Raw genomic sequence first — 144,179 nt, forward strand, 5'->3', positions numbered from 1 at the left:
CTTATAACAAATTCCTTGAATCATCCTATTTCCCCCCTGAAGTCCTCAGTAATAACCCCATTAGCTGCTATACTGTAGTCTCCACTTCTTATGTATAGACGCCTTTGTGCATCTAGGGGAAAAGTTACCAAGCAGCAGGTTTGGCGTCATTTAAAACCAGAAATGTCAAATTTCTAACATTTACTAAAGGTCTGTTTTGTTGTCAAAACTGAGACCCCCCATCGATCCCCGGCGGTTTCTAAATGACAACCTGACGCTTTCTATTTGGCGGTGGTTTCTATTGAAACCATTCTGAAATAGATAGTAAACAATATACATGCACTGCACAGATTACTATATGTAATTGTTTAAAAAGATCTAAAAAAATGTAAACAATAAATAAAAAAACACATGTGGGGTCCCCGCCAAATTCATAACCAGCCCTGGACCATTGAGCCTGGTCTAGTATTGGAAAATAGGGGAAACAAGGCGGGAGGTTCCCCCTATTTTTCAATAACCAGTACCAGGCTGAACCAGCAGGGGGGGGAATAATAGCAGTGATACACACAGGGGCAGATTCAATTAGCCGTGGGGTTCTCCTCGAAACTAATTGCCGTCCAAAATCCTCGCGGTGCGGGGAAAAGCTATTAAATTAAATATCCTTTTTCCCGCGCCGTAAACTCGGGACTCACACGCGTAAACACATTGATTCTGCGTAAACTGTGGAATCAATGTGTTTTTCCCAGTGCGCGAGGCCAATTTGGCTGTTTTAACGTGGATTTTACCTCACATCTCCATGAGCTGCGAGGTAAAGTCCGACTGCAAATCCCCGGCAATTGAATTGGTCCCCGGCAATTGAATTGATCCGGCACAGCAAGAAATCCCCGGCAATTGAATTGTCCGGCACATCAATTAGCCGCAGGGTTTTAATTGAATCTGCCCCACAGTGTGGGTTCCCCCTGTGATAACGTTAACCAGCCCCAAACTCGTAATCCCAGGGCTGGATAAAAATAATAAAGTAATACAAAATCTCAAATACAAAGTACAAATGAAGTACATCATCTATCCAATTAAACACTAGCGTATAAATATTGCTTTCAGAAAGGGATAAATGTGAGTTTTCTAAACTCCACCTGTCAGCACACTTTCCTGAACCACAACAACCAGCCGGTGGAAACAATGACAGATGACTGAAATTCCATCTCAGCTATCCCTGGAGAGAACTTCAATCTTTATTAATGCCCGCCCAAATGCCACAGTGATTAAGGTCTTAACGCCCAATACAGAAGCAATGTGAAAATTTAATCCTCCGAGACCAGTCCTTTCAGCAACAGACAGTAAATTGTCGCTAATACGGATGTAATAAGCTGCATATTTATGCCAGGGGGAGGGAGCGAGGGATTGAAATCCTTGGCTAAACTAGAGGATGATTATTTCGAAGCATCCCGGTGAATGAGTTTTACTGTTCCTATGACCTAGAGGCAGTGCCCTCCGCTAAGGTGAGAGATGCTGGAACTCTCCGGCAGATGATGTCCTCGCCATTCGCAGAGCAGAGGCGGACAATTCTGACAGATTGCGCTAGAAGTTTATGTGATAAAAGAGCAGTAACAAAACAATATCCATTCTGCACTTGGCTCTGAGTTATGGACGGTGCGGAACGTGATTAAAAGCAGAGGCGCCGTTAGTCTGCGGCCAAAGCATCAGTCTAACTTTTTCAATGATAAGTGATAGTGGCAAAACTTTAAACAGGACGCAGTCTACTAATGGCAGCACAGCACACGGTACATAGCACTGCACAGCGACTGACTGGGACAGTTAAACAGCCCTGGCAGTCCGCAAAAGGGACGTGGTCTCGCCGAAAAGAGGGCGTGCTGCGAAGTATGGGGGCGTGGCTTCGCAACTAGCCCCCGTCTTTTAGTATCTCCGGCCGAGCAGCGCACTGGGAGGTGGATCTGCACGGCCGGGGTTTGCAGCTGGACCGGCCCATCTGGCCATCCTGGCATGCTAGGTGGGCAGCCCGGCCCTGGCACTGCAACAGATTATGTAACATAAGAAGGGGCCACTAATGGGCCCGTTACAAATGCAGAAACACTAGTTTCCACATGGTTTGCGTAACAGGACCATTCATTCTAAGGGGATCGATGTGGCCACCCAGTATTCAGCAAACCCTGAGGACTGAAAGTTTGACTGCAGGACCCTACGCCACCTATGCAGCTAGAGTTTGTTTAAACCATGCATGCTGACATTTAGCCCCCTCCTTCCGGGAGGGAGCTGTCGGACTTACAGGGCTGGGGGCGTGACGCGGCCAAAGGGGGCGGGGCCCGGCACATGACGCGGCGTTGGGGGCGGAGCATGGGGGCGTGACCGCGTCATTGTGGCTCCGCCCCCTCTTCACAATGCCGTGATTAATGGCATTGTGCAGCCGGGGGCGGAGCCACGATGACGCGATTCAGCGCGAATCGCGTCACCGGCCCCCCTGCTGCCGGGGTTTCTATTTAAAAGCGTGGGGGGTCCGGACACATCGCCGGGGCCGGGAGGATTGCCTGCCTTCCCGGGAGGTCGGGAGCGGCACCCGATTTGGTTTAAACTAATTTTCACACATCCTTTTTAATGTCAGAAAGCGCATTACAACTATTTATAAATATAATATATATGTTCTAATATAATTGCTTTAAGTTATTAAAATGGAGGGAGCTGCTTCCTTAATCCATTTTTCAAGAATATTTTTTTTGCTAACGTATATATAAGGATTAATGTAGGTAAAATATTCCGTATATGTGTTCCATCTTTCCATGCTGCAAATTGCGCAAACAACATTGAAATAGGCAAAAGGGTCAAGTTAAGCCCACCAGCCGGGCCCTGAAGTCTAATGTGATCACAGCTGCATACATTTTGCACGGAAAGCAGCTGTGAAAATAGGCTAATGCCTGCCAAAGCTCCGCCAGCTTTCTCATATCCGTCCTAAGTCGCTCTTCTGCCTAAACATCGGTACCATCGACGCACATCGGGCAGTCACGCAGCTTTTACACCAGGTCTGACTAACCGCAGACACTGCAAGTCTCCTCACACGCAGAGAGCTCTCATGCTGCTTATGCAATCACAGTGGCTAATTTATGCACGCCTATGCAACGGCGTTCTAACGGACAGACGCCTGCGTTTCTCTGACCACTGCCCCATCACCACCACAAACGCTGAAAGCCTGTCACTCAGTTTGTGATGGACTCCTCTGTGTGTCTGTAATCACAATGCGATCGCTGCGCATGCACAATGCAGCCTATACACATGCACGGTGGCTAACAATCGCTCGATCTGCATGTGTAATTGTCATTGCATATGCTGCTGCATCAGGCCCTATGTACTAAGCCTTGGAGAGAGATAGGGTGGACGGAGAAAAAGTACCAACCACTCAGTTCCCAACTGTCATTTTTCAAACACAGCCTGTAAAGTGACAGGAGCTGATTGGTTGGTACTTTATCTCTCTCCAAGGCTTAGTACTGTACATAGGCCCCTAAGTGCACTCATACTGTGGTCGGGATGTACTAAGCATCGCATCCGCAATGCAGTACATTCTGCCTCTCTTCGGTTACATACTGCAGATCATTACCGCGGTATGTACCTAGCAGCTCTCCTGATAAGAACTGTCCTTTGCGATGCGGGGGGTGGGGGATAGAAAGGTTTATTATTACTAATATTATTGTCATTTATTATATGGCTCCACAAGTGTTCCGCAGCACCGTACATAGAGCTAGTGAGTGAACAAGAAACAAGTAACTTACAGTACATTACAGTGCAGGACAAGGACGCGACTTATATACATTGCTGCGATAGCGATTATTACACTCACAATAAGCTGCCGGGAGTTGGCAGTCACGTGTTAGGTGCCCTAATGGGGGAGGGGCAGACAGACAGGCATGACACAGAAGGGGAGGGGCAGACAGACAGGCGTGACACAGAAGGGGAGGGGCAGACAGACAGGCGTGACACAGAAGGGGAGGGGCAGACAGACAGGTGTGACACAGAAGGGGAGGGGCAGACAGACAGGCGTGACACAGAAGGGGAGGGGCAGACAGACAGGCGTGACACAGAAGGGGAGGGGCAGACAGACAGGCGTGACACAGAAGGGGAGGGGCAGACAGACAGGCGTGACACAGAAGGGGAGGGGCAGACAGACAGGCGTGACACAGAAGGGGAGGGGCAGACAGACAGGCGTGACACAGAAGGAGAGGGGCAGACAGACAGGCGTGACACAGAAGGGGAGGGGCAGACAGACAGGCGTGACACAGATGGGGAGGGGCAGACAGACAGGCGTGACACAGAAGGGGAGGGACAGACAGACAGGCGTGACACAGAAGGGGAGGGGCAGACAGACAGGCGTGACACAGAAGGAGAGGTGCAGACAGACAGGCTTGACACAGAAGGGGAGGGGCAGACAGACAGGCGTGACACAGAAGGGGAGGGGCAGACAGACAGGCGTGACACAGAAGGAGAGGGGCAGACAGACAGGCGTGACACAGAAGGGGACGGACAGACAGACAGGCGTGACACAGAAGGGGAGAGGCAGACAGACAGGTGTGACACAGAAGGGGAGGGGCAGACAGACAGGCGTGACACAGATGGGGAGGGGCAGACAGACAGGCGTGACACAGAAGGGGAGGGGCAGACAGACCGGCATGACACAGAAGGGGAGGGGCAGACAGACAGGCGTGACACAGAAGGGGAGGGGCAGGCAGACAGGCGTGACACAGAAGGGGAGGGGCAGACAGACAGGCGTGACACAGAAGGGGAGGGGCAGACAGACAGGCATGACACATAAGGGGAGGGGCAGACAGACAGGCGTGACACAGAAGGGGAGGGGCAGACAGACAGGCGTGACACAGAAGGGGAGGGGCAGACAGTCAGGCGTGACACAGAAGGGGAGAGGCAGACAGACAGGCGTGACACAGAAGGGGAGGGGCAGACAGACAGGCGTAACACAGAAGGGGAGAGGCAGACAGACAGGCGTGACACAGAAGGGGATGGACAGACAGACAAGCATGACACAGAAGGGGAGAGACAGACAGACAGGCATGACACAGATGGGGAGGGGCAGACAGACAGGCATGGCACAGAAGGGGAGGGGCAGACAGACAGGCATGACACAGAAGGGGCAGACAGACAGGCGTGACACAGAAGGAGAGGGGCAGATAGACAGGCATGACACAGAAGGGGAGGGGCAGAAAGAAAGGCGTGACACAGAAGGGGAGGGGCAGACAGACAGGTGTGACACAGAAGGGGAGGGGCAGACAGACAGGCGTGACACAGATGGGGAGGGGCAGATAGACAGGCGTGACACAGAAGGGGAGGGGCAGACAGACAGGCTTGACACAGAAGGGGAGGGGCAGACAGACAGGCGTGACACAGAAGGGGAGGGGCAGACAGACAGGCGTGACACAGATGGAGAGGGGCAGAAAGACAGGCGTGACACAGAAGGGGAGGGGCAGACAGACAGGCTTGATACAGAAGGGGAGAGGCAGACAGACAGGCGTGACACAGAAGGGGATGGACAGACAGACATGCATGACACAGAAGGGGAGGGGCAGACAGACAGGCATGACACAGAAGGGGCAGACAGACAGGCGTGACACAGAAGGGGAGGGGCAGATAGACAGGCGTGACACAGAAGTGGAGGGGCAGATAGACAGGCATGACACAGAAGGGGAGGGGCAAACAGACAGGCGTGACACATAAGGGGAAGATAGGGGTTCTTGTGCCTAAGGAGAGTCCCGAGATGACTGGCCTGGATCCAATGTTTCTGTGTCTCCTTTACCACCAGATCAAAGAAGTGTAAAGACTCTGTTTTTTTCTTTATCAGTTTAATTCCTTTTATTTTCTGAAACTTATTTGTGATAATTTTGTACTGTCCATATTTGTATTCCCTTTTTCTGTAGTCAATAACCTTGGAAATATTTTTTGGATTAAACATTCTTAATCCAGTGTATTCTCCATGTTCTTGTTGAATTCACGAGCCTGTGAGGTCATAGCTACATACCTGTATGTAAGTGAGTGCAAATTGATATTTGAGGGGAGAACCTAACGACTCCCGTGAACTTCGTTAGCGGTGGCAGTACCGTGTTAGATTAGCTGCACGTGCTGACCATAAATCACTGGTAGCGAGTCTCAGATTGAGGTATCTGGAGAATCGGCCGGCTGGTCCTGACAAATCCGATCGGATCCCCCTCTGTGTGCTTCTACTGAAGGTGGTGTTACCCACCGGGATGAAGCTGCTTTGTACATATGGGGTATGCAGTAAAACTCCTGAAAACATCATTTTGGGGGGTTTTACCACATTTATCCCTTTGGCACTCATCCTCTCTCTTTAATGCTATGTCATACCCAGTTGTGTTACATTTACATCTGGCCATACACAAGGGATGGGGAACCTCAGGCCCGGGGGATGTATAAGGCCCCCGGAATAATTTGGTCTGGCCCTCGGAGCTTTTCTCTGCTAGCCTCATCTGGCTAGCAGGGTGCCTAGAATGGCATCCTGCAGCCAGAATCTATGCAGCAGTGCCACCTGGAGCGTCCTTAGGACACTTCAGATGGTCACACTGCTGCCCTTACAGCTCCCCGGAGCATCCTCAGGATGCTCCGGGCATTGCTGTAATCACTGGCAATTGTAATCCCACTCCATGTTACATCACAGAGGAGGCGTGGCCTGCACAGGGCCAACATATAATGTTATACTGTATATACACAATGCTCTACACAATGTATATACTGCTCTACACAATGATACAGCTGGATGCAGTAAATCATTTATTTTCTGGGTAGATTTATGGGCCATATATTGATACAATATCCTTTTTGATGGGGTTAGCGCTCACTTATGACACTATTTACTGTAATTACATTATTCCCTTCGTTATCTCATTACCAACATTTTTTAATCAAATATGGACCGGCCGTTTGATGACGTAATATAACAACATATTTTATCTCATTTCCTCTTATTGTGTTTCTATCCTCTTGTTCTTCATTAGAACCGTCTGTTCCAGGCAGCTGCTCGATGATAAAAGTTAAAGCACAAAAGTTTTCTTTCTCCAGCATAACCCGATAATGTGCATTGACTTTTATATAGAATTACTGTAATGTATCTTTGTGTATCAGCCTTTGTCGACATGGTGTTTACACAGCTTGCAAGTGCCCCCATGTGGTCACCTAACAGAATGCAGGCAAAAGTCTATTTTGCTTTAAAGGTATTTTAGTTTCTCTAAGATAATAATTTGTTGCCACAATATTTTAAATTCAGCCAGTTATATGTAGTTTATTTAAAAGAAAAATATACTGCATTTATCAGTGAGGCTTCAGCTTTCAGTTACGCTTCTGATATCCTTTACACAGCAGTTTTACAGCACCCGAAATCTCAGCTACTTGCCTAAAAAAGCACCTTATTACCGAAGCCAATGCTAACATTAGGCTAAGCTAGGTAGATTGCTGGGAGGTTCATGGGTATAGGGAACACATAAAATACTGGGGAGATGCACTAAGCAATGGAAAGTGATAAATTGGACAGTGATAAAGTACCAGCCACTCTGCTCCTAACTACCATGTTACAGGCTGTGTTTGAAAAAGACAGTAGCTGATTGGTTGGTACTTTATCTCTCTGCAGAGCTAAGTACATCTGCCCCTGAGGGCCTGATTCAGAGGTGCATGTAATGTCGATGCTGCACACAAGTGCCCGACTGCACGCAGTGCATCCGAATCGCACTTTACGTGCCCCTATGGTACTGCCGGGAGCTGGAGAACTAATTTGGATACAGGAGCTGGGGATTTCAGTGGGCATTCCCAGGAAATAACAGGGGGTGGCTAAAAAGATGCGGACGTTTCGCAGTCAGTGACTGTGTGAAAAGACTACGTGGCACTGACTCAAGTGCCCATGTTCAGATGGATTATCTGTGCCTCCATAGACCTGGTGCAATGTTTGATGGTGCGACCGGCGGTGCGCCTTAATATGCACAGCGGCAGATTAGTGCCGCAGTCGGTGGGCGTCTCTTAGCATAAAGGCACAGTCCCGATGCGGCAAAATATGCAGTCATGGCAGCAAAAGCGTCTACCCCTGAATCAGACCCTGAATGAGCGATATCATGTTACTCATTGGAGGGGGAACGGGTTCTGCCTCCGTCGCGACTCTGCTCGCAGGTCTTGCTGATCACCTGCTAATAAAGTAACTCCTCCCCTGAGAAGGGTCACACACGGAGTGCTCACCTGGCTGTGTGCTTCCCAGTTCAATATTGTGGGCGGCGGCTGCGTTATAGTCAGTTGGCCAGCCCGCCTCCCCCTCCTGTGGCCTGCCAGGAATGAGCCGCGGTGACGTCATGAGGTGATGTCTGTCTCATTTCCATGGCGATACAAAGAGGATCGGCAAAGGGAGAAGAACTCGAGAGGACGCTGGAGCTGACTGTGCGTCACAGGTGCCAGCTCCAAGTCTTAGTAATGTTACTGTCATCTGGTCTATTATGATTAGAGATGTGCGCTGACCCCCGTGTTTTGGTTTTGGATCTGGATCTCCCCTGGTTTTGGATCTACATTGGTTTTGCCAAAACCTCACCTCCGTGTTTTGTTTTTCGGTTCTGGTTTTGGATCTGGATTTTTTCTTTAAACAATCATAAAAACAGCTAAAATCACATAAAATGGGCCTGTTTTTGTTCCTACGGTATTATTATTAACCTCAATAACATTTATTTCTACTCGTTCCCAGTCAATTTTGACCACCTCACAGCTCACAATATTGATTTTTTTATCTAGTTAAAGGGCCAAAAGGTTGCATCCAACCCGCTGGCTCAAAACTGAGTGATAAATAAAGTTGAGGACTGTGCAAAGATGATGGTTGGGGTACCCCTTGAGGATTGAAGAATTGATAGTTGATAATTGGTGCAGCCACTGGCTGAAATAAGAATTGATAGTTGATAGTTAATTTTTGATGCAGCCTCCGGGCTGAGTAGTACTGGAATACAGAGCTACAGTATGATTAGGAACCAGTCCTGCAACAGCCTTGAGGGCTAGAGCTCTTGCCAAGTTGCAGCCGTTACAGCCTTGAGGGCTTGTGAGGAGTGACTACAGGTGGCCTGTGGGCCATGAAGCAGGATGTGCCTTTGGGCTGTGTAGCAGTCTTGAGGGCTGAGAACCCTAGGCTGAATGTCACTATTGTGCGATTTGTGCTGTCGGGTTGACACAAGCAGCAGTTGATTCAGAATTTTCTTTATAAACAATGAAAGGGGCATGCAGGAGATGCTGTCTGTGGCCATTCCAATTTCTGGACATTCAAAAACCATAACATTAACAATGTCAGCCAGCCAGCAATGCCCCAACCAGCACATACTGGAAAGGAAAAAGGTGCAAGATGGAATTGTCCTTGGGCCCTTCAACCCACCCTTATGTTGTATATATGAAACAGGACATTCACAGTTTAACAAACCAATCACTTCAGTGACAGGGATTGCCACTTGTGGCTGAAATGATTGGTTTGTTTGAACTCCCCACAAAACAAGCTGCCAATGCGCAGTGGACATTGGTGGCAATGATCCCATACACAAACTGCTTTATAACATAGGTAAGATCAGATGTCATCATCATCATCAATCCCATCCTCTTCTTCTTCACACAATATTAAATCGTCCCCGCTGGAATCCACCATTACAGACGCTTCTGTAGTTTTATTACTTAATTGCTGGTAAAGGTCATCCTCTTGGAATTTGTAATTCATTTTGAAGAACATTATCTTTTCCACATTCTGGGGAAGTAATCTCCTACGCCGATCACTGACAAGGTTCCTGGCTGTGCTGAAAACTCTATGGATACCCCTTAATCGCTATACCTAAATGTCGTTATTTAGCACTTCAAGTCGCCAAATTGAAATAATTGCTTTCCAATCAAATTGTGGTTCCAAAGCACAACAAGTTATATTTTACAAGAAAAAGTATACGCACTGTGATCTACACAACTAGCGCAAAAACCAAGTAAATACAAAGGTACAGCCGATACATACGCTAGCGCTCTGGATCCAGTTCTCAGTCATCAATGCTGAAGCCTGCGGTTATCATAGAAGGGAAAATGACTCCCTTCTGGTGTCCAGAGCAGTAGCCTATATCCCTTACAGGTCACAGATAGAACAATAGAGACAAGCTGGCATAATTCCATTGGTCCTTGCTCCTGGTCATCCTGGTCATTGGTTAGTATACGGTGTCATCAGGGGTATGTCCTAGTTCTCCAACAGCTGCTTTGTGTAGTTTCCCGCCGAAGAACTGGTTAAACTGGCTACAGACACTACATACAAAATGTTAACATGCTAACCAATAACTCTCTATAGTTCATAACTTGCGGACGCATGGTGCGATCTCCTTGCCGATAGAACCGGAGATCTGCAAATGAACAGTGATTTAATATAATACCAAACATGACATGTCTACTATGTTCTAAACCTTAGATATCATATACATTACATTTCACAACTTAAATATTATAATATTATAAAACCTCCAATATTACCCTTAATGCTTGGGAACCTTGTTATAAGTGATTGCATGTGTGAGTGTGAGATAGTTGTGTAAATTTGCTAGTATGCATTGTGTGTATATGTGTTTTGTGCATATCTGTATGTTTTGGGGTACAGCGCAAATGTGCGCCTTGTATATTTGATATGTATTATCTAATGTGCGTATAGGGTTTGTTTGGACTTTTAACAGTACACAGTAGCAAAGCAGACTCACAACGCTAATAACCAAGTATAGCGTCATAAACAATGGTATTGTGCTGATGACGCAAAATGGTGTTGTCAGAGGCGACGCAAAATGGTGTCGCCAGAATTAATTTAAAAGATTCGGTCTCAGTCAATCATCCACCTTCGACAACTCTTACAGAATACACACTGGAGAATGGGCAATTTAAGTACAGCAAAGCCAGTTTGTGTAAAGGACTCTGAATTGCTTCTTTTTCCTGCCAGTAGTAAAACGGACTGTCTGACATGCCTATTTGGATGCTATCCCTAAAACAATCATCCACCATTGTCTGAATGGTGACCGTATCAGACAAAGTCACAGTAGACATATCACTCATTGTAGGCAGTTCTCTCAGACCCAACCAGATGTCATTAGTTTTTGCTGACTGATCTGCATCACCACCAGCAGTGGGTTTCTTATAGGCAAATGTTGTTTTTTCCTGGCAGCTGCAGAAAATGAAGGAGGAGAAGATGCCATGTCACGTGCCACCTGGTTTGACAATTTTTTCACCAACAGCTCTTTGCATCTTTTCAGATTTATGTCCATCAGAAAGAAAGACACAAGGTATCACTTAAACCTAGGATCAAGTATGGTCACCAAAATATAGTCATCTGCTTTCAAGATATTGACGACCCTTGGATCCTGGCAAAGCAAATAAAGGGCTTGATCTACCAGTCCGACATACCTAGTGGAATCATTCTGTTTCAGCTCCTCCTTCTGTTTCTCCAGCTGCTTTTGCAAAAGTCTGATTAGGGGGATGACCTGATTCAAGTTGGCAGTGTCTGAACTAACATCACATGTGGCAAGTTCAAAGGGTTTAAGAACCTTGCACACATGAAAATTATTCTCCACTACGCTTGACTAAGGTGCATTCCTGCTCTTCTTCCTATGTAATAGGCCGTAGTGTAGCCTTGGATATCCTTTTGCTGCTCCTCCATCCGCTGAAGCATATAGAGGGTACAATTCCACCTAGTTACTACCTCTTGCTTCAGCTGATGGCAGGGCAAATCCAAAAGTTCTTGCTGGTGCTGCAATATTCGGTACGCAGTTGCCGAATGTCGAAAATGTCCAGAAATCTTACGGGCCGCCAAGAGCATCTCCTGCATGCCCCTATCATTTTTAAAAATGTTGGACCACCAAATTAATTGTGTGAGCAAAACATGGGATGGATTGAGTTTAGGGGCGTGGCCACGGCAGCAATATTGTAGGACACAGGGTCTCTGAGCTCTCCGGCTGATAATCCTGCTTAACCCTCCTGAGACCCCTATGTCAACGTTACTACCCTGCTGTCTCTCACATACCTTGCCAGGAACCTGCTGACTTGGTTGGAGCTGTGTGGAGTGAGGAGAGTGGCTCTTGAGGGAATCCATTGCATTCCCTGGGCCTGCCTATCTGTGATTCCAGAGCTGCACCCAGGCCTCTCCTCTCCTGTTGGCTTCTGTATTATGCAGCCTGTCTGTGCCTGACAATAGGGCTTTGCTGGGAGCTTCTGGTCTGCTTCTCCTGCCTGGCTTGTGTTTAGAGTCAGGGTCAGGGAGGTTATCTCTGAGTCTGATACTGCCGTTCTGCCAGACATCACTATTTCTCCCTGCTCTGTGCGGAGAACTGTCAGCTCTGCAACTGTGGGACTCAGCAACACTTCTTTCCTTGTAAGTGATTTCTAAGTTTGGAGGAATCTCTGCCTGTTGCTGCTGCTGTGTCACTACCTGTGCATTTATATATTATAACTAGTCTCCTACATTATTATCCTACATTATATTAATACTATGGGGAAAACAGGTCATGCTGCTGCTGCAAAACTGGAATGCTTTGCCCGTTCCTCTACTCCTGTGCCCCCAGTGTGTTGTGATCCCCAGGGTACATCCAAGTCTGTGACCCCACCTCCCCCTGCTGCATCTGGGTCAGATTCATCACCAGAAGTTACGCTGCAACAAGTGCTGGAAGCAGTTACCTCCTGCGAGACTAAATTGGCAGATAAGATTGAGAAAGTTCAATCCGATATATCTTCTCTTCATCAAGGTCTCCAGCAGGTCCGCAAAAGAGTCGGGGAGGCAGAAACACGTCTATCTAATCTGGAAGATTCCCAGACCCCACTACGGGCTCAAGTGGCCTCCCTGACATCCCAAATGTCCGCAATGCAGCATAAAATTTCCGATATGGAGGGCAGACTGCGCCGCAATAATGTGCGGTTCGTTGGTCTCCCGGAAAGAGAGGAGGGGTCTTCACCTGAAACATTCCTTGAGAAGTGGTTGGGGGATACATATGGCAGAGACTCATTTACTAACCAATTTGCTGTGGAGAGAGCGCATCGGATCCCTACCCGTCCCCTGCCACCTGGCGCTCCACCGCGCACCTTTATAGCCAGATTTCTTCATTACCAGGATCGTGATACTGTGCTTCGATTGGCTCGAGTTAAAGGGCCACTGGAACGCAACGGTGTAAAAATTTCTATGTTTCCTGATTTCGCAATGGATGTCCAAAAAGACAGAGCTAAATTCCTTCCAATAAAGCGTCGTCTCCGGGATTTAAATCTTCAGTACGCTATGATTTTTCCATCTAAGCTGCGAGTGGTTGCGGATGGAGAGTCAACATTTTTCTCTACACCACGGGAGGCTGCGGCGTGGCTGGACCGGAGATCTCCTGGGAACAGGCAAATGGCACCGGAATGACTGTACTGATTGCATTTGCTGATTATATTTGTTTATGGCCAGAAATTGCTAGTGTCATTACGACATTAAATAGGCCTTTTTCTGATATTCCAATATTTATATTTCTATAATAATATTTATGTTGTGATATTGGTTGGATATTGTTCTATGTCCCGCTCCCCTTACAGGGTATATATATATTTTTTCCTGGTAGGGTTTTTCTTTTTCTTTTGTTGTTTATGTTGATATTTCGGTCAAAATATGGCCAGAGAGTTCCGTTGCATTGGTGGTAATTTTTATTCCAGTGCCTTTTACGCCTATAAGGATTGAGTAGTTGTATCCTGTGGGTTTTAGTGTAGTTTAGTTTAGTTTTGGGTTTAAGTATGCCTAAGTTCGGGTGGGTATACGGGGTGGGGGGTGGTTTTGGATGGGTTGTCCAGTCTTTTTCTTACAAATGTTTTTTTTTTATTTTTTCTGTACCACACTATTTTTAAGGTAACTTCAATTATGCCTTATAGTTCAATGTATTACAATGGTGAAACTTTTAACATGGAATGTCCGTGGGGTTAATGATCGTTTAAAGCGCTCTTTGGTCTTTAAAATGATTAAGCAATATGGGCCTGATATTTCTTGTCTAATGGAGACGCATTTGGTCGGGAGTAAGGTACTAGCTCTAAAAAGACCATGGGTGGGATGGGCTTATCACTCCTCGCATACTTCATCGTCCAGAGGTGTCTCCATTCTTATTACTAAATCTGTCCCTTTTTCTTTTACTGCGGTCCAAACTGACCCCTATGGCAGATATGTGTTTCTGGATTGTGTACTGTATTCTAAGCCCATTTTATTGTTAGCAGTGTACATACCCCCTCCTTTTTCATATGACGTTTTAGAAAAAGCTGCTGAATTTGTGGCCCGTTCTCCAGATACGCCAGTGCTCTGTTTGGGAGACTTCAATAATATAATGGACCAGTCTATGGATAAGTGGCGTGAGTCTTCAAGTTCTCTTTCTAAAGGTGGTGAGGGCTTTGCTAAGTTTGTAACTGACTTGGGATGGGTTGATGCGTGGCGAGTTAAACACCCTGGAGTACAACAGTTCTCCTGTTTTTCCTCCGCGCATCACTCTTTCTCTAGATTGGATTTGGCCCTGGTGTCCCCATCTATTGTACCTAATATAACTAACATTGAATATAAAGCCAGAGGAATCTCAGATCACTCCCCACTTCTAGTAGAATTGAATATGTGTAGTCCTAGAGGTCTCCGTTTATGGACACTACACCCCTCTTGGCTTCTTCAAATGGGTGCAGGTTCAGAGCTGGAAGTTATGTGGGATGGCTATTTCACTGACAATGTGGGATCTGCCTCTGTAGCTAATGTTTGGGACGCCTTCAAGGCCTATTTACGTGGGTCTCTGATCAAAAGGGTAGCAGAATTAAAAACATTTTATAGGGAAAAAGAACGTGTTTTGGAGATGGCCTGTAGAAATCTTGAGTTGGATTACTTGGGTGACAGGTTGGAATCTTCACGTTTAAAATGGTTGACTGCACAGACAGAGTGGACTGATCATTTGACAGATAGAATGAACCGTAGACTGTTATTCCGTTCTCATTTATATTATATGCAGGCTGACAGAACTGGTAGTTTTTTGGCACACTTGGTTCAAGCTGATCGTCCTTCTGCTGTTGTCTCGGAACTAATTGGGCCTGAGGGTTCTATGGTCACATCTACACAAGATATTGCAGAGGTTTTTAGTTTATTTTATAAAAACTTATATCAAACACAGTTGACTGAGGACATGAATGCTTTGTCATTATATGTTGCTTTTGCTAGGCTTCCAAAATTGTCATCCGAGGCTCGGGCGTACTTAGATGCCCCGTTGACCCTGGAGGAGGTAGATGCTGCGATTAGTTCCTTTCCCGGTAACAAGGCTCCCGGATCTGATGGGATTCCCATAGAGATATATAAAAAACATGCTCGTATCTTTGTTCCAAGACTTTTAGATCTGTTTAATGGGCTCTATGAAGATAATTTGTTCTCTCCATCTATGTCTGAAGCCATAATTGCTGTGCTCCCTAAACCCGGGAAGGACCCTAGATACCCTGATTCCTATAGGAAAATTTCTCTAATTCCCACAGATGCCAAAATTTTGGCTAAGATCCTTTCTATTCGGCTAAACACTGTTATTACTTCGATTGTTCACCCAGACCAATCAGGATTTATGCCAGGCAAGTCGACGTCGGAGAACATTAGAAGGCTGCACACTCACTTACAGGCCTCCCATGGCGAAGAATCATCCTCTGTTATTGTGTCATTAGATGCTGCAAAAGCATTTGACTCTGTGGAGTGGCCCTTTCTGTGGGAGGTCATGTTATGTTTTGGGTTTGGGCCGATGTTCTTGAAATGGGTAAAGCTTATGTATGCGAACCCTACTGCCAGGGTGTCAGTGAATGGGTTTATCTCCCCATCCTTCCCCCTGTCTCGGGGCACAAGACAGGGTTGCCCCTTGTCCCCAACCCTGTTTGCATTGGCTATTGAGCCGTTAGCCTGTATTATACGTTCTCACCATGATATTATAGGTCTACAATTGGGTAATAGAATGGACAAAGTTTCCTTATATGCAGATGATTTATTACTTTTTTTGTCTGACTATGTAACAGCTATGCCTGTGGTTCTTCAAGTCATAGAACAATTTGGTATTTTTTCTGGTCTTAAGATAAACTGGGACAAATCATCTATCCTTCCTCTTAGGGGGTTGTATCCGACTGTTCCCATTGTCACTCTCCCTCTCTGTTGGGTAAATAAATTTAAATATTTAGGTATCTGGATAACTAATTCCCCAAAGGACTATATAGTATTGAATGTTGAGCCCCTGTTTGTCTACTTAAAGGGCAAACTTCAGTCCTGGCGCCGGCTCCCTCTTACCGTTACTGGTAGAATTAACTTAATAAAGATGGTGGTGCAGCCAAAATTTGTGTACGTTTTGCAGCATTCTCCTGTTTTTATTACAGATACATTGTTTAGGCGTTTGAATAGTCTTCTTTCTTCATTGGTCTGGGTGAATCGTCGACCACGTATTCAATTGGCAGCTCTGACCCGATCTTGGTCTGGGGGAGGTTTGGCTCTTCCAAATTTAAAATTTTATTATTATGCGGCGCAGATGGCACATATATACGGTTATGGCTTCAAGATGACTCCCCTAATGCCCTGCACGTTTTGTTGGTTTCTCAGATTTTCCCTAACTTTACACCATTGCAGGCCTTGCTTGCGGGTAGAATTATACAGAAAGGCCCTCCCCTGTTGATGCAAGCTATTAAGATATGGAAATTGGTATCTAGTATTCTACAGTTTATGGGATTAGATCCAGACACTTCTCTATGTAGTTATCGTATATTACCTGAACTGGCCTCTTTACAGCTTGAGGTGACATGGGGTTCTAACGGTGTAACTACATTGGGTCATTTTTATGACACGTCAATTCTTAAATCATTTGCACAACTCAAAGAAGATCATCATCTCCCTCAATCATTTTTCTATAGATATTTACAATTACGGCATGCTCTCTCGGCTCAATTTTCAGATGGCCCTCCTCTAATTCAAATATCCCCATTGAAGTCATTCCTTTTATCTTTAGGTCCCCGGAAGACGCTTTCTTACTTATACTCCTATATATTGTCTTCTTATCATAAGGATAGTTTACCACATCTTAGATCAAAGTGGGAGAGAGATATTGGCCTTATAAGTGATGCGGAATGGGATAATGCTCTAGAAGCTCCTCGTATTTCCACAACTTCTATAAGATTTCAACAGATTCAACTGTTTATTTTACACCGTACCTATTTAACTCCTGTTCGTTTGCTGAGATTTGGGGGGAGAGCATCTGACATATGCCCTAAGTGTAAAATTAGTAGCGGTACTTTCTGGCACCTTCTATGGGATTGTCCGGTGGTTAGCACTTTTTGGAATAAGGTTCTGAGAGTTTTGTCCAATACAGGTATTGCTCCCACTTCAGCTACGCCATTGACGTGCTGTTTAGGCTCTATGGACGATGAGGTAGTGGACAGATATCTTAAACAATACATTGTCAATATGTGTACACCAGCTAAGGTATGTGTCGCTCGGTCGTGGATGGCTCCTACGGGACCAGATTATAATGCTTGGCTGTCCTTGGTCCGTACCACTGTTGAACATGAAAAACATGTGTTTATTTGTCGCAAAGCTGAGAAGAAGTATGAACGTATCTGGAGCAGTTGGCTTAAATCCTGTTATGCCCGTGCATTGCCTATTGATTGACCGGTATATTATTGTTAGGATAATTAGGTAGATTATTACTTTGTTGGAGGTAATGTGCTGTGTGATAAATTGAGAATTTGTTGGGATCTAGTTGATTTTTCCAATTTTTCAGGTGTTATTTTTGACAATATTCCAATATTTGTATAGTGTGGTATTTTTTTTTTTTTTTATATATATATATATATATATATGTTTTATGTGTATGTGTATATATATTTTGTTTGGTTATTTGTTAATGTATTTCTATAAACCAATAAAAATGTACTCAATTAAAAAAAAAAAAAGAAAACATGGGATGGATTCAAATTCACCCACATGTAATGCTCACACAATATTGCTGGCATTGTCAGAAATCACAAATCCTGAGGAGAGTCCAAGTGGGGTAAGCCATTTTGCAATGATTTCCCTGAGTTTTCTAAGAGGCTCTCAGCAGTATGCCTCTTCTTGAAACCGGTGATACACAGTTTAGCCTGCCTCTGAATGAGCTGGCATCTTTTAGATGCTGCTGCTGTTTGCACTGTTGGAGGCAATACACATATCCAGTGGGCTGTCACAGTCATGTAATCTTTAGTTTGCCCTGTCACGCTTGTCCACATATCTGTGGTTAGGTGGAGAGTGGGCACAACGGCATTCCGGAGGACAGTAATAAGGATTATTTTAATGTCCTTGTACAGATTGGGAATTGCTATTCTAAAGAAGTGGAATCTAGAAGGGACATGGCAGCAGGGACACAGGACCTCCATTAACTGTTGAAAACCCACTGTATTAATGGTGGATACTGGACGCACATCTAATACCAGCATAGCTGTTATGGTGTCAGTAATCCGCTGTGCAACTGGGTGTTTGCTGTCATACTTGTTCACCATTACAAAGGATTGTTTTACAGTTAATTGTTTGGTTGAACTACTAAAAGTAGTCTTCCTGGTCCCCTTCTGGGATGAAGATCCACTAAGAGCAACAGCAGCAGGCGTAGCACTCAAGGATCCATCTGAGGAACAATGGATAGGAGAGGAGCCCGTCCTTATGAAATTGGATGCAGGACTACTTACAATCATGAATGAGGATGATGATGATGATACAGGTGTTGGTGGTGGAGATTGCAGGCGCTTGGATCCAGATAGAAGGGAGCAGCTAGGTGACACTGGACTGATTGTTGTTCGTTTTTTTGTCCCCAAAGATTCAGAATTTGAAATACCCTTTCCAACTTGATGAATGCACTGCAAGTGACATTACAGGGAGGAGGTTCCTAGATGGTTAAGGTCCTCTACTCACTGTTACATGGCAACAGTTACAAATGGTTTGGCAAAGGTTGTCTGGATTTTGGGTGGACATAATTCCACACATGAGAAGTGGATTTTTTGGTCCTTTTACCAGGCATGGCAACAATGGAATTTTTCTCACCTTGGGCAACAACTGTTGCCTGATTTACAGTTTTTACACAAACATCATCATCATCAACATCCTCATCATCATCATCAACATCCTCATCATCCTTGTTGTTATCGCCAACTATGTAAATATCCTCCTCATCCTCCTGGTGCAATTCCACAGAAGCATCCTCGATATCTACGTCAGCATGTTGACTTGTGCTGCTCATCCCCACATTTGCAGAGGGCACACAAATTGTGGAAGGAGGATCCTCTTCAAGTACAGTATTAGAAAGGTCAGGCTCTCACATGGCAACCGCAGAAACACATGGCCTCTCCTCGAGGATCTGTGACTTTTCGGAGACAATTTTAATTTTCTTTGTACCTCTTCTACAAGCAGAAGGGCTTAATCAGGGGTCTTCAACCTTTGGCCCTCCAGGTACTGTGGAACTACACATCCCAGCATGCCCTGCCACCATTTTGATATAATAGCATGCTAAAACTGTGGCAGGGTATCCTGGGATCTGTAGTTCCACAGAAGCTGGAGGACCAAAGGTTGAAGACCCAGGGCTTAAATCATCACAAGTAGAACCACCAGTCATAAATAAAGGCCAAGGCCTTATACTTTCCTTGCCACTTCATGTAGTGAATGGCATATTGTCAATTTTTTGTTTCTCTAAAGCTGCCTTAGCTTTAGATTTTTTGTTCTTTAACAGGGTAAAAGTTGATTTTTTTACATGGCCTGACTTAAGCCCTGGAGCATCGGCCTTCATAGATGCCGTTGACGGCCTTGCATCATCATCATGACTGCTGCCAGAAACTACAAGACTGGTATATGGGTCCTGCTCTCCTTTCATGTTACTGTCCTCCATACTCACTGCGGTCTTACAGCAGTGTCACCAAGCAATTATACCACAGCTAAGTTGCAGCTAACACACACAGAATTTATTTATTTTTTTCACACTGGGGGAGAAGATAGCACGCACAATTTTTTATTTATTTTTTTTCACACTGGGGGGAAGCACCCCTGAACGAGGCAGCATCCCCTTGATAAATGAGACACAAGCAGCACAGCACCCCTGCACACCTATGTTGCTGATAAGTGCGGCTAACATGCACACACAAAAAATAGTTTTTTATTTTTTTCACACTGGGGGAGAAGATAACACGCCCAATTTTTTTTTTATTTTTTTCACACTGGGGGGAAGTACCCCTGAATGAGGCAGCAGCCCCTTGATAAATGAGACACAGGCAGCACAGCACACACAAAACATTTTTCACATTGTGGGGGGAGGGAAGCACCTATGAATGAGGCAGCAGCCCCTTGATAAATGAGACATAGCCAGCACAGCACCCCTGCCCACCTATGTTGCTGATAAGTATGGCTAACACACACACACACACACACAAAATTGTTTTTATTTTTTTCACACTGGGGGTGAAGAGCACCCCTGAAAGAGGCAGCAGCCCCTTGATAAATGACACAGGCAAGTGTGGCTAACGCGCACATACACAGAAAAAAAATATATATTTTTTTCACACTGGGGGTGAAGAGCACCCGTGATGGACAGAGCACCCCCTGGACAACACAGCAGCACAGCCAGTCAGCCCCTATAGACAACAGCCAGCCAGCCCCTATAGAGTGGACAAGACAGCCAACCCCTATATAATATATGTACAACAGCCAACCCCGCCCTCTATGGACTTAAGCAGCCAGCCCCTGAGTGACAATGGCAACAGTAGCCAGCCCCTATGCACAGCGTCAGCAAAAGCACATTCACGCCCCCTCTCTCTTCACTCTCCACAGCTGGAATGAAAAATGGTGGCGATCTTTTATACAATCCAAAACCCATGAGAATCAGACAGCGGGATGATGACATTTTGCCTCGTTTTGAGATCCGAGTCAAATGGGAAAACCCGAGCTGGCTTGGATCTGACTCAGATTTCCTAAGTTCGGGTGGGTTTGGATCTCTAATAATGGGGACCACTACTGGGGCACTGTATAAGGGGCATTACTGTGGGCACTGTATAAAAGGCACTACTGGAGGCACTGCATAGGGGGTACCACTACTGGGTGAACTGTATAAGGGGCACTGCTGGGGGCACTATGTAAGAGTGCACCACTGGGGACACTGTATAAGTGGCACTACTGGGGCACTACTACATGGGGCACTGCTACTGGGGGCACTACTACAGTGGGCATTACAAGAGGGTCACTATTACTGGGGTCATTACGGTGCATATGGAAAGGAATGTACCCAGAGTGACTAGAAACAGTGGTGTGTCATGCTGAAATGCCCCCATTTTTCAGTGACCACGCCACCCCTTTTTGGTGCGCACATAGGGGGGTTCCATTTTTTTAGCTTGCTCTGGACTCCAAATACCCTAGTTACGCCATGGCTCTCAGGACATCACTCTTAACAAAGTCTCTTACTGAACACCTCCAATAAATACTTACAATATAGTTGCAAATAAAAGTCAACAATGTTCCTCAGATATAGCACAAAGTAAATACTCCTCACCTTATGGACAATGGCCCTTACGCTCGTCCTATACCTTGCCCTCTGTAGCAGCTAGGGATGGACATCATAAACCGAGTTGGCAACTATCGTTGTTGCCGAAACCAGTTGAAATGCTTTTACTATTTGATGCCAGGATTGTGATGGCTGCTGATGTCTGTTCTGCGGGGTACACTAGGAGGGAGCATCCATAGCATAGCCCCTGGGTCTGACTCAGAGGTGCACGCTAGGCTGATGTTAACATATCTGAATGATTAGTGAATAAATTAAGACCTGCGCTCACTGTGATAGTTTGAAATAATACTAAGTGGCTAGCTGCGCTAACAGGCGAGTTGATCCTGAGCCTGATTTAGAGCCACTCGTAAGTGGCCGCTCGTTCACTCCGAGCGATGTTCGCACAACTGCGCATGCGTATGGGTTGTAATACGCATGCGCGAACCAGTCAGTGTGGTCGGAAATCGTGTGCTCGCAAAATAGCGAATGCCTGCTAATTTGAGTGACAGAATGAGGCGTTTGTGGGTGGTAACAGGGGAAGGTGCTTGAAAACGGGGAGTGGAGATCCGAACGCAGGCGTGCCAAACGGTCAAAACAGGCGTTTTAAAGGTGTACATAATTAACAAAGCAGCGTCATCGGCCACGTCACTTGGTTGTCTTTTAGCCTGAACTACTCGCATGATTGCGGTAGGAAAATCCAACCACAAGCACTGCGAGCAGTTCAGACGCCTTTCGATGTACTCGATTAATCAAATAAATAGTGGAGATGACGTGTGATGCGAGCAGCCAGGGGGCGTTTTTTAAAAAATAGTGAGCGCATGTTTCGTTCGTTCGTTCAGACATAGAGGCGTCAATAGACCGCAAAGAGCGAGCGCTTAATTTAAATAGCCAGCCCCTTTTTATGAACGAGCGTCCGCAAATAGCGTCTGGCTCTGAATCAGGCCCAGTGTTATTTGAAAGGTTTTTTTTAAATATATGAGGAGACATGGAATTATAATAATGGTGGTACACAGGACATAGGGCCTGATTCAGAGTTGGGAATAGAGAGAGAGATAGCACTTAACTGTGTACCTGGACAACCAATATTGCAATGCAAGGGGTGTAAATACATAAATCATTACTTATTGATAGTATATATAGAGGTATTTAAAAAACATGAACATTATAACTGTCATATAAATGACCCAAGTTTGAAATCCTGCTATTCATATAAATTCCTAAAACCGGAGCAGTCTTACAAGTATCAATAAATACTGGTGTATACGTCGATGTATATGATTTCCAATTCCTTTGTTAAATTGCCTCCAGAATACGATTGGAATTGACAGTACCGTATTATGGGCCTGATTCTGACTTGATCGCAAGCGCTGTGCGTTCGCAACCGGGTCGCTGGTGGGCCAGTGCGCATGCGCGAGACCCGGATAGCGACGGGCACTCTGTCGCTCCGGGTCTCATACCAATGGGGGCGTGCTGTCGATGTTGAGTGACAGCACGCCCCCTTTGGTGGGCAGGCCAGGGGAGTGGCTGCCCAAACGGAGGCGTTCCCATGTGAACGCCTCCATTTGGGGGCGGCCCCACTGACATCACGAGTGATGTCAGTGGGAGAGTGGCCCTGATTCAGAGCCGGACGCTCTGACAGAACGCTCGCTCTGAAACAGGGACGGGCTATTTTTTTTTTAGAACGGCTTCCTGGCCGCTCGCATAGCTGTGGGTGACCACCCACAGCTATAGCGAGAGGCCAGTAAGATGGTTGCGATGGTCAAGACCATCGGGCTTGTGATGAGACCCTTGTGGTAGGGTCTTGTTGCCGCAAGCCTCAGAGAGATTTCGGCTCTAACAGAGCCGAACACTGGCTCTCCAACACTCGTGATGTCAGTGGGGCCGCACCCAAACAGAGGCGTTCACATGGAAACGCTTCCGTTTGGGCAGTCACTCCCCTAGCCCACCAAAGGGGGAATGCTGTCACTCAACACTCAACCCCCTTTGCCCGTCGCTATCCGGGTCTCGCGCATGCGCACGACGGAGCTGGCTCTGTCATGCGCATTTGCACTGGCCCACCATCGACCCGGTTGCGAGCGCTCAGCGCTTTCGATCGGGTCAGAATCAGGCCCAGATTTTGTCTCTGTTAGAGCCGAAATCTCTCTGGGGTTTGCGGCAACGAGACCCTACCACAAGGGTCTTGTCGCAAGCCCGATGGTCGCGATGGTCTTGACCATCACGACCATCTTCCTGGCCGCTCGCTATAGCTGTGGGTGGTAACCCACAGCTATGCGAGCGGCCAGGAGGCCGTTCTAAAAAGAAAATACCCCAGCCTTGATTCAGAGTGAGCGCTCTGTCAGAGCGTCCGGCTCTGAATCAGGTCCTATGATCACTGATGAATATTTAAAAGTTCCTGTCTTAGTCCTGATGTAGACCTGCGGCGTCCCGCTGGTTGTGAGTTAACTGAGGTACCAGATGCCCGGGGTAGAGGTGTCTACCCGGGGACCGAGGGCCTGATTCAGACCCGCTCGCGAGCGCTCGCAAGCGGGTCGATGGTGCCTTAGTGCGCATGCGCACAATGGAGGGAGCTCCGAAGTGCACATGCGCGAGACCCGCATAGCGACGGCCAGCTATGGGTCTCGCATCAAAGGGGGCGTGCTGTCGATGGTGAGTGACAGCACGCCCCCTTTGGTGGGCGTTCCGGGGGCGTTGCTGCCCAGACTGAGGCGTTCCAGTGGGAACGCCTACCATCTGGGTCCGGCCCCACTGACATCACTAGTGATGTCAGTGGGAGTGATTTTGGCTCTCCTGGGCTTGTGGCAGCGAGACCCTACCGCAGGGTCTCGTCGGAAGCCCGATGGTCGCGATGGTCTTAACCATTGCGACCATCTTTTTGGCCGCTCGCATGAGCCGTGGGTGGTCACCCACAGCTATGCGAGCGGCCAGGAGGCCGCTCCAATTTTAGGTAGGAGGGCCCTGATTCAGAGCGAGCGCTCTGGTCAAAGCGTCCGGCTCCGAATCAGGCCCTGAGTACGGAACTTCACTGACCTGTAGGGATAGCTCAGAAGCTAAGAGTCCTACCTCCAGGTGCAAATGCTGATGCAGCGCCCGTGTGACCTGCAGTGCATTCCGGAGGAGACCGCTGCTGTCTGGGGAGGGGCTGTTACAGGTTAAGTTCCAAAGTGGACCTGATAACCGTGCAACCCCTCCTTTTGTGACACTTACCTCCCTCACCGTTGTCAGGACGCCGCTCCTTCCCCTTGTCGGCTTGCTTCTCCACGGTCCATGTCATGTTCCTCTCTTGTGGTTTTGCATTCTGTTGTTCTCGGAGCTCCAGTGGTCACTTGTGATTATGATGAACAATACTCAAGGTTCTTTTAGGCCTTTCAGAAAATGTAGTGATGTAGCAGCTGATTAGCCTTCAGGGATAATGCTGGAATTTGTCGGGCTTCCGCCTTTTACTCCTCAATTCTAATGACGTCATAAACTGAACGGGAGGGCCAAGTTCCCATGGTAGGACGCCTAGTCAGTGAATATGCAGTTCATATCATTATCAGTGGTGATTAAACCCTTAATTTTACTCCACATGACAAACGGAGTAATTAAGGGCATTGTGCCGATTTGTACAATCAAATGGGTCTTGTTCTTATACAAATATACATAGCAACACTTGTTGACCATGTTAAATACATTATGAGTATCCGCACATTAGTGATACAATTCATTAGTCTCTCTTGATTAACTGCCAGAGCTTGGTCTAAATGAATGTGGATTCATAGCTTAATATATTAACTAGATACCTTAGGGCCTGATTCAGAGCCGCTCGTTCGTTCCCAGCGATGTTCGCATAACTGCGCATGCATACGGGACGTAATACGCATGCGCGAACCAATCAGTGCGGTCGAAATTCATGTGCTCGCAAAATAGCGAATGCCTGCTAATTTGAGTGACAGGATGAGGCGTTTGTGGGTGGTAACAGGGGAAGGTGCTTGAAAACGGGGAGTGGAGATCAGAACGCAGGCGTGCCAAACGGTCAAAACGGGCGTTTAATGGGAGTGCATAATTAACAAAGCAGCGTCATTGACCACGTCACTTGGTTGTCTTTTAGCCAGAACTGCTCGCATGATTGCGGTAGGAAAATGCTACCACAAGAATAGCGAGCAGTTCATACGCCCTTCGATGTATTCGATTAATCTAATAAATACCAGAGATGACATATGATGCGAGTGGCCAGGGGGCGTTTTTCTCAAAATAGCGGCCACAGGTTTTGTTAGCATGGGCCCCTACAGCTGCATTTCCTGGAGGCCCATCATGCTCCAGCCCAACACTCCAGGGAGGGGTCCTTTAGATACCTTCCAACCCCTAGGCCCTGAAGATGGCATTAGCTGGCGGGGCCAGGCTTCACAATCTGGAGATTGGTAAATTTCACTGTTTAGCAGCCCTATTAGGAACCTAAAAGAAAGTCTTTCTTGAGATGAGAATTTCCTCTCGCTTGTAACCTTGGCCTCACCAGGGTGGCAGAGAGCTGGCGCAGACCCTGTTACGCTCAGGGGGCATGGCCTAATGGGAGGCGTGGCCATATCTCCTTTAGGAAAAAAAAAGCGCTGATGAGGGGGGCACTGTGAGATCCTCAGCCAGGGGCAAATGCAAGTGGGGGCGCACGATCAGTGTGATCGCTCCCCCCCCACTCCCATACAGAGGAGAGGAGACTGATGCTGCTGCTCAGCAGCATCAGTCTCATTGGCCCCACTGCAGCCCAGCACACAGGCTGATGACAGGTAAGGGGTGGGGGGGCAGCGGAGACAGACCCGGGCCCCCGCTGGATCCCTCCAGCAAGCTCGAGCCCGGGTAATTAGTACCCTCTCCCCTCCCCTCTCCGCACCCCTGGGCCTCACACACATCTCAGGTTTTGTACCAAAAGGATTAAATGAGATATTTTTAAACTCTCTGATGCCTCCACTAATGATCCTGTAAGTCATGTCTAGTATTAGGCACAAGACGCTAAGGAATCCACAGCTGGATGGTGGTTACACAGAGGAGCACTATCTATTGGTTTAATATGTACCTGTCACTGTGCCCTATTTTGTAAACTTGCGTGCAGGGCCCTCCAACCTTTATGGGGCCTATTCATCAAACCTAAACTTTATCTGGAGGTAATTAGGTAGAACTCACATGGAGTTCTACCTAATTACCAGAGGAATTCATCATTCTTCCTCCCCATAACTATCTATTCCGAAAAAGCTGTCATTTTTGCGATGACAGCTTTTCGGGAAATAGATACTTATCCCTGTCTACACTAACATACCGTAGCTGGAATCTGTGCTGCGCATGCGGTGTTAAATTTGTTGACCCAGCGCATGTGCAGCACTACCTACAGCTGCTGTGAGTTTGTGTCCCCCCCTACGCTCACCTGCCCCCCGTCCCTGCACTTACCTACCCGCGCAGCAGCCTCTGGCTCCGTCTGCTATGCTGTCATGTGTTCTCCCAGCAGAACTCAGTAGTTTAGGAAAAAAAAAAAAACATTTTTTTTTTCTAAACTTTATTGTGGTCTGCTGGGGAGAACACATAGCAGACGGAGCCAGAGGAGAGACCAGAGCGCTGGAGGGAGACGCTGGGGGACATGCCCAGCTGAAAGCAGGTAACTGTTACTTACTATACGCCACCTCACAGTGGCGTATGGTAACACCATCAAATTCCGAAAATACATAACTTTCGGAAGTTGATGAATACCATAATCTCCTTTTACTCATACTAATGTACTAATGTACTAATGTACTGATGTACCCATACTAATGTACTAATGTATGGGGAGTGTGGAAATTAACACAGGGGGACTTAGCAAGGAGATATCAGTGATATCTATTGTGCTAAGTGTCTTCATGAATACTAAAATAACGTTAATTAAGGAAAATGTCCTTGAAAGCATTATTTTAGTGTTGATGAATAGGCCCCTATGTCTGTAATTACCCAGTCTTGTTCTGTTACATTTGTTCCCAATTGTAAAGCGCGACGGAATATGCTGGCGCTATATAAGTAACGGATAATAAAATAAATATATGTGATTAGTGAGGTACAAAAGTCATAATAAAACTATTATCGGTCCATAGCACGGTCACCAGGCCAGTCTGCTGGCTTTAATTAGAAACAGTAATTTAAGATGGTTAAAGCAGCAACAGTGAGGGCTCCCATTTAAGAACGAGACATAACGCCTTCAGCACTCGCTGAGCGTACCGCTGTTTGTCACTGTACCGCATACGCCATCTACAGGGAATGGGATTGAAATGCCGACAGCTCAAATTCCGACATCATCAGGTAAATCACCTAACCCTCCCCTCTCCCCCCCTAACCCTCCCTTAGGGGTACTTAACCTTAACCTCTCCCCCTAGGGCCTAACCCTAACCTCCCCTCAGGGGTGCCTAAACCAAGCCCCCCCTCCCCGCACCCTAAACCTAACCCTCCCAGGGGGGAACCCTAACCCTAACCTCCCCCCGGTGGAGCCTAAATCTAACCCCCCCTTCCCCTAGCCTAACCCTCCCTTGGGGGTGCCTAACCCTAAGTCACCCCAGGGCGCCCTAAAACTAACCCTCCCCCTGTGGCTAAGAGGATGGGAGCCCCAGACTTACCTTGTCCGGGCACGCATCGTCCTGGATTCCGGCATCAGTATTATGATAGGCGTTGGTATCTCTACACCTATCATATATCCCTAGCTGGCATTCTGCCGTCAGGATTGTGACCGGCGGCCTTGCGTTCGGCGGTCACATAACTAGATCCCCATTTACAGATGATGTTAGCGGTGTGGTTTCCATTCCCAGCAAATTTTTCCAGCTTCAGAGACGCTTTCCAGACTTTGCTGAGTCCCCGTAAGATGAAAGGGGCGATACATGTGCGCAGACGGACATTATTCGTGCGCATTACTCAGCAGCGGTAGGAGAGCGGAGGACACTGGTGATGCAGATGACACCACTGAAAAGGAGGGGAATCGCTGAACCTCGCCAGAGAGGTCGGTCTTGCTAAATGCTGGCGGCATACGGTGGCATATTCACAAACACAGACACAGCGCTAACAGCGCTAAACAGGAAAAAATAGAAATCAGTAACACTTGTGACCACAGGCTTTTGGTTGTAGTTCATATTCCGCGTTCACCACAATTAAAGTTATGAAGCTCTAAGCTCACAGATAGTTCCTCCTCTTTGCCACATCATCACATGGCCATAAAAAAATAGAGGGGGGGGGGGAACAACACAGTATAATAAAAAACAAATGAAAGCATGTAGCATTATTTGGTGCAGGAATCCCCAAATGGCTGAAAGACAACAATTACCAGCTAGTTGATAAGAGCTGACGACGGTCAGTTCTTTTGAGCGTGTGAAGATATCATATCCCAGAGTCTGCAACTGGGTCATTTGCTGGATACAGATTTCAATGCACCACAGGTCGCAAGGTTGTCGTCAGATGGGGTCCCCCGTCCAGGCAGAATCGGTATATAGTGTCGGCTGTCACAATACCGACAGCAGCATCCCGATGGCTGGTGTCCCGATGGGTCGTGCAACTATACTTACCCTCCCCACTTCTCCCCCAAACCCTCCCTTCTTGTAGCCTAACCCTAACCCTCCCCATTCCACACCTTCATCCTTCCCATTGGTGCCTAAACCTAAGTCTCCCCCCTTCGTGCCTGAACCTAACCCTCCCTCCTTAGTGCCTAACCCCTCCCAGTGGTGCCTAACCCTAACCATCCCCTCTAGGGGTGCCTAAGCCTAACCTTCCTCCCAAAACACCAAACACTAACCCCACAATGTTATCTAAACCTACCCCCCCCCCCGTGGCTAACACTATAGATGTCATGGACTTACCCCAGATTGGGCTGGCGTCCTTCTGTGTTCCAGCATCGGGATTAAGAAAGGCGTCGGTATTTCAACGATTATCTTAAGGCCCTTGTCGGGCTTCAACCAATCGGGCTAATCAGGATTTAGACCAGGGGCCAGGGCACCTGACAATAGGAGACTGCCAGGAAGGAAGCTGGTAACACATGTAAGAGACTGGCTAGCCTGCTGGTAACACAGGTGATGGACTGGCTGGTAACACAGGTGAGACATCTGCTGGTAACACAGGTGAGGGACCGGCTGGTAACACAGGTGAGGCACCTGCTGGTAACACAGGTGAGGGACCGGCTGGTAACACAGGTGAGGGACCGGCTGGTAACACAGGTGAGGGACCGGCTGGTAACACAGGTGAGGGACCGGCTGGTAACACAGGTGAGGGACCGGCTGGTAACACAGGTGAGGGACCGGCTGGTAACACAGGTGAGGGACCGGCTGGTAACACAGGTGAGGGACCAGCTGGTAACACAGGTGCCTTATATATAAATGAGATAATAACAACTTTGAAACAAAATAATATGTGTCTCTAATACGGTATGTCCACAAAATGTGCAAATGCAGTTGAAGGTGGAACAACAGGGGCAAATACCCAGCAGGTCTCACACAGGACTGAGATATATATAACTGCAGACGTATCTGAAGATACTTCTGGTGTATACAAGCACTATACATCTAATTGGCGTATACTGATATACTATCCCTATATTTTACAATAGTGGATATTTACCAACCATCGGGTCCTTATTTAAGAGCTGTCACATTGTATCTATCTTTGAAATTTTGTTGAGATACATTTAATGATACATTGTTGTCGCTTATACTGTAAAAGCACTTTAGATAAAAAAAATATACACACTACAATGTATAGATATTAAAGAATGTAGACACACAGAATAAAATAAAGAAATACACAAAAATAACAGCGCACAGGGGTTACTATTCACTTTCTTTATTTCTTATCACACTGTATATTTTACATTTCGCTTGCTTTGATCCTAATAGGGGTCTTTTTTATTAAACATTACTAAAATTGATTATACTAGGATGAATAAATATGAAATGTATCGGCCAAAATTGTAAAGCATATCTAATAAAGGCCCTCATTCAGACCCACTCGCGAGCGGCTGTCCGCTCGCAAGTGGGTCAATGGTCCGCACTGCGCATGCGCACGACGGAGGGAGCTCCGTCGTGCGCATGCGCGAGACCCGACGAGCGAAGGACTTTCCTTCGCCCGGAGTGTCTCATCAAAGGGGGCGTGCTGTCGATGTTGACTGACAGCACGCCCCCTTTGGTGGGCGTGTCGGGGGCGTGCCTGCCAGATGGAGGCATTCCCAAGAGAACGCCTACCGTCTGAAGCCGGCCCCACTGACATCACTAGTGATGTCAGTGGGAGTGATTTTGGCTCTGATAGAGCCAAAATCACTCATGGCCTTGCGGTTGAAAAACTCAACCGCAGGCTTTTGCTCGCAGTTTCGATGGTCGCGATGGTCAAGAGCATCGCGACCATCATCCTGCACGCTCGTATATGCTGTGGGTGGTGACCCACAGCTATACGAGCGTCCAGGAGGACGCTCCATATTAATGGAGGTGGGCCCTGATTCAGAGCAAGCGCGTCCGGCTCTGAATCAGGGCCAAAATTAGCTTTTTAGGTGCTTACCGTTCCCGGGGGATTAGAGTGCACCAAACAAAACTGACTCTTATTCCCTTCTTGGGTTAATTTTATATGTATGAACAGTCAGTTGTTGGCACCAAGATTTGAAGTCACCGTATTGCTTATTACACATTGTATGTATATATATGTATATATATATATGTATATATATATATATATATATATATATATATATAGTTCATAACCCCACTCTAAATCTATGTAGTTAAAGTTTATCTCTAATAACATTGACTTGACAAATTATTTACTAAGAAGTTTGCCCACTAGGTGTCTCTATACTCCACCAAACATAGCAGCCAAAGATTGAATTATGGGCTTGATTCAGACCCACTCGCGAGCGGCTGTCCGCTCGCAAGTGGGTCGATGTTATGGACTGAGCATGCGCACGACGGAGGGAGCTCCGTCGTGCGCATGCGCCAGATGCGACGAGCGAAGGAAAGTCCTTCGCTCGTTGTGTCCGATCAAAGGGGGCGTGCTGTCAATGTTGATTGACAGCACGCCCCCTTTGGTGGGCGTGCCGGGGGCGTGCCTCCCTGACGGGGGCGTTCCCACGGGAACGCCTCCCGTCAGAAGCCGGCCCACTGACATCACTAGTGATGTCAGTGGGAGTGATTTTGGCTCTGATAGAGCCAAAATCACTCCGGAGCTTGCGGTTGAAAACCTCAACCGCAGGCTCCGGCTCGCAAATTCGATGGTTGCGATGGTCTCGACCATCGCGACCATCACAATGCACGCTCGTATAGCCTGTGGGTGGTGACCCACAGCTATACGAGCGTCCAGGAGGACGCTCCATGAAAATGGAGCCCGGCCCTCATTCAGAGCGTGCGCTCTGCTCAGAGCGTACGGCTCTGAATGAGGGCCAATGTTCTATATTAGTCTACTAACCAGCACTAAGCAGCGTCATCGGCAAAGCAATTGACAAAACCACTAGGGAATGAATGTTGACCTAGTATAGCACACCAAGCCAGACAGTGGGCCTGATTCAGCAAAGAGTGCTATTCAGCTTATGCGCACGCAACGCAGTTGCTAATATCTGCAGTGATATGTAAATGTTTGCATTCGCATTGCGATCACAGCCTGACCTGCTTCCCCTTACTCACATCCGTATACTTTGGCAACATAGCGAAAACAATCATTAACATCGAATAACATCGGACCCACACAGTCTCATGTCTCATCCCCACAGACCCGCAATTCCTGGCGTTACTCTCCCCAGCCTGCCCATGTCACTAGGAAAAAATTGGGAATCTCCTACATGTTTTTGTTACAAAAAAAAGCACTCAGCGCTATTTGTTTTCATTGGCAAGTGCCGGCGGGCACTAGGACCCGCCGCGGCTCTGTTCCAGATGTCTGACTTCCGACACGCACTACTGCACATGCGTGCCTTGACTGCGCATCTTTCGCCATTGGCATCCATGATGTATGGAAGTGCCCCTGAGACTCTCCACTCCACAGAGCCATAGGATTCCCTACAGTGTGCCCAATGCCCTGTGCTACCACCGCTTACCATAGGCAGCCTACCACTACACACCACCAGGGCGTATGTGCTAATACTACCCAGCATACTACAACTCCCTGCATACCCTATATGCTCCAGGCTGTATCTGGCAGCATATCTGCAACGTGTATCTATAATGCCACCGGTTTCTACGTGGTTACTAAACCTTCCACCTAGTTAATTACTTGTTGTGTGGACTAACTGCCACTCGCACATTAATAACTGCCACTCGCACATTCACTGCACATTGAGCCCAGACCCCCAGCACAGGTACTAGGTACTCAGGTACATAGAAACATAGAGTTTGATGGCATATAAAAACTACTTGGGCCATCTAGTCTGCCGTGACTCACATACAGGACGCATGACCTCTCCGTCCACTCATACTCATATTACTACAGTACAAATTAGAGTGGCATTTAATAAAAAACATGTGCCTAGAATGTGAAAGAGCCACAATGTATATCTGACAACCATTTATAGGACTCGTAAGGCAACTTGCTATAGATGCAGACACATATGCAGCACTTCTGGAGAGAATATTTTGGTCATTCACATCAGTCCCTGCCCCAATGGAGCTTACAATCTAAATTCCCTTTCACACAGGTGCGCCGATAGCCGTGCCGGGCAAAAGGGGGGGGCGCTGTGAGCCACTCAGGCTGGTGCATAGACAGTGGGGGACACAATCAGTGTGATGGCTCCCCCCACAGGCTTGGGAGACTGCTATGGCTGCTGCTTAGCTGCTGTGATGTAAGGGGGGGGGGGCACCAGGTCCAGGCCCCAGCCGGGCCCCTTCCAGAAAAACCCGGGCCTGGGAAATTAGTACCTGCTCCCCCCCCTCTCGGCGCCCCTGCTTTCACATGTATATACACTCAAACACACTAGGGTTAGACTGATAGATCCACACAATTAGGGCCTTGGTGGGGATTGAACCGAAGACCTCAGAGCTGTGAGGCAGCAATGCTAACCATTGCGCCAACCATGCAGCCATGAAACAGTGAGTAACAAATATCACGGAAACATTTTCACGCGAGGCCTCGTCACAAACTGCGTTCCAACTACATGCATTGTTTGGGGGACGTATTTATAATGCAGAACCCTTTCTTCTATTTTAAAATGCAACAGAACATGATGGCGCTATATATGTAACTGGTAATAATAATTATAGTTGTTGTCAGTTACGGCACTTTTGCACTTGCAGCTCCTATTTCCAGCTGGTCATTTGTTTGTGTTCCTAGGTGGCCATCATTACCGGGAAATACCCTCATCTCTCTACCTGCACAACACTTCCAGTAAGTAAGTACATTTCCCTTTTTGCTAAATTGGCAGCAGAACCGTTCTAACAGTATTTAGCAGTATGAGGAAGTCTCACGTCTTTATATAGCGATTTTCCGAGCCACTGACACAATAAGGGAAGCAATGAGGCAAATGGAGCATATAATGAAAACAACAGCAAAGTGCAAGAAAAATCAGACTAAAACACTCTTATATATGAATATAGCATAATCGTTACTGCACCGATCCGTCAATAACTGAAACACATCTCTGGCTTTAAATAAAAATAACAACTTTTTGCTTCCATCTTTTGAACAATACAGTTTTCTATATAACTGTCCATGTACAGACGATGATAGAGACGCCGAGGGGCCGGCTCGCTGCAGCCGTAAGATCTAAAGAACATGTAGAGACTTAGAAAAATAAAATGACAATTGTTTGTCCTGCAGAGTGAAATATCTACATACAGTATAAGGCATGCTTCCTGATTGCTGTATACACCAGCTATATACAGTAAACAGGCCATAGCTGGTATTATGTTAAGGGTGATATAATACAATTCATATGTGGCAACTTGCGGCCTAAAATCACTAAGGTCTTGGGGTTGAATTAAATAAATGTCCTATTTGCGTGGACTTTGTACGTTTTACCCTTGCTTGGGTGGGTGTCCTCCCACAATCCAAAATCATACTGGCACAGGCACACTTGCCGGCTTCTTGGCAGGGACCTCTGGAAGGGTCCAGGGGATCAGTCACAATTTTGCCTAAGAACACAGCCATGAATAAAGTATGGCACCAAAACATCCTCCAAGAGCAAACTTCTCCCAACCATCCAAGAAGAGTTTGGTGACGAACAATGTATTTTCCAGCATGATGGAGCACCTTGCCATAAGGCAAAAGTGATAACTAAGTGGCTCGGGGAACAAATCATCAAAATTTTGGGTCCATGGCCAGGAAGCTCCCCAGACCTTAATCCCATTGAGAACTTGTGGTCAATCCTCAAGAGGTGGGTGGACAAACAAAAACCCACAAATTCTGACAAATTCCAAGCTTTGATTAGACAAGAATGGGCGGCCATCAGTCAGTATGTGGCCCAGAAGTTGATTGGCCACATGCCAGGGCGAATTGCAGAGGTCTTGAAAAATAAGGGCCAACACTGCAAATATTGACTCTTTGCATAAACTTAATGTACAGTAATTGTCAATAAAAACCTTTGACACTTATGAAATGCTTGTTATTTTACTTCAGTATACCATAGTAACATCTGACAAAAAGGGCTAATAACATTGAAACAGCAAACTTTGTGAAAACTAGAGATGTGCGCCGACCCCCGTGTTTTGGTTTTGGATCTCCACTGGTTTTGGATCTGGATTGGTTTTACCAAAACCTCACCTCCGTGTTTTATTTTCGTGTTTTGGTTTTGGATCTGGATTTTTTCTTAAAAAATATAAAAGACAGCTAAAATCACATAAAATTTACCTTTTTTGTTCCTACAGTATTAATAACCTCAATAACATTTATTTCCACTCATTTCCAGTAAATTTTGACTACCTCACAGCTCACAATATTGAATATTTTCATCTAGTTAATGGGGCAAAAGGTTGCATCCAGCTTGCTGGCTCAAAACTGATTGATATAATTATTAATAGAGTTGAGGACTGTGCAAAGATGATGGTTGTGATACCCTTGAGGATTGAAGAATTGATAGTTGGTGCAGCCCCCGGCTGTAAAATTGATAATAAATTAATTAAAAAACAATTCATTGGGAGCAGCCCTTGGCTGAATAATTAATAAAAAGAAATTCATTAAATAGATAATAAATTAATTAAAATACAATTCATTGGTGCAGCCCCGGGCTGAATAATTAATAATAATTTAATTAAAAAAGTAAAAAACAATTCATTGGGTGCAGCCCCTGGCTGAATAATTAATAATAAAAAGAAATTCATTGGTTCAGCCCCTGGCTGTAAAATTGATAATAAATTAATTTAAAAACAAATTATTGGTTCCTAAACCAACCATAATATTAATTTAAAATGTCAGGCAGCAATGCCCCAACCAGCACATAATGGAAAGGAAAAAGGTGCAAGATGGAATAGTCCTTGGGCCCTCCCACCCACCCTTATGTTGTATACGAAACAGGACATTCACAGTTTGACAAACCAATAATTTCAGCGACAAGGACTGCCAATTGTGGCTGAAATGATTGGTTTGTTTGGACCCCATAAAACAAGTTGCCAATGCGCATTGGACATGGAAATGAAAATGATCCCATACACAAACTGGCTTTACATTACAAGTTGTCGTCGTCCTCGTCCTCATCATCCCCATCAGTGTGTACATCCTCTTCTTCACACAATATTAATCCACTGGAATCCACCATAGGCGCCTCTGTAATTTTTTCATGTAATTGTTGGTAGAGGTCTTCCTCGTGTAATTTGTATTTCATTTTAATGAACATCATCTTTTCCACATTTTGAGGAGGTAACCTCCTATGAAGATCACTGACAAGGTTGCCAGCTGCACTGAAAACTCTTTTAGAGTACACACTGGAGGGTGGGCAACTTAAGTAATGCAAAGCCAGTTTGTGTATGGGACTCCAAATTGCCTCATTTTCCTGCCAGTACTGAAAGGGACTGTCTGACATACCTATTAGGATGTTATCTCTGAAATAGTCCTCCACCATTCTGTGAATGGAGACCGTATCACACATAGTCATGGTAGAAGACATGTCACGAGTAGGCAGTTCTCTCAGGCCTGAATAGATGTCATTTTTTGGTGAACGATCTGCATGACCAGCAGGCATTCTGTAAGGAAAATTTAGTTTTTTCCTGGCAGCTGCAGAAACTGAAAGAGGAGATGATGGCATTTCACGTGCGGCTGCAGCTGACAATTTTTTCACCAACAGCTTTTTGCACAGTTTTAGATTTCGGTCTGCTGGAAAAAAACTCACAAGGTAGGACTTAAACCAAGGATCCAGGAGGGTCATCAAAATATATTTTTCAGATTTCAATAGATTGACGACTCTTGGATCCTGGTAAAGTGAATCAAGGGCTTGATCCACCAGTCTGATATACTTTGCGCAATTGCTCCATTTCACCTCCTCCTTCAGTTTCTCCAGCTGTTTTTGCAAAAGTCTGATGAGGGGAATGACCTGACTCAAGCTGGCAGTGTCTGAACTAACGTGTGGCAAGTTCAAAGGCCTTGAGAACCTTGCACAACACGGAAATTATTCTCCACAGCACTTGAGTAAGGTGCATTCCCCCTCCACGACCTATGTCTTAGGCCGTTGTATAGCCCTGGGTGGCCTTTTGCTGTTCCTCCATCTGCTGAAGCATATAGAGGGTAGAATTCTACCGAGTTACTACCTCTTGCTTCTGCTGATGACAGGGCAAATTTAACAGTACCTGCTGGTCATGCAATCTTTGACAAGCAGTTGCCGAATGTCTAAAATATCCAGATATTTTGCGGGCCACCGAGAGCATCTCCTACATGACCCTGTCATTTTTAAAAAAAAATTGCACTACCAAATTAATTGTGTGAGCAAAACATGGGACATGTTGGAATTCACCCACATGTAATGCTCTCACAATATTGGTGGCATTGTCCAAAAACACAAATCCCATGGAGATTCCAAGTGGGGTAAGCCATTTAGCAATGATTTCCCCAATGAGTTTTTCTAAGAGGTTCTCAGCAGTATGCCTCTTAGTGAAACCAGTTATACAAAGAGTAGCCTGCCTCTGTATCAGCTGTCTTTTGGTAGATGTTGCTGTTGCTGTTGTAGGCAATACACCTACCCAGTTGGCTGTCACAGTCATGTAATCCTTAGTTTGCCATGTCCCACTTGTCCACATATCAATGGTCAAGTGGACAGTGGGTACAACGGCATTTCAGAGGACATTAATAAGATTTTTTTTAATGTCCTTGTACAGACTTGGAATTACTGTTCTAGCAAAGTGGAATCTAGAAGGGATCTGGTAGCAAGGACACAGGACCTCAATTAACTTTTGAAAACCCACTGTAGTAATGGCGGATATTGGACGCACATCTAATACCAGCATAGCTGTTATGGTGTCAGTAATCTACTGTGCAAATGGGTGATTCCTGTCATACTTGTTTGCCCTTGCAAATGATTGTTTGACAGTTAATTGTTTTTTGGAGGATACGCTACAAGTAGTCTTCCTCCTGGTCCCCTTCTGGGATGAAGATCCACTCACAGCAACAGCAGCAGCAACTGTTGTAGTCATCAAGGGTCCTTCTGAGGAATCACGGATAGGAGAGGAGTCAATCCTGCTTCTAATAACAACATTGGATGCAGCAGGACTACTCCCGATGACGAATGAGGATGTTGATGATGCAGGTATTGGTGACACGGGACTTGTTAAGTTTTGAGTTTTGGAACTTGGCGACATATACTTTGATATTTGATGAATGTGCTTCAAGTGATGTAACAAGGAGGAGGTTCCTAGGTGGTTTAGGTCCCTCCCTCTACTCGCTCTTGCTTGGCAATGGTTACATATGGCTTGACTGTTGTCCAGATTGGGGTGGAAATAATTCCACACGTGAGAAGTGGATTTTTTTGTCTTTTGCCCGGGCATGACAACAATGGGCTTTGACTTTTTCAATCCATTGGCAACAGCTGTTGCATTACTTACACAAAGGACATCCTCATCACCAACATCTTGATCATCAACATCCCCATCAACCTTAGCGCCTTCAACTACCAAAATATCCTCCTCCTCCATGTGCGATTCCACAGAAGCATCCTCACTGACTACGTCTGCAAGATGTCGACTGCCCTTCCCCACATTTACAGGGGGCACACAAATGTTGGAACTTGGAGGATCCTCCAGTACACTAGTATGTAGGTCTGGCTCACACATGGCAACCATAGACACACTTGCACTCTCCTCGGGGATTTGGGATTTCGATTTCTCAGGGCACACAGTTGGTTTTTCTGGAGCTGTCTTACTCATCTTAACAACTTTAAAATTTTTAATGGTACCACCACCACTACTACTACAAGCACAAAGGCTATCAGCAGTCTTCATAAAGAATGGAGTATTGCAAATTTTTTGTTTATCTAAAGGCAAATTTCCTTTCAATTTTTTTTTCTTAACTTCAGTAAAAGTTGCTTTACCATATCGATGGCGTGACTTAAGCCCTGGGGCATGGACCTTCATAGAGGACGAGGAAGTTGACTGCCTTGCACTGCTGGCGGCAGCTACAACATGTGGTTCTTGGACTTGCTCTCCTGTCATGTGACATCCTGTCAGCCCTCCATATTTTCTGCTGTCTTGAAGCAGTGTCACAAGCACCAATAGTGTAGCCAAGGTGCAGTTACAAAATTCACACACGTGCAGTCGTGCACACACAGACAAATATTAGACAAAAAAAGACAATTTATTTGTAATTTTTTTTCAGGTCCAGATAGAACTTGGGCCCAAAGCACAGATTGATGGTGACTGGAGTCGGGCAGCACTAGGTTGCGTTGCTGACTTGCTGTATCTTGTGTGGTTTAGCCTGACAAGCACGCACACACAGACAAATATTAGACAAAAAAAAGACAATTTTCTTTTCAGGTCCAGAACTTGGGCCCAGAGCACAGATTGATGATGACTGGAGTCGAGCAGCACTAGGTTGCGTTGCTGACTTGCTGTATCTTGTGCAGTTAAGCCTAACACGCGCACGCAAACACACAGAAAATAAATTGACAATAATTTTTTTTTTTTATGGGTCCAGAACTTGGGCCCAGATGGATGCAGCAGACAGCACAGCACCTGCCCAGATGGATCAGCAACAGCCCAGATGGACACAGCAGACAGCACCAGCCCAGAATGGATCAGCACCAGCCCAGGACACAGCAGACAGCACAGCACCAGACAGCACAGCACCAGCCCAGATGGACACAGCAGACAGCACAGCACCAGCCCAGAATGGATCAGCACCAGCCAAGGACACAGCAGACAGCACAGCACCAGACAGCACAGCACCAGCCCAGATGGACGCAGCAGACAGCACAGCACCAGCCCAGAATGAATCAGCACCAGCCCAAGACACAGCAGACAGCACAGCACCAGCACCTCTCCCAGCCCTACACTACCCACCCTCCTTGTTCAGTCTCCAGAGCCAGAGTGAAATGGCGTCCGCCGCGTGGTCCCTATATTCTGCATAGATCATAGAGAGGAAAGCTCGCGAGCAGCGAGATTTCCATCTCTATGGTTTTGCCTCGGCTTGACATCCGGGGCCGGCGGAGGAACAGAACGCACGTTCGGTTTTCGCCCCGGATCTCAAATTTTGGGTGGGTTCGGATCTCTGAGATCCGAACCCGTTCATCTCTAGTGAAAACCAATACTTGTGTCATTCCCAAAACTATTGGCCATGGCTGTATATGGACACATCTGTAAGTAGCCAGAGTTTTAAATTTAACAACAATACAATACATTACACAATAGCAAACTAATACCACACACTAATATGTACCACCCGCACGTATGACACTTTAAACAAATCACACACGGTGTATTTTTTGGAACTTGCGAAATCGTCCGAGTTAGTGATTGCGTACGCATTCGCACAATATGAACGGATGCAAAATCCTGCCATGTTCGACCAAGATGATCCAAATCGAACGCAAAATGCGAATAAATATTATGAATTGTTACGAATGAATACACCATCAAACAACACGAATGAGACTAAATCGTCAGCTTAGTAAATTCAGTAACCTGTTCGAAAAATTAAACGCATGAATACGGATGACGTCATCTAAGATTGATCTCAGATGACATAGAATAAAAATCAGCACCTTAGTATATTTACCCCTAAGAAGCTGCTTTAGTTTGAGTAGATTATTTTAATATAGTTACATGTTAATATATAGGGGCATCAGGGCCAAAACTAGGATTTTTGGCACCAGGGGCAAGACAGTAATATGGCCCCCCCCCCGCCCATCATAAAATGGCCTTTTCTGACATAAATTTAATATACATCCCTTAAAAATATTAATTAAGTTTTCTTAAATAAAACCATCAAATTATTTTATTCAAATTACAAATTTCGACAAGCCAAATCAGGGGGTACCATAGTGAACCTCCATGTCAAAGCATCTTTTGGGGGGTGCCAGGCTGATTTCCCTAAATGTGACATGACATTCCGCTTGTTTAAGTTTCGCCGGTTTCCGTTTTTGCGTACTTTCAAATTGAATACGGGGTAAAGCAGGCACGCACGCGATACTTTTCTGCCTCCAAAACAGGCGAAGTAGGTGAAAAGTCCGGGATGCGGAAAAGTATCGCGGCTCGGCTCAAATTGAATACGGCTCTAAATATATATCTATATAAACTTGAAATTTCAGTTTATTATTCTTGTTTCTATATAGTCAGAGGGTTCCGGCACACTCATAAACAAAATGACTGGCCCGGTGCCTTCACAATGCGATCACGCATACATACAGGTCCAGAAGTGCGGCACTCACAGCAATTGTAATAGAATAATTGGCACATACACAGGGTGCTTTTCAACGTTTAAATCTATTGATTTTCTTAAGGAAATATTTCCTAAAGAAAATCAATAGATTGAAATGTTGAAATACATCCTATGTATGTGCTAATTATTCTATTACAATTGCTGTGAGTGCCGCACTTCTGGACTTTATATATAGATATATGGAGATATATATATATATATATATATATATAGATAGATATATATGTATATATATATATATATATATATATATATATATATAAATGGTTTGTCCCCTGTCCAAACATATATATATATATATATATATATATATATATATACATACATATATATCTATGTATACATATATATACATATATGTCTATGTATACATATATATATATAATTTATATAGATATAGGTAATATATAGTTACATTAATAAGTTAACGTGGGGTGTTTATAATTGGTTATATAGTGGCTGCTGGGCAGATATGGTGCACACTTACACTGTCACTTGACACTTGGCTAGACAGTGAAAAGGCCCCGCCCCCTAGCTCACAGTCATTGTCTCACGGGATGATGACATCATCATCTCACGAGACTCTGACTGTGTAGTTGTTCCTCGGCGGCTGCTACACAGTACAAGGAACAGCTGAGCCGCCGATTAACCAGTTTAAGTGCGCGGCGGTGCAAAGCAGGTTTGGTGGCATGGGGCAGGTGACTGCCGAGTATCCCAGTGTAAGTGCGACTATCCTTGATTAAGTGCGGGGCAATGTACAGTAGGTTTGGTGGCCACAGGGGTGACCTCTCATGCTGCCCACCCCTGCCGGACATCGGTGCCTGAATAATCCGGCACCCGGTGCACCTGCACCTGCAGCCCCCCCCTAGTTGCGGCCCTGGGGGCATACAGTAATTACAATCTGCGTTAAAAATGCATTGCGAATTTAGGAAATATCACTTGGATATATTAAAAATTCACAGGCAGGGAAAGAGTTCCCTGCAAATACTCTCCGCACAGTTCCCAGGGTATTTTTCAGAATTTTCTTTTGTAAATAATGAGTTCGCCACCGCAGGCTACCACTTAAACCTCCTGCCCCTCTGCTTGCACTTACCTTGGTGATCAGTGATCCGGAGAGCTCCTCTGAGTCTCCAGTCATCTGATTGCTGGGCTCCTGCTTTGTGACCCCGGTCATCTGATCTGTGCAGTAAATTTAGATGCCATGAATGGGGTCACCAGATCACCGATCCCCAGATGCAGGTAAGTGTTTTTTTTTTTTTTACTGTGATCAGCCTGTGGTCTATTTAGACACACAAGGCTGATCACAGGCACCAGCTCCCGGCCTGTCAGAGCAGAGCTGGAGTAGGTGAAACAGGGGAAAGCCCTAATAACGCCATCTCTAGGAGGCGTTATTTTTGTATAATGCTTCCCCCGGTATTTTTTTTCACAATTATATTATAGTCAATTTGAGCACATCACATTTACCATTACTAGTATGGGAAATGCGATCTGCTTACGAAAAAAGCATTGGTCTTGGAGGAGAAATTTGCTGAATATTTTTATTTGCTATGTCTTGAACAGAACTAGGAGCTTCATCAAATGGGCAGTCCCGATATTTTGGGGTCTAAAACAGGAAATGCCCAACTATTGTGAGACACAGTGCATGGCGAGTGATATCCTGATTTTTTATTTATTTTTGAGGTGCTGGCATGTTTTGAACTGAATATACTGTTCACGCAGTCTTACAGTTCTGTCTGGATTATTAGCCAAGGTATGCGTGTGTGGCCGGAGGCCGGCCACACGTTGGTAAAATGGCAGCCACAACAATGGAAGGATTAACCCTCATGCTGCGGAGCCATTTTTAAAAGGGCATATAGGAGCTAGATGCCTTGTGTAAAATGTATAGCCGGCGCTAGGCGACAAGTGTATAAAAATGTATTCTTTAACCTTTTTTATGTGCTGCGGCCCCAGACCCTCTCCTGTGGCCGTGGCGATGGTTCCTGGAGGGGAAACTGTATGGAATGAACCGCTGAGAGCTCCCTGCTGGGGACTGGGTGTCTGGCTCCCGGCGTTCAGCACGGCCATGCTATGTGTAAACCCCCCATGCGCTGCACAGAGGAGACTGGGAACTGCAGCCGAAACTTAGTCCCAGGGCTGCAGGACTCCGTGCTCACCCCAAGTCTATACTGCGGACAGTCAATAGGCTAACATCCGGTGCACTGCATCGGGGTCAGATGTGCTGCCAGCCCCGGGAGCTCCGTAGGCTGCGGCTATGTAATGGGAGCCAGTAGCGCTTGGGGAGCAGGAAGGGCAGTTTCTGGTACCCCCCAGCACTGAGAGGGGAACTGCAGCTGAGTGCTTCAGTGTGGAAGTATAGTTGCTGCAGCCAGGGCATGGCACCCAGCTGCAGAGCTGAGTGGACCTACACTGGGGAGAAGGAGCTTAGCTCCCAGCGATCCAGTACTCCAGGACTAGCGGAGCCCAGCGGACTGATGTTATAAATAAGAACTGTATTATATATTTCTGTGAGGCACTGCACTGTGTTTTGCTAAGCCTTGTGTAAGGCACCAGGCACAAAGTGTATGCTCCAATCTCATTTTGTTTATTATATACTATTGTAGTTGTGCCTTTGCATCTACCAGCACTGTTCTTCCTTTTCTGATTTTTTAACATCTTAACTGTACTGTTCCTCACTCTCATCACTACTACTGCTGTTTCTCTCCCAATACCTTCATCTACACTATGTCTTTATTTTCGTCTGCTCCCCAGATCACTCAGAAGCTACATAATACTTTCCTCTACCACCAGTTCCCATCTCTTTCCTCCCTTCATAGTCTTCTCCACCTTCTCCTCTCCCTCATTCCTCTCCTCTGTCTCCCTTCATCCCATCTAGTACTCTCCACTGCGTCTCCCATAACTCCTAAGCACTGCACCCTCCCTTTTCTTCAAGTTACACCTCTTCTTAACCCACATCACACTAAACCACCACCTTGACAATCACCTGCTGTCACCATTCCTCATTCAGAAGCCCACCACATACCCACACTCTCCTTATCCCCCTGCACTAAATCAATCTCAATCCCACACTACAGCAACCCTAACAGTCTTCTTCTCTCTCCTCCCAACCCTGTCCCTCTCTCCTGTCTCCTCTGGAATGCCAGTTCTGTCTATAATCAACTGGTCCCCATCCATGACGGTTTCATCTCCAACTCTTTGAATCTCCCAGCCATCACCAAATCCTGGATTTACCCATCTGACACCAACTCTCCTGCAGCTATCTCCTTTGGGGGCCTCACATTCTTTCACTCTCCCTGGACTGGAGGTTGCCACAATGTTGGGGTGCTTCTATCGTTTGGTCACTCCCACCTACTCTTACCTTCTAAACTCTCCATTTCATTATTTCCATTCAATGCACATATCGGTCGCTTCTTCCAACTTCCTTGAGTAGCTGCCTTTTTACGTCCCCCTGGACTTGGGTCAAAATACCCTGAAAACTTTGCTTCTTGGCTCCTAATCTTCAAATGGACTCTCAAGACCCCTTTCTTCCTCAAAGCTTTCCAGTGCTCATCCTAACCCACTACTCCATGTTCCTTCCCTACAATCCAGCCCATCTGTGTCACCCTGTTCGTCTGCCCCCTCCCCTTTAGAATGTAAGCTCTCACGAGCAGGGCCCTCTTACCTCATGTGCTTCTCCTTTCCTTACTTCTATTTCAATTTACAACAGCACCTAACCATTGGTTGCTGACACCATGCTGCTTACTTAAGTGTTATGCAGCAATGTATAAATCGTGTATTTGTCCTGCATTGTTTGTACTGTTAATAACTATTTTCTGTGTGCTCATTTGTTTATGTACTGTGTAAGGCGCTGCATATAAATAAAGGATAATAATAATAATAATAATAATAATAATAATAATAATAATAAATATATATATATACACACACATATACATATATATATATATATATATATATTAAATGTATGTATTTTAAATGTATATTTTAAATGTAAAGACACTTACCTAGAAGTCCCAGGGGATCCAGAGCTCGGTGTGGGTTGCTGGATGCCTCCAGCCCCTTCCAGGGAAATGGACTCTCCTCCTATGCAACCTCCTGCCTGAAAGTGGTATGAGGGAATCGGTATGATTCGATCGGTTCGATTCCCGGCAGCGGCAGCCCGACATCAACAGAGTTCTGAGCAGCGGAAGTCCGACAGCGCTGGAAATCCCGATCGTGGATAGGTAAGTATTCTCTAACCTAACCTAACCCCCCTAACCCTAACCATCCTTAGGGGTGCCTAACCCTAACCTCCCCCCAAGTGCCTAACCCTAATCCCCCCTCTAAGTGCCTAACCCTAACCACCCGCTTCCCCGCTGCCTAAACCTAAGTCCCCCGGGGGGGTGCCTAACCCTAAGTCCCCCCCCGGGGTGCCTAACCCTAACCCTCCCTCCCCCTAGCCTAACCCTAACCCTCCCGGGGGGATGCCTAACCCTAAGTCCCCCCCGGAGCCCTAAACCTAACCTTCCCCCCCCCCCGCAGCTGTCCGCTCGCGGTGCCCGGCATCACTATGATCGGGATGCTGGACGCCGGTCTCCCAGCATCGGGGAGATGCCGGGCATCTACATCTAGACGCCCGGCATTTCACCCTTGCCGGGATATGACATTCGGGAAGCCGACTGCCGGTATTTAGGCAATCGGCTTCCCGATTGCATACCGGTATGAGGGGGTGAATGGGGAGCTGGCCAATGCGGCCAGTTACTTTCAGGGAGCTCCCAAAGCTTCCTCTCCGTCCCCAGGAAACCCTGTCTGGGAACCTTGGTTGCCCTCCTCTGGAGCTTAGATTCAGGCTAGAGGTGGGAAGCTTGGTACCTGCAGGTTCATGGAAGTATGTTTTGGAGGGAACATTTTTTTCATCCCAGAGGTGACAGTGCCTGGGTGGGGACGAGCCCTGTGGGTGGGCTGAGGCACAGAGGAGTGACCACTCCCCACTATCCATAGGGGACAATGTTAAAGGTGAGCATGTCTTGTGCATGCAAGGCACAAGCACTTAATTTGATTGGGTAAAAACCACAGGGCGGACTATGCTTCCATCACTGTGAATGTCCATGGCTGTATTTACCGAAGACAAACTACTGTAGGTACATACCTGGGACAGCGCTGTTTAGACGAAATGGGTTTGTATGCACCTTTTGAGTATTTTCCTTTTCATTTTTTTTTGCTACGAGGAACTTTCAAGTACCTATTTGAAGTCCAAACACCTTCTCCATCTTTACCGGAGCCCTTCTCCAGCCACGAACGTGCATATGTGGTAAATGAGCCTCACCATGCTGTATTCTACGCTGCTTCCAGACTTATTCTAAATACATCCTATATAATCCCAGCAGGGAGGAATTAGAGGGTCCAACACCACATTATCAGTCCCCCTTTCCCATAAAATGCCTGATTCTAGCAGCCAATAGCTTGGGAAATGTACGAGTTTCCAGCCCCATAAAACATTTTCACACACAAAGAGAATTTAATTCTTCCCGATATGTTGACAGATGTCTGAAGTTCTCAGGCCTGAGGAAAACTTTTGCCCACCACTGGATTACGGAGCTTTGCATCTCTATGGCCCGAGGACAGTTGCTACGTCATCCATCAATTCCTCTACGACACAAGGGAAATCACATCTCAGGGTTTGCGGGATGCCTGTCAGATAGCTGCTCTCTGAGCTCTGATCCTCGTCCCCTGTGCCCGGCTGTAAGCGCCATTATCTAGCAATCATTTCAACTTTCTCTGACCCGACTGAAAATGTGACATAGCGGAGGCCTGGCGTCATTGGCTACAGATAACTACACGCAGCCTACAGATGCCACAGAGCCATGTATGATCTCCACTCATAACTCACAAACCTACAAACTATGAGAACTTTACAAATGAGAGACAAATACAGGGCAGGCATATAATTAGTGCTCCCGTATGCTTGAAACAAAGACACGGTGGATTTTGCACCAGTCCAGTAAAGTACATCCATCACCATAGGCAAGTGCAGGGGGGTTCCCGACCACCAGTGGCTCAAATCATGACCATGGCCCTGATTCAGAGCCGTTCGCTATTTGCGGTCGTTCGTTCAAAAACAAAGGGTGGCTATTCAAATGATCCGTACGCACATTGTGGTCTGTTCACACCTCTAAGTCTGAACGAGCGAGCAAAACATACGCTCGTTTATTTGTTAAAAACGCCCCCTGGCCGCTCGCATCATACGTCATGTCCGCTATTTATTAGATTAATCGAGTACATCGAACAGCGTATGAACTGCTCGTTATTCTTGGGGTTGGTTTTTTCAACCACTATATTGCGAGCAGTTCTGGCTAAAACACACCCAACTGACGTGGTCGATGACGCTGCTGTTTTAATTATGCACACCCATAAAACGCCCGCTTTGACCTTTAAGCACGCCTGCGTTCTGATCTCCACTCCCCGTTTTCAAGCACCTTCCCCTGTTACCACCCACATACGCCTCATTCTGTCACTCAAAATAGCAGGCACTCGCTATATTGCGTACAAACGATTTTCGGCCGCACTGACTGGTTCGCGCATGCGTACTAAAAACCGTACGCATGCGCAGATGTGCGAACATCGCTCGGAACGAGCGTACTGCCGCTAACGAGCGGCTCTGAATCAGGGCCCATGATAGCAGTAGTGTATAATATGATTTTAGTGGAGCTACAGCCAAGGCTGCCATCAGGAATCATGAGACCCAGTACTGGCCCCCATCTCTGAGGCGGTCCAGGCACCTGGTCCTGCAGGTCAATTGACTGAGGGATTCCCAGTGATTGTGCCCCCTCAATAAGTTTTGTTTTGTGACCTGCAGCACCAGTGTCAGCAGGTCCCCCACATCATTCTAGGCCACTAACATCAGTACCCCATGGGACGCCGAGAGGGGAGAGCGGGTACTATTTACCCGGGCCCGGGCCTGTTCGACGGGCCGCCCCTAGTAATGAACTGTGGTATGTACCCGAAGACAGGAGGGATGTACCGCATCGCGTATGTTATTCTTAGTACATCCCGCCACAAGTCAGTACAGTTATGTGGGGTACACAAAATGTCTCTAATGGTATTTTTTGTGTTTAAATTAGGGATGAGCGGGTTCGGTTCCCTGAGAACCGAACCCACCCGAATTTCGGGGATCCGGGGCGATCCGAGCCCAAGCTCGGATCTCCCTGTCTGCCCCGGATCCCTCTCCCGAGGCAAAACCTCGAGATCTGCTGTCGGATCTCGAGGTTTTGCCTCGAGCGGCCATTTAAAAAAAAATGCCTTTGCCTTTAATGGGCAAAGTGCTGATTGGCTGACAGAGCCGTCTGTCACGGCTCTCAGCCAATCAGCATTATGGTGCTCATTTGCATGTAGCACGGACTCGTGAGATCCGTGCTACATGCATCTGTGTGACTGACAGTGACACAGAGCACAGATGGGTCAGTGAGACCCGTCTGTGCTGCTGTGTATTTCAATGACACAGATGCACGCACGGACCAGGAGATCCGTGCTACTTGCATCTGTGTCATTGACACAGAGCACTGACGGGTCCGTGAGACCCGTCTGTGCTGCTGTGGTAAATAAAAAAAAAAAAACCTGTGTAAAAAGAGAAAAAAATGGCGTCCTCCCCCCCAAAAAAAGAGCAACCAGCCCCGGGCATTAGTGACCCAGTGCTGGGTGTGCTTAAATACAGGGGACAAACGACATAGGGGTCCCCTGTACTTAAACACAACCAGCACCGGGCTAGTCAGAACCAGAGCTGGTTGCCAAAATACGGGGGACAAACGACGTAGGGGTCCCCCGTATTCTGCGCAACCAGCTCTGGGCTCTGATCCGGTCCTGGTTCTGGAAATACAGGGGAAAAAAATGAGTAGGGTTCCCCTGTATGTTCCAGAACCAGCACTGGACTTTTTCTAGCGGGGGGCTGATGCCACAGCCAGGGGAGCCCTTTCACCGGGCCCCCCAGCCGCAGCATCAGCCCTGACCGCTAGTCAGCCCAGGCCGGGGATCCCTGGAGAGCTGGGGACCCCCCCAATAAAGGGGTCACCCTCTCCAGGGCACCCCAGGCCCAGGCTGATAGCCCGGGGCTATCCCCGCCACCCCTGGTGGCGGTGGGTGGCGGGTTGATTGTGTGGTGTGGTGTAAATAAAGAATATCAAACATTGTCTTTACAAGTAGAACTGCAAGTCCCAGCAAGCCTGCCCCGCATGCTGGTACTTGGAGAACCACAAGTACCAGCATGCAGGGCATTAAGGGCCCACTAGTACCTGTAGTTCACCTGTAAAAAAAATGTTTAAAAAAACACAGGACACACACACCGTGACAGTATAAGTTTATTAAACATACACACACACACACACACACATGTACACATACTCACCTATGTAACCCTGTAGCATCGGTCCACTTGTCCGGTAAAGTATCCATAGGGGACCTGTGAAAAAAAACATACTCACCATCTCCTATGCGAGGTTCTGTCCTCTTCGTTCCAAAGTAGGCATCCCCGGACTTGGCAAAAAAAAAAAAAACGAAAACGCGATCCACGAACTTAGTACCGTTCTATAGAACGGTACTTCCCGAATGAGAGCTTAGCGGCGGGGTATCACCATGGAAACCCCGCTGCTAAGCGTTCATTGGCTGAGAGAGGCCATCTCCCGTCTCTCTCAGCCAATGAACGGCTCCCTCCATTGTAGTCAATGCTGGGAGCCGCAAGGTTATTAAAGTTTACCCTGCGGTTCCCACCATTGACTACAATGGAGGGAGCCGTTCATTGGCTGAGAGACGGGAGATGACCTCTCTCAGCCAATGAACGCTTAGCAGCGGGGTTTCCATGGTGATACCCCGCCGCTAAGCTCTCATTCGGGAAGTACCGTTCTATAGAACGGTACTAAGTTCGTGGATCGCGTTTTCGTTTTTTTTTTTTTTGCCAAGTCCGGGGATGCCTACTTTGGAACGAAGAGGACAGAACCTCGCATAGGAGATGGTGAGTATGTTTTTTTTCACAGGTCCCCTATGGATACTTTACCGGACAAGTGGACCGATGCTACAGGGTTACATAGGTGAGTATGTGTACATGTGTGTGTGTGTGTGTGTGTATGTTTAATAAACTTATACTGTCACGGTGTGTGTGTCCTGTGTTTTTTTAAACATTGTTTTTACAGGTGAACTACAGGTACTAGTGGGCCCTTAATGCCCTGCATGCTGGTACTTGTGGTTCTCCAAGTACCAGCATGCGGGGCAGGCTAGCTGGGACTTGCAGTTCTACTTGTAAAGACAATGTTTGATATTCTTTATTTACACCACACCACACAATCAACCCGCCACCCACCGCCACCAGGGGTGGCGGGGATAGCCCCGGGCTATCAGCCTGGGCCTGGGGTGCCCTGGAGAGGGTGACCCCTTTATTGGGGGGGTCCCCAGCTCTCCAGGGATCCCCGGCCTGGGCTGACTAGCGGTCAGGGTTGATGCTGCGGCTGGGGGGCCCGGTGAAAGGGCTCCCCTGGCTGTGGCATCAGCCCCCCGCTAGAAAAAGTCCAGTGCTGGTTCTGGAACATACAGGGGAACCCTACTCATTTTTTGTCCCCTATATTTCCAGAACCAGGACCGGATCAGAGCCCAGAGCTGGTTGCGCAGAATACAGGGGACCCCTACGTCGTTTGTCCCCCGTATTTTGGCAACCAGCGCTGGTTCTGACTAGCCCGGTGCTGGTTGTGCTTAAGTACAGGGGACCCCTACGTCGTTTGTCCCCTGTATTTAAGCACACCCAGCACTGGGTTACTAATGCCCGGGGCTGGTTGCTCTTTTTTGGGGGGGTGCACGCCATTTTTTTCTTTTTTTACACAGGTTTTTTTTTTTTTTTTTACCACAGCAGCACAGACGGGTCTCACGGACCTGTCATTGCTCTGTGCCAATCACACAGATGCATGTAGCACGGATCTCCCGGGTTCGTGCTACATGCAAATGGGCACCATAACGCTGATTGGCTTCCTGTCTGCCACTGCAGTGCCACTCCTAGATGGGCCACGTGTTTGTGCCGCCCCCTTGTGTCGCTTAGCATAGTCATCCAGCTTCCTCGGTACAACCTTTTGGCCTAAAAACAATATTGTGAGGTGTGAGGTGTTCAGAATAGAGTGGAAATGAGTGGAAATTAATGTTATTGGGGTTATTAATAGCGTAGGAACAAAAAAAGGCCCATTTATGTGATTTTAGCGGGTTTTTTTTATTTTTTAAGAAAAAATCCAGATCCAAAACACAAAACCCAGAACCCAAAACACGGAAGGGTGGTTTTGGCAAAACCAATCCAGATCCAAAACACGAAGAAAGATCCAGATCCAAAACCAAAACACAAAACACGAAAAGTGTCCGGTGCACACCCCTAGTTTAAATACAACCATACATGTCAGTAACACCTCACCATACATGTCCCACGTCATTAATACACCACCATACATGTCCCACGTCATTTATACCTCACCATACATGTCCCACATCATTTATACCTCACCATACATGTCCCACATCAGTTATACCTTAATATACATGTCCCACATCATTTATACCTCACCATACATGTCCCACATCATTTATACCTCACCATACATGTTCCACATCATTTATACCTCACCATACATCTCCCACTTCATTTATACCTCACCATACATGTCCCACATCATTTATACCTCACCATACATGACCCACATCATTTATACCTCACCATACCTGTCCCACATCATTTACACCTCCACATACCTGTCCCACATCATTAATACCTCACCATACATGTCCCACATCATTTATTTCTCACCATACATCTCCCACTTCATTTATACCTCACCATACATGTCCCACATCATTTATACCTCACCATACATGACCCACATCATTTATACCTCACCATACCTGTCCCACATCCTTTACACCTCCACATACCTGTCCCACATCATTTATACCTCACCATACATGACCCACATCATTTATACCTCACCATAAATGACCCACATCATTTACCTCACCACATACTGTACCTGTCCTACATCATTTACACCTCCATATACCTGTCCTACATCATTTACACCTTCACATACCTGTCCTACATCATTTACCTCACAACATACTGTACCTGTCCTACATCATTTACACCTCCACATACCTGTCCTACATCATTTACACCTTCACATACCTGTCCCACATCATTTAACCTCCACATACCTGTCCTACATCATTTACACCTTCACATACCTGTCCCACATCATTTAACCTCCACATACCTGTCCCACATCATTTACACCTCACACTACCTGTCCCACATCATTTACACCTCCACATACCTGTCCCACATCACTTACACCTATACATACCTGTCCCACATGATTTACACCTCCACATACCTGTCCCACATCATTTACACCTCACCATACCTGTCCCACATCATTTACACCTCCACATACCTGTCACACATAATGTACAACTCCACATACCTGTCACACATCATTTACAACTCACACTACCTGTCCCACATCATTTACACCTCCACATACCTGTCCCACATCACTTACACCTATACATACCTGTCCCACATGATTTACACCTCCCCATACCTGTCCCACATCATTTACACCTCACCATACCTGTCCCACATCATTTACTCCTCCACATACCTGTCACACATAATGTACAACTCCACATACCTGTCACACATCATGTACAACTCCACATACCTGTCACACACCATGTACAACTCCACATACCTGTCCCACATCTTTTAGACCACCTCATACCTGTCCCACATCATTTACACCTCACCATACCTGTCCCACATCATTTACACCTCCACATACCTGTCACACATATTGTACAACTCCACATACCTGTCACACATCATGTACAACTCCACATACCTGTCACACATCATGTACAACTCCACATACCTGTCCCACATCTTTTAGACCACCTCATACCTGTCCCACATCATTTACACCACCACATACCTGTCCCACATCAATACACCTCCACATACCTGTCCCACATATTTTACACCTCCATATACCTGGCTTACATCATTTACACCTCACCCTACCTGTCCCACATCAAGTACACCTCCACATACCTGTCACACATCATTTACACCTCTACATTCTTGTCTTTCATCATTTACAAATCCACATACCCGTCCCACATCATTTACGCCTCCACAAACATGTTCCACATCATTTAGACCACCACATACCTGTCCCACATCATTTAGACCACCACATACCTGTCCCACATCATTTACACCTCCACATACCTGTCCCACATAATTTACACCTCCACATACCTGTCACACATCATGTACAACTCCACATACCTGTCCTACATCATTTACACCTCCACATTCCTGTCTTTCATCATTTACACCTCCACATACCTGTCCCACATCATTTAAACCTTCACATATATGTTCCACATGATTTAGTCCACCACATACCTGTCACACATCATTTACACCTCCAAATACCTGTCCCACATCTTTTAGACCACCACATACCTGTCACACATCATTTACACCTCCAAATACCTGTCCCACATATTTTAGACCACCTCATACCTGTCCCACATCATTTACACCACCACATACCTGTCTCACATCATTTACACCTCTACATTCTTGTCTTTCATCATTTACACCTCCACATACCCGTCCCACATCATTTACGCCTCCACAAACATGTCCCACATCATTTAGACCACCACATACCTGTACCACATCATTTAGACCACCACATACCTGTCACACATCATTTACACCTCCACATACCTGTCCCACATATTTTACACCTCCATATACCTGCCTTACATCGTTTACATTTCACCCTACCTGTCCCATATCATTTACACCACCACATACATGTCCCACATCATTTACACCTCCACATACCTGCCACACATCACTTACACGTCCACATACCTGTCCCACATCATTGACACCTCCACATACCTGCAATACATCATTTACACCTCCACATACCTGTCCCACATCATTTAAGCCTCCACATACCTGTCCCACATCATTTACACCTCCACATACCTGTCACACATCATTTAGACCACCACATACCTGTCCCACATCATTTAGACCACCACATACCTGTCCCACATCATTGACACCACCACATACCTGTCACACATCATTTATACCTCCACATACCTGTCACACATCATTTACACCTCCACATACCTGTCCCACATATTTTACACCTCCATATACCTGCCTTACATCATTTACACCTCACCCTACCTGTCCCACATCATTTACACCTCCACATACCTGTCACACATCATTTACACCTCCACATTCTTGTCTTTCATCATTTACACCTCCACATACCCGTCCCACATCAGTTACGCCTCCTCAAACATGTTCCACATCATTTAGACCACCACATACCTGTCCCACATCATTTAGACCACCACATACCTGTTCCACATCATTGACACCTCCACATACCTGTCACACATCATTTATACCTCCACATACCTGTCCCACATCATTTAGACCACCACATACCTGTCACACATCATTTACAACTCCATATACCTGTCCCACATCATTTATACCTCCACATACCTGCCATACATCATTTACACCTGCACGTACCTGTCACACATCATTTATACCTCCACATACCTGTCCCACATCATTTACACCTGCAGTTACCTGTCCTACATCATTTACACCTCCAGTTACCTGTCCCACATCATTTACACCTCTACATAGATGTCCAACATAATTTTTACCCATTTTAATGCTTTTTTGAGAAAATCGCCTGGGAAATAATGTCTTTATTGGCCAGATTTTACTATTTAAACCCCTTCATGAAGACACAAGTCTGGGGGTGGGGACGGTACAGGGTGAATTTTTGCCCTGGTACGGCCCTGGTAGGAAGGGCATAGGTCACATGTTTTCCCCACTCTTCACTTGTCAGATAAGCTATTCCCCACTATTCTAGCACACAGGCCCCTTAATTTTTAAAACACCCCCAGTTCTGAGTTCTCATTAAATTTAAATCCTGGCAGAACCAACATATAAAATATGCATTGGTTCAGGTTCTCAAACTCGGTCCTCAGGACCCCAACAGTGCATGTTTCGAGGTCTCCTCATAGAGTCACAAGTGCAGAGCCGGCCCTAGGCATAGGCATAATAAGCAAATGCCTAGGGGAGACTGGAATGCCTAGGGGCATTCCAGGGCTCTGCCACATTCCCCCCCCCCCTCCAACTGGCGCTGCATGCCCTACTGCTGCCGCTGCCGTGTGGGAAGCCATGCTGGGATCAAGTGGCTGATCCCAGCATCGGCACAGCAGGAGGAGATGGCACCGGTCAATCGTCGGGCAGGACTTGGCTCCGGGTGTGGGCTTACTATAGCCCGTCACCCGGTAGCCTTGGTACAGTGTCGGCCACGGCGGGTGTTTTACTCTGGCCGTGAGCCAAACCCGGTTTGCGGGCCAGCAGCCAATAGGAGGCAGACGCGATGAGCCAATTGCGGCTCGCCGCGTCATAGCCCCACCCACTCGTGACGTCTTGTATCAGATGCCGCTGAGTGGAAAAAGGTACTATGGCGGCAGAGAGGCGGAGTGAAGACCTCCTAAAGACAGCGTCATGGCAAGAGTTTTGGCGGCCGCGGAAGAGGCCAGAAAACGCCGTCATCAAGAAGGAAGACAGACGGAGAGGTCTGCGGGGGTGGAAAGTAAAAGAGCCAATGAAGCTCCCCCCTGCAGCCTCTTCCAACGGAGCAGGTAGGCCCTCCATGAGGCCTACCATATACCCCCCTAGACCACCAGGGTTGTCCGGCACTAGGCCCGTGGGGGCAATGTCGGGAAATAGGCCCGTGGGCATATAGGTGGGCACAAGGCCTATGCTACATAGGGGGCATTAGGCCCTAGAAGGAGTTATTGCTCTGTTAGGTGTAAGTGACCTGGGTACTAGGCTCAGGTCACTATTGAATAAAGTAGGTGGGCACTAGGCCCGTGGCCATAAGAAGGGCCACCTTTTTTTTCCCTGAGGGTCTGTTTAGCTCCGTATGGGTAGTTGTTAGGGGGCAACAGTAAAAGTTTTGCCTAGGGCACCAAATGGGCTAGGGCCGGCTCTGCACAATTGAAATCATTACCTCCATCTGTGGATCTTTTAAAAGGTGTCAGTGAGTAATGAATACACCTGTGCACCTGCTGGGTGACCTGCAAAACGTGAACTGTGTGGGGGACCGAGTTTGAGAACCACTGGTTTAGAAGGTACCATAAATTCTTTAAAAAACAGTAAGTAAAACAAGGAGATGTAAAACCCTGTTTAATACTGGGTACAGATTTGAGCAATGAAGGTGCACAAGATTAATGCTTTTTACAAACAGATGTGATTGTTAGTCTATAAAATTTCAACTTGTTTTGTGCACTATAATTATACAGCAATAATTATACAGCAATTCAAGGCCGGATTAAGGCTTGTGGGGTCCCCAGGGTAACTTAGTTGTGGGGGCCCCCTTCAAGCCACACAGAGCCAAGCCTACCCCCCTGAAAGCCGCACATGAAGCCACTTCCCCCCCCACCCAGGCTACATGAAGACAGGGGCAAACACTCACACATAAACAGTATAAACACACTAACACATATATACACATTAACACATATATACACAGTATGCAGACTGAAGGCAGGTATCCACTTGCCGATTAAAATGAGCGATTGAACGATAACGATATCGTTCAATCGCTCATTAATCATGCACAAAATGGGCATGAGAATGTCAGAAACGACCAGCGATGCGCGCTCCCGCTGGTCGTTTCTGACATCAATCATCGCCTGAACATGCTGGTCAACCTGCCGATAACGACAGATTGGGCATGTTCAGGGATGAGGGAGGGTGCCTACACTGAGCGACATATCATTCAGGGTAGGCACTGCAGGGGAAGAGGAACAACTGTAAAATTACAATATTGTAATCGTACTGTCGTTCCACTATCTGCTAGTGGATACGCACCTTAACACATATGCACAACAAAACATACATACACACACACACGCTTAAACAGTACACATACTTACACTTGATGCAGCAGCACACTTGCCGACAATCAGCTCCAGACTTCCGGGAGGGAGCTGATTGTCGGCTAACAGCGGGGGGGGGCGGGGGCGGTCATTGGGGGCGAAGCCGGGGCGGGCCAGCCAGTTGGTGGTACATTGGGGGTGGAGCCGGGTGGCGGAGCCGCACGATCGCATCATCGTGGCTCTGCCCCTCTTCACAATGCCGTTATTTTCAGCAATGTGAAGCAGGGGGCGGGGCCGCAATGACGCGATTCAGCGCGAATTGCGACACCGGCTCCCCAGCTGCGGGGGTTTCTAATCTTTTCAGGGGGGAGGACGGGAGGGTCGGAGGCTTCCGGGAGGCTTGCCTGCCTTTCCAGGGGGCCGGGAGTGGCACCCGAAAAATGGGAGGTTCCCGCCCAAATCGGGAGGGTAGGCAAGCCTGTGCAGCAGCAGCTGCTGCTGGCCTGGTACAGGTTGCAAAAGGACCTGGGAACCTCCTTAATTCATTAGGCTCTGCCCCCCACAAAGTAATAAGGCAATTCACGTGAATATGGGGGTGGGGCTTGTTGTACTGGCTCTGCCCCCCAATGCAGCCAGTGGAGGGGAGGCATCAGTGGGGGGGGGGGGGCGTTGGTAGTGTGAATCTGGCCCTCCTCCCTCTTTACAGCTGAGTTGCTGCATGCAGTCTGTCGAACAGCCGCTGCTCCAGGGCCTCTACCCGGGAACAGATGCCGCTGGACACCAGTTCGTGGTCATCGACCCTGTGTGGGGGCCCCTCTGTGTGTGGGGGCCCGGGATGACCATCCCTGTTGCCCGCCTCCCCCCCAACCTCCTCCCACCTCCCACTACTCCGGCCCTGCAACAATACAACAGTAGTTTTTAATGTGCTCTAAAAATAGGATGAAGCAACAGTTTTAGCAATTACACAGGAAACTGACATTTTTCCCGGACACTTCTGCTAGATACAGTTGTTCCAAAGCCAGTGAAGAGTCTTTTGAACTCTGCACAAAGTGCATCTGGAGTTCCCTGTTATTATGATATTGTGGCTGAGGTACTTCCTCTGTAGAGGGACTGTCACTATTAATGCACCAGTCACAGGGGACAAACGTTTTACAAAAACATCCGTTCTGGTCCTGTAAGTTTCATTGAGATTTCTTATCTGAGAAACAGCTGTTAATATCACACAAACACACAGACTGCACATACAAAATACACACACATAATAATAATAATATGTATACACATATAATACATGAATAATAAAAAATACAAGAATAATAATAAATTGAGACCAATTTAAAGTCCCCTGGAGTATAAATATAACAGATGTTATATTTTCTTTTGTGTCTTAATGTTTTTTTTATGCCATTTTATTGTAGGAATATACACTGATATAATAGCAACCGGTTGCAATCTTTTTACTGTTACATTGTGCAATAAATAACTTTATATAAGTATTCTAGAGTATTTGAGTGTTTAATTCACATGCCAGGCCTCTTTTATAATTGGCGCAAAAACGAATATATATTTATTGTACTGTGTCTTTTTGGATACAGATTTGTGTGTAGATACAAACACATAATAGTTTCTGCAGCTGTGAGACATAAAAAAAACTCTGTGATATCATATTTATACTATGGTTTAGTATCAGCGCCTGATTTGAGTTTGTTTTCTGCATCCGGGATAAGGCTAAGTGACTCCTCCCTTTTCCAGGATTCCTCAGAAGAATCATTGAGCGCTAGGCCTGCTGCTGCTGCTGGAGGTGGATCTTCATCCCAGAAAGGGAGCAGGTAAATGTCTACTAATAGTAGTTTAAAAAAACAAATGACTGTTAAACAATCAAGTAGGAAGCAAGTATTACAGCTGTCACCCTGTTGCACAGCGGATCACTGACACCTTGATGGCTGTGCTAGTATTAGATGAGGATGATAGTGTGGAGGAAGAACAAAAGGAGGATGAGGTGGATATTTGTGTCCTATCTGACACCGATGAGGATGTTGATGATGAGGATGTTGTGTGTGTAAATCAGCCACCAGTGGCACCAGTTCTTGCTCGTGATAAAAAGAAAGCCATTGTCATGCCTGGACCTGAAAAGCCACGTCTTGGGTGTGGAATTATTTTAACCCAAATACTGACAACAGTTGTGAAGGCATCTGTAACATTTGTGAAGCCAAAGTTAGTAGAGGTAAGGCATTAACCATCTAGGCACCTCCTCCCTGTTACGTCATTTGCAGCGAGTTCATGCAATTTATTTAACAAGCATTAAAAATAATTTGTAAATTAATAACAAGCAGTCATGAATCAGCTACCAGCAGTTTTGGACAAGCACATGCAATCTCCACCACCAACACCCTCATCATCAACCTCCTCCTTAATAATTGGAGGTAGTCCTTCCAAAAACTTTTTTTTTTTAATATCCAACATACAGTACTGTAAGGGTGGGTGGAAGGGCCCAAGAAAAATTCCATTGCACCACTTTTCTTTGCACTACGTGGTGCTTGGGGCATTGATGCCTATCGGTTTTATAGTTTATTAAACTGCCATCCTGTCTGCCACTGCCGTGTGGTAATGCTTCATACTGTAGATGTCCTATATTTTTTTTAATTGCTGTGCGTTTGTTGCTTACTTTAGCCAGCCAGCTCGCTGCAGCTTTTGGCCATTATTGGTGAAAAGTATTACAAATAATATTGTGAGCTGTGAGGTGGTTAAAATAGACTGGAATTGCCTAAAAATAATTGTTATTTAGGTTAATAATACTCTAGGAACAAAAAACAGGCTCAAGTTATGTGATTTTAGCTGTTTTATAATTTTTTTTAAAAAAATACAGATCCATAACCAAAACATGCAATGGCGGTTTTGCAAAACCAAATCCAGATCCAAACACGAAGGAGATACAGGGCCTGATTCAGAGCCGGACGCTCTGACCAGAGCGCTCGCTCTGAATCAGTGCCGGCCTACCTAAAATTGAAGCGGCCTCCTGGCCGCTCGCATAGCTGTGGGTGACCACCCACACCTTATGCGAGCGGCCAAAAAGATGGTCACGATGGTCAAGACCATCACGACCATCGGGCTTGCGACGAGACCCTTGTGGTAGGGTCTCATCTGCCGCAAGCCCGGAGTGCTTTTGGCTCTATCAGACACTAGTGATGTCAGTGGGGCCGGACCCAGACGGTAGGCGTTCCAATGGGATCGCCTCCGTCTGGGCAGCCACGCCCCCGGCACGCCCACCAAAGGGGGCATTCTGTCAATCACCATCGACAGCACGCCCCCTTTGGAGCGAGACCCCGAGCGACGGCTTCCCCGTCGCTCACCGGGTCTCGCGCATGCGCACGACGGAGCAGCCTCCGTCGTGCGCATGCGCATTTGGGTAACATTGATCCACTTGCGAGCGTACAGCGCTCGCGAGCGGGTCTGAATGAGACCCACAGATCCAGACCAGCAAAAATGGCCCGTGTACATCTCTAATGTCCACCCCTCTGTACTGTTGGTTTTCATCTCCAAACCGCAGCTATCCCCGATAGGTCAGATTCTGTCTTACAAGGAAGCAGGTCAGAAAAAAAGAAAACTCCTTAGAGGGGACCCCAATAATTAAGTATCCATCTCGCTGCGAGTTGTGACGGTGGATACGCAAGAACCGGAACAATTCAATATTGCTCTGGTGGGGGGACAGCTGTTACGAAAAACAGCTGTCCCTGTGATCAAAAACACTGCCACAGAAGTAGCAGTGTTACTTAACGGAGACTACCTGGCCGACTACATATGCGTACAGCAGGGCCGGCTCTAGGTGTGTTTGACCAGTGCGATCAAATTAGGGGCGCAACCCATAAGGGGCGCACCCCTCCCCAACATCCTGATTTCTGTGGTACAGTACTGTCCCGCTGTTCCACCCGTGGGCCAAAGTGGCCCGTGGGTGGTTAAATCGGGAGGTTGGGGACCCCCACCGCCGCAGCTGTGCAGTGGTGCTGGACCCCGGAGTCATTCAGTGATGGGAGAGGGCTGGGGGAAGCCCAGCTAGTGAGGCTTCCTCCAGCCTGACGTTATTTGGAAGCGAGCCAGGCGGGCATGCCTCCAAACAACGTCACATAGGGGGCGTGGACTATGGTAATTAGGCCACACCCTCATTGGTCACAGTCTAAAGAGTCGGCACAGGGTGCTCCAACCCCTGGAGCCAGCCCTGAGCACAGCCAAAGGTTGTGCAGGAGGAGGCCGAGGCTTGACCCGCTTGGATCCATCTTCGGAACCCAGGACCTCCTTCCCATAGGAAAGAGTGGGGCCCCGAGAACCAGTCCCATCTGAAAAGCCTATAATGAATGGACCCATTACTTAAAAAATGTGGAAACTAGGCCCCATTCATGTGGTAGGAATAAGCCCCATAGTCATAGAAGCAGACTGATTATCACAGTTAAAAATGAGAATTAAATATATCCAAGGATATAACAGATATTTATTAACTAAATGAAGTTCCTGTAAATAGGCGAATAGTGAAATATACAGGAGGTACAGTAACAAGAATATAAGCTTGGTCTATATTTATAGACAATCCAGGGCCCCATTTACTAACAAAGCATAACCCCTATAGCGCTCGCTACAGGGGTTATGTCATCCTTTCTGTATTTTACAAATAGCGGTAATCTAAGATCACCGTTGTATGTCACAGCATTGTTCTCGCCATCTTCGGATGGCGAGAGCGATGCGGTCTCCATTGATGGCACTGCCGGGTCCCCACCGGGGGAATGCGTCAAACTCATGCGCAGACAGACCGTCGCACATGCTCATTACACAGGGGTCCGTCGCTGCGGCAGTTTCATTTGTATCTCAGTGATACTAAGCGAAAAATGCAGCTGGTGTTTACCTTCATTATTAAATGGGACCCCTAGTGATTAAAGGATAAATCCAAAACAATACATGTACAGTATATCCATATACAGTCAGGTGCATAAATATTGGGACATTGACAGAATTTTCATATTTTGGCCTCTATTCACCACCACAATGGCTTTGAAATGAAATAAACAAGATGTGCTTTACCTGCAGACTTTCAGATTTAATTTGAGGGTAATTACATCCAAATCGGGTGAACGGTGTAGGAATTACAATGGTTTCTATATGTGCCTCCCACTTTTTAAGGGGCCAAAAGTAATGGGACAAACTAAACAATCCTAAATCTAACTTTCACTTTTTAATACTTTGTTGCAAATCCTTTGCAGGCAATTACAGCCTGAAGTCTGGAACGCATAGACATCACAAGACGCTGGGTTTCATCCCTGGTGATGCTCTGCCAGGCCTCTACTGCAAATGTCTTCAGTTCCTGCTTGTTCTTGGGGCATTTTCCCTTCAGTTTTGTCTTCATCAAGTGAAATGCATGCTCAATCGGATTCAGGTCCGGGAACTGACTTGGCCATTGCATAGCATTCCACTTTTTAGCCTTAAAAACGTTTTGGTTGCTATTGTAGTATGCTTTGGGTCATTGTCCATCTGCACTGTGAAGCGCGTCCAATGAGTTCTGAAGCATTGGACTGAATATGAGCATATAATATTGCCCGAAACACTTCAGAATTCATTCTGCTGCTTTTGACAGCAGTCACATCATCAATAAATACAAGGGAACCAGTTCCATTGGCAGCCATACATGCCCACGCCATGACAATACCACCATCATGCTTCACTGATGAGGTGGTATGTTTTGGATCATGAGCAGTTCCTTTCCTTCTCCATACTTTTCTCTTCCCATCACTCTGGTACAAGTTGATATTTGTCTCATCTGTCCATAGGATGCTGTTCCAGAACTGTAATGGCCTTTTTAGATGTTGTTTGGCAAACTCTAATCTGGTCTTCCTGTTTTTGTGGCTCAATAATGGTTTACATCTTGTGGTGAACCCTCTATAGTCACTCTTGTGAAGTCTTCTCTTGACTTTGACACATATACACCTACCTCCTGGAGAGTGTTCTTGATTTGGCCAACTCTTGTGAAGGGGTTTTTCTTCACCAGGGAAATAATTCTTCTGTCATCCACCACAGTTGTTTTCAGTGGTCTTCCGGGTCTTTTGGTGTTGCTGAGCTCTCCAGTGCGTTCTTTCTTTTTAAGAATGTTCCAAACAGTTGATTTGGCCACACCTAATGTTTTTGCTATCTCTCTGATGGGTTTGTTTTGATTTTTCAGCCTAATGATGGCTTGCTTCACTGATAGTGACAGCTCTTTGGATCTCATATTGAGAGTCGACAGCAACTGATTCCAAATGCAAATGTCACACCTAGAATCAACTTTAGACCTTTTACCTGCTTAATTGATAATGAAATAATGAGGAAATAGCCCACACCTGTCCATGAAATAGCTTTTGAGTTGATAGTCCCATTACTTTTGGCCCCTTAAAAAGTGGGAGGCACATATAGAAACCGTTGTAATTCCTACACCGTTCACCTGATTTGGATGTAATTACCCTCAAATTAAATATGAAGGTCTGCAGTTAAAGCACATCTTGTTTGTTTCATTTCAAAGCCATTGTGGTGGTGAATAGAGGCCAAAATATGAAAATTCTGTCAATGTCCCAATATTTATGCACCTGACTGTATGTTACCTTATATACCTTACCAGTGCCAAAGCAGTGCAAACTGGATATCTGCCATGAGACAACATAAGTATCAGCTGGTAAAGAAATGTATAATAATAAAAATAAGACCTCCATTGGTTTATTGCTGATTAATACCTTAAACATCCTTACTTAACTTAACACTAACTTATCTAATAAATAAAGAGACGGACACAAATACAGCTTTTATTTACCAATTAAATAATTCACCTATCCGAGGTGGCCAGGAGACACTGCAAGCTGGAGACATACATGGGGAAACAACTGAAACGCTCCCACTAAAGACGCACTTACGCTGCAAAGGGCTTGCCTCCCTCCTGGGTCAGTCTAGTCCGAGAGCTTCCGTACAAAAGCGCTCAAGTCCCCTCTTACGAAAAGGACAAACTCACCATATTATATCGAGGTCCAGCGCCCTCACAATGCTCTCTTGCGCCACCATAAAGCCACTGAGATTCAGCGTTCTCCCGCCAAAGCCAGACTCAGAAGAAGACTGGCCCGCCACCAAGAAAAAAACGAACTAATCTGAGAAGCAAGCAATACCGTAAGAAATGGACCTAAACCTAAAATGTTAAAATGCACCCTGTCTGAACTAAAAAATCCGGTCAAAATCCGAGCCCCAAAAGCCATGCCTAACTACCAAGCCACCCACAGACAAGACATGCTCATTCACAGCCCTATTAACCTTACACCTCGCTTTGTCCAAGGCCGGATGATCCCTGCACCAGGCCACACAAGACGAGGCACTAGTTCAGACCATACAATGCGCACATTCGGCCAACCAAATGTACCACATCGACCAGTACCCTCAACTGAACAATCAGCTCCAAACCCTCCAACTTACAAAGATCAGTTCCACCAACAAGCAGGACCAAACAATCAGGTATCCCCCAATGCACGGCCGACTCAACAAATAGACCCTTCACAGATGCACACAGCAGGCCACAAGCCTACTACCCAGCAACAAAATGGCACGTCTAGCCAAACCATGTCACTCTGCCCAGAAAAAATAGGAATGACCAAGTAGCCAAACCCACTCTTCTCCAGAATCTTCCACTGTAAGAAAAGAACCACCTAACCGTGAGCCACTGCACCAAAACCAAGCCGCACACAACAAAATTGAAAAGCACAGGAACTAACTAGCAGGGATGCCAATGGGGAAATCATGGAACCCGAGTGAAAAAGAAAAACTAAAAAACCTTCCCCGTGAACCAAGGGGAGCCAGATAATGGCCCCCTGGGAGGAAAAATTTTAAAATCCCTTCACACCCCACTTATCGAATGCTAGCCATTCGATAACTGGTGGGTAAGCAAAGTTTTTGGGTTGGCGCAGGAAGTGCTACTAAAGCTTATCGCTGCGCACATAAGATTTGTAAGTAGAGAACCTCCACCCACCAAGGTACATGAAAAACATCTCTAAACCCAACTAAGCTAAACTTCACTGAAGAACATCATTAAACTAAAATGAAAAGAGGAATTAAAATGGCATATACTTATCACTGTACCCGACTGAAAGGCGACACCCCATGTACAAGGAACGGGTCGCACAGACCAAATAAAGGGATTCCCAGCCTCTGTAAGGTAAGCCATCTGTTCCTTCCTAATCGGTCAACCTGGAAAACCTAAGCTTGCACCACATGCCGAAGCCTTGAACAAAGTGTAGTGAAACAATGAACCCGAGGAAAACTAAGTCTTGCTGTACATTACAATTGCACTGACCCAAACATAAACAAATTGCAACTGAAAGGCCAAACTGAAAAGGGCAACTACTAAATTGACAGAAGCCACCTTGACCTAACTTAAGCAACCTACCTTAAAGCTGCAAGTGAAAAGGTCTGTGGGAGCTAGCACCAAGTGGGAAAAACCCCTACGACTAACTTTAAGGGCCTCGAATAGCGGGAAAGATTATGAAGGGCCGTAGAGACCCAAAACTAACAAAAGAAGGAGATTCCCGTCAGCGCTGCAACCACAGAAGCCATTAAGTGATCACACTGGTAATACCCTCATACAAAATGACAAAAACATGTCCCTTGAAGACCCAATCCCCCAAGAGCCCTGCGCACAGAAAACCTCAGAGTACCGCCAGGCCACTGAATAAGTCTGCAGAGATGCCGGCGCAAACGCCCCACGCACCGTCCTGACAATCTGCCATACCAAGGGCAAGGTAACCCCAATGCAGAATCGCTGGCACCAGCATATAAAAAACAGGAAAATGAAAGCGAGACCAAGCATACGCGAAATGCAGCATATACACCTGGCACAGCACAGGCTCAGAATCGAATATCGTCCCCCAGACAACGCATACTAAATGCCTCAACAGCCGAAAAGCTGGAGGAGAGGGAACCATCTGATTGCTAATGGCACGCCAAGCCCAGAGAGTCACACCAGAAAACCTCCCCCCACCAATAATTTAAATGACCGCTCCATAGGTCAAACACCACAAACATACGGGAACAATACCCACAAACGAAAAGTGCCAATAAGTCCTTCCAGAAGTCGCTCCAACGGGGGGGGGGGGGATGCTACATTTCAGAAGCCTACAAGTAAGTCGCCGTATACGACAAGCCAGCTGCCTTGGCAAAAGCTGTAACGTAGAAATAGTGACCGGATATGAAGGAAAGCGTGGAAACTGAACTAGGGACCCAAGTGCGGAGGTCATCCTAATCTCATAAGACAACCGCACGTTGTAATACGGCTTGCTCGCACCGAACGCAGCCCCTAACAACTGCATACCAACAAAATGCCCAGAGGAATGATATGACAAGCACAATAAATTAACCTAGTAACTACTGCGCTGTGCTCAGCTTAAACCTATACTCCTACAAAACCACCAGCAAAGGAGACAAAACTCAACCGTGTTTCCTGCAGCAAAAGACAGCACCTAACAACCATGTCTAACTAAGAGTCCAGATAAAACAAGCAATCCATACTCACCACCACCAGAAGGCATGGGAACCACGTCGTCTGCATCTTCACGCGGAGAAGCCACCGTATCGCAATCCAGGGCCATCTCGACGCGCACTGGAACAGCAGCCATACAAACTACTGCATCATCTTGAGGAACCACAGCTGAGTCCGCAGACCTGCAAATAAGGGAGAAAGGTGAGCAGCCAAAACAGAAGCAGGAGTGCTGGGCGGAGGGGTGGGGAAAGGAACCCGAAGGAAGGAGGGGGGCTGACAGAGAGGGGTGGGTGCTACAGGAAAAACTGGAGGTGGGGGGGGAAACAACCTGACATTGGACAAGGAGGGCACGGAGGGGGGGTACTGTGGAAAGGGGGGAATGAGAAAAACAGCACAGCAGGTAAAAGCAGGAGAAAGGTGTGCCAAGGGGCAGGGGGAAGGACAGGGGGTGGCAACACTGTGCTGAAGAAAGGGAGGAATGTAGAAAACAACCGGTCAGGAGTAGAAAGGGCCATGGGATGATGGGGGTGGGACCTCCCCCAGGGACTGGGGGCACTGGGGAGGGACTAAGCCCCTGTGGCACTTAAAAGGGGGGGCACTGGCATAATGAGGACTTTGAGGTTACCTAAAACGCCGGATACCATTGTAGGAGTGGGATCCAAGATGGCCGCCACTAACTAAGATGCCCACAGGACCCGCCGCGAGGCAGGGTACAGCGCGTTGGGGTTGGGGACCATATACTCCCTGCAGGGAGACAAGGGGCCAAACAACCGCTGGGAGGTAGCAGGCCACCCGCCGAAGACACGTAGCGTTGACCTGCAGAGTGTGCAGCTGGAGTCGCAGCCGTGACTGCTCCCACTGGTGCAGCGAAGGCAGAGCTGAGTCCTGAACAGGAGAAGGGCCACAGGGAGACCAGCAGGGGAGAGGGGAGCGCGCTCACGCACCACACAAGCACTGAACGGGCAAGCAAAGATAAGCCTCACTCCGGAGGGGGGGGCTACGGGGACGGGGCTGCTAAAGAGGAGGAGGATAAACAAATGTGAAAGGAAAGGGAGAAAGAAATGAGCTAGGGGGAAGAGGAGGGAGGGGTGACAGGGAAAAGAAGGAAAAAGATGAGGAAAGTGAAAGTAATAAAGCTGCAAACAGCAGGATACTCATCCAATCCTCCAGAAATGAGGCTGATCACATGCACAACCACCTCTTTTATACATAATTCTCAAACACACCCACAATTCACTCCATTGGTCAGATAACCAACCACCCGACCAATAACTCAGCTAATCTACCTAGTAACAAGGCTGTCAAGACAGCCAATCAGCAAAAAACCCAGGACTCTTATCTATTCTCAAGCCTATACAACTTTCGCCTGCTATGATGATGAATCCAATGTCACAAGATTTTGTGGTGCTAAGTTATGATATAAAACATATGAGGGATTCATCTTATAGTATCCAACTTGGAATCAGCATGAGTTTGTGCTGAATAGTTCAATCATAAACATAGCAGTAAATGTACTACTCAAAATCCCCATATGTTTGACATCACACATAAATAGAACTTCAAATAGACCATCGGTACTTCCCCATAGCCAGCAGTAGAAAAAGCTTATTACTAACAGTCCATTTAAATAGACCGAAAATACACCCAATATCACCATTTTCAATAGAACCATGAGAAACAGTTCTATTTGATTTTAAATCATCTAGAATGGTCTGAAATCTTACTATGATGGAAAACACATGGGAGAGAAGCACGGGGTGCACTCTTGTTGTATAAACCAGGCATTTAAAGGCAAAGCAATGACTTTTTAAAAATCCTGGATATACAAATTAGCACTGAGATGAAGGTGTTTGTGGGTAATACAGTGCATGTGACATGTTTTTGCCAATGGGAATGTTTTTGTATAATTTTTTGTCGATTTTGGGTCAATTTTGGGCTCTATTGAGGGTGAATAGAGCACATTTAAAACTTCAAATAGCAACCAATGTATCATTGAAATCAAAATGGAGCCCAAAATCGACTCTTAGTAAATTATCTATTTTGAATTTTGTGGGGATGTTGGTTCTATTTTGGTCGATTATATATAGAACCAAAATTGACTTTTAGTTAATTTACCCCCCAGGTGTCATAAATATACCTCCACATCCTTGGCAGACTGCTTTGGGATAATTACTGACCAAGCCAAATAGATGAAGTCACCTGTACTTGTTTTAAAAAAAAAGCATCTTGAAAACATGACCTGTTGTGGGTACTTTAAGCTTCCAGTTGAGAAACCCTGCTCTATACCTTCCGCTATGTGCATAGTGTAAGTGCATCTTATGTGCATCTTGAAACACTGTCCTTTATCTTAGCTCTCTTGCCTAGTCTCACATCTTCTATCTGCTTAAAATCTGTTATTATTCAAATTCTGCACACATTACATCCACACTATTAATCCTCTCAATAACAAACTTGTTTATCAACATACATATTTACCATCACTGTTCTTTTACTTGCATTTCTACAAATCTCTTGCACTCATATTTCATTTACATTTCTAAAAATCATTCCTCTTGTTTAATTCTAAAACACCATGGCAAAGTTTTCTTTAACTCTCTCCTTCAATCAGTCTCTACCTTATCCTCTGTTCTTCCCCCTGCTTCCACCTTTATCCTTTACCCCTTATCTCTTCCACCTCCTCCTCCCCTTCTCCCCCCTCCTCTGTCTGCCTACTCTTCCATCCTCTCCCACTACTCCACTTTCTTCCTGTTCTACCCCACCTTCCGTCCTACTATCTTACCACCAAACCCTCCTCCTACACTCCTCTCCCTGTCACTTCACCCCACTGCCAACCATATCTCTCCCCCTGCCCACCTCCTACAGGTTCCCTTTCTAGCTCAGGTGCCCGCACCATCACTTACCTCTATTCATATCGGTCCCCCAAATTAATCTTACCTCCACGTTACAGCAACCCGGATAATCTTATTCACATCTCCCCCACAAACACTGTTTCTCTATCCTGTGCCCTCTGGAATGCCAGGTCAGTCTGTAATAAACTGGTCCCCACTCTTGACCTTTTCATCTCCAACTCCCTGAATCCCCTAGCCATTACTGAAACCTGGATCTCACCCTCTGACACCACTTCTCCTGCTGCTCTATCCACTGGGGGCCTCATCTTCTCCCACACCCCCCGGCCTGGGGGTCGCCATGGTGGTGGTGTTGGGGTCCTTCTGTCCACCAATTATTCCTACCAGCTAATACCCTCTGAACCATCCCTTACATTCCCAACATTTGATGTTCATGATATGCGCCTCTTCCAACCAGTAAACATCAGAGTAGCTGTCATTTACCGTCCCCCTGGCTCGCACTCCAAATTCCTTGACAACTTTGCTTCCTGGCTTCCTCACTTTCTCTCCTCAGATCTTCCCTCCATTATCCTAGGTGACTTTAATATTCCTATTGACATTCCCACAGAATACTCTGTAGCTAAACTCCTTACCCTCACCTCTTCATTTGGTCTCACCCAATGGACCTCATCACCCTCCCATGTGAGTGGGCACTCACTTGACTTGATCTTTACTCACCGTTGTGATATTTCTGATTACTCCAATTCCCCATTTCCCCTCTCTGATCATAACCTTCTCTCTTTTAACCTATCCGTCTCTCCTTCCCCTCCTTTACCTCCTAAGGCCACCATTACTAAGCGGAACATTGAGGCTATTGACACTGTTTTCCTCCCTGTTAGACTCTCTTCTCTCCCCTATCCTTTCTCTCTCCTGTCCTGAGCAAGCTGCTTCCCTGTACAATTCCTCCCTTACTTCTGCTCTGGACTCTGTTGCTCCGGCAACAACTACTCACCCTCGCAGGTCCACACCACAACCCTGGCATTCCAAATGCACCAGGTACCTGCAAAAGTGTTCAAGAATTGCCGAGCGTCAGTGGAGAAAATCACGCTCTAAGGCTGACTTCCTCCATTTCAAATTTATTCTCTCATCCTACAGTGCTGCCCTGTCCCTCTCCAAACAAACATATTTCAAGAACCTAATCTCCTCCCAGTCCTCAAACCCCCGGCATCTCTTTGCCATTTTCAACTCCCTCCTCTGCCCTTCCTCTCCTCGCCTCCCCTCCTCACTCTCCGCCCTTGACTTTGCCACATACTTTACATCTAAAATTTACTCCATACGTAAGAGCATCATATCCCATCAGACCCTCAGCACTCCTCCCCCTCCTTTCCCTAACCACCCCTCCAATTCTGCCTCACCAACCCTGACATCCTTCTCCCCTGTTTCTGGAGAGGAAGTCATAGCCCTAATCAGGTCCTCCCTTCCGTCCACCTCCCCTCTTGATCCTATCCCTTCCCGTCTCCTCTGTTACCTGTCTCCTTCTGCCTGTTCCCATCTTGCTCACCTACTTAATCTCTCGCTATCATCTTGCACTGTCCCTTCTGTATTCAAACATGCCCTGGTCTCCCCCTTTGTTAAAAAACCTACCCTTGATCCTAACATACTTTCCAACTACCGACCCATCTCTCTTCTCCTTTTTGCTTCCAAACTACTTGAGCGCATTGTTTACAACCGCCTTACCACCTTTCTTTCCTCCCACTCTCTCCTTGACTCATTTCAATCTGGCTTCCGTTCTCTCCACTCCACTGAAACTGCCCTCACGAAAGTCAGCAATGACCTCCTTGCTGCCAAATCCAAGGGCCACTACTCTTTGCTCATTCTCCTTGACCTCTCTGCTGCATTTGACACTGTAGACCACCCTCTCCTCCTGCAAATCCTTCACTCTCTTGGTTTATATGGCACTGCCCTCTCCTGGCTTTCCTCCTACCTCCTTGATCGTTCCTTATCTGTGTCCTCTCATGACTCCTCTTCCCCCCCACTTCCACTAACAGTAGGAGTTCCCCAAGGTTCTGTTCTTGGACCTCTCCTTTTCTCCCTATACACATCCTCTTTAGGTGAGCTCTTTAACTCCTTTGACCTCCAATATCATCTCTATGCTGATGATACTCAAATTTACCTTTCCACCCCTGAGCTCTCCCCTCGCTCCTTACCCGTATCTCCAATTGTCTCTCTACTGTCTCTTCATGGATGTCCCAGTGCTTTCTTAAACTTAACATGTCTAAGACTGAGCTGATCATCTTCCCACCTTCTTCCACTACCTCACTTCCCACAATTTCATTATCTATTGATGGCACAACTATCTCCTCTAGCCCCAAAGTGCACTGCCTTGGAGTTATCCTAGACTCGTCCCTCTCATTTAAACCACACATTCAGCACCTCTCGCAGTCCTGCCGTCTCCACCTAAAAAATATCTCGAGGATTAGACCCTTCCTCACCCAGGATGCCACTAAAACCCTCATCCACTCACTGGTCATCTCCAGATTGGACTACTGCAACCTTCTCCTAGCTGGCCTCCCAGTCTCTAACCTCTCTCCACTACAATCAGTTCTCAATGCTGCTGCTCGGCTCATCTTCCTCTCCAGACGTTCTACATCTGCTTCCCCGCTCCTTCAAGCCCTACACTGGCTCCCCTTCCCCTTCAGATGCCAATTCAAGGTTCTTACACTCGCCTACAAAGCCCTCACCAAATCCTCTCCCATATACATTTCTGACCTTCTCTCCCCTCACACTCCCTCCCGTCCACTTCGCTCATCTAATGCATGCCGCCTCTCTTGCCAACTGATTACTTCCTCCCACTCCCGCATCCAAGATTTTGCCCGTGCTGCTCCCTACCTTTGGAATGCTCTCCCTCTCCCTATCAGAATCTCCACCTCTCTACAAATCTTCAAACGGGCTCTCAAGACCCACTACTTCATCAAGGCCTTCCAGCTCTCATCCTAACCCACCTCATGTTCTTTCCTCACTATCTTCCCCCTTCTGTGTCACACCTGTCTGTCTGCCCTCCCCTTTAGAATGTAAGCTCTCACGAGCAGGGACCTCTTCCCTCATGTGCTTCTCTTTACATTTTCTTCGACTCTTTTCTCCCCATTAGGGCTCATAACACATGACTTCCAACTCCCTGCTGCTTATTGTGAGTGTCTAACTGCTATTGCAGCCAGGGCCGAAACTAAGATATCTGTCACCCGGTGCAAGGCAGAAATTTTGCGCCCCCCTCCCTTCCCATACCTGGATTTTGTCCTTGCTTCTCCATAAGGCAGTGCACTAGTCAAACGTCCCTGGTATAGTGACTTACATTATTCCAATCCACACACAATAATGCCCATTACACATTATGCCACACACTGTAATGCCTATTACCAAAGTGCCACTTACATGTTATGCCACACAGTAAGGCTTCTAATTACTTTAAAATTACCTGCTCATTGTCAGGGGTGTATGCTCAGTACCAGGGGACCATGCTTGTTGCCAGGGGGTTTCATGCTCGTTGCCATGGGGTTTCATGCTCGTTGCCATGGGGTTTCATGCTCGTTGCTATGGGGTTTATGCTCGTTGCCAGGGGATACATGCTCGTTGCCATGGGGTTTCATGCTCGTTGCCATGGGGTTTCATGCTTGTTGCTATGGGGTTTATGCTCATTGCCAGGGGATACATGCTCGTTGCCATGGGGTTTCATGCTCGTTGCCATGGGGTTTCATGCTCGTTGCTATGGGGTTTATGCTCGTTGCCAGGGGATACATGCTTGTTGCCATGGGGTTTCATGCTCGTTGCCATGGGGTTTCATGCTTGTTGTCATGGGGTTTCATGCTCGTTGTCATGGGGTTACATGCTCATTGCCAAGGGGTTTCATGCTCGTTGCCAGGGGGTTTATTGCTCGTTGCCAGGGGGTTTCACGGGAGAAGATGCAGCTTCCAGCATCTTCTCCCGGCACTTGCGCTGGCCTACAGACACTAGAGGTCCAGTAGGACCTCTAGTGTCTGTCTCCTCCATGGCGGCGGCCATTTTTGGATGACCGTTTTCAGCAGAGTCCATGCGTACGGCTAGTCTGCATGGAATCGGCTGAAAATAGCCTTCCAAAAATGTCCGCCACCAAGAAGGAGACAGACACTAGAGGTCCAGTAAGGACCTCTAGCATCTGTCTCCTCCTTGGCGGCGGCCATTTTTGGATGGCCGTTTTCTGAATCAACAGCCCCCAAGCCACCGTGAGTCAGCCCTTATTCACCCCCTGCATTCCGGCACCCGGTGCACGTGCACCTCTAGCCCCCCCCTAGTTGTGGCCCTGATTGCAGCAATGTACAGTATATAAATTGTGTCCTTGTCCTGCACTGTAATGTACTGTAAGTTACTTGTTTCTTATTCACTTGTTTAGTTCTATGTACTATGTAAGGCGCTGCGGAACACTTGTGGCACCATATAAATAAAGGATAATAATAATAATGTGTACAGCAATGCTGTGAGACTCAAATTCTGGTCTTCTGTGTGTTTAGATGCAACTAATACCTCATGGAAACACAGGGACACCTTCTTAGTGTAAACCACGTGGAATAGTACCCAGATAAACAAACATATTCTGCTACAACTCAGTGTTTGACCGGTTCCCCAAACATTGCTGTACCCAAGGCAGCTGCCTCTTCTGCCTATCCCTTGCCCCAGGTCTCAGCAGAAGTCTATAGCTGAGCGACCAAATGACTATGGTAAGTCTTATTATGCAAGCTCTTCCTTATGGGAACTGGCTGCCAGTTAGTGTTATTAAACTGAGTAAAGATAAAACTATAAATTGATTCAACTATTTTGCATATATAAGACTGAGGGAGGCATTAATCAAAAATCGAATTTCCAATGCGATCTGGACGCAATGTGATTGCCCAAGATCGCATTGCAGGATGCGATTTTACCGGTGGCATGTATTAACCAGCACTCGTAGGGACAGGGGCGGAGCCCTTCCCTGTGACATGCTCTTAGTGCTGCTGGGGCTACTGCGCAGTCCCGCTGATAGCACGTTTGCCCGCCATTGACGGCTAAATCTGCTATGTGCAGGCCATAGACTGCGTCGGCTACCACCATCTTCAGATGGCCGTAGCTGCGGGGGCCAATCTCCTGAACGCATCTCATTCCGAAAGTTGGTAAATATGGCATCATCTCATCCCCCATAGAAACCCGGGGATACGGAGGGATTGCAGCAGGTATCGGAGATATCTGCTGCGATCCCCACGTCATACATTTGGGGGATACCAGTGTTTACCGGTGTTTCCGGGAAGAAGCCGCAAATATTTATTGATAAATGGGCCTGAAAGGCACAGAAATCCCTCTGCAGACCTCGTTGGGGTTTCACAGATAACACAGCGACATTGGTGGAAATTAAAATAAAGCCATCATCATTTTTAAACATAAAAAAAAAATGGGGAGACCCTGGTCATCGCCGCTATATTATATTAATATTAATATTTTATTTGAGTGAAACAGACGCATTCCCACACCTCATGTTTGCGTCAGTCAGACAATAGGGCCACTTGGCGGTGCTGTCCTCACAACATGTTACTTTTCCCTGGAAGAGGAAGCCACCTGGCGGGGGATACATTACATGGAATTGACACATGGTTGAGATAAACACAGTGATATCCTGGGAATTTACTGAGATGTAGAAATAACAGCCAGTGTAAACGGTCAGATTAGGCCGGCGGTTTGGCCCATGTGTTTTATGTGTGAGCGATGAGTGATAAAGTTAGATGTTTATCTTCATGCCTGTGCCAGTAATATTTAATTCATCTGGCCGTGGCATGACGATACTGGCAGTGTCTGTGTGCCGCTGGCGTCAGTGACACCGTGGTGTAAGTAACGCTTGTGACAAACGTACATTGATGACTTTCTTCCTCTAGGGACACAAACTGCCTGATCGCTCTGTAAACAGCATCGCTGAGGTGACTCTAAATGTCATTTATTACAACATGAATTTATATATACAATATAACTAGGTTATGCTAATGACACTTATGACTGGGGTTGGGTGTGATATACAAGCAGCTCCTTGCCCCTGGGTAACATTAATCTGCCCATTGGAATAATAGAAAAGGTGCGGTATGTTTTGTTGACGCGTGAATGTTGGCATGTTCGTTATGTCGTCATGCAGTATGTCTTTCGGGTTCTAGCAGTGACACCAGGGTGACTTCTGGTGGTTCCTACGCAGCTTCTGGCGGTAAGTATGACTGATCCTAACCCCTAACTCTACGCCTAATGCTTAACTCTAACCTCCCCTCCCATAGCCTAACACTAACCCTCCCCTTCTGTAGCCTAACACTAACCCTCCCCTTCTGTAGCCTAGCCCTCACGCTCCCCTCCTGTAGCCTAACCCTCACGCTCCCCTCCTGTAGCCTAACCCTCACGCTCCCCTCCTGTAGCCTAGCCCTCACGCTCCCCTCCTGTAGCCTAACCCTCCACGCTCCCCTCCTGTAGCCTAGCCCTCACGCTCCCCTCCTGGAGCCTAGCCCTCACGCTCCCCTCCTGTAGCCTAGCCCTCACGCTCCCCTCCTGTAGCCTAACCCTCACGCTCCCCTCCTGTAGCCTAGCCCTCACGCTCCCCTCCTGTAGCCTAGCCCTCACCCTCCCCTCCTCTAGCCTAACCCACCGTCCCCTTCTGTAGCCTAGCCCTCACGCTCCCCTCCTGTAGCCTAACCCTCATGCTCCCCTCCTGTAGTCTAAATCTAACTTCCCCTCCCATAACCTAACACTAACTCTCCCTCACGTAGCCTAACCAGAGGGTTATCTACCTTATTTGCTGTGATTTTTTTTTTACTGGGTTCCCCGTGGACAGACAATTAATGGTGACTACTATACAAATGTCCTGAAAACCCATTTGCGTGGAGCCATGAGGAAGAAAAGACCACGTTTGCTGAAGAAACAGTTGTGTTTGCTCCAACACAATGCCCGACCACATGTTACTGCTGTTACATTGGCAGAACTGACTGAAATGAATGGGACAGCACTGATACACCCTCCGTATAGCCCGGACTTAGTGCCCTGTGATTTGTGGGCACTCCCAACCCTGAAAAAACAACTGGGCGGAAAGAAGTTCTCAACAGATGATGAAGTGAAAAACGCCACAGCTGCAACGCTAACAGTGATGTCACAGAACAGTCTACTGTACGTCTTTCAATCGTTGAAACGCTGTAAAAACATGTATTGGATGTGAAGGACATTACTTCAAAAAAGAAAAATGTTTAGATCCTGTGGAGTCATCTGATTCTGAATAAAAAATCAGTCTTATTACTTTTCAATCAGCCCTCGTGAGCTTTAAACCAGATAGCTTACCTTGTGTGTAACACTAATGTGATAGCTATTGTCATGTTATAATTCTGAGTGATAGAGCAGAGACTTGCAGTAAAGTGGGGTCCATGACGGGGGCTGCAAGCTTAAATGCATTGATCAATTCATGAACCAAAACCCCACTGTTTAGTATTATTATTAGTTATTATGGTGATTGCAGAGCCCCTGTGATTTATATATATACAGTATATATATATATATATATATATATATATATACAGTATATATAAAATATATATCCCAGAAGCATTGTTTATGCTCAGTATGGAAATGCATATTTTATGCAGAATAAAAAGTTGGTGGTCTAATTCTCTATGAGCGACCTTTGAACCTGATACAGAGATGGACGGATTTGTGAATACGTCCATCTCTGATGCAAATGCAGAAGGAAGAGTCAGACAACTCCTTGCTGCATTTGCGATCCCAGCACTGCGACTGATGTCACAGGCTGAGATCACCATCCCGACTGATGGCTTGGCTAGGCTGCAGGAGCTAACACTTCCCTGGGGGGAGGGTCTGCAAGCATAATCGCAGAACTCATTCTGAACATGCGCAGAACGGATCCTGCGCAGACGCAGACCCGGAAACAGCGCGGTGGCCATTTTCCGGTGTTCTGAGCAGCGCAGACACCCGACGTGGGACCACGTACAGGTAACTGTAAAATAATATGGGTGCAGGGTGTGTGGTGCGGGGCCCTCCTGGACCCGGGGGGCCCATGTGCCCCGCGCACACTGCACCCATTATAGATACGCCACTGATATTTACTAAAGTGAGAGTTTATAGAAGTGGAGAAGTTGCCCATAGCAACCAATCAGATTATATGCATTATCTTCTTGTAGGTGCTGATTTAAATGATAAGTAGAATCTGATTGGTTGCTATGGGCAACATCTCCACTTCTAAAAACTCTTTGTTTAGTAACTATACCCCTTAGTGCGCATTGTGATTGAGCTGTACTGTGATTGGTGAATAAACCGCCCTGTTGGGTTTTTTTTGTTTTGTTTCCTTTCCTTTAACAATATATCTCAACGTTCTTTTCTCTCAGTACATAAGTAAAAACAGTCATCATTACATTGCTCACAGAGCTGAGGCTAAAATGGCAAAGCTGATATTAGCCGGTACACTGTATAGCACCTATTGTCACTTTGACTTCACAAATTCATTTATAAAAATAGATTTGCTGCATTTAGCTCTACGTAGCAGGTGTCACCCAAAGACTAGACGAGAGCACATCAGCTCCGGCACAGGAGATACCGGCACAGGAGACACCGGCACAGGAGATACCGGCACAGACTGGAGGGGGCGAGAGTCACTCTCCCCGCTTCCTATCAGACAAGGAAATTATTGTACTGTGTATCGGGAAGTGTAAGGGCCAGCACCCCTTCAGTGTATTCAGTATGCAGGGTACAGAATAGAGATGAGTGGGGGGTCTTTGGAGATATCTCCGGGACATCGATTTTGTCATTGGAGCAGACTGTTTCCCAGATATGTGACGTGTTCTGTTCCAAATTTCTTCTTTTGTTCGATAATTCTGCAACGTGTCAGTAAATCTTAGTCCTCTGATGACGATCAGCCTATTCCGCTGTGTGGTGTGGTTGGCATAGGACTGCTAACACTTAGGGGCAGACAGGGGCGCCGAGAGGGGAAGGGGGAGTGGGTACTAATTACCCGGGCCTTGGCTTGCTGGAGGGGCCTGGGTCTGCTCCCTCCCACCCCTCTTACATCACAGCACTGGGAGACTAGTCGCGGCTGCGAAGAAGCAGCCAAAGCAGTCTCCTATGCCTGTGGGGGGAGTGATCAAGCTGATCGCGCCCCCCCACTGGTTATGCGATGGGCTGGGGGGGCTCAGAGCACCCCCCCCTCGCCAGCGTGCAGCGCCGCAAAAACTTTTTGTTTTTCTCGAAGGGGGTGTAGCCATGCCTCCCATGATAAGGCCACGCCCCCATTTCACCTGGGCCCGCCGCGGCTCTTGGTGGGCCTGGGGGCTGGTGCGTAATGAGGTATTTGAAGGCCCCATAGTAAAAGTTTGTTAGGGCCCCTATGTACTGCACCACCCAATAATGCAATATGTATATAACACATGTAACTGTGACAAGGAAAATGGGCCCCCCCTCAGCGCTGTGCCCCATAGCAGCTGTACCCCTTACACCTATGGTAGTTACGTCCATGGTTAGGGGTAAATTTACAAAAAATCGTGCAGTGTGGTCAATTATAATTGCCGGTTGGGAAGGTGACGGACAGACTGTCTTGCTGAAAAGCAAGTTGAAGAAAATGCTACTTATGTTATATTATGAGGGCAATCATTATGTGCTGACTGAGGGGGCAATACTCATTAATAATTCTCTCATATGGGGGGTGGGGGGCAATATTATACTGTTAATATCGTAGGAGACAGAATTAAGGTTTCATTTCAGTAAAATCTATATTATTCATTACTTGGATTAAAGGGCAATGTTGATTGATTGTAAATTGGAGGCAGTAATATATATTTGTGACAGGGGCAACGGCTATTATTTTATGGCTCTATAATTGGTGCCCACGTGATACAGTGACTCCTGGTGAGCCAACATTGTTAAATGGAATTAGGCCCAGGCTTTCTTGTTACATCATGATCACTATTCAGACATCCAGTACAATCAGACTCACGTTCTGCTCAGCCTCTGCCATCCCACATACCCGCGCCATCAGATAACAAATCTCCTGGGCTGGCAGAGGCTGTCCTCTCTGTCCCAGCTCCCAGCTGACTCCTACTCAGCCCCCTGCCATCCCACATACCCGCCCATCAGATAACAAATCTCCTGGGCTGGCAGAGGCTGTCCTCTCTGTCCCAGCTCCCAGCTGACTCCTACTCAGCCCCCTGCCATCCTACATACCCGCGCCATCAGACAACAAAGCTCCTGGGCTGGCAGAGGCTGTCCTCTCTGCCCCAGCTCCAGGTAGATTCCTGTTCAGCCCCCTGCCCTCCAACATACCCACACAATCACATAACAAAGCTCCAGGGCTGGCAGAGGCTGTCCTCTCTGCCCCAGCTCCTGGCAGACACCTGCTCAGCCCCCTGCCATCCTACATACCCGCGCCATCAGATAACAAAGCTCCAGGGCTGGCAGAGGCTGTCCTCTCTGCCCCAGCTCCTGGCAGACACCTGCTCAGCCTCTGCTCTCCAACATATTCATACCATCAGATAACAAAGCTCCAGGGCTGGCAGAGCCCCAGCTCCAGGCTGACTCCTGTGCCATGATGTGGGACATTTTCTAGCTGAACACATGGGCAGAACAAAGGCTGAAGAAGGATGTGTGACTGATGCTGAGGACAGCAGCAGGAGTAGTACCACAATATAGGGATAGCCATCATCCATCAATGATTCATAATCATCGATGGTTTATGGCCAATGTCGAATGATTTTTACCATCAATGGGGGAGAACCAGATGGTTTCCCTCCATTGACGGCACAGCATAACCGAATGTTTTTTTTTTTTTACAAGGTGCTGGGACACGGAGCATAGTTCCTCCCTGCACCCGCGAAGCCCTGCCCCAAGATTCTGAATGGCTCATGGGCCAGTCAGTCAAAGAACAGGGGTGACCATCGGTTGGTTAAACCATTGATGGTCATCCATTGCATAGTTGGTAAGCATCGATGGCCACTCGCTATTTCACCATCAATAGTAACCACACTGATGGCCATCCCTATCACAATGATGAGATTTGCGTCATCAGGCTCTACTCACATACTCACCACAAGGGGGCAGTCAGAAGCAGTAGACATGGCCCTCGGTTGATGCCAGCCTTCCTTTGCATGTCATGGTATGGAAAAATGGAAGGTGGTAAACAAGTCAAAATATGGGCATGGATTTTTTAACTGAAACAAATGTGACTTGTATGCCTTGTTTTTCCATTGCATAAGTAATGGGCTCTAGGGGTATCACTGAAGTCCAAAGATTGGGGAGAAAGTTTTTGCCTAACAACATGTAAGAGGGCAGATGGAATACTTCCGCTTGCGCCAGGGGCTTCTATTGGTTAGAGATTAATTATACGCGCTTGGCATTCATTTAGCATACCGTTGTTTGCTGTTGAATTAAAAATAAAAGCACAAGAACACTCCGAAAATAAACACACCTTTAATGTCTGAAACCTCTGCGATCCTTTGAAAGGGTCTAAAGGTGCGTACACACTGGGTGATATTACTGAGCGATTGCACAATTACGACATCGTAATCGTGCAATTGCTCAGTAATCGTGCACAAATCATGCATTAAAATGTAGGAAACTACCAGCGATGCGCGCGCCCTCTGGTCATTTCTGACATTGGCCATCGCCTGGACATGCAGGCCAATCTACCGATAACGACAGATTGGCCATGTTCAGGAATGATGGAGTGTGCCTACACTGAATGACTGATCGTTCAGTGTAGGCACTGCAGGGGATCAGGAACGATGGTACGATTACAATGTTGTAATCGTACTGTCTTTCCTGATCGCACAGTGGGTCTCATTCAGACCCGCTCGCGAGCGCTGTACGCTCGCAAGCGGGTCGATGGTGCCCAAGTGCGCATGCGCACGATGGAGGGAGCTCCGTCGTGCGCATGCGTGAGACCCGGCGAGCAACGGGGAAGCCGTCGTTCCAGGTCTTGCACCAAAGGGGGCGTGCTGTCGATGGTGAGTGACAGCACGCTCCCTTTGGTGGGCGTGCCTGCCCAGACGGAGGCGTTCCCATGGGAACGCCTACCATCTGGGTCCGGCCCCACTGACATCACTAGTGATGTCAGTGGGAGTGATTTTTGCTCTGATAGAGCCAAAATCACTCCAGGGCTTGCGACAACGAGACCCTACCACGAGGGTCTCGTCGCAAGCCCGATGGTCGCGATGGTCTTGACCATCGCGACCATCATCATGGACGCTCGCATAAGCTGTGAGTGGTAACCCACAGCTATGCGAGCATCCAAAAGGCCGCTTCACAATTAAAAAAAACACGCCCTGATTCAGAGCGGGCGCTCGTTCAGAGCGTCCGGCTCTGAATCAGGCCCAGTGTGTACGCACCTTATGACTAGTGAATATTTTTTAGGACCTGCAGGGATTACTCCGATATTGTAGGGAATATTTTACTGTGTGTCACATTAATGTCTGAGATTGAGCTTACTCTGAAATCAAAGCTATTAAGATATAGTGGTCTATGTACTAATAATTGTTTAACTGCCTTGATTATTAAGTATTCATATCGCAGGGGATATTTTAATTTTTTATGAAAATATCCCTGCTACGTACAAAGGGGAACTTGCAGCGGTTGCGGTAATCCCCAGTCTTTCACGTTTGAACATGCGCACATTGGCTGCTTCCAAAACCGGCTGGAGGTCATTTCTGTGAAATCTCCTGCCATTGTGCCGTTAGTACATAGGAACAATACATTAAATTATGCAGAAACTGTAAAAACAACAGCTTGATACATAGGCCCCTGTAAACTGAAAAATTAAATTGACACCACCAAAGAGTATGCTGAAATATTCTATAGAAGGTGGATGTTCACATTAACAGTAAGTCATTGTTATCACTTCCTGGCCGCCTGGACTGCAGCTGGCAAATAAAAATGGATTTAATCACCAGACCTCAGTCCCTACGGAGCAGCCTTACTACACATTATAATGTACACAGCACTGCCAAGCAGCCCTGCATCTGTACAGCATCTATAGATGATACTATGTATCATAATCAGTTTACAAATATACCGAATACATTCTCCTGTCTGGACTCCAGAGTTCAAAGTATATCTGACTAGTATCATTTTGGCGCATCGCTGAACATATATAGGGCCTAATTCAGAGATAAATGCAAAGCCGATATTTATTTACGCAGTTGAGCAATTATCTGTAAACTTCGCATGTGTCTAAGTCTCACTGCGCAATCGTCAACGTACATTACCGTACTTTTTATTCGCAGAGTGATTGACAGTCAGGGAGCGTTTGGGGGAGGTAACGGGAAGTGGTGTGTAAAAATGCAGACGTATAATGTTTTCGGGGCACATCACAGCCTGTGTCTGTGATCCCTGCCCAATAAAAATGCTTTGGCGTTTCAGTCCCGGAGCAAGGTAAGTATACTTTAGGTGCAGGCTGTGCAGTGTGGGAAGGCCCTGGACCCTGCACCCATTATAAATAGGCCTATGGAAGCATGGTTGCTGTAATGGTTAGCATTACGGTATGCAGTCGGGAAGCTTCCCGACTGCTTAATCCCTGCTAGGGTTAAATGATAGGCATCTAAATCTAGACGCCTGTCATTTTACAGAAACCGGGAGACCGGCACCCGGCATCCCGATCGAAGTGATGCATTGCGCCGAGCGCGGACAGCCGTGGGGGGGGATGGGTTAGGTTAGGGGCTTCCCGTGGGGGACTTAGGGTTAGGCACCCCCCGGAAGGTTAGGGTTAGGCTAGGGGAAGGGGGGGTTAGGGTTAGGCACCCCCGGGGGGGACTTAGGGTTAGGCACCCCCCTGGGGACTTAGGTTTAGGTGGCAGGGAAGGGGGGGATAGGTTTAGGCACTTAGAGGGGGGAATAAGGTTAGGCACTGGGGGGAAGGTTAGGGATAGACACCCCTAAGGGAGGGTTAGAGTTAGGGGAGGGAATTAGGTTAGGTTAGACAATACTTACCTTAGGGACAATCAGGATTTTCATCCATGTCGGGCATCCGCTGTCGGGATTCCAACCGCCGGACAGGCGTCCGGCAGTAAATAATACTGATTCCAGCATTACTGTCTCACAGAACTGAGGTCATGTGTTTGATTCCCACTACGGCCCTAACTGTGTGGAGTTTGTATATTCTCCCTGTGCTTGCGTTGGGCTTCCTTTGGGTACTCCTGTTTCCACCCAAAATCCAAAAATATAATTGTCTCCCAACAAAATTAACCTTAGTGTGTATGTGTACATGTGGTAGGGAATCGGATCGCAACTGCAACAGCATACGCAGATCGGCCGATGGTGTGTACTGCACATGCGTATGCACCACAACGCGCGAGCGTGAGTTAGCATTGCGATCGCGCTGCAATCACTGACACAGATACAAAGCCATCGCAGACCGAGGGACTGGACGTCAGCTTTGGGAATGGTGATGGGGAGTGGTCGGAGAAATGCAGACGTGCCTGTTTGTACGCCGTTACTTCGGCGTGCATAAATTAGTCACTGCGACGGCATACGCAGCTTATGTACTCACTGCGTTTGACGAGGTTAGCAATTTCTGAGTAAGGTCAGACTTGTTGTAATTGAGCATGAGGGGTCGATGTTACTTAATGTTCCCGATGTATACGATGTATGTGCAGGGCTGCAAGGTATTACGGATGTGAGATAGCGGTTGTGGGCGTCTCTTTGCTGGCTGAGCGATGGGTTTGCAATTGCAGTCATTAGCAAATTTTCTCAGCAGACTTGTGTGCGTAATCACAACCGCCATCACAAAATATCCGTGATGAATAAGGCCCTTAGAGTGTAAGCTGCACTGGGGCAGGGACTGATGCGAATATTCTCTGTAAAAGGTTATATAAATAACTGGTAATAAATAATAATAATAATAATAATGGAATCAGAGCACTCAAAGGTCAAATATATTATAAAATGCTTTAGCAAGCCAAATTAGGGTTTATAATAAGCGCCAGTCTAAACAAAGAGATGATTGAATATATGTAAGAAAAAATGATAGTTATATTAATGAGGACAGATTAGCTGCACTCCCAAGGGCTCCTGTGATACCCATGAATGTTCAAAGTTCAAAAAAATAAAAATTGGGGGGGGTTGCGCTGTCCTGTCTTAATTATAGACAAAGTGAGCCAAGAGTTTCAATTAACATTTATTAAAATTAGTAACAACTGAAAATTAAAAAAAAAACACTTAAAAAGCACACACCATATAATTAAAGCGTAACCCCTCTAGTGTATGATTATTACCAAGTGAGAATAGTATATGATTAGACACAATGTTACTCTGCACATATTTCTAGTAACAATGTAAGCAGAACTGTATCACATTACTCACATTACTCACACAGATTAAATACTTCACACCTCTAAACCAATTGTTATTAAAAAAAACCACATAAAAGCACATGAATAGACAAATAGATTCATCGTAATGTGTTAATTTAAAGTCCAGCCAATATTATGGTAAGTGATGAATCCCAAAAAATTATTATCCGGTTATAGGTAGTAATCTGATTTGAAAAATGAATCCAACGGCAGACCACTCATTAGAGGGATAAATTGCCCACTTATAGTCAGTCATATAGATTGATGTTAATCACAGACATTAATTGGCCCCTTTTATAAGAGTTTATCGGTCTGCAGACCACCCCAATATCTCGATCCCTCCTAATCATCTGGACATTGAATATCATTTTACCTCCAGCTCGAACATTGTTTTTAAAAGAGTTTTAAACATTGGAGTCTCTCTTTTTACCTATCCTAATACCCTCTTCCCCTCCCTGCTTGTCTTGCTAGTGCATACTGTTTTTATTTGTTTATTTATTTATTTTTTTGAAAAAACATTTTTTTTAAAAGCGTTTATTTTAAAAAAAAAATGTTAAAAAGCGTTTTTTTTATTTTATTATTATTTTATTTTTTATTTACTATTTTTAACAAAGATCAATAGGAATTAACTAACAGTAGTACTTAGCGCTCAGTCATCCTAAGACTACCGCAACAGTCACTTACTGCCACAATAATTATGTGGCTCAAAATCCAAAACGGCAATATGCTTTACTGCTCACCTGAATGTATGTGCAGCCCTGACATCGCCGGGTGACACCAAGGGTCGGTCGGTACCCGCTGTAAGTGTGGTGAACGGGGATCTCCAGTGTCTGTGAGCAGCAGAGAGCAGTCTCCCACTGCTGACAGGTAAGAGAGAGGTGTAATTAGTACCCCACTCTGTGCCCCTGCACCCAGCTGCAAGTGGAGATCAATGCGTTCACCATAGCGCATACGCAGTGTGAAAGGACGCAAGATACAATCACAAAAAATTAACCTGTGCGCAACTATGAGTCAGGTCGTAGGTCCATAGTATCATGCTTACCTGCTTTCACGCTGTCCCGTCAATAAGAGGCAGCCAGGTTGGAGGTGTGGGGGCATTTCAGGGATGTGATCAGGGCCATAGCTACCGTGAGTGCAGGTGCTATGGGGCCTGTCTCCCCCTTGTCAGGATGCAGCATGGGATCGGCTGCTACTCACCTCCACGCCGGCGTCCTTGGGCTTAGGTGTTCAGTCGCTGGGAGTGGAGGTGAGTTGTGACTTAATATTCTCCCCGGGGTCTGCTAGGGCTTCTGTGCATGCATCCTGGTTCCTGTAGTAGTGGGCATGGGCACAGTCATGTTGGTCATTATCACCTGACTAGTGTCTGCCAATGGTAGTCCTGCGGTCACTCAGCTGATGCTCTGATCCAATGACCAGCTACCCAGGGGTATTTATTCAGACTCCAGGAATAGGAAGTTGCTGTTCAACTTCACTTTCCCTGTGACTAAGATGCCTGTATTTGTTCCGGGATCTAGGTTACTTTTCAGCATATGCCACAGCTAGTCTGTGTCTGGCTCTTTAACACCATTGGAGCCAGCTCGGGTCTCCGTCTCCTTTGCCTTCCTGAGCGTATCCACGTCTGGATTCCTAGTGACTTATTCTTGTTTTACTTCAAGTCTTGCCTCAGTTTATTCTCCTGTGTTTATCCAGCTCTGCCTCATTTACCTAGTTTCCTGAGTCTCCTCTTGGACTATTCCCCAGGACTAGTTTTTAGTAGCTTTCCTTGTGTCAGTGTTCCCTGTAGTTTTTTTTATTCTGTGACTGGATCTACAGTACATCAAGTTACTAACCTGCATTATATTTAGCAGCTCTCACTGAATTGCAGCGTGCAGTACAGATCTCAATGCTATTCCCTGTGTTACATGTTTCAGCTGCTAAACTGATTATCACTGTGTCAAGTTCCTTCCTGATTGCTGGATTGCAGTTCTGCTCCCAGGCTGAGTTCCTGTGTTACTTGTCTCAGCTGTTAAGCTGATTACCAAAGTCCAAGTCTCACATCTCCTGCTAAGTTCCCATCCGTTATTATCTTCCATGATTATTTTTACAGTGTATCAAGTGCACTCACCAGTGTCTGTGTTCCTGGCACAGCTACTTGTATCCTGAACCTATTTCCAGTGTAACAAGTTCATTCACCAGCATCTGAGTTTCTGGCACAGCGACTTGAATCCTGAAACTCTCCCTTGAAACAAGTTCATTCACCATCGTCTATGTTCCCTGCACAGCTACTGTATCCTGAAACTATCTACAGTGTAACAAATTCATATCAGTACATCACTTCACCCATTATTGCAGTGACATTTTCTAGTCTCCTCGTCTCTCCCAGGTACCTAGCAAGAGGGCTGCGACCTGCTCACTCTGTGTGGCAAAACCCATATCCCAATTGGAGGGGTCACTGGTGAAGACCACTGAGTGGGTTTGACTAAGCGCCTCTGGCTAGATCTAGCCAACACCTGGGAATGACCATTATTGAGGACACTAGCACTAACGCTCTCCTCGTTGCCTCCTAGCCATCCTAAACCCTCCGGCTATCTGTCCTCCTCAGAGGAATTCCCAACTGCAGATTGTGACACCACTGCGCCCAGCTCAACTCAGCAGAAGTGGGAGAAGTGACCGCTGATCCCTCTTGTGAATTGCTTCTTAATCACATGCACACTTAAGCCTGCGGCTAGGTAGTAGTTTGCCGCAGGAATCATCAGTGCTGTGGGCCCTCTGTCATCCCCAATATCAACTGTGGGACTCCACCCCACCCCTCCCCGCCTACAAAACGGGGGGAGCTGTCGATCAAGCCGCCCCATTTTGTAGCGAGCCCCAGAGTGAGTGAAGTTCTCACTCACTCCGGGGGGAGCGCGTGCGCACTGGCCGACCATCGACCCGCTTGCGAGCACTATGCGCTCGCGAGCGGGTCTGAATCAGGCCCTTAATCTCTACGAAAATAGGTGAAAATTAAAATTTTCACCTATTTGTTGTAGAAATAGTGATAATGAATAGACCCCCTTAAAGAGTTCATATAAAAACATGGCCAAGTAGTAAATTGTTCCCTTCCCAGGACATAGGTCTATCAATCAGTTATCCCCCACCTAGACGTTCTTGTATCTTTCTTCCAGGAAACCTGGAGTTAGCAGAATAATAATTAATCCCAAAGAACTGGAGTTAGGAAATCTAACTAACACCTGAATGTCATGATGTCACCAAGAGTCATCAAACGCAAATGTTCTCTTTCCATAATGAGCTATTTCAGAGGGAACAAGTGGCCAGGTAATGAGCTTAGCATATCTGTGTTATTTGGCCATACAGCCACAGGCCTGGAATCTCATGTCAATGTCCTACTAGTACGCAATGGTAGAACAAACAATGAGATGTATAAATACACAAAATAGAGGAGTTTTTATACAGTCATGATATAACCTTCATATCACAGGAGTTGCGTCATGTGTTTGCCCAGTTATGCTCCAAATTCTTCTAATACAAGAAACGTATAAGGGGTGTGAAATATTTGCTTACCACGGTGTCTATTTACTAAGCCTTGGATGGAGATAAAGAGAATGGGATATAAAGTCCCAGCCAATCAGCTCCTATCATTTTTCAAACACAGCCTGTGACATGGTAGTTAGGAGCTGATCTCATCTCCAAGTGCCGGCTCAGCACTTGATGGCGGTGATGTCATCAACCCGGCAATAAACCGGGTTGGGCCGCCAGTCAGAAAGGGATCTCACCCTGGTTGCAACCCGGGATGGATGCGTGAACATAATCCCGGGTGCGACCAGGCACTGCAATGTGAAAGGGGTATTAGTAAATAAACCCCTAGAACTGTTACTGACGGTTATACCTCTTTTACATCTGATGGCCGGGTCACATCCAGGATTATGTTCACGCGCCCAACCCGGATGAGACCCGGCTAAGACCCCTTTCAGACTGGAGGCCCAACCCTGCACTAATGCCGGGTTGGTCCATGCGCCGGCTCTTCCAATACAATGAACGGGACCTGGGTTACCCATTCACACTGCATCACGAGCCGGGTTGAACACAAGTTCAACCCTTCTCGTGACCAGGGTTGAAATTCTGGGTCGCTTGATCTGGCTTATTTCAACCCGGCCCTTTCACACTGCACAGTAACCCGGGTTGCTACGCGTTCACATGCAATAATGTTCATGTGCAATAACCCGGGTTATTGCTGCAAGGATAAAAGGGGTAATAGATTAAGCTGAACTCTGTAGTGGTCACAGCAGCTCAACTCTGTTTGTGTTCAGAGAGGGAGTAGATTGACTAGTGTTAGGCAGTAACTAGAATACACAGGTGACTATTCTTTCCCCCCCTGGGGCTGTCTCTCAGGTGCGACTGACTAAGTAGAAGGTTGCAGTTAAGACTCCGCCTCAGTGGTTATCCAGCCTCAATAGAGCTGCCTTGGCATTTCACCTGGGCTGGCAGTGTCGGACTGGGGCATAAAGGGCCCACTGGAGGAACGCGGTAGTAGGGGCCCGTGCTTAAGGGGTGCGGTCATCCACCAGAGGGTGGTGCGGCCAGTCACCAAAGTTGCTTGGCTAACCATTAGGCAAATATTGGTGTAGTTTCTATAGAAGAAAACCAAGAACCAATGTTTTTCAGTGATCCTGCTCCACAAGGTAACTGACCCTCCAGTAGAGTAACAGTGTACAATTCAGTGCACTCTGGAACATGATCCCTAGAGGAGGGGGTGGGGCCCACCAGGGATTTCCCCTGTACCCCTGTGGGCCAGACAACCCTGTGTGCTGGTTATAGCTCCCTGATCAGTAGGGTTTAGCTGTGCTCATGAACAGTTCTCTGTGGTTTCCTGGTGTTTGACTTTGGCTTATTTGGAGACTCTGATCCTGTATTGCCTGCCCTGACCCTGTCTGTCCTGACCCTGCCTGCCCTGACCCTACCTGTCTTGACCCTGCCTGTCCTGACCCTGCCTGCCTGTCCTGACCCTGACTGCACTGACCCTGCCTGCCCTGACCTTGTCTGTCCTGACCCTGCCTGTCCTGACCCTGCCTGCACTGACCCTGCCTGCCCTGACCCTGCCTGCCCTGACCCTGCCTGCCTGCCCTGACCCTGCCTGCCTGCCCTGACCCTGGGGTGTTCCTGATGATTGTTTATCAGTTCTATCCTATATTTTTTTTAGGTATTTCAGTGGATGTCATCACTATACATTGGTAGGATGTTCCTACTATATAATCGTGATCATTAAAATTAGTGTCATGCTGTTGCAAAACCTCTTATCCAAGTTTTTTTATGTTTAATCTAATTTTCTTTAATTATATTAAACTTTTTAGTTGGTTTGTTGCAATTGTTTCAGTATTAGATCTGATTTGCGTATCCCTTATCGCACACACACTTGATAAGCCAATACTGCCCGTGCCCTGGCAGAATCCAAGTACTGGTAAGAATATCTGGCACTAATGTAGTATACAGTGGGGTATTACTTTGCTGTTGTTGCGGCAGTTAAGAGGTTATGAGATATAGCTATTACTGTAATGTTAGGGGATATTTATGTATTTTGGTACAACAAAGCCACATTTTTGAAGAGGCCCCCAGGGGCAAAGGCTCATCCATTTCATAAAAAAAAGCATTTACTTACATCTAAACATCAACACATTCCTGTTTATATAATATGTAGGTATTATTACAGTGTGTATTAATCATGGCCTTCGCTTACCAGGGATGCTATTGTTAGCACTCTCAGGAAAGAACTTGTACCGTAGTTAGGTTTTATGTTATGTAACAATGTAAATGAACAAGATTACGACATGCTTTCCTGTATATTTCAGGAGAATAAGGTCACAGAGAGATCTGTGCTGGGAGGATTTGATCATATAGATGCAGTTACTTCCAGATCATTTGCTTTGAGTTATCATATACAGTAAGTAACCCGGAATCAGGAAAAGGGACTACATGACAATATGCAAAAGCTCTCTGTGTGGATTGGGACATCATTTTAGGGAAGGGGGGCCTGGAATGCACACCCTAGCTCAGTGGTTCCCAAACTTTTTTGAATCGCAGCTCCCTAGAGTGTCAGCATTGTTGTCACGGCTCCCCTAAGTTTAAGTTTGTTATTAGTTATTAAAGAAAAAAAAAGATAAGTAAAGTGAAGTAAATTGTGCTGACCTGTCATCCTTAGGGTCAGTTATGTGATGGGGACAGGTTTGCACTTCTGTTTGTTCATATATTTACATTACATTGACCATAAGTAATTTGATTTGGTGCTGGACCACCAACCTGAGGCACCCCTGCAAGTGTCCCAAGGCACCCCAGGGTGCCACGGCGCACAGTTTGGGAACCACTGCCCTAGCTCTTTCTAGTGGAATATTCTACCTAGCTGTGACTTAGTATTACAACAAAAAAGAGAGAGACCAGATGCACCATACAACCATTAATAATTCTACATTATATATGAGGGTTTTGCCATAAATTTGGCCAAAGTTATGGGCTTACCCACCAGCATCAATTTAACCTCATCAGGTAAGTCCCTAACACTATGTGGGTTCATGTCTTGGGCGTGGGGGACCCCCAAACCAACCCAGCCAAACCTCCCCAGGACACCACACAAAATAAAATAAAAAATAGCAGTGAAGTGTTCAAGTGTTAGGTAAGAGAGAGTGGCCTCTTAGTGTTAGGTAAGAGAGAGTGACTTCTTAGTGTTAGGTAAGTGAGAGTGGCCTCTTAGTGTTAGGTAAGTGAGAGTGGCTTCTTAAAGTTAGGTAAGTGAAAGTGGCTTCTTAAAGTTAGGTAAGTGAGAGTGACATCTTAGTGTTAGGTAAGTGAGAGTGGATGCTTAGTGTTAGGTAAGTGAGAGTGGATGCTTAGTGTTAGGTAAGTGAGAGTGGATGCTTAGTGTTAGGTAAGTGAGAGTGGATGCTTAGCGTTAGGTAAGTGAAAGTGGCTTCTTAGTGTTAGGTAAGTGAGAGTGGCCTCTTAGTGTTAGGTAAGTGAAAGTGGCTTCTTAAAGTTAGGTAAGTGAGAGTGACATCTTAGTGTTAGGTAAGTGAGAGTGGATGCTTAGTGTTAGGTAAGTGAGAGTGGATGCTTAGCGTTAGGTAAGTGAAAGTGGCTTCTTAGTGTTAGGTAAGTGAGAGTGGCCTCTTAGTGTTAGGTAAGTGAAAGTGGCTTCTTAAAGTTAGGTAAGTGAGAGTGACATCTTAGTGTTAGGTAAGTGAGAGTGGATGCTTAGTGTTAGGTAAGTGAGAGTGGATGCTTAGCGTTAGGTAAGTGAAAGTGGCTTCTTAGTGTTAGGTAAGTGAGAGTGGCCTCTTAGTGTTAGGTAAGTGAAAGTGGCTTCTTAAAGTTAGGTAAGTGAGAGTGACATCTTAGTGTTAGGTAAGTGAGAGTGGATGCTTAGTGTTAGGTAAGTGAGAGTGGATGCTTAGCGTTAGGTAAGTGAAAGTGGCTTCTTAGTGTTAGGTAAGTGAGAGTGGCCTCTTAGTGTTAGGTAAGTGAGAGTGGCTTCTTAAAGTTAGGTAAGTGAGAGTGACTTCTTAGTGTTAGGTAAGTGAGAGTGTCTTCTTAGTGTTAGGTAAGTGAGAGTGGCTGCTTGGTGTTAGGTAAGTGAGAGTGGCTGCTTAGTGTCAGGTAAGTGAGAGTGGCTTCTTAGTGTTAGATAAGTGAGAGTGGCCTCTTAGTGTTAGGTAAGTGAAAGTGGCTTCTTAAAGTTAGGTAAGTGAGAGTGACATCTTAGTGTTAGGTAAGTGAGAGTGGATGCTTAGTGTTAGGTAAGTGAGAGTGGATGCTTAGCGTTAGGTAAGTGAAAGTGGCTTCTTAGTGTTAGGTAAGTGAGAGTGGCCTCTTAGTGTTAGGTAAGTGAAAGTGGCTTCTTAAAGTTAGGTAAGTGAGAGTGACATCTTAGTGTTAGGTAAGTGAGAGTGGATGCTTAGTGTTAGGTAAGTGAGAGTGGATGCTTAGCGTTAGGTAAGTGAAAGTGGCTTCTTAGTGTTAGGTAAGTGAGAGTGGCCTCTTAGTGTTAGGTAAGTGAAAGTGGCTTCTTAAAGTTAGGTAAGTGAGAGTGACATCTTAGTGTTAGGTAAGTGAGAGTGGATGCTTAGTGTTAGGTAAGTGAGAGTGGATGCTTAGCGTTAGGTAAGTGAAAGTGGCTTCTTAGTGTTAGGTAAGTGAGAGTGGCCTCTTAGTGTTAGGTAAGTGAGAGTGGCTTCTTAAAGTTAGGTAAGTGAGAGTGACTTCTTAGTGTTAGGTAAGTGAGAGTGTCTTCTTAGTGTTAGGTAAGTGAGAGTGGCTGCTTGGTGTTAGGTAAGTGAGAGTGGCTGCTTAGTGTCAGGTAAGTGAGAGTGGCTTCTTAGTGTTAGATAAGTGAGAGTGGCTTCTTAGTGTTAGGTAAGTGAGAGTGGCTGCTTAGTGTTAGGTAAGTGAGAGTGGCTGCTTAGTGTTAGGTAAGTGAAAGTGGCTGCTTAGTGTTAGGTAAGTGAGAGTGGCTTCTTAGTGTTAGGTAAGTGAGAGTGGCTGCTTAGTGTTAGGTAAGTGAGAGTGGCTTCTTAGTGTTAGGTAAGTGAGAGTGGCTGCTTAGTGTTAGGTAAGTGAAAGTGGCTGCTTAGTGTTAGGTAAGTGAGAGTGGCTTCTTAGTGTTAGGTAAGTGAGAGTGGCCTCTTAGTGTTAGGTAAGTGAGAGTGGCTTCTTAAAGTTAGGTAAGTGAGAGTGACTTCTTAGGGTTAAGTAAGTGAGAGTGGATGCTTAGTGTTAGGTAAGTGAGAGTGGATGCTTAGTGTTAGGTAAGTGAAAGTGGCTTCTTAGTGTTAGGTAAGTGAGAGTGGCCTCTTAGTGTTAGGTAAGTGAGAGTGGCTTCTTAAAGTTAGGTAAGTGAGAGTGACTTCTTAGTGTTAGGTAAGTGAGAGTGGCTGCTTAGTGTTAGGTAAGTGAGAGTGGCCGCTTAGTGTTAGGTAAGTGAGAGTGGCTGCTTAGTATTAGGTAAGTGAGAGTGGCTTCTTAAAGTTAGGTAAGTGAGAGTGACTTCTTAGTGTTAGGTAAGTGAGAGTGGCTGCTTAGTGTTAGGTAAGTGAGAGTGGCTGCTTAGTGTTAGGTAAGTGAGAGTGTCTTCTTAGTGTTAGGTAAGTGAGAGTGGCTGCTTAGTGTTAGGTAAGTGAGAGTGACTTCTTAGTGTTAGGTAAGTGAGAGCGGCTGCTTAGTGTTAGGTAAGTGAGAGTGGCTTCTTAGTGTTAGGTAAGTAAGAGTGGCTGCTTAGTGTTAGGTAAGTGAAAGTGGCTGCTTAGTGTTAGGTAAGTAAGTGGCTTCTTAGTGTTAGGTAAGTAAGTGGCTTCTTAGTGTTAGGTAAGTGAGAGTGGCTGCTTAGTGTTAGGTAAGTTAAAGTGGCTGCTTAGTGTTAGGTAAGTGAGTGGCCTCTTAGTGTTAGGTAAGTGAAAGTGGCTGCTTAGTGTTAGGTAAGTGAGAGTGGCTGCTTAGTGTTAGGTAAGTGAAAGTGGCTGCTTAGTGTTAGGTAAGTGAGAGTGGCTTCTTAAAGTTAGGTAAGCGAGAGTGGCCTCTTAGTGTTAGGTAAGTGAGAGTGGCTTCTTAAAGTTAGGTAAGTGAGAGTGACATCTTAGTGTTAGGTAAGTGAAAGCGGCTGCTTAGTGTTAGGTAAGTGAGTGGCCTCTTAGTGTTAGGTAAGTGAAAGTGGCTGCTTAGTGTTAGGTAAGTGAGAGTGGCTGCTTAGTGTTAGGTAAGTGAAAGTGGCTGCTTAGTGTTAGGTAAGTGAGAGTGGCTTCTTAAAGTTAGGTAAGCGAGAGTGGCCTCTTAGTGTTAGGTAAGTGAGAGTGGCTTCTTAAAGTTAGGTAAGTGAGAGTGACATCTTAGTGTTAGGTAAGTGAAAGCGGCTGCTTAGTGTTAGGTAAGTGAGAGTGGCTTCTTAGTGTTAGGTAAGTGAGAGTGGCTGCTTAGTGTTAGGTAAGTAAGTGGCTTCTTAGTGTTAGGTAAGTAAGTGGCTTCTTAGTGTTAGGTAAGTGAGTGGCTCTTAGTGTTAGGTAAGTAAGTGGCTTCTTAGTGTTAGGTAAGTGAGAGTGGCTGCTTAGTGTTAGGAGTGTTAGCAAAATGAAAAATAAAAGTTATAAAAAAATAAGTGTTAAGTGGTGATGCCCCAAAGAAGCCCAGCCAGAGCAGTTCAAGGGGCCCTTCGACCCAAATTTCACCCCACAACTGACTTGCAATGTTGTTTTAAATGCATATACGGTAGGTCTTACCTGTGGCTTTGCTATACAGACTGTGCAGTCAGTAAATGATGGGTCCCTAATTAAAAACATCAGGTGCAGGTGAGCCGGGTGCTGGTCCAGATTGAAGGAGTCTCGGCCTTCATGTATGTATACATACACATAATATATTAAATATTTTAGGGAAAGGGGCCTGGACTGCACACCGTAGCTCTTTATAATGGGATGTGCTACCTAGCTGAGACTTATGGCCGACTAGGGAAAGACAGTACAATTACGACATCGTAATCGTACCATCACTCCCCATACCCTGCAGTGCCTACACCGAACGATTAGTCATTCAGTGCAGGCACCCTCCATCATCCCTGAACATGGCCAATCTGTCGTAATCGGTAGATTGAACGGCATGTTCGGGCGATGATTGATGTCGGAAACGACCGGTGGGAGCGTGCATCGCTGGTTGTTTCCAACGTTGTTGTGCACGATATGTGCACGATTAATGAGCAATTGCATGATTACAATGTCGTAATCATGCAATCGCTCATTATTATCGCCTAGTGGATTTGCCCCTTAAGTATTACAAAATAGAAAAAAGATTGGGATTGGATTGGGACACAAACAAGCCACAATCTATGCAAATGGCATAAATGCTGCAAAATCAGTAATGCACTGTTGCTCAAGTTGCGCCAAATAGCCCCGCTTGGCGTGCCAGGTACCAGGAAACTCGGCCACGTCGAGCGTCTTGCTCACTCAAAACATCTTTTTCGCATACATAAAACAACTGGGAGCAACAAAACTATATTGTTATATCACAGTGTTGGCTAACCTTGACACTCCAGCTGTTGTGGAACTATATATCACAGCATGCCCTGCCACAGTTTTAGCATGCTCTAATAGCAAAACTGTAGCAGTGCATGCTGGGTTATGTAGTTCCATAACAGCTGGAGTGTCAGGGTTAGCCAACACTGCTATATTACATCATTTTGATGTGCGACTTTTGGACATCTTTGTGCGACTGAGGGGCCTGATTCAGAGACGGCTGGTAAGGCAGCCGCGGTCACAGGCGCGATTGCGGGAATATACAGATGCTCAGCCTTCTCTTCGTGCTCCTCTATGCGATGGAGAGTACGAGTGGTGAGACGCCCACTTTCATGCTACGTGGTCTGTGTATTTGCGAGGGAGTTTGTAACTACACCAACATCAACGCAACATCGGTTGCACCATCGACATTTGCGGCAGTCTAGGGTCTATTCTAGCTACTCTCCTCAAATCCAACTAAACGTGACCCTGAAGCATTGGATTTGGTATTGAGAACTCCTTCTCAAGTGTTATTATTCCGTACGCAATTACTACCGGTATCGCACACATTGGTTCGCACGTGCCCAGTAAGCGATATCTGGATCTTATTGCACATGCGTGGGAGGAAAATATCGCTCGACTGCATGAATATCAGCATTGTACTGTATTTATATTTATAATACCCTCTTTTTTCTTCTATTTTTTTATATGACCATCAAAGGAGACATTTATGGATATTAGTTTCCGTGTGCAGTGCCGGTGTATTACGTAGCATTCTTTCTTATTGTATGGCTGGCGATGATCGTCAGGGGCGGCATTGCAGATACAGGGCAGAGTAAATCCTATATACACGGGGCCTGATGCAGAGACAGACGCCAATGCCGCGGCAGCTGCGAATTTGTAGGAAGCGGTGATGCAAAATGATGCAAATGTCACAGTCACTGGTATTTGTATTGAGGCGCCCACTGGTGACTTCGCAAATCCAAGAATCTGCGTCCAAAGACTCAGCATCAGACGCAGATCGGTCAATTATAGGACTTCTGAGTAACCTTATGGTTGTGCAGAATGGGCGACAGGACTGAGATGCCGGATCCATATTTACTGCATAAGGGATTGCAGTCGCAGGCTGATACACCCCGAAAATTGTCACGTCACATCTGCATTTGAGTCACCCCGCCATCCGTACGTTGCTGCGCACAAACGGTCCCTGACTGTCCATCACTTTGTACTATAGATAGCATGTGGGAGAATAAATTGGCTTTATTTCAGCCTTTAAAATTTTCACATATATATATTATATTATTCCTTTATTAATTAAGGTAGGTTATCTAATAAAGACTTCTTTATATATTTTGTAAGATCTTGTATGTTTCAGATCTTCAGTAATATTGATCATTCAATCCTCACATACATTCATTCCTTGTAATAAATATGGTTTTGTTGTGACTAATCCAGCTGAATATCATGAAGAAATACACGTGGTAACATTGGCCCTCATTCAGAGCCGCTCGCTATTTGCGGTCGTTCGTTCTAAAACAAGGGGTGGCTATTCAAATGAACCGTTCGCTAATTGCGGACTGTTCACGCCTCTAAGTCTGAACGAGCGAGCAAAACTTGCGGTAGTAATTTTGAAAATTACGCCCCCTTGCCGCTCGCACCATACTTCATGTCCGCTATTTATTAGATTAATCGAGTACATCGAACAGCGTATGAACTGCTCGCTATTCTTGTGGCTGGTTTTTTCAACCGCTATTTTGCGAGCAGTTCTGAGTAAACAAAAAACAAGTGACGTGGTCAATGACGCTGCTGTATTAATTATGCACTCCCTTAAAACGCCCATTTTGACCTTTAAGCACGCCTGCGTTCGAATTCCACCCCCTTTTTTCAAGCACCTTCCCCTGTTACCACCCACATACGCCTCCTTCTGTCACTCAAAATAGCAGGCATTCACTATATAGCGATCAAATGATTTTCGGCCGCACTGACTGGTTAGCGCATGCGTATTAAAATCCGTACGCATGCGCAGATGTGCAAACATCGGTCAGAACGAACGAGCGGCCGCTTACGAGCGGCTCTGAATGAGGGCCATTGTTGCTAATGTCCACCTTTTGGTAATTAAATAGCTCAGAGACTTATGCTGCCCATCCACTAGCAGACATGAAAACGACTACACGGTTACGACATTGTAATCGCGCAGTCGTTTGTCAGTCTGTGATGAGCCTGCACTGAACGAGCAGACGTTCAGTGCAGGCTCATCCATCATTGCAAACATGCAGGCTGTCCAGTTGTCCAGCATGTTTGTACGATGATAGATGTCTAAACGACCAGCGGGCACGCGCATCGCCGGTCGTTTTAGACATTTTTGCAAACGATTTGCAAATGATTTGCAAACGATTTATGAACGATTGAACGATATTGTTATCGTTCAATCGTTCATTTAAATTGTCTAGTGGATGGGCCACATTAGACAACATTCGCTTGTCTCTAGTCAAATTGGATTGCCCACTGTCACCCCACTGTATCACATATTAGTTACATTCCACTGACATGGGCATAAGGATCAGAGGGGGTCATTCAGACCCGCTCGCGAGCGCAGGACGCTCGCAAGCGGGTCGATGGTGCCCTACTGCGAATGCGCACGATGGAGGGAGCTCCGTCATGCGCATGCACGAGACCCGGCTAGCGACGGGATAGCCGTCGCTCCGGGTCTCGCACCAAAGGGGGCGTGCTGTCGATGTTGATTGACAGCACGCCCCCTTTGGTGGGCATGCCGGGGGCGTGGCTGCCAGACGGAGGCGTTCCCATGGCCTACCGTCTGAAGCCGGCCCCACTGACATCACTAGTGATGTCAGTGGAAGTGATTTTGGCTCGGAGAGAGCCAAAATCACTCCAGGGCTAGCGGCAGCGAGACCCTACCGCAGGGTCTCCGTCGCAAGCCCGATGGTCACGATGGTCTTGACCATCGCGACCATCATCATGGACGCTCGCTATAGCTGTGGGTGGTCACCCACAGCTATGCGAGCGTCCAAGAGGCCGCTCCATTTTCATGTAGGAGGGCCCTGATTCAGAGCGAGTGCTCTGGTCAGAGCGTCCGGCTCTGAATCAGACCCAGAGCACACACAGCAGGCGCGCCGACGTGCGTTCCGCTGTCTTAAGCTTTTTCAAGGCAAGCCGATTGCCTCTACTTCCCCGGACTATATTTATGCTGATGGGCCAAACAGGTTCCGTCTTTCAGTCACATGATTATCAGGGCCAATAGAAAGTCCTCTCTCTCCTGATCAGAACACAGTGTATCCTCCAAATTATAGTAATTTAAAAGAAATAAAGACACACAGCAGGGTTTCTTTCTTTTAATCTTTATTGACACAATTTCATACGTATTCACACCTATGTTGTTTTAATTGTTTTTACCATTATTTCGCTGAAGTGTGCTCCAGAAAAGGCAATTTAATGCATATTGAATAAAGATGAATTTCTTTTAAAATACAAGCAAATTATCCATGTGCGTTGCATAATAGACAAAACCATTTTTCTCTTGTTGTAAATTTTGGTCTCAGGTAATTGATACCTTTTTGTCAGTGGCATCACCCCCAAAATAAATACAACCCTTAATTAAATACTAAAAAATATATATAAATAAAAAGAAAAAATATGGGGTCTTTCAAAACTAATATTAATTTATGTGTGCAAACATAACCACTCCTTAGTTCTATCCAGGCAAGCTTTCTGACTGAATATTCAGTTTTTTTTCAATTGTCTAGCACCACCATAGGCCCGTATTCAATTTGAGGCGTTAAGTTCGGATTTGCGGTAATTTACCGCCGATGACGTCATTATCGCCTGTTTTAGTTTGACTCCGTATTCAATTTGAAAGACTTTCCGCCTAGGCGGAAAGTCAATGCAATGTAATAGGCGGTAAAGTAACGCCTATGAATGGCAGGCGGTAAAAAGTGCAGAATTGGGGTTTTGGGGTGCAACGTTTCAAGAACCCCCGTGCAGCCTTCAGACAGTCCCCCAAAGGTAATCTGTGTCAAAAAAAATTTAAAAAAAAATTAAGGACACCCAAAAATTTACTTTCAAAAAGGGGACAAAAAAAAATTGGGGTACAAACTTAAAAAATAGCGAACTTGATTCTGGGGGGGGTCCCCAAGTATGCCCCAAGTGTTTTGTGATTGCAGGTGTTTGCGGTAGGTGGGTTTTTCATGATTTTTTTAAGTCACTTTAGCAACTTTAAAATATGCTGAACCCCATTTTCAAGTACCCCAAATTTGATGGGCATAGTTGTTTTGCCCTAAAAAAACCTTCTAAATGCTCTTCTGCATCATCTTATTCAAAGCCCCATTTATGCACCTGCCGCGGCTATTAGAAACCCCGACTTCCTTCAGGAGTTAAAAATGGGGGTACCCTTTGTTCTCCCCTATGTCTACACTTCTTTAGGGGGGTCCCTAGAACATTTCCCAAAAATTCCCGATCTGTTTAACCTGTAAAACAAAACGGGGTAAAACTTTACAAAAGAAATTACATAAGGTCCCCCCCCCAAAAGCCAAACCAGCCCCAGGCTTGGCAGCCAGTGGTTGTTTCTAAAAATATGGGGAACAAAAAGTGTAGGGTTCCACCATATTTTAGAAACCAACCCAAGGCTGCAGGGACCACTTCTGGTTTTAAATATAGGGGTAAAAAAAATGTGGGGATCGCCCTATATTTAAGACCAGCACCAGACCCAACCGACCCACCATGTGGGAACTGTCAGTAGCCGGACTCAATCAGTGGCCGCTCTACAGTCAGCGCGGCCACTGATTGGCTCTAGGGAGTGCCAGGTCCGTGCATGTTCCATCAGCTGGCATTCGGGAGCTATGAGTATGTGTGGCAACACACATACTGATAGCTTTTGCGTGGGTCCTGTAAACTCGTTTTTTTGTTTTGCCAAGTACCTGGATTACTACGGAGACCAGCACTAGGATATAGGTGAGTATGAATTTTTCTTTGCAGAGCCATTGATTAAGGATATTCTACTGGACAAGGGGACAGACACATCTGGTATACGTAGGTAAGTATGTGTGAATGGGTAGGTGTGTGTAATAAAGTTATACTGTCACGGTGTGTGTGTTTTGTATTTTTTTAACTATTTATTTTACAGTGAAGTTACAGGTGCCGCATGTCTACTGGCACTTGTTGTTCCACAAGTGCAAAATGGTAGGCATGCTGGCACTTGTAGTTCCACTGTAAAACACAATAGTTTTACATTATTTGGCCCCCCCATTACCTCCAAACCCACCAAACCAGGGGTATGGGGAAGAGCCCCGGGCTTCAGCGTAAGCCAGTGGTGCTCAGGAGGGGGGGACACCCTTCTTTGGGGGATCCCTGACTCCCCCGAGATCACCGGTTTGCGCTGACCGATTTGGGGTGCTAATGCTTTGGACCTGGAGCCCGGTGATTGGGTCTCTGGGCTGTGGCATCACACCCCAGTCGGTTGGATCTGGTGCTGGTCTTAAATATAGGGGGATCCCCACGATTTTTTACCCCTATATTTAAAACCAGAACTGGTCCCTGCAGCCTTGGGTTGGTTTCTAAAATACGGTGGAACCCTACACTTTTTGTTCCCCATATTTTTAGAAACCACCACTGGCTGGCAAGCCTGGGGCTGGTTTGGCTTTTGGGGGGGGGACCTTATGTCACATTTTTTGTAAACTTTTACCCCATTTTTAACTCCTGAAGGAAGTTGGGGTTTCAAATAGCCGTGGCAGGTTCATTTTTGCAGAATTTGGGACTTAAAAATATGCTAGTACCCATTTTCATGTACCCCAAATTTGATGGGACCATTTTTTAAAATGAAAAAAAAAGCTAAGTCAAAGTCAGGAAAAAAAACACCTGCCGCAGCTATTTAAAAACCCGACTTTCTTTTGCAGCTAAAAATGGGGGTACTCATAGTGATCCCCCATGTCTGGACATCAAAAGGGGGGTCCTAAGATTATTTCCTGAAAATTCCCGATTTTTTAACGCAGATCCAGGTATCGCCGGGTCCCGTTTTCGCCTACTTTCAAATTGAATACGGGGATACGCGGGCACGCGCGCGATACTTTAATGCCTACAAAACAGGCAAAGGCAGTGTTAAATCCGGGCCACGTTAAATTATCGTGGATCGGCTCAAATTGAATACAGGCCATTTCAGTCTTAGTAAAGATCTGGAGGACAGACGTGATACATTTAGACATACTACTGAATCTCTATTTGATGTGAATCCTGATAAATATGGCTTAACATTAAAAGATTGGTCTGTTGACCTTTACACACATAAAGTAACACTAATGAAGCAATGCAAGACCTGGTGGAACAAAACCACTTTTGATAGTTATTTGAAAAATTATATGATCCCCAGAGGATTAAGAATAAAACTTTTTCCTATGTTTGAATTGGCCAACAATGAACTAAAATGTGAAAGGGAGACTATATTAACACAAAGTTCAAAAGACTTAATGAAAATTCTAATAAAGCATGAACAACTTTTAATAAACCAATTAAGCAAAGAGGTCTCAGAATTGGGAGAAAAATTTAAATCTTTTGAATCTTTTGAATCTCTAGAAAAATGTCAGAATAGATATAAAAAATATAAAAAAGAAATTGAAAAATATGAAGATGAGATTATTGAAAGAAAATGCAGAAAATTTCAGAGAGATAGAGAGGACCCAAACACAATGTAAACTAAATTCTAATTCCCTTAATTATACTACATCTGAAATAGACTCCTCAGAAGGAGAAAATACAAGCAGCATATCTGTAGCCAAAAATTACAGGAGAGATTTTTTAAGAACAATGAAATAGATATAGAAATGGATGGAGGAAGATTAGGAGGGGTAAAGGGAGGAAGGAGAAAGAGAGATCTGTTGGATTGGAGAGAAGAGCCAAAATAACAGAGTAGATATTGCAAATAAAAGAAGAAAACTTGTCTGAAATCAACCTTAAAAATGACTCATTAAGAATTATAAATTTAACAGAAAAAAATCTTAGTGAAGATCAAATCTCAATCTTAAGTAAAGGGCTATCATTCTCTCCAACACAAGAATTCAACAGATTGTAATGTGAAAAAGATCTAAATCTCTTTACAAGAAAAATCCTTCTCAAAAAAATTTTCCTGAACCAAACTTCTAAAAAAGAACAATATATAATGTCTAATTATGACATTAATACTCTCCACTCAGAACATCAACTGATATTACAAATTCTGGAATACCTGGAATATGATAATGAAATTTCCCATCCAAGTACACAAGTACCATTTGACAGAACCAAACTGATAACAAAATTTGCCCAGCAGTTCAGGTCTATCAAGACCTAGTCTCAAAAGATCTTGACAAACTGCTTAAGCATAGAAAACCCTATGCAGATAACATCACTAAAGGTGAAAGAATAGCATTGGAACAGATCTCCAAGTGGCAGGATGTAGTGGTCAATCCCTCTGATAAGGGGGGCAAAATTGTTTTGTGGCCCAGGGATACTGTATGTATACAGAAGAACTCAATAAACAATTGAGTGACAACAGTTGTTACAGACAACTTATATTTAATACGACCCAAAACTCCCTTAAATAATATAACAATTTAATCACTACAGCATTTAAGGATGGAGTTATTAATAAAAATTATCTTGACTTCCTCAAAACTGATAAACCAAAAACAGCTACATTGTATCTTCTTCCAAAGATACATAAGGATGACAATGTACCTCCTGGAAGACCAATAGAATCAGGAATGGACAATTTGTCAGAAAAAGCCAGTGTGTTTGTAGACCAACATTTACGCAAACATGTACCCTTATATGTGAGAGATACAATGGACGTACTCAACAAACTTCAAGATCTTAGTGTGAGTGGTTAGTATCATATGACGTGGAAAATTTATATACAAGTATAAACCATGAAAACGGAATTAAAGCCACCAAATGTTTTCTTGATATGGAAACATCAAATGATTTCAATCATTTTTTGATCAATCTCCTACATTTCGTATTAAAGAAAAATGATTTCATATGCAATGAGCATCACTACTTCCAGGTTAGGGGGACGGCAATGGGTACAGCTTGTGCCCCCACATATGCCAACCTCTACCTGGGGTGGTGGGAGCGGGAGATTGTATTCAATGAATGTCATGAGAAATACACAGACAATATGTTAATGTATCTGCATTACATTGATGATATCCTGATACTATGGGAAGGCAATAAAGGAAACTTGGAAAAATTATTCAAAATTCTGAATAGAAATTGCCTTAACCTCAAATTAACTCATGTCATGAGCCAAGAAGAAGTAAACTTCTTGGACTTAACGATATAGATTGGAGAGACAGGTCAAGTTAAAACTGACATCTTCAGAAAGAGTACAGCTATGAATAGCATATTACATTCAGCTAGTTCGCATCTACCCACCACGATTTGAGTAATCCCAAAGGGTGAACTCTATGTACCAATAGGAACTGCTCTACCCTAGAGTCTTTCAAAATTAGACAAGAACAACTAAGTGAAAGACTCAAGGACAGGGGGTACAGTAAAAAGTTAATTAAGAAATCAGTAAGGAAGACAGTTAAGTATTCAAGAGATTCATTATTAAAAACAAAGATGAATAAAGATAGCAAAGAAACAATTAGACTCATTGGAACTTTTAATGTCCACTGGAGAGAAATAACTAATATCCTCCAAAAACATTGGCCAATCCTCCAGACAGACATTGATGTGGCTACTATTCTAACTCAACAAGTACAAACCAGTTGGAGGCGATCATGCAAGATTAGAGATAGAATAGTTCATAGCCATTTAACCTCAAACAAGAAACTAATATACAATAAGAGAGGCTGATATGGATGTGGACACTGCGAGGCATGTAGATATATCACATAGAAGCAGTGGTACTTTGATAAGTACAACAAAAAATGGACAATCCAAAACTACATAACTTGCTCCACAGTTGGTACAATATACCATCTAGAATGTCCCAGTGGTAAAAGTTATGTTGGAAAAACAACAAGACCCCTAAAAACAAGAATACTTGAACACGCCAGAACAATCTGAAATGCCAGCCAAGATCTGGCGAAATTTAAACACCTTACATCAATTGCCAGACACTTTTCCAAACATCATAATAGCAATCCCAATACTTTAAAAGCTTTCGGCATGAGACATATACAAATGGGAATCTGGGGGGAGAGATCTTGATGCAGCACTCTTGAAAGCGTAAACAAAAATGATTTTCCTTATGGATAGTGTACATCCTAATGGCCTTAATGAAAATAATAGTTATATTTCTTATCTATAAAAAATCTTTTTCACAAGTGAGCACGAAGGTTGTCCGACCTCATGAACAATAGTGAAGATTTTACTTTATAACTATCATATTGTGCCTTATACTTTATCAGTTTTATTAACTTTCTTTTTGAATGCAATCAGTACATATTTTATCCAAACTGCTGGGAATTTCCTATTACTAACACACATGGTTAATAAGTAATAGTAGAATCAATACGAAGATTATATACATGAAAAATAAGGATCCTATGAGAAATAAGGAAATATCAACAAATAAAAAAGAAGATTCATGTCATAGTATTGGATCATGGATCACAAACAAAAATACACCTATGAACCTAAGATAACTTTTGGTAAGAAAGAACATTAAAATTAGATAATGATATGAAGAACGGAGATATAGAGATGTAAATTTATTTATTGCTAACCTAACATTTAAGAAAATCACACTCCAATAGTAATGTAGAGGAATAATACAGGTATTCACTGTAAGTGTAGAAGAAAACTAATTATAAATCCGTTAATAGTTTAAGAATTATTCATTGATGTATTTGTGTAACAATATTATTTAATTATATACTTACCATGGGGAATGAGTCCTGGAGCTTATGGGGGATCCGGGTGGAGGAGAAGATAGTCTTATTCTGAACAGACATTAATCTGTAAGATTAAATATCAAATATGATATCAACAATAGTTATAGTTATTTTAAACTATCTATTTACATTAATTACAACCATAAACATATCTTTAAAGTATTCACTATATATGTAATATGAAAAAAGAGACTATAAACTTTGACTATTTGTTTGAAGTGCACTGCAATTTATGTTTAATCACCTCATTTTTTGTTTTTTTTTCACCATCAATATAAATATGTATCACAGAAGATAATCATAATATTTATTTTTCTGATTTCCTTTTCACTACACATATATAAGTATTTATATAAGGCACATATTGTACACTCACAATTGTAATTAACTTTTCAGTTATCATCATATTCACTTTTTGAATTGTTCACATATAGCACAAATTATCACACATACCTAAAATAAATACTAATAAATATATTATTAGGCTAACTATATAAATTATAATCTGCCACTGGTAATTAACACGACAATCATAATCCCCAATTACATTATTATAGGGAAGAACAATTTAATCCTACATCCTGTAAGATTCATCATATTATACTGTGCTTTTAGCACAGAATAATATTTATAAAGAATCACAAAGTATTATATGATCGAACCACATCCATTTATTAGAATGTGCAGACAAAAGAAACATAAACATAAGAAACCTCTATATAAATAAAACCTTAAATATGTTTCCTGAATTCATATAAATTATATACCAGAAAAAAACTTGAAATATGTTTCATGAATCTGTATAAATCATACACTAGAAATGGATCAATGACTTAAATAGGATCGATGTAAATTTCATTTATTTCTACCTAGTATGCCAGATATAAGCAGTATGAATAAGACTGCAATTCGATTGGCCAAAATAATTATATCTTCTATTTTAGCCCTTGTGATTTAAATAGGATGATGTAAATATCATTTACTACTATTATTATTTACCATTCCAGACACAAGCAGTGTGAATAAGACTGCAATCCGATTGGTCAAAATTAACACACCCTCTATGTGAGCTCATAACATCGTACAATTTATTGGAGGATACACGGTGTTCTGATCAGGAGAGAGAGTGGACTTTCTATTGGTCCTGATGATCATGTGACTGAAAGACAGAACCTGATTGGCCCTTCACAATGAATATAGTCCGGAGAAGTAGCAGCATTCGGTTTGCCTTGAAAAAGCTTAAGACAGTGAAACGCGCTTCGGCACGCCTGCTGTGTGTGCTCTGGGCCTGATTCATACCCGGTTGCTATGAGTGTACGCTCGCTCAATACGTATGCAAATATTTGAAAGTGACCCGGCAGGGAGCGATTGCTCGCCAAGGCATAAGAACGCCCATCTTACCTGTACGAGTGTTCTCTTTGTGTATGCAGACTCCCCTTAGCGAATGCAGAGATGCCCACTGTCCCACGTCATCTACTGGAAGTTTGTGAAAACATTGGTACATTGACCACTATCGGATGTGAACGCAGTGCTTGTGGTAGCTTTTTTCTACCTGCAAAAAAGAAGAAAAGGAAGAAAGAATAGAGTTCTGCTATTCTGGTGCACTCTGTTACACTTTATATACCACAAATAGTTATAGTATTGTGTATGTATTAAAACATATAATCTTTATTGGTTATAAATTAAAATATATTATAGGGGTACCACTTGGCGAAATCTGAATAAAATCAATAACTCATAACTGAAAAAATTATAATAATACAAAAATAATAAATTGTGAATGATATCAAAATTAATAAAGTGAAATTAAAAGATTTTTCCAATACCGCTGTCTTATTATATTATAGATTAATTTATAATCTCTCAATCTATACTATGTTTCCCTAATTGTTGGCAGTTTTGTTAGGTGGTGTGAGTCACAAATAATATGGGTTTTTAAATAATGTTCAGGTCTTCAGGTCTTGTCATTATAAACGACACATACACCCCTAAAATTCTTTTCACTTTACACTTTTGGACAAACAGTGTTATGTTGTCTAGCAACCAATTCTATTGTATATTATCAGGCTATTAATGTAGCAAAAGATTTAGTGATGAATTTTAATGTTGCAATTTTAGTTCTTTGTATCCGTATTTTAATACTTTTACACTGTCATCACAGGAAGAGATTACTCTTTGTTCAAATGGTTATTAATCACTCCATTAAAGTAAAGTACTAATCAACTTAGTGCAACATATGTTGTAGACCACTTATTTATTAGTGTATAGACCACCTCACTATGTCACCTCTTATCAAAAGAAAGTTTCAATCATCCTGCCATTAGCACATGTTCTCATCTGCTTTCACAATGCTGCGGGGTACAGGTACAAAACCAATTTTAATATTATGCACTACAGCGCTGATATATTATTACAAATGATTATTAATCACACTGTTATAGTAAAATACTAATCAGCTTAGTGCTGCATATACAGTGAGCCACTCATTTAATAATGGTATAAATCACCTCACTATATCATCACTTATTAAGGGAGAATTTCAATCACCCTGTCATAGGTACATATTCTGCTCCACTTTCACAATATCACAGAGTACAAAAATAAACCAGTTTTAATATTGTGCACTGAAACGCTGATATATTGTTGCTGTTAGTTTTTTTTCTCTCATTGCACGTGTGGTGTTTATACGGTCAGAAGTTAATAGCAGACATATTCCTAATCAGTTGCACCGTGTGCACTAATGGTATCAATCAGAAAAACAGAGAGATATATTTTTGTATTGTGTGAGGCTCTGGTTAGCTTCACAAATTACATGCTGTCATGCATAAGTCAGAGGTATGTAAGGAAACGCCGACGCGCGTTTCGCCTCAGGCTGCTTTGTCAAGGCAGATCTTTTTTTGCATATACAATATATAGAGTCGTTGGTAGCACCATCCAAGTAATATCATAATATGTTATTGGAATAGAAATAATATGAGGAAAATAGTCCTCATGAATACTTGGAACTGAAAAATATTCAATATAGATTAAATATACACTATACTCCACATTCTCTGGTGCGGGATTAGACTTTGTTTCTAGTTTTTTTCTACCGCAAGCATTGTAAGGAAAACAGAGTAAAATAATGGCTTGTGACGTGTACTATGACGCTGCCTGTTAATTATGCACACCTCTAAAACGGCGATGAAACACTCAGGCATGCCTGTGTTCTCATCTCCAACCCCCTCATTATTAGTGTCCTGCCCCTGTTACCACCCACAAATAGCCGCTCCTGTCACTCACTCTGCTGGTCTAGCTTTGCTGTGCGAGTGAGGGATCTGCGAACGCACTATGTAGTTTGCGCACGCGCACCGCGATACATAAGCATGCGCAGATTAGCAATGATCGGCAATAGCGAGCACACTGCGGATAGCATCCAGGTCTGAATCAGGCCCTCTGATCCTTATCCCCATGTCAATGTAATGTAACTAATATGTGATACAGCGGGGCGACAGTGTGCAATCCAATTTCACTAGAGACAAGCGAATGTGTCTAAGTTTCTGAGCTATTCAATTACCAAAATATGGACATTAGCAACAGTGTTACCACGTGTATTTATTCATGACATTCAGCTAGATTAGTCACAACAAAACCATATGTATTGCAAGGAATGAATGTATGTGAGGATTGAATGACCAATACTACTGAAGATCTGAAACATACAAGATCTTACAAAATATATTAAGACGTCTTTATTAGATAACCTACCTTAATTAATAAAGGAATAATATGATATATATATATGTGAAAATAATAAAGGTTGTAATAAGCCAATTTCTTCTCCCACACTGTTTATAGTACAATGTTCTATATTTTATATATATATATATATATATATATATATATATATACAGTCAGGTGCATAAATATTGGGACATTAACAGAATTTTCATATTTTGGCCTCTATTCACCACCACAATGGCTTTGAAATGAAACAAACAAGATGTGCTTTAACTGCAGACTTTCAGATTTAATTTGAGGGTAATTACATCCAGATCAGATGAACGGTGTAGGAATTACAACGGTTTCTATATGTGCCTCCCACTTTTTAAGGGGCCAAAAGTAATGGGACAAACTAAACAATCCTAAATCTAACTTTCACTTTTTAATACTTTGTTGCAAATCCTTTGCAGGCAATTACAGCCTGAAGTCTGGAATGCATAGACATCACCATATGCTGGGTTTCATCCCTGGTGATGCTCTGCGAGGCCTCTACTGCAAATGTCTTCAGTTCATGCTTGTTCTTGGGGCATTTTCCCTGCAGTTTTGTCTTCATCAAGTGAAATGCATGCTCAATCGGATTCAGGTCAGGGGATTGACTTGGCCATTGCATAACATTCCACTTTTTAGCCTTAAAAAACTCTTTGGTTGCTTTTGCAGTATGTCATTGTCCATCTGCACTGTGAAGCGCCGTCTAATGAGTTCTGAAGCATTTGACTGAATATGAGCATATAATATTGCCCGAAACACTTTAGAATTCATTCTGCTGCGTTTGTCAGCAGTCACATCATCAATAAATACAAGGGAACCAGTTCCATTGGCAGCCATACATGCCCACGCCATGACACTACCACCACCATGCTTCACTGATGAGGTGGTATGTTTTGGATCATGAGCAGTTCCTTTCCTTCTCCATACTCTTCTCTTCCCATCACTCTGGTACAAATTGATCTTTGTCTCATCTGTCCATAGGATGTTGTTCCAGAACTGTAATGGCTTTTTTAGATGTTGTTTGGCAAACTCTAATCTGGTCTTCCTGTTTTTGTGGCTCATCAATGGTTTACATCTTGTGGTGAACCCTCTATATTCACTCTTGTGAAGTCTTCTCTTGATTGTTGATTTTGACACATATACATCTACCTCCTGGAGAGTGTTCTTGATTTGGCCAACTGTTGTGAAGGGGTTTTTCTTCACCAAGGAAATAATTCTTCTGTCATCCACCACAGTTGTTTTACGTGGTCTTCTTGGTCTTTTGGTGTTTCTGAGCTCTCAGGTGCGTTCTTTCTTTTTAATAATGTTCCAAACAGTTGATTTGGCCACACCTAATGTTTTTGCTATCTCTGATGGGTTTGTGTTGATTTTTCAGTCTAATGATGGCTTGCTTCACTGATAGTGACAGCTCTTTGGATCTCATATTGAGAGTCGACAGCAACTGATTCCAAATGCAAATGTCACACCTAGAATCAAGTCCAGAACTTTTACCTTCTTAATTGACAATGAAATAATAAGGGAATAGCCCACACCTGTCCTTGAAATAGCTTTTGAGTTGATAGTCCCATTACTTTTGGCCCCGTAAAAAGTGAGAGGCACATATAGAAACCGTTGTAATTCCTACACCATTCACCTGATTTGGATGTAATTACCCTCAAATTAAATCTGAAAGTCTGCAGGTATATCACATCTTGTTTGTTTCATTTCAAAGCCATTGTTCTGGTGAATAGAGGCCAAAATGTGAAAATTCTGTCAATGTCCCAATATTTATGCACCTGACTGTATATATATATATATATATATATATATATATATACAAATACCACACTCAAAAAGAACGTGGAATGAGGGCACTCACCAAAAAATAGAAGATCAGCTTATTTTTAATCAGAGCATCAAATTAGTAGTTCATAGGTGCTACAAAATACCGACGTTTCGGTCCAGACAAGGGCCATTCCCAAGGTGCAGCAATGCAAAAATCACCAATACATCCTGGGTCTACTGAAGTCACAGACTAACTAAGCACATCGGATAGTAAATAGTGCAGTCTCCCAGGGCCCTGTTATATAGCCAACACACTCATACCTGGTAGGCAATCAGTAATCAAGCAAATAAGTAACCAGCCACTTACCAGCATGTTAATTATCAAAACAACAGCCAAGACCATGAAGTACGGAGGGCGTAAGGAACCAATCAGTTTATCCACCGTCCATCCCGCAGTGTCAACCCTCCGGCGCAACACGCTGAAGCACCGTCGCTGGCGCGCTCAGCGTGACACGCTCCAAACGTCCAGCAGTGACACACGCTACACCATGTGGTTCGCACACGGCTGCGCGCACACGCCGGACGCATAACCAAGGCAAGAGGGCTTCAAGGTGATTGGCTGGTAGGTGCTAGGACTGATGAATCATAAATAAACACAAAATATAGCGCATATAAGGTGCGTGTTGTACAAACAGCGACCCTGAGATATACTGCATGGAAGAATAATGTACATTAGTGTATAAACAATATGTAGTGACCAAAGTCACTAGGCAGCCAATCATAAAAATAACGCCACGCAAGAATAGCAGCAGAAATATAAACATATCACAATGGAAAATATAATAAAAAAAGAAGAAAGAAAGAAAGAGAAAACTAAACAATAAATGTGTAAGATAATGCAGAATAAACATACCAATATGCAGAATATGGGAAACATCAGAGAAAACAATTTTAAGGTAAAAACACAGACAGATGGTTGATCTCATTTAAACCCCTTGGTGCCACAGTATCGAGCTTACTGATCCAAAAACTTTCCCTTTGGTGGAGCCGTTTAATACGGTCACCACCCCTAACCAATGGTGGAACCCAATCAATGAGGCGACACCGTAACATCGATATCTGGTGATCAAAAAGAAGAAAATGTCGGGCTACAGGTTTATCAGTGCTGCGTGTTTGTAATGCAGCCCTGATAGAAGATCGATGATTGGTCATTCGTTCCCTGAATGGTCTAGTGGTCAGGCCTACATAATAGAGACTACAGGGGCATGTTACAACATAAATAACAAACTCCATTTGGCAATGTAACCTATAGTTGATCCTAAGTTGTTTCCCGGTGTGCGGATGTGGGAAAGTAGGACCCACAAGTAAACTCCTGCAGGTGATACAACTCCCACAGCTCACACACACAGGTTTTTGTTTCAACAGCCAATCTGTCCCCCGAGATTTCATAGGGGATAGCGTTGGTCTCATAAGTAACTGGTTCAAATTGGCATTCCTCCTATAGGCAAGCATCGGAGGTGGTACATTCTTCATCTTAAGGTCGGGATCTGATGTTAATAACGGCCATCGATGATGTAATGCTTTACGAACAATTTGTGATCTGCTACTAAATTTGGTAGAAAAAATCATTCTTTCATTATGTCCAGTATCAACAGGGTTAGTTAACTGTCTGGACGAATGCATTTCTCTTGCTTTTAGAAGATTATGCTGAATGAGATGTTCATCGTAGCCCCTTGCACGAAACTGGTCACTCATTTCAGATAGCTGACTATCGAGAACGTCAGCATCGATAGTATTACGTAGTACACGTAAAAACTGAGCCCTAGGTAGGCTATTAATAACCGTGGGAGGGTGAAAACTGCGAGCATGCAAGAGGGTATTGCGATCAGTTGGTTTTCTGTATAGCATATACTCAAGAGATTCTCCTTTCTTGATAACTGTGACATCAAGAAAATTAATCCTTCCTGTATCGATGGTGCTGGTGAATTTAACTGGTTGTGGTAGATCATTAAGCCATTGTATCATCCCATTAAAGGATTCTATGCTCCCCTTCCAGAGAATAAAGATGTCATCAATAAAACGTTTGAAAAAAATGATGTTAGATCCAAATTTCGGTAAAATAAATTCAGTCTCAAACGCAGCCATGAACAAATTGGCGTACGCGGGTGCCAAATTAGACCCCATCGATGTTCCTGATCGCTGAAGATAATAGTCGCCATCGTACATAAAAAAATTATATTCCAACACGAACTGTGTTAGTTGAAGAATAAATTCTGTAGGTATTGTAGCGTGTGGGTTTATGGTGAGTGCCTCACGTAATATTTCTAGACCACTAGTGTGCGGTATAATGGTATATAATGACATTACATCCAGGGTAGCAAGCAGAGTGTCTTCACTTAGTGGATCCAGTTGTTGTAAAAGGGTAAAAAAATGCTGTGTATCTCTAATGAAACTGGAAATCTGGAGTACTAATGGCTGTAGAATTTTGTCAATGAAGATCGCAATAGGCTGTAGTAATGAGCCTTTGGCGGAGATAATTGGTCTCCCTGGTGGTCTAGTTAGGGTCTTATGAATCTTTGGTAAAAGATATATAATTGGACAAATGGGGAAGTCCACCGTAAGGTACTGAAATGTTTTATCACTAAGCCAACCGTTAGTGAGACCCAATCTAAGCGTTTGATCAATCATACGTTTAAACTCAAGAGTGGGATTAGACATTAATTTTTCATAAGTTGTGACATCACTTAATTGCCTCAGCATCTCATTATTATAATTGATCCAGTCCATGACGACCATAGCCCCACCCTTATCGGCATTACGGATGACGATCTCTTGGTTATCACGTAATTTCTTGAGTGCGGCCCTCTCTAGTTTAGACAAATTATCAAATTTCTTCCTAGTGGAGCATGAGGACACATCACAGGAGGTAATTCTAAGGAAAGTCTTTATACTGGGATTCGTGGAGATAGGATCAAATGTAGAGGGTTTCTTCAACTCATCTGATCTAACGGTTGAGGATGAATCGAGATAATGTTCACGCAATCTTAATTTTCGTCCAAATTTATACATATCAATATTCCAATCTTGTACATTAAAGTTGGAAAAAGGAACAAATGAGAAGCCCTTGGACAACAGTGAAGTCTCAGCTTGATCTAGTTGATAAGTAGATAAATTAAACACCGCATTTATATTTTGCGCCTCCTTGCTCTTCTTCCCCCCGCCCCCTTGACTCGTGTGCGTCCTATGTTTCTTGGGGCCAGCGGGGGTTCGCCTGCTTGTAATGCAGGACCTGTCTCTAAAAAAAGATTTTGGGCCTGATTCAGACCCACTCGCGAGCGGCTGTCCGCTCGCAAGTGGGTCGATGTTATGCACTGAGCATGCGCACGACGGAGGGAGCTCCGTCGTGCGCATGCCCAAGACGAGACGAGCGAAGGAAAGTCCTTCGCTCGTTGTGTCCGATCAAAGGGGGCGTGCTGTCAATGTTGATTGACAGCACGCCCCCTTTGGTGGGCGTGCCGGGGGCGTGCCTCCCTGACGGGGGCGTTCCCACGGGAACGCCTCCCATCAGAAGCCGGCCCACTGACATCACTAGTGATGTCAGTGGGAGTGATTTTGGCTCTGATAGAGCCAAAATCACTCCGGAGCTTGCGGTTGAAAACCTCAACCGCAGGCTCCGGCTCGCAATTTCGATGGTCGCGATGGTCTCGACCATCGCGGCCATCACAAAGCACACTCGTATAGCCTGTGGGTGGTGACCCACAGCTATACGAGCATCCAGGAGGACGCTCCATGAAAATGGAGCCCGGCCCTCATTCAGAGCATGCGCTCTGCTCAGAGCGTACGGCTCTGAATGAGGGCCTTTGTTCAGAGCCCAAGGAATCATTATCAGAGGAGGAGGGTGGGGCGCTTGAGTCGATAGTCTCAAACCTTTTTGGCGGTATCTGAGCTCTCAGTCGCCTACGTCTGGGAAAATCCTTAGCATCTGAAGTGCTATCTCCCATTAACCAGCGATAAACGTTATGTGTCTTATAGTCGTTCATAACTGTGGAGAGTTTTTTCCTCTTAAAGGCAACAAGATCACGTCGATAGTTCTGAACCTGATCAGTGAGTTTATCAAGCCAGTTAGTGGTTTTATCTTGGCTAAGGGTTGAGAGACGAGTGGTGTTAAACTGTTCTATTTCACCCACGATATTTTTAAATTCTGCTCCAACTTCCTCTACCACTAGGAGTAGTAAATCCAGGGAGCATTTATTAAGAATGACACAGCAGGGATTCTTTAGTTTAATCTTTATTGACACATTTTCATACTTATTCACACCTATTTTCTATCAATTGTTTTTACCTTTATTTCGCTGAAGTGTGCTCCAGACCAGAAGGGGCATTTTAATGCATATCGAATAAAGATGAAATTCATTTAATATACAAGCAAATTATCAATGTGCACCACATAATAGACAAAACCATTTTTCTCTTGTTGTATATTTTTATCCATCACTTTGCAAATTAATCCTCGCAGTAATGAAGTGGAATGTGACGCATGCGCAGTGCGAATATGATGCATAATCTGATAATCGCTCCATGGTTCATCTGTGAAAACATCTTCATTGAGTTCAATTTTGAATCAGGCCCTATGCTTTTCTAGAAGTTAGGCTCAAAAATGCAAAGAAATGGTAGGTTGACATATTAAATGTTGACATTTTGACCATGTCAACAATTGTGAATGTCGCCATTTTTTTCTGCAAGCCAAATGACCACGTCAACATTCAAACGATTGACATTCAGAGCATGTCGATATTTTGGTGTTGACATTCTGAATGCCATTAGCAATGTGGAATTGTGCTGCCATGTTACTGTAACAGATGAGAGATGTGGTATTGTGCTGCCATGTTACTGTAACAGATGAGTCATGTGGTATTGTGTTGCCATGTTACTGTAACAGATGAGTGATGTGGTATTGTGCTGCCATGTTACTGTAACAGATGAGAGATGTGGTATTGTGCTGCCATGTTACTGTAACAGATGAGATATTTGGTATTGTGCTGCCATGTTACTGTAACAGATGAGTGATGTGGTATTGTGCTGCCATGTTACTGTAACAGATGAGTGATGTGGTATTGTGCTGCCATGTTACTGTAACAGATGAGTAATGTGGTATTGTGCTGCCATGTTACTGTAACAGATGAGTGATGTGGTATTGTGCTGCCATGTTACTGTAACAGATGAGTAATGTGGTATTGTGCTGCCATGTTACTGTAACAGATGAGTGATGTGGTATTGTGCTGCCATGTTACTGTAACAGATGAGTGATGTGGTATTGTGCTTCCATTTTACTGTAACAGATGAGTGATGTGGTATTGTGCTGCCATGTTACTGTAACAGATGAGAGATGTGGTGTTGTGCTGCCATGTTACTGTAACAGATGAGTAATGTGGTATTGTGCAGCCATGTTACTGTAACAGATGAGTGATGAGGTGTTGTGCTGCCATGTAACTATAACAAATGAGTAATGTGGTATTGTGCTGCCATGTTACTGTAACAGATGAGTGATGTGGTACTGTGCTGCCATGTTACTGTAACAGATGAGAGATGTGGTATTGTGCTGCCATTTTACTGTAACAGATGAGTGATGTGCTATTGTGCTGCCATGTTACTGTAACAGATGAGAGATGTGGTGTTGTGCTGCCATGTTACTGTAACAGATGAGTGATGTGGTATTGTGCTGCCATGTTAGTGTAACAGATGAGAGATGTGGTATTGTGCTGCCATGTTACTGTAACAGATGAGTGATGTGGTATTGTGCTGCCATGTTACTGTAACAGATGAGAGATGTGGTGTTGTGCTGCCATGTTACTGTAACAGATGAGTGATGTGGTATTGTGCTGCCATGTTAGTGTAACAGATGAGAGATGTGGTATTGTGCTGCCATGTTACTGTAACAGATGAGAGATGTGGTATTGTGCTGCCATGTTACTGTAACAGATGAGAGATGTGGTATTGTGCTGCCATGTTACTGTAACAGATGAGTGATGTGGTGTTGTGCTGCCATGTTACTGTAACAGATGAGTGATGTGGTGTTGTGCTGCCATGTTACAGTAACAGATGAGTAATGTGGTATTGTGGTGCCATGTTACTGTAACAGATGAGTGATGTGGTATTCAGCTGCCATGTTACTGAAACAGATGAGTGATGTGGTATTGTGCTGCCATGTTACTGTAACAGATGAGAGATGTGGTATTGTGCTGCCATGTTACTGTAACAGATGAGTGATGTGGTATTGTGCTGCCATGTTACTGTAACAGATGAGAGATGTGGTGTTGTGCTGCCATGTTACAGTAACAGATGTGGTATTGTGCTGCCATGTTACAGTAACAGATGAGTGATGTGGTATTGTGGTGCCATGTTACTGTAACAGATGAGTGATGTGGTATTCTGCTGCCATGTTCCTGTAACAGATGAGTGATGAGGTGTTGTGCTGCCATGTTACTGTAACAGATGAGAGATGTGGTATTGTGCTGCCATGTTACTGTAACAGATGAGTGATGTGGTATTGTGCTGCCATGTAACTGTAACAGATGAGTGAAGTGGTATTGTGCTGCCATGTTACTGTAACAGATAAGTGATGTGGTATTGTGCTGCCATGTTACAGTAACAGATGAGTGATGTGGTGTTGTGCTGCCATGTTACAGTAACAGATGAGTAATGTGGTATTGTGGTGCCATGTTACTGTAACAGATGTGTGATGTGGTATTCAGCTGCCATGTTACTGTAACAGATGAGAGATGTGGTATTGTGCTGCCATGTTACTGTAACAGATGAGTGATGTGGTATTGTGCTGCCATGTTACTGTAACAGATGAGAGATGTGGTATTGTGCTGCCATGTTACTGTAACAGATGAGAGATGTGGTATTGTGCTGCCATGTTACTGTAACAGATGAGTAATGAGGTATTCTGCTGCCATGTTACTGTAACAGATGAGTAATGTGGTATTGTGCTGCCATGTTACTGCAACAGATGAGAGATGTGGTGTTGTGCTGCCATGTTACCGTAACAGATGAGAGATGTGGTATTATGCTGCCATGTTACAGTAACAGATGAGTGATGTGGTGTTGTGCTGCCATGTTACAGTAACAGATGAGTGATGTGGTATTGTGCCGCCATGTTACTGTAACAGATGAGAGATGTGGAATTGTGCTGCCATGTTACTGTAACAGATGAGATATTTGGTATTGTGCTGCCATGTTACTGTAACAGATGAGTCATGTGGTATTGTGTTGCCATGTTACTGTAACAGATGAGTGATGTGGTATTGTGCTGCCATGTTACTGTAACAGATGAGAGATGTGGTATTGTGCTGCGGTGTTACTGTAACAGATGAGATATTTGGTATTGTGCTGCCATGTTACTGTAACAGATGAGAGATGTGGTATTGTGCTGCCATGTTACTATAACAGATGAGAGATGTGGTATTGTGCTGCAATGTTACTGTAACAGATGAGAGATGTGGTATTGTGCTGCCATGTAACTATAACAAATGAGTAATGTGGTATTGTGCTGCCATGTTACTGTAACAGATGAGTGATGTGGTATTGTGCTGCCATGTTACTGTAACAGATGAGTGATGTGGTATTGTGCTGCCATGTTACTGTAACAGATGAGTAATGTGGTATTGTGCTGCCATGTTACTGTAACAGATGAGTGATGTGGTATTGTGCTGCCATGTTACTGTTAGAGATGAGTAATGTGGTATTGTGCTGCCATGTTACTGTAACAGATGAGTGATGTGGTATTGTGCTGCCATGTTACTGTAACAGATGAGTGATGTGGTATTGTGCTTCCATTTTACTGTAACAGATGAGTGATGTGGTATTGTGCTGCCATGTTACTGTAACAGATGAGAGATGTGGTGTTGTGCTGCCATGTTACTGTAACAGATGAGTAATGTGGTATTGTGCAGCCATGTTACTGTAACAGATGAGTGATGAGGTGTTGTGCTGCCATGTAACTATAACAAATGAGTAATGTGGTATTGTGCTGCCATGTTACTGTAACAGATGAGTGATGTGGTACTGTGCTGCCATGTTACTGTAACAGATGAGAGATGTGGTATTGTGCTGCCATTTTGCTGTAACAGATGAGTGATGTGGTATTGTGCTGCCATGTTACTGTAACAGATGAGAGATGTGGTGTTGTGCTGCCATGTTACTGTAACAGATGAGTGATGTGGTATTGTGCTGCCATGTTAGTGTAACAGATGAGAGATGTGGTATTGTGCTGCCATGTTACTGTAACAGATGAGAGATGTGGTATTGTGCTGCCATGTTACTGTAACAGATGAGAGATGTGGTATTGTGCTGCCATGTTACTGTAACAGATGAGTGATGTGGTGTTGTGCTGCCATGTTACAGTAACAGATGAGTAATGTGGTATTGTGGTGCCATGTTACTGTAACAGATGAGTGATGTGGTATTCAGCTGCCATGTTACTGAAACAGATGAGTGATGTGGTATTGTGCTGCCATGTTACTGTAACAGATGAGAGATGTGGTATTGTGCTGCCATGTTACTGTAACAGATGAGTGATGTGGTATTGTGCTGCCATGTTACTGTAACAGATGAGAGATGTGGTGTTGTGCTGCCATGTTACAGTAACAGATAAGAGATGTGGTATTGTGCTGCCATGTTACAGTAACAGATGAGTGATGTGGTATTGTGGTGCCATGTTACTGTAACAGATGAGTGATGTGGTATTCTGCTGCCATGTTCCTGTAACAGATGAGTGATGAGGTGTTGTGCTGCCATGTTACTGTAACAGATGAGAGATGTGGTATTGTGCTGCCATGTTACTGTAACAGATGAGTGATGTGGTATTGTGCTGCCATGTAACTGTAACAGATGAGTGAAGTGGTATTGTGCTGCCATGTTACTGTAACAGATAAGTGATGTGGTATTGTGCTGCCATGTTACAGTAACAGATGAGTGATGTGGTGTTGTGCTTCCATGTTACAGTAACAGATGAGTAATGTGGTATTGTGGTGCCATGTTACTGTAACAGATGTGTGATGTGGTATTCAGCTGCCATGTTACTGTAACAGATGAGAGATGTGGTATTGTGCTGCCATGTTACTGTAACAGATGAGTGATGTGGTATTGTGCTGCCATGTTACTGTAACAGATGAGAGATGTGGTATTGTGCTGCCATGTTACTGTAACAGATGAGAGATGTGGTATTGTGCTGCCATGTTACTGTAACAGATGAGTAATGAGGTATTCTGCTGCCATGTTACTGTAACAGATGAGTAATGTGGTATTGTGCTGCCATGTCACTGCAACAGATGAGAGATGTGGTGTTGTGCTGCCATGTTACCGTAACAGATGAGAGATGTGGTATTATGCTGCCATGTTACAGTAACAGATGAGTGATGTGGTGTTGTGCTGCCATGTTACTGTAACAGATGAGTAATGTGGTATTGTGCAGCCATGTTACTGTAACAGATGAGTGATGAGGTGTTGTGCTGCCATGTAACTATAACAAATGAGTAATGTGGTATTGTGCTGCCATGTTACTGTAACAGATGAGTGATGTGGTACTGTGCTGCCATGTTACTGTAACAGATGAGAGATGTGGTATTGTGCTGCCATTTTGCTGTAACAGATGAGTGATGTGGTATTGTGCTGCCATGTTACTGTAACAGATGAGAGATGTGGTGTTGTGCTGCCATGTTACTGTAACAGATGAGTGATGTGGTATTGTGCTGCCATGTTAGTGTAACAGATGAGAGATGTGGTATTGTGCTGCCATGTTACTGTAACAGATGAGAGATGTGGTATTGTGCTGCCATGTTACTGTAACAGATGAGAGATGTGGTATTGTGCTGCCATGTTACTGTAACAGATGAGTGATGTGGTGTTGTGCTGCCATGTTACAGTAACAGATGAGTAATGTGGTATTGTGGTGCCATGTTACTGTAACAGATGAGTGATGTGGTATTCAGCTGCCATGTTACTGAAACAGATGAGTGATGTGGTATTGTGCTGCCATGTTACTGTAACAGATGAGAGATGTGGTATTGTGCTGCCATGTTACTGTAACAGATGAGTGATGTGGTATTGTGCTGCCATGTTACTGTAACAGATGAGAGATGTGGTGTTGTGCTGCCATGTTACAGTAACAGATAAGAGATGTGGTATTGTGCTGCCATGTTACAGTAACAGATGAGTGATGTGGTATTGTGGTGCCATGTTACTGTAACAGATGAGTGATGTGGTATTCTGCTGCCATGTTCCTGTAACAGATGAGTGATGAGGTGTTGTGCTGCCATGTTACTGTAACAGATGAGAGATGTGGTATTGTGCTGCCATGTTACTGTAACAGATGAGTGATGTGGTATTGTGCTGCCATGTAACTGTAACAGATGAGTGAAGTGGTATTGTGCTGCCATGTTACTGTAACAGATAAGTGATGTGGTATTGTGCTGCCATGTTACAGTAACAGATGAGTGATGTGGTGTTGTGCTTCCATGTTACAGTAACAGATGAGTAATGTGGTATTGTGGTGCCATGTTACTGTAACAGATGTGTGATGTGGTATTCAGCTGCCATGTTACTGTAACAGATGAGAGATGTGGTATTGTGCTGCCATGTTACTGTAACAGATGAGTGATGTGGTATTGTGCTGCCATGTTACTGTAACAGATGAGAGATGTGGTATTGTGCTGCCATGTTACTGTAACAGATGAGAGATGTGGTATTGTGCTGCCATGTTACTGTAACAGATGAGTAATGAGGTATTCTGCTGCCATGTTACTGTAACAGATGAGTAATGTGGTATTGTGCTGCCATGTCACTGCAACAGATGAGAGATGTGGTGTTGTGCTGCCATGTTACCGTAACAGATGAGAGATGTGGTATTATGCTGCCATGTTACAGTAACAGATGAGTGATGTGGTGTTGTGCTGCCATGTTACAGTAACAGATGAGTGATGTGGTATTGTGCCGCCATGTTACTGTAACAGATGAGAGATGTGGTATTGTGCTGCCATGTTACTGTAACAGATGAGATATTTGGTATTGTGCTGCCATGTTACTGTAACAGATGAGTCATGTGGTATTGTGTTGCCATGTTACTGTAACAGATGAGTGATGTGGTATTGTGCTGCCATGTTACTGTAACAGATGAGAGATGTGGTATTGTGCTGCGATGTTACTGTAACAGATGAGATATTTGGTATTGTGCTGCCATGTTACTGTAACAGATGAGAGATGTGGTATTGTGCTGTCATGTTACTATAACAGATGAGAGATGTGGTATTGTGCTGCAATGTTACTGTAACAGATGAGAGATGTGGTATTGTGCTGCCATGTAACTATAACAAATGAGTAATGTGGTATTGTGCTGCCATGTTACTGTAACAGATGAGTGATGTGGTATTGTGCTGCCATGTTACTGTAACAGATGAGTGATGTGGTATTGTGCTGCCATGTTACTGTAACAGATGAGTAATGTGGTATTGTGCTGCCATGTTACTGTAACAGATGAGTGATGTGGTATTGTGCTGCCATGTTACTGTTAGAGATGAGTAATGTGGTATTGTGCTGCCATGTTACTGTAACAGATGAGTGATGTGGTATTGTGCTGCCATGTTACTGTAACAGATGAGTGATGTGGTATTGTGCTTCCATTTTACTGTAACAGATGAGTGATGTGGTATTGTGCTGCCATGTTACTGTAACAGATGAGAGATGTGGTGTTGTGCTGCCATGTTACTGTAACAGATGAGTGATGTGGTATTGTGCTGCCATGTTACTGTAACAGATGAGTGATGAGGTGTTGTGCTGCCATGTAACTATAACAAATGAGTAATGTGGTATTGTGCTGCCATGTTACTGTAACAGATGAGTGATGTGGTACTGTGCTGCCATGTTACTGTAACAGATGAGAGATGTGGTATTGTGCTGCCATTTTACTGTAACAGATGAGTGATGTTGTATTGTGCTGCCATGTTACTGTAACAGATGAGAGATGTGGTGTTGTGCTGCCATGTTCCTGTAACAGATGAGTGATGAGGTGTTGTGCTGCCATGTTACTGTAACAGATGAGAGATGTGGTATTGTGCTGCCATGTTACTGTAACAGATGAGTGATGTGGTATTGTGCTGCCATGTAACTGTAACAGATGAGTGAAGTGGTATTGTGCTGCCATGTTACTGTAACAGATAAGTGATGTGGTATTGTGCTGCCATGTTACAGTAACAGATGAGTGATGTGGTGTTGTGCTGCCATGTTACAGTAACAGATGAGTAATGTGGTATTGTGGTGCCATGTTACTGTATCAGATGTGTGATGTGGTATTCAGCTGCCATGTTACTGTAACAGATGAGAGATGTGGTATTGTGCTGCCATGTTACTGTAACAGATGAGTGATGTGGTATTGTGCTGCCATGTTACTGTAACAGATGAGAGATGTGGTATTGTGCTGCCATGTTACTGTAACAGATGAGAGATGTGGTATTGTGCTGCCATGTTACTGTAACAGATGAGTGATGTGGTATTGTGCTGCCATGTTACTGCAACAGATGAGAGATGTGGTGTTGTGCTGCCATGTTACCGTAACAGATGAGAGATGTGGTATTATGCTGCCATGTTACAGTAACAGATGAGTGATGTGGTGTTGTGCTGCCATGTTACAGTAACAGATGAGTGATGTGGTATTGTGCTGCCATGTTACTGTAACAGATGAGAGATGTGGTATTGTGCTGCCATGTTACTGTAACAGATGAGAGATGTGGTATTGTGCTGCCATGTTACTGTAACAGATGAGAGATGTGGTATTGTGCTGCCATGTTACTGTAACAGATGAGAGATGTGGTATTGTGCTGCCAAGTTACTGTAACAGATGAGAGATGTGGTATTGTACTGCCATGTTACAGTAACAGATGAGTGATGTGGTATTGTGCTGCCATTTTACTGTAACAGATGAGTGATGTGGTATTGTGCTGCCACGTTACTGTAACAGATGAGAGATGTGGTGTTGTGCTGCCACGTTACTGTAACAGATGAGAGATGTGGTGTTGTGCTGCCGTGTTACTGTAACAGATGAGAGATGTGGTATTGTGCTGCCGTGTTACTGTAACAGATGTGAGATGTGGTATTGTGCTGCCGTGTTACTGTAACAGATGAGAGATGTGGTATTGTGCTGCCATGTTACTGTAACAGATGAGAGATGTGGTATTGTGATGCCATGTTACTGTAACAGATGAGAGATGTGGTATTGTGCTGCCATGTTACTGTAACAGATGAGAGATGTGGTGTTGTGCTGCCATGTTACTGTAACAGATCAGTGATGTGGTATTGTGCTGCCATGTTACTGTAACAGATGAGTGATGTGGTATTGTGCTGCCATGTTACTGTAACAGATGAGTGATGTGGTATTCTGCTGCCATGTTACTGTAACAGATGAGTAATGAGGTATTGTGCTGCCATGTTACTGTAGCAGATGAGAGATGTGGTATTGTGCTGCCATGTTACTGTAACAGATGAGTGATGTGGTATTGTGCTGCCATGTTACTGTAACAGATGAGAGATGTGGTATTGTGCTGCCATGTTACTGTAACAGATGAGTGATGTGGTATTGTGCTGCCATGCTACTGTAACAGATGAGAGATGTAGTATTGTGCTGCCATGTTACTGTAACAAATGAGATGTTGTATTGTGCTGCCATGTTACTGTAACAGATGAGTGATGTGGTATTATGCTACCATGTTACGGTAACAGATGGGTAATGTGGTATTGTGCTGCCATGTTACTGTAACAGATGAGAGATGTGGTATTGTGCTGCCATGTTACTGTAACAGATGAGAGATGTGGTATTGTGCTGCCATGTTACTGTAACAGATGAGTGATGTGGTATTGTGCTGCCATGTTACTGTAACAGATGAGAGATGTGGTATTGTGCTGCCATGTTACTGTAACAGATGAGAGATGTGGTATTGTGCTGCCATGTTACTGTAACAGATGAGAGATGTGGTAATGTGCTGCCATGTTACTCTAACAGATGAGAGATGTGGTATTGTGCTGCCATGTTACTGTAACAGATGAGAGATGTGGTATTGTGCTGCCATGTTACTGTAACAGATGAGAGATGTGGTATTGTGCTGCAATGTTACTGTAACAAATGAGAGATGTGGTATTGTGCTGCAATGTTACTGTAACAGATGAGAGATGTGGTATTGTGCTGCCATGTTACTGTAACAGATGAGAGATGTGGTATTGTGCTGCCATGTTACTGTAACAGATGAGTGATGTGGTATTGTGCTGCCATGTTACTGTAACAGATGAGTAATGAGGTATTGTGCTGCCATGTTACTGTAACAGATGAGAGATGTGGTATTGTGCTGCCATGTTACTGTAACAGATGAGAGATGTGGTATTGTGCTGCCATGTTACTGTAACAGATGAGAGATGTGGTGTTGTGCTGCCATGTTACTGTAACAGATGAGTAATGTGGTATTGTGCTTCCATGTTACTGAAACAGATGAGAGATGTGGTATTGTGCTGCCATGTTACTGTAACAGATGAGAGATGTGGTATTGTGCTGCCATGTTACTGTAACAGATGAGTGATGTGGTATTGTGCTGCCATGTTACTGCAACAGATGAGAGATGTGGTGTTGTGCTGCCATGTTACCGTAACAGATGAGAGATGTGGTATTATGCTGCCATGTTACAGTAACAGATGAGTGATGTGGTGTTGTGCTGCCATGTTACAGTAACAGATGAGTGATGTGGTATTGTGCTGCCATGTTACTGTAACAGATGAGAGATGTGGTATTGTGCTGCCATGTTACTGTAACAGATGAGAGATGTGGTATTGTGCTGCCATGTTACTGTAACAGATGAGAGATGTGGTATTGTGCTGCCAAGTTACTGTAACAGATGAGAGATGTGGTATTGTACTGCCATGTTACAGTAACAGATGAGTGATGTGGTATTGTGCTGCCATTTTACTGTAACAGATGAGTGATGTGGTATTGTGCTGCCACGTTACTGTAACAGATGAGAGATGTGGTGTTGTGCTGCCACGTTACTGTAACAGATGAGAGATGTGGTGTTGTGCTGCCGTGTTACTGTAACAGATGAGAGATGTGGTATTGTGCTGCCGTGTTACTGTAACAGATGTGAGATGTGGTATTGTGCTGCCGTGTTACTGTAACAGATGAGAGATGTGGTATTGTGCTGCCATGTTACTGTAACAGATGAGAGATGTGGTATTGTGATGCCATGTTACTGTAACAGATGAGAGATGTGGTATTGTGCTGCCATGTTACTGTAACAGATGAGAGATGTGGTGTTGTGCTGCCATGTTACTGTAACAGATCAGTGATGTGGTATTGTGCTGCCATGTTACTGTAAAAGATGAGTGATGTGGTATTGTGCTGCCATGTTACTGTAACAGATGAGTGATGTGGTATTCTGCTGCCATGTTACTGTAACAGATGAGTAATGAGGTATTGTGCTGCCATGTTACTGTAACAGATGAGAGATGTGGTATTGTGCTGCCATGTTACTGTAACAGATGAGTGATGTGGTATTGTGCTGCCATGTTACTGTAACAGATGAGAGATGTGGTATTGTGCTGCCATGTTACTGTAACAGATGAGTGATGTGGTATTGTGCTGCCATGCTACTGTAACAGATGAGAGATGTAGTATTGTGCTGCCATGTTACTGTAACAAATGAGAGATGTTGTATTGTGCTGCCATGTTACTGTAACAGATGAGTGATGTGGTATTATGCTACCATGTTACGGTAACAGATGGGTAATGTGGTATTGTGCTGCCATGTTACTGTAACAGATGAGTGATGTGGTATTGTTCTGCCATGTTACTGTAACAGATGAGAGATGTGGTATTGTGCTGCCATGTTACTGTAACAGATGAGTGATGTGGTATTGTGCTGCCATGTTACTGTAACAGATGAGAGATGTAGTATTGTGCTGCCATGTTACTGTAACAGATGAGAGATGTGGTATTGTGCTGCCATGTTACTGTAACAGATGAGAGATGTGGTAATGTGCTGCCATGTTACTGTAACAGATGAGAGATGTGGTATTGTGCTGCCATGTTACTGTAACAGATGAGAGATGTGGTATTGTGCTGCAATGTTACTGTAACAAATGAGAGATGTGGTATTGTGCTGCAATGTTACTGTAACAGATGAGAGATGTGGTATTGTGCTGCCATGTTACTGTAACAGATGAGAGATGTGGTATTGTGCTGCCATGTTACTGTAACAGATGAGAGATGTGGTATTGTGCTGCCATGTTACTGTAACAGATGAGTAATGAGGTATTGTGCTGCCATGTTACTGTAACAGATGAGAGATGTGGTATTGTGCTGCCATGTTACTGTAACAGATGAGAGATGTGGTATTGTGCTGCCATGTTACTGTAACAGATGAGAGATGTGGTGTTGTGCTGCCATGTTACTGTAACAGATGAGTAATGTGGTATTGTGCTTCCATGTTACTGAAACAGATGAGAGATGTGGTATTGTGCTGCCATGTTACTGTAACAGATGAGAGATGTGGTATTGTGCTGCCATGTTACCGTAACAGATGAGTAATTTGTTATTGTGCTGCCATGTTACTGTAACAGATGAGAGATGTGGTATTGTGCTGCCATGTTACTGTAACAGATGAGAGATGTGGTTTTGTGCTGCCATGTTACTGTAACAGATGAGAGATGTGGTATTGTGCTGCCATGTTACTGTAACAGATGAGAGATGTGGTATTGTGCTGCCATGTTACTGTAACAAATGAGAGATGTGGTATTGTGCTGCAATGTTACTGTAACAGATGAGTAATGTGGTATAGTGCTGCCATGTTACAGTAACAGATGAGTGATGTGGTATTGTGCTTCCATGTTACGGTAACAAATGAGAGATGTGGTGTTGTGCTGCCATGTTACTGTAACAGATGAGAGATGTGGTATTGTGCTGCCATGTTACTGTAACAGATGAGAGATGTGGTATTGTGCTGCCATGTTACTGTAACAGATGAGAGATGTGGTGTTGTGCTGCAATGTTACTGTAACAGATGAGTAATGTGGTATTGTGCTTCCATGTTACTGTAACAGATGAGTGATGTGGTATTGTGCTGCCATGTTACTGTAACAGATGAGAGCTGTGGTATTGTGCTGCCATGTTACTGTAACAGATGAGAGATGTGGTTTTGTGCTGCCATGTTACTGTAACAGATGAGAGATGTGGTATTGTGCTGCCATGTTACTGTAACAGATGAGAGATGTGGTATTGTGCTGCCATGTTACTGTAACAAATGAGAGATGTGGTATTGTGCTGCAATGTTACTGTAACAGATGAGTAATGTGGTATAGTGCTGACATGTTACGGTAACAAATGAGAGATGTGGTGTTGTGCTGCCATGTTACTGTAACAGATGAGAGATGTGGTATTGTGCTGACATGTTACCGTAACAGATGAGTAATTTGTTATTGTGCTGCCATGTTACTGCAACAGATGAGTGATGTGGTATTGTGGTGCCATGTTACTGTAACAGATGAGTGATGTGGTATTCAGCTGCCATGTTACTGAAACAGATGAGTGATGTGGTATTGTGCTGCCATGTTACTGTAACAGATAAGAGATGTGGTATTGTGCTGCCATGTTACAGTAACAGATGAGTGATGTGGTATTGTGGTGCCATGTTCCTGTAACAGATGAGTGATGAGGTGTTGTGCTGCCATGTTACTGTAACAGATGAGAGATGTGGTATTGTGCTGCCATGTTACTGTAACAGATGAGTGATGTGGTATTGTGCTGCCATGTAACTGTAACAGATGAGTGAAGTGGTATTGTGCAGCCATGTTACTGTAACAGATAAGTGATGTGGTATTGTGCTGCCATGTTACAGTAACAGATGAGTGATGTGGTGTTGTGCTGCCATGTTACAGTAACAGATGAGTAATGTGGTATTGTGGTGCCATGTTACTGTAACAGATGTGTGATGTGGTATTGTGCTGCCATGTTACTGTAACAGATGAGTGATGTGGTATTGTGCTGCCATGTTACTGTAACAGATGAGAGATGTGGTATTGTGCTGCCATGTTACTGTAACAGATGAGAGATGTGGTATTGTGCTGCCATGTTACTGTAACAGATGAGTGATGTGGTATTGTGCTGCCATGTTACTGCAACAGATGAGAGATGTGGTGTTGTGCTGCCATGTTACCGTAACAGATGAGAGATGTGGTATTATGCTGCCATGTTACAGTAACAGATGAGTGATGTGGTGTTGTGCTGCCATTTTACAGTAACAGATGAGTGATGTGGTATTGTGCTGCCATGTTACTGTAACAGATGAGAGATGTGGTATTGTGCTGCCATGTTACTGTAACAGATGAGAGATGTGGTATTGTGCTGCCATGTTACTGTAACAGATGAGAGATGTGGTATTGTGCTGCCAAGTTACTGTAACAGATGAGAGATGTGGTATTGTGCTGCCATGTTACAGTAACAGATGAGTGATGTGGTATTGTGCTGCCATTTTACTGTAACAGATGAGTGATGTGGTATTGTGCTGCCACGTTACTGTAACAGATGAGAGATGTGGTGTTGTGCTGCCACGTTACTGTAACAGATGAGAGATGTGGTGTTGTGCTGCCGTGTTACTGTAACAGATGAGAGATGTGGTATTGTGCTGCCGTGTTACTGTAACAGATGTGAGATGTGGTATTGTGCTGCCGTGTTACTGTAACAGATGAGAGATGTGGTATTGTGCTGCCATGTTACTGTAACAGATGAGAGATGTGGTATTGTGATGCCATGTTACTGTAACAGATGAGAGATGTGGTATTGTGCTGCCATGTTACTGTAACAGATGAGTGATGTGGTATTGTGCTGCCATGTTACTGTAACAGATGAGTGATGTGGTATTCTGATGCCATGTTACTGTAACAGATGAGTAATGAGGTATTGTGCTGCCATGTTACTGTAACAGATGAGAGATGTGGTATTGTGCTGCCATGTTGCTGTAACAGATGAGTGATGTTGTATTGTGCTGCCATGTTACTGTAACAGATGAGAGATGTGGTATTGTGCTGCCATGTTACTGTAACAGATGAGTGATGTGGTATTGTGCTGCCATGCTACTGTAACAGATGAGAGATATAGTATTGTGCTGCCATGTTACTGTAACAAATGAGAGATGTTGTATTGTGCTGCCATGTTACTGTAACAGATGAGTGATTTGGTATTATGCTACCATGTTACGGTAACAGATGGGTAATGTGGTATTGTGCTGCCATGTTACTGTAACAGATGAGTTATGTGGTATTGTGCTGCCATGTTACTGTAACAGATGAGAGATGTGGTATTGTGCTGCCATGTTACTGTAACAGATGAGTGATGTGGTATTGTGCTGCCATGTTACTGTAACAGATGAGAGATGTGGTATTGTGCTGCCATGTTACTGTAACAGATGAGAGATGTGGTATTGTGCTGCCATGTTACTGTAACAGATGAGAGATGTGGTATTGTGCTGCCATGTTACTGTAACAGATGAGAGATGTGGTATTGTGCTGCCATGTTACTGTAACAGATGAGAGATGTGGTATTGTGCTGCCATGTTACTGTAACAGATGAGAGATGTGGTATTGTGCTGCAATGTTACTGTAACAAATGAGAGATGTGGTATTGTGCTGCAATGTTACTGTAACAGATGAGAGATGTGGTATTGTGCTGCCATGTTACTGTAACAGATGAGAGATGTGGTATTGTGCTGCCATGTTACTGTAATAGATGAGTGATGTGGTATTGTGCTGCCATGTTACTGTAACAGATGAGTAATGAGGTATTGTGCTGCCATGTTACTGTAACAGATGAGAGATGTGGTATTGTGCTGCCATGTTACTGTAACAGATGAGAGATGTGGTATTGTGCTGCCATGTTACTGTAACAGATGAGAGATGTGGTGTTGTGCTGCCATGTTACTGTAACAGATGAGTAATGTGGTATTGTGCTTCCATGTTACTGAAACAGATGAGAGATGTGGTATTGTGCTGCCATGTTACTGTAACAGATGAGAGATGTGGTATTGTGCTGCCATGTTACCGTAACAGATGAGAGATGTGGTATTGTGCTGCCATGTTACCGTAACAGATGAGTAATTTGTTATTTTGCTGCCATGTTACTGTAACAGATGAGTGATGTGGTATTGTGCTGCCATGTTACTGTAACAGATGAGAGATGTGGTATTGTGCTGCCATGTTACTGTAACAGATGAGAGATGTGGTTTTGTGCTGCCATGTTACTGTAACAGATGAGAGATGTGGTATTGTGCTGCCATGTTACTGTAACAGATGAGAGATGTGGTATTGTGCTGCCATGTTACTGTAACAAATGAGAGATGTGGTATAGTGCTGCCATGTTACAGTAACAGATGAGTGATGTGGTATTGTGCTTCCATGTTACGGTAACAAATGAGAGTTGTGGTGTTGTGCTGCCATGTTACTGTAACAGATGAGAGATGTGGTATTGTGCTGCCATGTTACTGTAACAGATGAGAGATGTGGTATTGTGCTGCCATGTTACTGTAACAAATGAGAGATGTGGTATAGTGCTGCCATGTTACAGTAACAGATGAGTGATGTGGTATTGTGCTTCCATGTTACGGTAACAAATGAGAGTTGTGGTGTTGTGCTGCCATGTTACTGTAACAGATGAGAGATGTGGTATTGTGCTGCCATGTTACTGTAACAGATGAGTGATGTGGTATTGTGCTGCAATGTTACTGTAACAGATGAGTAATGTGGTATTGTGCTTCCATGTTACTGTAACAGATGAGAGATGTGGTATTGTGCTGCCATGTTACTGTAACAGATGAGAGATGTGGTATTGTGCTGCCATGTTACTGTAACAAATGAGAGATGTGGTATTGTGCTGCAATGTTACTGTAACAGATGAGTAATGTGGTATAGTGCTGCCATGTTACAGTAACAGATGAGTGATGTGGTATTGTGTTTCCATTTTACGGTAACAAATGAGAGATGTGGTATTGTGCTGCCATGTTACTGTAACAGATGAGAGATGTGGTATTGTGCTGCCATGTTACTGTAACAGATGAGAGATGTGGTATTGTGCTGCCATGTTACTGTAACAGATGAGAGATGTGGTATTGTGCTGCCATGTTACTGTAACAGATGAGAGATGTGGTATTGTGCTGCCATGTTACTGTAACAGATGAGAGATGTGGTATTGTGCTGCCATGTTACTGTAACAGATGGGAGATGTGGTATTGTGCTGCCATGTTACTGTAACAGATGAGTGATGTGGTATTCTGCTGCCATGTTACTGTAACAGATGAGTAATGAGGTATTGTGCTGCCATGTTACTGTAACAGATGAGAGATGTGGTATTGTGCTGCCATGTTACTGTAACAGATGAGTGATGTGGTATTGTGCTGCCATGTTACTGTAACAGATGAGAGATGTGGTATTGTGCTGCCATGTTACTGTAACAGATGAGTGATGTGGTATTGTGCTGCCATGCTACTGTAACAGATGAGAGATGTAGTATTGTGCTGCCATGTTACTGTAACAAATGAGAGATGTTGTATTGTGCTGCCATGTTACTGTAACAGATGAGTGATGTGGTATTATGCTACCATGTTACGGTAACAGATGGGTAATGTGGTATTGTGCTGCCATGTTACTGTAACAGATGAGTGATGTGGTATTGTGCTGCCATGTTACTGTAACAGATGAGAGATGTGGTATTGTGCTGCCATGTTACTGTAACAGATGAGTGATGTGGTATTGTGCTGCCATGTTACTGTAACAGATGAGAGATGTGGTATTGTGCTGCCATGTTACTGTAACAGATGAGAGATGTGGTATTGTGCTGCCATGTTACTGTAACAGATGAGAGATGTGGTAATGTGCTGCCATGTTACTGTAACAGATGAGAGATGTGGTATTGTGCTGCCATGTTACTGTAACAGATGAGAGATGTGGTATTGTGCTGCCATGTTACTGTAACAGATGAGAGATGTGGTATTGTGCTGCAATGTTACTGTAACAAATGAGAGATGTGGTATTGTGCTGCAATGTTACTGTAACAGATGAGAGATGTGGTATTGTGCTGCAATGTTACTGTAACAGATGAGAGATGTGGTATTGTGCTGCCATGTTACTGTAATAGATGAGTGATGTGGTATTGTGCTGCCATGTTACTGTAACAGATGAGTAATGAGGTATTGTGCTGCCATGTTACTGTAACAGATGAGAGATGTGGTATTGTGCTGCCATGTTACTGTAACAGATGAGAGATGTGGTATTGTGCTGCCATGTTACTGTAACAGATGAGAGATGTGGTGTTGTGCTGCCATGTTACTGTAACAGATGAGTAATGTGGTATTGTGCTTCCATGTTACTGAAACAGATGAGAGATGTGGTATTGTGCTGCCATGTTACTGTAACAGATGAGAGATGTGGTATTGTGCTGCCATGTTACTGTAACAGATGAGAGATGTGGTTTTGTGCTGCCATGTTACTGTAACAGATGAGAGATGTGGTATTGTGCTGCCATGTTACTGTAACAGATGAGAGATGTGGTATTGTGCTGCCATGTTACTGTAACAAATGAGAGATGTGGTATTGTGCTGCAATGTTACTGTAACAGATGAGTAATGTGGTATAGTGCTGCCATGTTACAGTAACAGATGAGTGATGTGGTATTGTGCTTCCATGTTACGGTAACAAATGAGAGATGTGGTGTTGTGCTGCCATGTTACTGTAACAGATGAGAGATGTGGTATTGTGCTGCCATGTTACTGTAACAGATGAGAGATGTGGTATTGTGCTGCCATGTTACTGTAACAGATGAGAGATGTGGTGTTGTGCTGCAATGTTACTGTAACAGATGAGTAATGTGGTATTGTGCTTCCATGTTACTGTAACAGATGAGTGATGTGGTATTGTGCTGCCATGTTACTGTAACAGATGAGAGCTGTGGTATTGTGCTGCCATGTTACTGTAACAAATGAGAGATGTGGTATTGTGCTGCAATGTTACTGTAACAGATGAGTAATGTGGTATAGTGCTGCCATGTTACAGTAACAGATGAGTGATGTGGTATTGTGCTTCCATGTTACGGTAACAAATGAGAGATGTGGTGTTGTGCTGCCATGTTACTGTAACAGATGAGAGATGTGGTATTGTGCTGACATGTTACCGTAACAGATGAGTAATTTGTTATTGTGCTGCCATGTTACTGTAACAGATGAGTGATGTGGTATTGTGGTGCCATGTTACTGTAACAGATGAGTGATGTGGTATTCAGCTGCCATGTTACTGAAACAGATGAGTGATGTGGTATTGTGCTGCCATGTTACTGTAACAGATGAGAGATGTGGTATTGTGCTGCCATGTTACTGTAACAGATGAGTGATGTGGTATTGTGCTGCCATGTTACTGTAACAGATGAGAGATGTGGTGTTGTGCTGCCATGTTACAGTAACAGATAAGAGATGTGGTATTGTGCTGCCATGTTACAGTAACAGATGAGTGATGTGGTATTGTGGTGCCATGTTACTGTAACAGATGAGTGATGTGGTATTCTGCTGCCATGTTCCTGTAACAGATGAGTGATGAGGTGTTGTGCTGCCATGTTACTGTAACAGATGAGAGATGTGGTATTGTGCTGCCATGTTACTGTAACAGATGAGTGATGTGGTATTGTGCTGCCATGTAACTGTAACAGATGAGTGAAGTGGTATTGTGCAGCCATGTTACTGTAACAGATAAGTGATGTGGTATTGTGCTGCCATGTTACAGTAACAGATGAGTGATGTGGTGTTGTGCTGCCATGTTACAGTAACAGATGAGTAATGTGGTATTGTGGTGCCATGTTACTGTAACAGATGTGTGATGTGGTATTCAGCTGCCATGTTACTGTAACAGATGAGAGATGTGGTATTGTGCTGCCATGTTACTGTAACAGATGAGTGATGTGGTATTGTGCTGCCATGTTACTGTAACAGATGAGAGATGTGGTATTGTGCTGCCATGTTACTGTAACAGATGAGAGATGTGGTATTGTGCTGCCATGTTACTGTAACAGATGAGTGATGTGGTATTGTGCTGCCATGTTACTGCAACAGATGAGAGATGTGGTGTTGTGCTGCCATGTTACCGTAACAGATGAGAGATGTGGTATTATGCTGCCATGTTACAGTAACAGATGAGTGATGTGGTGTTGTGCTGCCATTTTACAGTAACAGATGAGTGATGTGGTATTGTGCTGCCATGTTACTGTAACAGATGAGAGATGTGGTATTGTGCTGCCATGTTACTGGAACAGATGAGAGATGTGGTATTGTGCTGCCATGTTACTGTAACAGATGAGAGATGTGGTATTGTGCTGCCAAGTTACTGTAACAGATGAGAGATGTGGTATTGTGCTGCCATGTTACAGTAACAGATGAGTGATGTGGTATTGTGCTGCCATTTTACTGTAACAGATGAGTGATGTGGTATTGTGCTGCCACGTTACTGTAACAGATGAGAGATGTGGTGTTGTGCTGCCACGTTACTGTAACAGATGAGAGATGTGGTGTTGTGCTGCCGTGTTACTGTAACAGATGAGAGATGTGGTATTGTGCTGCCGTGTTACTGTAACAGATGTGAGATGTGGTATTGTGCTGCCGTGTTACTGTAACAGATGAGAGATGTGGTATTGTGCTGCCATGTTACTGTAACAGATGAGAGATGTGGTATTGTGATGCCATGTTACTGTAACAGATGAGAGATGTGGTATTGTGCTGCCATGTTACTGTAACAGATGAGTGATGTGGTATTGTGCTGCCATGTTACTGTAACAGATGAGTGATGTGGTATTCTGATGCCATGTTACTGTAACAGATGAGTAATGAGGTATTGTGCTGCCATGTTACTGTAACAGATGAGAGATGTGGTATTGTGCTGCCATGTTGCTGTAACAGATGAGTGATGTTGTATTGTGCTGCCATGTTACTGTAACAGATGAGAGATGTGGTATTGTGCTGCCATGTTACTGTAACAGATGAGTGATGTGGTATTGTGCTGCCATGCTACTGTAACAGATGAGAGATATAGTATTGTGCTGCCATGTTACTGTAACAAATGAGAGATGTTGTATTGTGCTGCCATGTTACTGTAACAGATGAGTGATGTGGTATTATGCTACCATGTTACGGTAACAGATGGGTAATGTGGTATTGTGCTGCCATGTTACTGTAACAGATGAGTGATGTGGTATTGTGCTGCCATGTTACTGTAACAGATGAGAGATGTGGTATTGTGCTGCCATGTTACTGTAACAGATGAGTGATGTGGTATTGTGCTGCCATGTTACTGTAACAGATGAGAGATGTGGTATTGTGCTGCCATGTTACTGTAACAGATGAGAGATGTGGTATTGTGCTGCCATGTTACTGTAACAGATGAGAGATGTGGTATTGTGCTGCCATGTTACTGTAACAGATGAGAGATGTGGTATTGTGCTGCCATGTTACTGTAACAGATGAGAGATGTGGTATTGTGCTGCCATGTTACTGTAACAGATGAGAGATGTGGTATTGTGCTGCAATGTTACTGTAACAAATGAGAGATGTGGTATTGTGCTGCAATGTTACTGTAACAGATGAGAGATGTGGTATTGTGCTGCCATGTTACTGTAACAGATGAGAGATGTGGTATTGTGCTGCCATGTTACTGTAATAGATGAGTGATGTGGTATTGTGCTGCCATGTTACTGTAACAGATGAGTAATGAGGTATTGTGCTGCCATGTTACTGTAACAGATGAGAGATGTGGTTTGTGCTGCCATGTTACTGTAACAGATGAGAGATGTGGTATTGTGCTGCCATGTTACTGTAACAGATGAGAGATGTGGTGTTGTGCTGCCATGTTACTGTAACAGATGAGTAATGTGGTATTGTGCTTCCATGTTACTGAAACAGATGAGAGATGTGGTATTGTGCTGCCATGTTACTGTAACAGATGAGAGATGTGGTATTGTGCTGCCATGTTACCGTAACAGATGAGAGATGTGGTATTGTGCTGCCATGTTACCGTAACAGATGAGTAATTTGTTATTGTGCTGCCATGTTACTGTAACAGATGAGTGATGTGGTATTGTGCTGCCATGTTACTGTAACAGATGAGAGATGTGGTATTGTGCTGCCATGTTACTGTAACAGATGAGAGATGTGGTTTTGTGCTGCCATGTTACTGTAACAGATGAGAGATGTGGTATTGTGCTGCCATGTTACTGTAACAGATGAGAGATGTGGTATTGTGCTGCCATGTTACTGTAACAAATGAGAGATGTGGTATTGTGCTGCAATGTTACTGTAACAGATGAGTAATGTGGTATAGTGCTGCCATGTTACAGTAACAGATGAGTGATGTGGTATTGTGCTTCCATGTTACGGTAACAAATGAGAGTTGTGGTGTTGTGCTGCCATGTTACTGTAACAGATGAGAGATGTGGTATTGTGCTGCCATGTTACTGTAACAGATGAGAGATGTGGTATTGTGCTGCCATGTTACTGTAACAGATGAGAGATGTGGTGTTGTGCTGCAATGTTACTGTAACAGATGAGTAATGTGGTATTGTGCTTCCATGTTACTGTAACAGATGAGAGATGTGGTATTGTGCTGCCATGTTACTGTAACAGATGAGAGATGTGGTATTGTGCTGCCATGTTACTGTAACAAATGAGAGATGTGGTATTGTGCTGCAATGTTACTGTAACAGATGAGTAATGTGGTATAGTGCTGCCATGTTACAGTAACAGATGAGTGATGTGGTATTGTGTTTCCATTTTACGGTAACAAATGAGAGATGTGGTATTGTGCTGCCATGTTACTGTAACAGATGAGAGATGTGGTATTGTGCTGCCATGTTACTGTAACAGATGAGAGATGTGGTATTGTGCTGCCATGTTACTGTAACAGATGAGAGATGTGGTATTGTGCTGCCATGTTACTGTAACAGATGAGAGATGTGGTATTGTGCTGCCATGTTACTGTAACAGATGAGAGATGTGGTATTGTGCTGCCATGTTACTGTAACAGATGGGAGATGTGGTATTGTGCTGCCATGTTACTGTAACAGATGAGTGATGTGGTATTGTGCTGCCATGCTACTGTAACAGATGAGAGATGTAGTATTGTGCTGCCATGTTACTGTAACAAATGAGAGATGTTGTATTGTGCTGCCATGTTACTGTAACAGATGAGTGATGTGGTATTGTGCTGCCATGTTACGGTAACAGATGGGTAATGTGGTATTGTGCTGCCATGTTACTGTAACAGATGAGTGATGTGGTATTGTGCTGCCATGTTACTGTAACAGATGAGAGATGTGGTATTGTGCTGCCATGTTACTGTAACAGATGAGTGATGTGGTATTGTGCTGCCATGTTACTGTAACAGATGAGTAATGTGGTATAGTGCTGCCATGTTACAGTAACAGATGAGTGATGTGGTATTGTGCTTCCATGTTACGGTAACAAATGAGAGATGTGGTATTGTGCTGCCATGTTACTGTAACAGATGAGAGATGTGGTATTGTGCTGCCATGTTACTGTAACAGATGAGAGATGTGGTATTGTGCTGCCATGTTACTGTAACAGATGAGAGATGTGGTGTTGTGCTGCAATGTTACTGTAACAGATGAGTAATGTGGTATTGTGCTTCCATGTTACTGTAACAGATGAGAGATGTGGTATTGTGCTGCCAAGTTACTGTAACAGATGAGAGATGTGGTATTGTGCTGCCATGTTACTGTAACAGATGAGAGATGTGGTATTGTGCTGCCATGTTACGGTAACAGATGAGTGATGTGGTATTGTGCTGCCATGCTACTGTAACAGATGAGAGATGTAGTATTGTGCTGCCATGTTACTGTAACAAATGAGATATGTTGTATTGTGCTGCCATGTTACTGTAACAGATGAGTGATGTGGTATTGTGCTACCATGTTACGGTAACAGATGGGTAATGTGGTATTGTGCTGCCATGTTACTGTAACAGATGAGTGATGTGGTATTGTGCTGCCATGTTACTGTAACAGATGAGAGATGTGGTATTGTGCTGCCATGTTACTGTAACAGATGAGTGATGTGGTATTGTGCTGCCATGTTACTGTAACAGATGAGAGATGTGGTATTGTGCTGCCATGTTACTGTAACAGATGAGAGATGTGGTATTGTGCTGCCATGTTACTGTAACAGATGAGAGATGTGGTATTGTGCTGCCATGTTACTGTAACAGATGAGAGATGTGGTATTGTGCTGCCATGTTACTGTAACAAATGAGAGATGTGGTATTGTGCTGCAATGTTACTGTAACATATGAGAGATGTGGTATTGTGCTGCCATGTTACTGTAACAGATGAGTAATGTAGTGTTGTGCTTCCATGTTACTGTAGCAAATGAGAGATGTGGTATTGTGCTGCCATGTTACTGTAACAGATGAGAGATGTGGTATTGTGCTGCCATGTTACTGTAACAGATGAGAGATGTGGTATTGTGCTGCCATGTTGCTGTAACAGATGAGAGATGTGGTATTGTGCTGCCATGTTATTGTAACAGATGAGAGATGTGGTATTGTGCTGCCATGTTACTGTAACAAATGAGAGATGTGGTATTGTGCTGCCATGTTACTGTAACAGATGAGTGATGCGGTATTGTGCTGCCATGTTACTGTAACAGATGAGTAATGAGGTATTGTGCTGCCATGTTACTGTAACAGATGAGAGATGTGGTATTGTGCTGCCATGTTACTGTAACAGATGAGAGATGTAGTGTTGTGCTGCCATGTTACTGTAACAGATGAGTAATGTGGTATTGTGCTTCCATGTTACTGTAACAGATGAGAGATGTGGTATTGTGCTGCCATGTTACTGTAACAGATGAGAGATGTGGTATTGTGCTGCCATGTTACCGTAACAGATGAGAGATGTGGTATTGTGCTGCCATGTTACCGTAACAGATGAGTAATTTGTTATTGTGCTGCCATGTTACTGTAACAGATGAGAGATGTAGTATTGTGCTGCCATGTTACTGTAACAGATGAGAGATGTGGTATTGTGCTGCCATGTTACTGTAACAGATGAGAGATGTGGTATTGTGCTGCCATGTTACTGTAACAGATGAGAGATGTGGTATTGTGCTGCCATGTTACTGTAATAGATAAGAGATGTGGTATTGTGCTGCCATGTTACTGTAACAAATGAGAGATGTGGTATTGTGCTGCCATGTTACTGTAACAGATGAGTAATGTGGTATAGTGCTGCCATGTTGCAGTAACAGATGAGTGATGTGGTATTGTGCTTCCATGTTACTGTAACAGATGAGAGATGTGGTATTGTGCTGCCATGTTACTGTAACAGATGAGAGATGTGGAATTGTGCTGCCATGTTACTGTAACAGATGAGAGATGTGGTGTTGTGCTGCAATGTTACTGTAACAGATGAGTAATGTGGTATTGTGCTTCCATGTTACTGTAACAGATGAGAGATGTGGTATTGTGCTGCCATGTTACTGTAACAGATGAGAGATGTGGTGTTGTGCTGCCATGTTACAGTAACAGATGAGTAATTTGTAATTGTGCTGCCATGTTACTGTAACAGATGAGTGATTTGGTATTGTGCTGCCATGTTACTGTAACAGATGAGAGATGTGGTATTGTGCTGCCATGTTACTGTAACAGATGAGTGATGTGGTATTCTGCTTCCATGTTACTGTAACAGATGAGTAATGAGGTATTCTGCTGCCATGTTACTGTAACAGATGAGAGAAGTGGTGTTGTGCTGCCATGTTACTGTAACAGATGAGTAATGTGGTATTGTGCTGCCATGTTACTGTAACAGATAAGAGATGTGGTATTGTGCTGCCATGTTACTGTAAAAGATGAGTGATGTGGTGTTGTGCTGCCATTATACTTTAACAGATGAGTGATGTGGTAGTGTGCTGCCATGTTACTGTAACAGATGAGAGACGTGGTATTGTGCAGCCATATTACTGTTACAGATGAGAGATGTGGTATTGTTCTGCCATGTTACTGTAACAGATGAGTGATGTGGTATTGTGCTACCATGTTACTGTAACAGATGAGAGATGTGGTATTGTGCTGCCATGTTACTGTAACAGATGAGAGATGTGGTATTGTGCTGCCATGTTACTGTAACAGATGAGTGATGTGGTATTGTGCTGCCATGTTACTGTAACAGATGAGTGATGTGGTGTTGTGCTGCCATGTTACTGTAGCAGATGAGAGATGTGGTATTGTGCTGCCATGTTACTGTAACAGATAAGAGATGTGGTATTGTGCTGCCATTTTACTGTAACAGATAAGAGATGTGGTATTGTGCTGCCATGTTACTGTAACAGATGAGTGATGTGGTGTTGTGCTGCCATGTTACTGTAACAGATAAGAGATGTGGTATTGTGCTGCCATGTTACTGTAACAGATGAGTGATGTGGTGTTGTGCTGCCATGTTACTGTAGCAGATGAGTGATGTGGTGTTGTGCTGCCATGTTACTGTAACAAATGAGTGATGTGGTATTGTGCTGCCATGTTACTGTAGCAGGTGAGTTATGTGGTGTTGTGCTGCCATGTTACTGTAACAGATGAGTGATGTGGTATTGTGCTGCCATGTTACTGTAACAGATGAGTGATGTGGTGTTGTGCTGCCATGTTACTGCAACAGATGAGCGATGTGGTATTGTGCTGCCATGTTACTGTAACAGATGAGTGATGTGGTGTTGTGCTGCCATGTTACTGCAACAGATGAGTGATGTGGTGTTGTGCTGCCATGTTACTGTAACAGATGTGTGATGTGGTGTTGTGCTGCCATGTTACTGTAGCAGATGAGAGATGCGGTATTGTGCTGCCATGTTACTGTAACAGATGAGAGATGCGGTATTGTGCTGCCATGTTACTGTAACAGATGAGAGATGCGGTATTGTGCTGCCATGTTACTGTAACAGATGAGAGATGCGGTATTGTGCTGCCATGTTACTGTAACAGATGAGAGATGCGGTATTGTGCTGCCATGTTACTGTAACAGATGAGTGATGCGGTATTGTGCTGCCATGTTACTGTAACAGATGAGTGATGCGGTATTGTGCTGCCATGTTACTGTAGCAGATGAGTGATGCGGTATTGTGCTGCCATGTTACTGTAACAGATGAGTGATGCGGTATTGTGCTGCCATGTTACTGTAACAGATGAGTGATGCGGTATTGTGCTGCCATGTTACTGTAACAGATGAGAGATGCGGTATTGTGCTGCCATGTTACTGTAACAGATGAGAGATGCGGTATTGTGCTGCCATGTTACTGTAACAGATGAGTGATGTGGTATTGTGCTGCCATGTTAGTGTAACAGATGAGTAATGTGGTATTGTGCTGCCATGTTACTGTAACAGATGAGAGATGTGGTATTGTGCTGCCGTGTTACTGTAACAGATGAGTTATGTGGTATTGTGCTGCCATGTTACTGTAACAGATGAGAGATGTGGTATTGTGCTGCCATGTTACTGTAACAGATGAGTGATGTGGTATTGTGCTGCCATGTTACTGTAACAGATGAGTAATGTGGTATTGTGCTGCCATGTTAGTGTAACAGATGAGTAATGTGGTATTGTGCTGCCATGTTACTGTAACAGATGAGAGATGTGGTGTTGTGCTGCCATGTTACTGTAACAGATGAGAGACGTGGTGTTGTGCTGCCATGTTACTGTAACAGATGAGTGATGTGGTATTGTGCTGCCATGTTACTGTAATAGATGAGAGACGTGGTATTGTGCTGCCATGTTACTGTAACAGATGAGTAATGCGGTATTGTTCTGCCATGTTACTGTAACAGATGAGTAATGTGGTGTTGTGCTGCCATGTTACTGTAACAGATGAGAGATGAGGTATTGTGCTGCCATGTTACTGTAACAGATGAGTAATGCGGTATTGTTCTGCCATGTTACTGTAACAGATGAGTAATGTGGTGTTGTGCTGCCATGTTACTGTAACAGATGAGTAATGAGGTATTGTGCTGCCATGTTACTGTAACAGATGAGTGATGTGGTATTGTGCTGCCATGTTACTGTAACAGATGAGTAATGCGGTATTGTGCTGCCATGTTACTGTAACAGATGACTAATGTGGTGTTGTGCTGCCATGTTACTGTAACAGATGAGTGATGTGGTGTTTTGCTGCCATGTTAGTGTAACAGATGAGTGATGTGGTATTGTGCTGCCATGTTACTGTAACAGATGAGAGATGTGGTGTTGTGCTGCCATGTTACTGTAACAGATGAGAGATGTGGTGTTGTGCTGCCATGTTACTGTAACAGATGAGTGATGTGGTATTGTGCTGCCATGTTACTGTAACAGATGAGAGATGTGGTATTGTGCTGACATGTTACTGTAACAGATGACAGATGCGGTATTGTGCTGCCATGTTACTGTAACAGATGAGAGATGCGGTATTGTGCTGCCATGTTACTGTAACAGATGAGTGATGTGGTCTTGTGCTGCCATGTTACTGTAACAGATGAGTAAAGTGGTATTGTGCTGCCATGTTAGTGCAACAGATGAACAATGTGGTATTGTGCTGCCTTATTACTGTAACAGATGAGAGATGTGGTATTGTGCTGCCATGTTACTGTAACAGATGA

The sequence above is a fragment of the Taudactylus pleione genome, unplaced genomic scaffold, assembly GCF_031769625.1.
Source record: "Taudactylus pleione unplaced genomic scaffold, aTauple2 ptg001775l, whole genome shotgun sequence".
NCBI lineage: Eukaryota > Metazoa > Chordata > Amphibia > Anura > Myobatrachidae > Taudactylus > Taudactylus pleione.